Genomic DNA, 141,665 nt, shown 5'->3' on the forward strand with positions numbered 1-141,665 from the left:
TAAACATAATTTGTGTGTGTGTTTTTTACCAAAACATTTTTACAGACGCAATTTACTGAATTTACTGATGCAAACATTTTCTACAGATCGTCATATCGTACAGCGAAATATATTTGGCCCTTATTTGATCCCATAGAGAATGAGGGACTTCTTCAACTGTCTTTGGAAGAGTCTGAAGCGTTCCACGGGTGAGGTCTCCGCAGTTAAAATCTGTGCTACACACATAACAGTACATGGCAGAAGAAAATTCTCGTATCTAAACATAGCCGCTACGGTACGGTACGCTACGGTACTTACAAGTGATAAAAATGCTGTAATGCTAATAATAGATTTTAGGGGACATTTGTTACTGTATAATTTGGTGATCGGAAAAACAACGTCCAGCGATAATGACGTGTTAACGCATGCGCCTCAAAGTAAGCATGAACGATTTAAATAGACCAGAGACCAGGCACATACTGTTGTGGCTGTATGTTCTGGATTTAACGCTGTCTATCCTCTCCCTATAGCCCTTTCTCCTCTCCTGCACTTGTCTGAAAGATACGTCATTGTGTGCACATCGTGTGCACCTCACGGATGGTGAATTTTTCTGTCGAACTTTTGCTAAATAGTTAGGCTATTGTTTCGGTTGTAGGGACATTGCTGTTCATTCTCTGAAAATAATGCTGGATACTGAGGAAAGGTAAGACTTTGCAGACCACAAATGGATGTCTTAGACGTGTTGAACAGGTATCACCAAAACTTCCTATTGATAGTAGAATTCACCATTAATGCTACCAGAACTGTTTGATTTGCTAAAGTTCATATTGTCAACACCATTTTAAAACGATGAATTGGTTGGCCTAATGGACGTTGAGGTATACTAATATAATATCGGCCTATATGATATATTACAGTAGCTATTACAGTTAACCTATATTATCTATAATAGCTCCAATAAGGCTCCAAAATCTGCCCGACAAGAATAGCCTATTTGTTATATATGTTCAACATATGGTTGATGTTATGTTGTTTATTATACCTTATGTTGTAAAACAAATAGAAATTGAATATAAAATGGAATATTAAAAAAAGTGTCTTATTTTAAAAGCAAATAGTTGAATGCATTGAACTTTAACTTAGCTTATCAATTTCTTGCATTTGAATGGCTTCACATGATTTACAAACAGTGGAGATAGGACAAAACAAATTATACAATAATAATAGAACATAAACACACCTCTCAGACTCAATGTCAATAAAGACATGTAAGCAATTTTTAAGAAAAGCCAACCACTTTATTAAGTCAAAGTCACTGTCCAAAATATCCCGTTTCTCACGAAAATCTACCCCACACAATTATAAGACTAGTCTTGCGCAGAGAAAGGTCATAGGAGAATTCATGTCTCAGCACAATCTCTGCCACCCGATCTCTCTCTGTTACACAACCGCTGCTCTATGCGAATGCTCCCAAGAGGACGTTATATAAGACACTTCAAAACCGCTCTTGCTTGACAGTGGAAAAATCCCCCACTCACTCTGCGCGATGTAAATTATAAAAATTTGAGAAATAATTTAAGTATTTGGGTCTTCTCCGTTCCGTGGAAGTTTTGTATAATCTTAGGATGCATGTTTCCCAACCATGGTTATTGAAAAGCCATGGTTGGGAACCATACCATGAAAAGAAACATGCTGTGTTTTATATTACATATTTGATAAACAAATCGTCCTAAATCAAAATCAGTTATTGGATAAATCAAACAATGACTGTACATCTTACCAGTAACATCTCTTTAATGTCATTCCAGCCCTGTGGCGTTGTTGCTTAAGGCCAATATTTGCTTCCCCAAAGAAGAGGCCCCGGGGCCTCTGTGGTGCTCCTGATGTCCCTCACCCACAGCTGAAGATCCCGGGTGGGAGAGGGACTGGAAGGGATCCTCCTCTCCAAAAGTTCCTCCACAATGTACATTTCTTTACTTGTGTCTTTTTTATAGCTTGGTGTAACATTTTATTTAAAACAATTTGGTCAAGAAAACCCATAAGTTGGGTGAATGTTAAAATACAATTCCATTACAAATTAATGCTTATAAGACCAATTACATGAAAATGGAGTCAAATAGTTGTGTATTGGGGAATATGGGTCACTATATCTGGCATTCAAGATAATCTGGCCTAGAAAGAAACTAAACCACATTATATAAATCCAAGGTTTAGCATTCCATTACTTGATTGGCACCCTCAGACAGCTTTGAAGCACGGGAATTGTGATGTAAAACATGGCTGACTGGGTAAGAGAGAAGAGTAACTAAACAAGAGACCTCAAGTAGGATAATTGGCTCAGAATAATTGATTCAATGCGATTTGTCTCTGAAGTGGAACATTTATCAAATGATCATCATCAATCATCATTGTTTAGAAAAGATTAAGAATATTGGCAATCCCATCATCTCAGAGTGTGCAAAGGTGGATGAGCTAATTTGACGTGCCTAGTTGAATAGAAAGAATATAAAACATAATAAAAAGGATGTTACCAATAATGAATCATATTTGTGGGTAATAAATTGGGACTTTCTTCAGGATGGTAGGTTGACGGTGACTCAGGTGACTTCTGTGCATGGAGTCTTTCCCATCCTATACTTTAACTACTGGTTGAGCGAGCACCATAGTGCATGCTGGAAGACGGTGGTGACTGCAGATAACCTCTTCCTGGAAATCCCAGAGGGCACTCTCCCAGAGGGTAGTAAAGAAGGGTAAGGACCTACATGACATGCAAATGCTTTTTATAGTCAGAATGTAATTATGATCCTCTAAGTCTAAGACTTAATGTAAAAGGGCATCTCTACATTTAAATAACTTTAAACTGTAAAATGATTGAGTATGAGTTCTGTTGAAGAAGGAAATACAGCGTCGTAGATTGGAATGAAAATGAAGATGAGTCTAATATTCACTCATCCCTTCCTATTCTCTCTTCAGTCTAACCAGTCTTCTCGAGTTTGCAGAGGAGGAGTTGGGAGTCAGCCACGTGTTTCTTTGGTTCTCCAAAAGCAGGGAGGATAGATGTATGTGCATTTCTATCAACATTTATTGCAGTAAACAGACTCTAGTAATAATGGTTTACTGAACACTTTAACCCATGGTACAAAATAATGGCATACATAATAAAATATACAGGAAATTGCAGTGACACTCCATTTTGTCTGTGTTCCAGCCGTTCTTACCAGAACTTTCCACTACATGGGCTTTGAAGTTGTGAAGCCAGGCCACCCTCTGTTGCCCGTAAGGGCAGACCTTCTGTTCCTAGTCTATTCCATGGCACCGGCCTGCTCTGATGAAGACTGAACTGAACACATGGATGGATACAGTGGATTGTTATTATTTATTGTGGACAGATATGACAATGATTGAAACTGGAGCAATATTTGATTCCAGATTAACTCTATTCAGAATTATTTAGTGCCTTGTCCCTACAGTCTTACATAGCTTCTTTCATTACCTTAGGTCTGATCTGTAACTGGGATAGAAAGGATGGAAGTGATGGAAGCTAGTTAAGCCTACTGGGAAAGGCTGTATCACCTTTTTTGTCTGTTGTCTTGTTTTATAGTAGCCTACATGTCACTTCAACTGGAAGAAAGCCCTAAATGCTGTAGCTCAAATGCAGACTGGTGGATGTTTTTGGTTAGTCAGTCTTCAAGAATAGAAAAACTGAAGATTATCCATTTGGTTGTCTTTTTTCGACTTCTATGTTGCCTGTGTCACAGTTTCAACTCTAAGTGGGTCACTTGGTGCTAAAAATACTAGTTTTTCCTTCTACCTTATGTAGTTGCAATACAAGTCTTAAAGTAGACAGTCGAATGATTTTGACTGTTTATAAAGGACAGTATAGCACAAGCGAGCCAGTTATTGGATTTCTGATATCCAAAATGTCTACTTCTAATCATTAGATTTGCTCAGATTTATTCAATAATTTAAACCAGTTCAATTAGTTATATTACTGTGCTGCCATTAGCTGAATCTGTATTCCTGTAGTGAGTGAATTATCTATGATAGCTTTTCAAGACACTCACAAATGCAAAGATTTTCTTGTGCGGTTTGTTTATTAGAAAGCCATCCCATTGCTCAGTCAGACCTGCAGTAGGGTAGGAAACTCAAGTTAATGCTTGCGAAGCTTTTTTTCCATGGTTGTGCATTGAAGTGAGAGAATTATTTGGCATTTGTGTGAGAATGTATTAGCCACCTTCTGCAAATTTGTAGCTGCACATATTTTTACTTAACCAAGTGCACATTATGTAGCTAGATATCCAAAATTTTACATTCCATACCCATGCAATGGTAATCACAGGGTAGTGTAAATTGTCAAATAAACATCCTATTTTGTCTCTGACTCGTCTTTGTTCTTTATGAGTACGCTGTTACAATGTTAATACATCATAACATTAGGTGTTGGTTGGTGGCAGAAATAGCTTAGGGATGATCATCTAAGGCAGGATACTGCCATTTACCAAGAAAATTATCTTTTGACAACCACAATTCTTTAGTAAAATATTCCCGGAGCAGATTTCACTAACAGGACTCCCTAACTCTGTTCCTGGAGAGCTGTTATTCTGTTGATTCCCTTCAAACCATTACAGCACACCGGACAGCACAATTGACATGCAAATAAGCCAATTCCGGTTGGTTACATCTAGGGCTTGAATGGCAAATTATAGAAGAGTCACGTTCAAGGAACAGGTTTGGAAAAACCACCATCCTTAAGAGAACAATAGTTCCAAGCATAAATAGAAATAATGTTGGGTAGTCAATGGTGACAAACAAAACCACCCTCCCGGGAATGAAACAAAGTGTTTTACATATTTTATTAAAGAAAAGACAAAGGTTAAACATGTTAGAGGTGGATGAATCTATTTTTCAATTTACTATCACTTGTGCAATTGACGAGTGCTTATTTGTCTTTCTCCTTCTGCTCCTTCTCCTTCTTGTCCTTCTCTGCCTTTGCTTCCTCTGCCTCATGACGTTTGATGAGCTCCTCAACTTCTTTCAGTTTCAGCACCTTGATCTTGGTCTTGCCATCCTCACGGGTCAGTGTGGCTATTTCCACTGTAGAGGCCAGAACATCCATGAGTCACACATAATCCCATTGACTATTTCTAGCTGTTGTTCAGGATTTGCACGTTGCACTGTGTGACCAAATGAAATTAAAATGGTGTTTCCAGATGGTGTTGACTAATTGTATTCCTATGGATGGGGTTTTATTTGTATATATGGAACACACAAGTTAATGTACTAACCACCATTCCAAACTTTGATCTAAACATTGGAAGCCCTGGACTATGTATATTGTTCTAGGTCTATATCTTGGTATGGACTAGCACACCATAGTGGTGGTGAAGGGCATCACCACGTATTTACATGAGATCTGGTTACAAAAACATAAACAGTCGTGCTCTGAATGCAAAAATAGCATCCCTCAACAGCCATGTAGCGCATGCTAGTCACTTGTCGAGGCATTCGACACGGCTTAGGAAATGTCAACCTCACCTTTCTCTGCTGAGAGCTTGCTGACGTCCATGGTTTTGTTCAGCACTTTAACGGCCAATGCCAGGGCAGAAGACAGGGTCATCTCACCCTCTTTAAAATCCTGCTTGAGCATGGACACTGCAGCCTGAAACAACAGTAGACAACATTTTAACCTCAAAATAATGGATACAGAGGGTCACACTTTTATTGGATAGTTTTTACTAATATTTACTACTTAAATCGCCAACACTACCATACAACATATTATCGTACAAAAATGTTTTTGTTCGCAATTTCCAAAATGCCAGTAATATTTCAAAAACAAATCTAGTGTAATGGCGCCATCTACTGCCAAGACAGTGCCATCTCAGACACTTGCTTTTGTGCTTTTACATTTACATTTAGTCATTTAGCAGACGCTCTTATCCAGAGCGACTTACAGTAAGTACAGGGACATTCCCCACCAAGTCAAGTAGGGTGAAGTGCCTTGCCCAAGGACACAACGTCATTATGCACAGCCGGGAATCGAACCGGTAACCTTCAGATTACTAGCCCGACTCCCTAACCGCTCAGCCACCTGACTCCGCTTTTGTTTTTTTTAGCATATATCCACCGAGTTAAATGCCTTCACACACTTTTTGTTCTTCACGGGCACTGGAGAACACCAAATACTTCTTTTTACCGTACACAGGCCTACATTTCAGAGTTCATTGAGACTGTTTCTCTACAATACCGTTTTATGGAGCACATGCAGGTTTGAAGAAAGATTTTCACTTTGAAAATGTACCACACCTGCCAGTAAAATGCCAAGGAAAACATGCAATATTGATGGTTTGGACAGACTCACAGCGCTGTTATTGCCAATGCAAGTGGCCTTCCAACCCCCATAGTTCCCACTAGGGTCGCTCTGATACAGCTGGAAGCCATAGTGTTTGTCCCAGCCCATGTACAGCAGTGACACTCCAAACGGCCTCTTGCCTGGAAATCAAACATACAAATTATACATTTTAAAAAGACACAGAATTGCTGTTTAGTTTACCATCATGCTTTATGTCTTGTGTATCAAGTGCTATTTATATACATCCTACATATGCTACAGGGTGCTACCTATCCTATCCATCATTTAATCTTTAGATGGATTACCTCCAAACTGTGTGTAGGCCTGCTTGATGTCACACAGGGCCGTCACCAATTGCTCACAAGGAATTGGCTCCTGGTATTGCAGTAGATATCTGATCAAAACAATTTACAGATATTAGAAATCATCCAGAAAAGAGTACATTTATTTCAGGTAATACTGGAACCCATGTATAGAAAGGGAAGAGTGGACACGCATGGTAGATGGTTAATCAAACTACACCACCACACTTACCTCTGTGCAATTAGTCTCAGCTCATTGGTTAAAACATTGGCATCTGATGTTATACCAGCTACACTGCAAGCCATGTCTCTGAAAAACAAAATGCAGATGACATATTGTTAAAATTTTTGCAATCAGCCAGACTGCTCATCTAAGAAATAGTTAACTATAATCAAATACATTTGATTTGTATAACCCTTTCTACAAGCAATGTCAAAAAGGGCTTCACAGATTTAATTTAAATGTAAGCTTTTTATACCAACACAAATAGCATGTGTCGTCATCAAGACAGGCCACATCAGATGAATAGATTACTTTCGGTCAAATGACAAGAGGTGACCCACTTCCAATGAACGTCACAACTCCACTTACTCATTGAGCTTGTAGATTTTCTCTGAAAAGAAAACTTCATCGAGCAGCTTGTGGATGTTACGCCTCTCTGCTGCCAACAGCACGCCGTCATCGGCTAGAATCCCCAGACATGTCCCAGCATGACCAATGGCTTCCATGGCATACTCCACCTGATAGAGGCGACCTGTAAAATGTATATTTTGTATTATGTATATTTTGTTGTTGTGTCTAATGCAGCTGAATCAATTTCTCCCCAGGGATCAATAAAGTAACACCATTGAGGTCTTGGCTTAGTTATGGTGCGAGCTACTGCTCAGTTAAGAAATGTTAGGAAGAATAGATAACTGTGTCCCAAGACATAGTAGCCCTTTTCTTATCAATTTCTATATTTCTGTTTTTGATTACGGTGCAAGAACAGTTTCAAACAATAAGTTAAGAGTAAGGTTAAGATAAAGACAGAAGCCCACACCTTCAGGCGAGAAAATTGTCGTCCGGGAATCATATCTGCGGGACTGGGAAGAGAGAGACCATTGTTAAGGATGGCATGTGCACCACATTTTTCTTCCAAGATTTCATAGGATACTACTAGCAGAAAAAAAAAACTGGCCAAGGAATCCACCCTTGCCTTAGCAATACACTGCATACTACATACCATGAGCAGGTATACTTAAACTTTTGGGGAGACAAATGATCGTCTCTGTTTTCATCTCTGGGCCTGAGGACTATTTTAAAGGATCACAGCAGTGTTATATCAAAATGGAGAATTGCAACTCTTACCATTCTGCAAACTTTAAGGCAAATTACACCTGTAAAAAATATATATATATATATTTTAGCCACCAAGTGTATCACAGTACTGAGCACATAGAACAACTTGGAGTCAATCATCAAATGTTGTGCTACTTAAACGTTACATGAAAACTGATGCACTGAATCTAATACACTTTACACCTGGCAACTTTTTGAAGCTAAAACTAAGCTAGTCTAGCTGACTAGCTGTGACTATCGCTCTGGATAAGCGCGTCGGCTAAATGACTAGTCTACCAATTTTAGCTTTATGTTTCAAATCGCTAGCAACCGAGAGCAAAAACTAAATGTTAACAGCAAACTTGTAAGGTGTAGGCTACATATATGTAAGCAGTCTGCAAAAAAATTAAATAAATGGATTGACTGATGAGATTGCAAACTAATAGCTAGCTTTATATCTTTATTAGCTAGCATAATAACAAAATCATCATGGACGATAACGTCGTTCGCATAAGGTAAGGAAACAGAAAGTAAATTCAGCTAGAAGCTACTAGTAGCATGCTTACTGTAACAATGCTACTAGCTAGCTATATAGCTACCGGTAACAAACCTAACATTTCACAGACTACAACTATTGGTTAGATAACTAACTCTAGCTATAATCAAATTACACAAGGCATTTCAATAAAAGTTATCAATGAAATAACAAAAACATGTAACTTACAACGATTTCTTCTGACTGATGTCTGCTTTGCTAGCGGTTTGTTGCTGACACACTGTGGGCGTAGAGAAAGGAAGATGAATAGAAGCAGATTTGTTTGTCGAATTTCACAGTACCGCCATCTGTCGTCGGCTCTGCCTCTGAAAGGAAGGGACGAATTTGTGGATACGCCTGCAAATGTTCAATGCTTTCAAGAATAAGAATACAATTATTATAACCTTTATTTAACCAAAAAGTCCTCTCTGACATTATAAATCTGTGTCCTGGCCAATCCATTTTTTTTTTTTTTCGAAAAATGTTGATGTCTTCCTGTGGGAATTCTCCCTTGTCCCTTCCATAATATGGTTATTCCCTTCTTTTTAAAATCTTTATATGCCTCAACCTCTTAATTGACTCTCTTCTGTAGGCTAATTTATTGCCCTTCTCATTTAATCAGGCACTGACCTGTCTTATCCTTTTGTTCTTTCTTTCTGAAGTTACATAGTCTAATTAATAGTCTTTGCAGCATGTAACTAGCTTGTCTGTTCCAAAATAAGATCTTACTAATACGAAACAACATATATTATAAATCCCTAATAGTTAATTAAGTCAGTGTGCATGTACATCCAGACATAAGAAATAACATATATTATAAAACTTAATAATATTCGTCAGTATACATTTACATCCGGACCATACAGTCTATGATCCGGACACGTACCTTATGATAACCTTTCACCCGCATTTGTATGTCGGCTGAGCCTGATGTCGCCGTTAGCAATTGGTTGATCAGCAGCATGACATTTGATGGGAGGAACACTACTAGCTAGCAGCAATCAAACAAGCTAGGCTAACTAGACGTATTAAGATCATAACATTTAGCTACATCTGTGGGGAATCTCTTCAAATTTGTTGTTGCTTTATCACGCGGTAATAGCTATGACATATTATTCTTGATAATGACCTTACCATTTTTGTAAACACCTGTCCAACAAGGTAAGTTTTGCTTGGGTGACCATTGGCTAACATTAGCCATTCAGCTAGCTCGGCGAGCAAGCCCGTGCTAGGCCATTAAATCAGCTAAGCTAATGTTTAGCTTGAAGATCAAAATAAATAGCTTACCAGCCACACAGCTTCGAACGTCGGATTACATTCTGCTTGTCAGTTTAGGTCAAAAAGTAACTCCCTGTATGCATAGGTTCCTAGATGATTGGTACTTTGTGTCAGCTTTCAGAACATTTTGTCCTTTGTGACCTGGGCTAGCTAGGTTAGCTAGTTAGCGAATGAAAGCATCACGTAAACCATGTTGCTAGAAGCGTTACAAAACAATCACTGATCACTGACATGGGAATAATGTATCAAAACCATCAACTGGCCTAGGAGTAGTGTAACGTAATACCGGTTCAACTGTGGTCATAATAGTTCTCTTTCAGCAGTTCATGACAGTTATCTTTGGTTCAACAGCTGACCAATTACATTTAGTCATTTTGCAGATGCTCTTATCCAGAGCGACTTACAGTAAGTACAGGGACATTCCCCGAGGCAAGTAGGGTGAAGTGCCTTGCGGCACGGCCGGGAATCGAACCAGCGACCTGATTCTGATTACTAGCCCGATTCTTTAACCGCTCATCCACCTGACTCCCAGTATAACAACCTGACTGTCCAGCATAACAACAAACCAATGGTCACAGGTCTGTAGTCACTGCAGATGCTTGCATAGTAAATGGTTGCTGACCATTTTTATTTTTGTCATCAGATTGCTGCTAGTCTGATGAAGGGGCGTCTCTGGGAGGCAGGATGCAACAGAAGAGGAACATACAGATAATCGAATGGGAGGACCTCGACAAGAGGAAGTTCTACTCTTTTGGGGTGTTCATGACCATGTCCATAAGGGCCACGGTATACCCCGCCACCCTAATACGCACCCGGCTACAAGTGCAAAAGGGCAAGTCGCTTTACAATGGGACTTTTGATGCCTTCTTTAAGATCTTGCGCTCCGAGGGAGTGCGGGGCCTCTACCGAGGATTCATGGTCAATACCTTCACGCTAATATCAGGCCAGGCATACATCACAACCTATGAGCTGGTCAGGAAGTATGTTTCCAAATATTCTAATGACAATACCATAAAGTCACTAGTGGCTGGTGGCTCAGCTTCCCTGGTCGCCCAGAGCATCACTGTCCCAATTGATGTGGTTTCTCAGCAGCTTATGATGCAGGGACAAGGTGAGCACCTGACTCGCTTCCAGATCAAGCCCAGAGTGGAAGGTGGAAAGGCCAAAATTACGTTTGGCCAAACCAGGGACATAATTGCGCAGATTTTTGCTGCCGATGGCTTTCGCGGTTTTTACAGGGGATATGTGGCCTCTCTGCTCACTTACATCCCAAATAGTGCTGTCTGGTGGCCTTTTTATCACTTGTATGCAGGTAAAACGAGTTGGTGTACTGTCTTTTCATTGTTGCAGTATAATCCATTAGTAGATACATATATTTATGAAAATTATTTTTAAAGCATTTTACCCCAAATTCATCATACTGAGTTTTTCAATGACTTTCAGAACAGCTTTCCAAAATGGCACCCAGTGACTGCCCTCATCTGATTCTGCAAGCCATGGCTGGACCACTTGCTGCTGCAACTGCATCCACTGTCACCAACCCTATGGATGTGGTTAGAGCTAGAGTACAGGTAGAATTAAGTATTTTAAGAAAAGGATGATCGGTCAAGTCCAGGGGTGTCACTGTCACCTGACACTTTCACCAAAAGAGCAAATGTTGGTTGTCAACTTCTAGTCTGTCTCAGTGTTTGCTCCACGTCCTGTAGCAAGATGGATAACATCCTTAATTCAGGCGTGATTCATTTATCCAATTGCCATCACACTGGCATATTGGAGAAAACTATTGAACAGTTTCCATATATTTCAAAGTTTTTTACTGTAAAACTACTTGCATTTAAAGCCTTTAACAGAAATTGAACACCAATACCTTAAACAAATGTTGCTTAATTGGATGGTAATTTTGTGACTACAGTCTTTGTGTGTTTGACAGGTTGAAGGCAGGACCTCCGTCATTGAGACGCTGAAGCAGCTGATAGTTGAGGAGGGATTCTGGGGGATGACCAAAGGCCTGTCGGCTCGCATCATATCCTCCACTCCCACAGCAATCGTCATGGTGGTCGGATATGAGACCCTAAAGAAACTGAGTTTGCGACCAGAACTGGTGGACTCTAGACACTGGTAGAAGGCATTTTGTTGATGTCAGCACAGTTCCATTTTGGCCCCTGGGGTTTGCATCCAGAGGTGGTCTCACATACATAAAAGGATTGGACGGGATAAACTAAAATAGTTGCAGATTGAAGGTTTAGGGGCCAAAATGGAAATGAGCCAGAATCTCTCTGCTCTCTTCCTTCATTATGGCTTCCTTGTCTTTTAATTAAGTTCATTTATTTTTGCCTTTTTTGAACGGTTGCCTTTTTAGTAAATTGTGGAGAGTTGTATTACTGTGAGGTAATAACTCAATTTTGGATTATAATCTGTGTTTGACTCCATAGTGGCTCATTTACTTTATGGTTACCCAAAATGTGAAACAGAATCTCTTACATTTAACATTTGTATGCAACTATACGGTATCTACGTAAACTTGAAGCTGCCCAATGTAACCATTTATCTCCCCCCATACTTGGTAGTAGAATTAGAAACTCAAATTCTATACTTAACTTGATACTTACCATTACTGCATTGACAACCAAAAATTGGTCAAGTAAAAATGTTATTGCCATACACTAGACTTGTTGGGTTTGGTGCTTAGTGTGGTTTTAAGAATGCTGGATCACCAGCAAACTACTCTGTAAAGGAAACCATGTCAAATGGAAGTGTGTCAGGTGTAAGAAATTACAAGTTGTGATTTTGTGTATTGTATCAGTAAATCACTGGAGTGCAATCAGTGTGAATTAAGTCTGATCATTTGGGCTTCAAATGCAGTTGTAGGCTTTTAGAAATATATAGTCTTTGACATAAATCCCTTTTAAGTTGTTTTTGTAATATCGTCATTGATATTGATCAAATGACAATTGAGGCCATAATAATTTATTGTTATGATTTTTAGACACTGTCTTTGTAAAGAAATTGTATTTGAGTGACCATTTTAAAGGGACAGCGCACCCATTGGATATCTATTACGCCAGTGTTCATCTCTAATTCTTTTCCACAAACACACTTTCCATGCATTCATAGTTTAAGCTTATGGTTGGATCTACAAAACCATATATGGAAATGATCCATTTGCTGTTCTCTGGGCATTAGCAAAGCTGATGCTGTAGCAGATATTGTGGTTATGCTGAAGTAAATTTCTCATGACCAATCCTCAAATATATATTTCCAACATATGTTTCTCTTTTTCTCACACCATTTTGAGTGGGAAAGCCCTGGGTCATTTTCACATAATTATCTCCTCTCTGAAAACTTTCTCTGTGAAATACTTGGGCAAGGGAGTAATTTGACTTGAATGTGGACTACTTCTTGGAATGTGTTTCCAACTAAAAGACAAGTGTAACAAGTGTTTAAAACATTATTTGGGTTCTTTCATTTGTGATGGATGGCTGCAATTTTTGGTCAATAAAACTGAACTGGTAAACCAATACATTTCTAGAGCTGTTGCCATTCTAGCAACACTGTCACTAGCACTTAATTCAGCACTGTTCCTCAAAACACCATTGAGCGCACCTCTTTTGCCTTAATTCTCATGATGCTGGTTTGGTCGAATGTAGGATTGAATGTTTTAAAGATCTTTATGCCCATCCTTTGATGACTCCTAAAACATTTTAAAATAGTTAATTTTCCAATGGTTGTATGTTGATTTGGGTGAATATGTTGGGATACAGTCCTAATAGCTAATATCAATAGTTGATGTTATGATAGAGGTCATACATGTGTAACTAAATGTCTCATTTAGCTCGACAGTAGGTTAGAAAAAATTGGTCAATTTAGTTACAATCCAATCTAAATGGTTTCCTCCAATATCACTCCACTTTCATACAGATTTTTGGAAGAAAAACACCCCAGAGACTTGTCTACACAGAATCAATTGCCCAATGAAACCCACATGCGAAATACATTTTTTGTTCGAGTTGGCATGCTCCAAAGATGTCCTTTAAATGTGCTACTGTGGCATTTACAGTAATCCATGAGTTGTCTTTCACAAGCAATATAAAAAGTGTTTTGAAAAAATATATGTGTCTGGGACAGTTCATTTGAGACATGTCAAATATTGTTAATTAGCACTGTGGTTCAGATGATGTTTTTCACTTTGCCTCATGCAGTTTTTCTTCTTTTTTGGGGCCTTTTTTAAAATTAGATTATCAAACCAGGCTAAAAACAATTAGATGTTTAATGAGACAAATTGAGGCAAACATTAGTAACTAAATGGAGCCCTTAAAAAAAAAAAAGAGACTTCCTGAAGGGATGACAGAGTGCTTCTTGCCCTGCTCCATACATTAATTATCAACCACTGTCTGAAAGGCACTCGGTCAAAGTGACTGATGAAGAGCCCTGGAGACAGAGAACAAGTCAGACTTTGGGTAGTGGTGGTGGGGGAAATGAGTGGGTGCTTGGGTGGGCCACTTATTCTCAAGAGGTGCAGTGCTTTATAGGTTTGGGGGAGTACACAGCTGAACCGACAATGACTTCACCTTTATGGGAAATGCATAAAAAGCCTGGTAAGCTTGGTTTTCAGCACTGCCTTATCTGAACCAAGCAGAAAAATCTGCAATAATGGGAAATGTTGACTTTCCCCAAAAATGTATCATGTGACATAAGAATGGCCTCATGAATTCCATCATTAGGGAGTATAAAGGGGAATTCACTGCCACAACGGCTCATTCAAATATGTTTCATACAATATAATGTTCCGATTAACATTCTACAGCAATAATGCCACATTGTATGCAATGTGGCATTATTGATGTGGTGACATCATACATTAATGATCATGGCCTCATCATTCGGCTTTACTTGGTCCACTTGAATATGCTATGTATCCATTTATATTACAGCCTGGAAATTAGCCCATCTGAACCTCTATGCATCTGTCATTTGAAATAGTCATTAGAACAAGGGTATTTAACTCACTCAGTTCTGACCATTGAGAGAGATATGAGAAGGGAAAAATGAAGAAAACCAGAGACTGAATGAAGGAAAAAAGGAGGGAGAAATAGAGAGCCATAAAGAGAGGAAGAGGGAAAGAGAGGGAGTCGGAGACAGAGAAAATGTGTGTGTGTGTGTGTGTGAGGAGGGGGGGGGGGGGGGTGATAAAGCGAGGGAGAGGCACACTGTGAAGGATCATTACACAAGGAGAGAGGGAGGAAGAGACTGTGAGGAGGCAGAAAGAGAGCATTCAGACTACATCAAGAGGAAAAGAGACACAGGCAGGTACATCCTCAGCCACCCCAAGAAAATGCCCAATTTCGCCGGCACTTGGAAAATGAAGAGCAGTGAAAATTTTGATGATCTGCTGAAAGCCCTTGGTAAGCCTAAATACTTTCTATTACTGTGCTTTTTAAGGTGAGATCAAATTAAATCTTTACCACAATGTCTAAGGCTCACTGGTTGACTGTGTGTTTGATATCTTAATATGTCTGCTCAACACAGTAGTTATAGATATGTTCAATACGCTATGTTTTGTCAATTTGATTTGAGTATATTTAAACTGTTTTCCCTTTCTCTTTTTTTCGGACTCCTATTTCCCTCTCTCTCTGGTTCTCAATCGTTCTCTATGTTTCTGTCACTCAATGGTCAGAACTAAGAGTGACTTAAATTCCCTGATTATAATCACTATTTCAAATGGCAGATGCATAGCATTCCTATGGGCTTGATTCCATGCATGGAAAAACTCAAAAGTATGTCCTGTGTACAATATGGGCATAAAATAGCCTACATGGGTTTTTAGCTGGTGATACAAATCATTTGGAATGATCTCTTTTCTCCTTTACTGCCTTCAAATGATTCCAGCAACCTTCAGTTGAAGGCCTTGAGATTCAATAAGATCATCTGTACTATTGAGCCCAACTAGCACTGAATGGGTGAGACAATTCACTGTGTTTGTTTTCTCCAATTTGTCTCCTGTGACTCCAAATGAGATCTCTCTCCCTGAGCCCAAGGTCTAGCCTACTTATTGGCTCAGACAAAACTCCCCGGCATCATCATTTGTTTTTTTCATTGTCAAACGAAGATGTGAGGGAGAGAAAAGAAAATAATGGAAAGATTGAAATCCCCTCCTTGGGAAACTCAAGTACTGTACACCAGTTTTAATTGCAGTGGAAACAATAAGGCTTTAGTATTGGCCCAGCAGTACTTGAGGCATGGGAAACATGCAGAATTTGGGAAATAAATGGGGCACAGACCGACATTTTCTCATCCAGTTTTTTGTACAGTGACAGTGTGACAGAGGAGGTAAACACTGTATTGCTGCAATCATTTCTCAGGAGGAGTATCCATCATGTTCTACGTTATGAAGAAGTTACTTTTATTTAAGCATTACTTAAACACAAATTGCTATACTAACACCAACACTGTCACTGAAATTGTGCATTCTTCTTGTGAGGATACATTTCATGTTTGGAAGGGGAATTTAAATCTCTTTTGTTCCACTCCATGGCGCCAGAAGCAGACAAAAATGTGGTAACTGTATTCATCTCTGCATGATGAAATGAGAAGAAATAGAGGCTTATGAAATCTGGTATGAAATACCAAAATAGAACTGACAGTCGTGTTTTAAGATCTTTTATGGCTTATTTTTTAGTCATCTAAATTTTGCAAACCTATGTAGAATACATTGACTAATTACTTTTGAAAAGTTTATTTGTGAAGCTACTTCACAGTTGCCACTTAGTGGACCGATGCATTTGTTTCTTTGCTTTGGCTAAGATACATAACATGCACACCTAGTACTTCCAAATGGTGCAATATAGGTCTGCTTTGTAGGGTTCAAATGACCCTTTTGATGTTGGCAGTTTTTATGCTTGGCAGCTTTATTGGATAGAGACAGTTTAAGACAGACAGAAAAGGCAGGGGAGAGAGGGGAAGACATGCAGCAAACGACCCGGGCTTGAATCAAACCCGGGCCACTGCGGTAAGGATTCAGCCCATGTAGTAGGCTCTCTACCCAGTGAGACACCAGAGCGCCCTGCTCACATCAGGTTAACAGATACTGCAATTGTGTGCACAGATTGTTCCTTGGCATTAAACACTGAAATGACTGTCCACCTCAGATCCTTTATTATCTGCTGTGATTGCTATATGCATGATTTGTTTGTTGCATTGGTAAAACATCATCAGATAAATGAATTAAATATAAAAATGTTGTCTGTACTTCACAGGGGTGAATGCTATGCTGAGAAAGGTGGCTGTGGCAGCGGCCTCCAAACCCCACGTTGAGATCAGGCAGACCGGCGAGCAGTTCTACATCAAGACCTCCACCACTGTGCGCACCACGGAGATTAAATTTGTCATTGGCCAGGAATTCAACGAAGAAACTGTTGATGGCAGGAAGTGCAAGGTACCCACTGAGCTAGAGAAGACGGTTTGCAATTATACCAATCTAGACACTATATTTTAATATCTTATGCAACATGACTGAATTACTGAAACTGTGCCCCTTTACACAGCTATTACCAATCAATAATATCGATATAGACAAATTTTCTATATTGGGTCATATTCATGCTTTGCACTTCTGCCCAGAGCCTCGCCACATGGGAGACCGAGAGCAAAATGCACTGCAGGCAAACCCTTCTGGATGGAAATGGCCCCAAGACATACTGGACCCGGGAACTGAAAGGAGACGAACTCATACTGGTAAGAAACTACCTGTTTTTCATAGCTCTCTTTAACGAACAATTTATGCTGGTCTACAGGATACTGTATTAACAATCGCTAATTGTACCTCTACTGCACCCAAATGAGAAAAACGTGTGTAGGTTGCCTAAATAGAACAAAGGATTTGAACCATCAAGTCTTTTTAAGGAATGTTGTAGAAAGGACAAAACATCTGTGATCATCTTTCATAGTCCAGGCTGGACAGAGTTTCTACAACACCTCTGTAAAAACTCCAATGGGACCTTCAATGAATACTTTGAGGTGTACACACCCAGGCTGATATAACACAACCATACGTTTGTTGTTAAACTATCCTCTAACAAAGAGTTGGATGTTCTTTATTCCATCAAAAACACCTCACCTTTGCCAGCACCGGCTGTGATATTACCAAGAGCCATGTGCTTTTTGTAAACATCTGGCCTGTTTTGTTTTACAGACCAAAGGGAGCACAATGGCTGGGGCCAATAACTGCATCCTTCCATTTTTATGTGATGAGGACAGTCTCTTTATTGACTCCAACTAACACTAGGGTCAAATTGAGGGGAAAACCTCTGCAAGTAATGCCTTCAACAACAAAAAGTGCAGGGGCTTCGCAACAAATGGGCTTTGAACAACAATGAAATACAGCATTTTCCCACCCAACATAAGGGTGTGTACTTTAGTCCATATTGGATTGATAAGTAATATGATATGGCCTTGAGGTCATGTTGGATGGAAGTCTGGTAAAAAGGGAGAGAGCAGATCAAATGCCTGTTGCTTTGTCAAACTTTTCAACTGTTCTTGTTGCACAGAATATCAAGTCGTCATCTGTTTATCATTAGAAATCAAGGCTTTTTAAAAAGGAATTGTTACCACTGTATTTTTTTGGAGCCCTTGTGAATCATTTGTAGATAACCTAGTAATTATTAAACATTTGTAAACCATAAATGATCATTGGTAAAAAGTTAATACACAACCATTACATGAGTGAAATAATTCAGATCCTCGTTTCCTGTTGTAGCTGTCTTCACTCTTCAGTAGACATGGCACAGTTAAACTTCAAAGTTATGGGCTTGATTCTTAGATCAACCATTTATGAGTGATTCTATGTATGAGTGATTCTCATACAAAAAACACTGGGGTCTAGAAGCAACCTGAAAAGAAGTTGGAAGATACATTTGAACTTGGTCTTCTACAGTAACAGAATAACACATATATTTGTAGCATATTTTTATATAACTTTTATGCTTTAGATTTGAAACTAAGAAAATGTCCAACGTTTCCAGGGAATGTAAGCCATAAATGACTGATGCAGGACCATACCAACAACAGTGCAAAGGGGTTGGGGGGGGGGGGGGGGATTCTGGCTGTCGCCCAAGTCTCCTTGCAGTAATGGGCCTCATTGATCATGTTCTGTTGGGGAAATGCCGATGGTCCCTGACGCACCTCGCCTTAATGTCTCCCTTGACGCCCCAACCAACGGCAGATGGACCCGTCTTGCCACCATTCTTCAGAGGCGAGCGATCTTTCTTTGTCCTCCCTCACTTCTATCCCATGTGCTGGGATAGTGATCCGTGGAGCTGGTAGAAGTTCAGATGCACTTTTGTCACGCTTCTGAAACACCCATGCATCTTGCAGGGTTGACAACCAACCGCTTGCAACACACCTTCCCAACGTTTCCCCCCCGCTCTTCCTCGTGCGTTCATTCATTCACAGCGACTGCACTGTTTTTACCAATTACCATGTGACTAACTGCGTGGTGTCCAATGTAAACAAGTTTGAATGTGTAAACACTAGGTGTAAAATCTCCATGCATCTTAAGGCTGCAGTCTGAGGCTTAAAATAATGTTATTAAATGGAATATGAAATTATATATAAATTACTGACCATGTTATTTTTCTCACCTCTTTTCAGACTTTTGGAGCAGATGACATTGTGTGCACGCGAATTTACTTACGAGAGTAGCAGATCAGAAAGAGCTACCTGCACAGATCACCAAAATAACAAAGCTTGCATAATAGAATCACATCTCATTCAACAACATTTCTCTAAAAACATAGTTGACAACCTATAGATGTTTCTGCAAAATAATCATTTGCGACTGACCACAACATGTAGTCCGTTATGTATTTAACGTGCTTTCAGTGATGGAAATAAAAAAATAACTCAGTGTGTGTGTGTCGTTCATTCTCTTCTAGCTCATTTTCCAAAAAAAAAAGAAAAAGAAAAGAAGAGTGGAGCATAGCATTATTCAAGGCCTCTTTAGGAATATGTCAAATGTATAAACATGCTTCTCTTGGACAGGAAGATGACAAAAACAAACCAAAGACACCAAAGTGTGTATCTATTCAAAGGATAGTTTAATGCCAAACACCATACTACACTAAAGTATACAACATCATAGAAGTCAAGAAAAGAGGTGGTAAAGAGACACGGTAAATGGGTTACAAATGCAGTCTTTGTGTTTATGTACAATCCAGCTGCCCGGTAGTTATCCTGTATTTCAATGTATCGACACAGTAAATATATAAAAATAAAAACCAGTCCTAAGATATAAACGGTTCCAAGATTGTCTGTAGCTGGTTACAGTGCTGACAGAGCTGATTTATACACAAGGATTTCTTGAAACTGTTGAAAAACACTTTTCATTTAGAGTGGAAGGTGGGGGTCTTATATTTCTCTGCTCTCCTAGTAGTTGAATTGGAGATTTAAAAGTACAGTCTACTTTTGAGAGTTCACTTGGTTGGTCAGATGATAGCTGAGTGGTCTAGTCCATTGTTCCTTTCTCATATAGGCCTAGTGCCTAATTTGTCATGTGAATTGAGGTCCAAATTGACATCTGGTACCAGACAAAAGTACTGGATTCATTGGTTGGTTCACATGGGACATAAGATGTGCAATATGTTAGTAAGAAATCCATTAAGGGGCAACCTTGTGTTGATTGATGTTTGCATCAAACTTTAAAAAAAAAAAGAAATTAAAATAAATCCTTGTCACTAGAAACACATTTGAGAGAAAACATTCATATTTTCGTATTATACAAAACAAAAGCTTGCCATAAAGCATTTTGCATTTATTGCTTGGTTGTTGTTTTAGGACTCTGTAGAGGTTATATGGTTAACAATCACATAATAATTATGTGGATTTTTAAACAATTTATACTCTTGGCTAGACTTTAGGAAACTATAATGTCAAATAATTCAGTTGATACTGCAACCATTTTGCGATTGGAACAATTTATTGTCAACACACACTGTCGAAGGTGTAAGAAGACAAATGTTCCTGTGTTTACCATGTTGTAGTCCATTATAGTGAAGGTTCTTTTTACATGCTGAAAACCCACCAGTTTCTCAATCACAATGTCTAAAGGAACAGGGGCCATAACCAACAGCAACTTTTAAGGAAGATCCATCTCAAATCAGAGACTGAAAAGAGCATTGTTATGCAGGTAAAGACCTATTTACCAGATTTTCAGAACTAACATCTACACTGAAAAGCATGAATTGTTTGATGGCTACATTCATTGTTCAGAAGGTCTGAGTGAGATTTTAAGCCAATGTTTCAGTAACACAACAGTCTTGAAACTGATCCAATTGCTGATTTCAAGATGAAAAGACTTAGCTATGCTTAGGAAGGCTTGTACTACAAAACACGATAACAGAACACAAAGGAAACGCCTAATAAACATCCTTTGGTAAAAACCATCATTAAAATGTTTGCAATATACTTCTTTTCTGCAACTTCTACCTAAGGTTTATACTAAGTTTGTTAAAGTACGCTACACATCAATGTAATAAAAAAGACAACTATAAACAAGCTATTTACAGAAGGTGGACAGTGTGTATGCAGCTGGATGTTACTGAGCTGGACTAGCTGGTGTACTACCAAAGTAATTTTTTTGTGTGTGTGCACAATTTCCATAACAATGATGCCAGAGATGTTTGCCAATATATAGTCCACACAGGCCTGCACCACAGGGAAAGAACATTCACAGCCTGTACAACTTTACAGTTTGAGATCAAAACCCTCCTTGTATTTGTGTTCTTCCTATCACGCAAATGGTGACACTTGCTTTGTTTGTTTTTTACTCAATTATTTGTTGGGATGAGTGGTCATTATAAAAACCACAAATATTGCTACAGAATGTCCAATTACTTGAAAAAAACACTTTTTTAGTGAGCAGTTCAATTTGTATGATGAAATTTGACGACAAACTTCCATGGCTTGCTATATGCTCAAGTTCTTACAATCATAATCTACATCTGCTTACAATGAAAGATCAAATCCAAACTAAACAGATTCCAATTACTCATGTCCTTTTACGGTTCATAGTCCCAACAATGCAGCTATTTTCAGAAGTGCACAATTAAAAGCAGGTGCGGAGATTGGGGGATTAAGAATTAATGGAAAAGTGGCAGCCCCCAAAATTTGGCGTTTAGTCAAGCAGAAGTAGACCAATCTTCTAAGTCCAAATAAAATCATCAACTATATTACGTTTCCCAGTCGGCGGCATCAAATACTTGCTGACACATGGATTTTTTCTGACAATGATAAGTGATACTATACAAGGATGAATGGGTGGTTATGGTGCTCCATACTTCACACGGTACTTGTTGATGTTCAGGTAATGGAGAATCTCGGGATTGCAGGTTGTAGTGCAAGGCAGCAGACCGTCCCGCCCTTCTCCCATCAGCCACTTGCGGTTGTGTGCAACCATTTCGCTGGTTACATGCTCCTTTGCCCAAGTGTCTACCCAGGCTTGGAAGCGTCTATGCAGGCGAGTGTTCACTCGTTGGTGTGACTGGAGACAAATGGGAGATGCTAAGGTGAGCTACCATTTCCTTCTACAACACTCAACATTTTAAGTATTAAAATACTAAAATGGTAAGGAAGTACATGTTGCAAACATGAACACATTACTCCCATTCTCAAATCACTTCACTGGCTGCCGTTTTCTCAGAGAATAGATTTTAAGATCTTACTCTGTCTATAAGTCTTTCCATAACACCGCTCCTCTCTAACTATCTGAACTTCTTCGTCCCTACTCTCCAATTAGAAGTCTTCTGACCAGGCTATGTTGGTGGTCCCTCGTGTACGGCTCAAGCGTAGAGGAGAGCGTGCCTCTTCTGTGGCCGGTCATAGACTATGGAACTATGGACTATGGAAGTCCAGGCTAAAGACCCACCTATTTTCTCTAGCCTTTTCATGATTGCTCTGGGGTTTATGTTCGTTTATATTTAAGTCACTTTCTTTTAAACTGTTTATTTTATGTTGTCTACTTTCTTATTTAATAATTCTTAATTTATCTTTTTGAATTCCGTTTTATTGTGTACTTGTGTATTTTTTAGTGTATGTGTAATGTCAAATGTATTGTGAAGCACTTTGGCCAGCCATGTGGCTGTTTGTAAATGTGCTATATAAACTAAGTTGAACTTAAGAGGGGATGGTAGTAAAAAAAAAAAAAAAAAAAAAAATGAACCATAAAAAAAAAAGCAATCTAAATCAATAGGTATATTACTTTAACATAATACGAAAGACGCTTACCTGGTGAGCTCGTGTCAATGCAGTGCGTCTGTACATGTAGTCCTCCGATTTGAAGACATACACCATCTTGTAAGAGTTCAGCTTGAACATGCACTCCATTTTCAGGTCCTCAGTGCTGTCCTGGGACTTGTCAGATATGCCCTTTGTCATCTTCTCTTGCTGAAGTTGTTCCCAACCCCTCTGGCATTTCCTAATCCGACGGAGATTTCTGATAAAAAATAAAGTAGAGACACACATGACAATGCAGCAGATATAAGTTCAATGTGCCCATAAACCAAGCACTCAGTCATGTTTACAGGGAAAGTTCACGCAAATTTCTAAATATTTCAGGGAAATCATAGTGAAAGATGTAAACACACCACTGGCTTAGCGCAAGTATAAAATAAAACACGTTCACCTAAAGAAAAAAGAGATAATCACAAGTCAACGTTTTTGGTAATGTAACTTGTGACACAACATTGTAACAATCATGATCCCTTTAATTTGAAAGGAGTATTCTGAAATTTGAGAGGACTGTCCCTTAAAACAATTGGCTTGATATCCATGCGTAGCAACTGTCCAGATAATTTATGAAGGAATCAAATCATTAGGGAGGGAGGTTCTATTGCAGCAGCAGCAGCAGCAGCAGTATTTCTGTACAGTGCACTTCCGTTTAACATTCTTTTAATGATTCTATTATTAAAGTCTCAATATCCTTGGCAAACAATATTTTGGTCAATCAAATTTAATCCAATTTTGCAAGCATTAAAAAATGCAATTATACACCCCGCTGGAATGAAAGTTTTAAATGTGTACTTACCACAGAGGGTAGAGGTGAGCGAGGACTGAAACCATGAAGCATATTTTGCATTCAGGGCTCCACTTAAAGACATAAGAGTGAAGTAGCCAATTTTCCAATAAAATGTGACAAACAACACTTTTTATATTGCCGCCAAGAGTTAACAAGCCAGGATATGGGTTGAAATATACTTTGATGTGCACATACTTTCACTGACAATGTACAGAGCGTTATGATCATGCAATGAGGACCAAACTGAACTGCAAAAGAAACTGCTGTTTTTTTTTTTTTTTTTTTTTTTTACTGCTGTTCAAAGTATTTCTACGGAAAAGGTTATTTCGTACCGACCTCTTATTTAATATGAAAAACAAAAGATGTGGGTGAGAGCACTGATAAATCATATCTTGTCAAGACAAGTACCAAATTAAGCAATGGGTTTAAAAGAGGAAAACGGAATAAGATTTTCTATTTTGTCTGTTTTTTTCCCCCCAGCCCATTGAAATGTTTATGATTATGGACAGCCATCTCAAAAAACAGCTACAAGCACTGAAAATCAAAGACAGACAGGCTTGATGTGCAACACTCATCTGGGGCTTAAAACAAGACCCAAACACCCCTCCATGCAATGCTCTGAGACGTCTGGAAAGAAATACACGAACATTTGAACATACAATTCAGACCATTTTATTCACAAGCCCCTCTTCTGTACAAGTGTTGCAGATGTGTGCTTGACCAGCGTTTTCATGAGTTATCAGCACTTGAAAACTTGTATAAAACCTCACCCACAACAAAAATTGCAACGGGAGTGCACTGTATCCTTAAATTGTTTTACACATTATATTGAGTACACCGAACACCCAAACTTTCAAATCGTACAACATTTACAGTTATCTAAACAGTGATTAAATAAGTCACATACAGGACGTCTCATATGAATACAATCACAAACATAGGGCATCTAATGATAGTAAGTTGAAAAAGAAATTATACTTTAATCCGAATCTTTTTCTCTGATATATTTTCACTGTTGGCCTTTACAGGCATGGTGTCATTCAGTCTCATCTCAATGTCACACAGAGAAAATAGCTGATGTGACATCACATTAAATCATGAGATGGGGTATACCATAATTTGTTCATATAGGCTAAGCTCAACTAAATAGATTTATTCTAACAGAGAAAATATTTGTTGTACAGAACTCCAATATGTGACGGTATAAAAATACTCCCATACTTACATAAGAAATGTGTAAAGTAAACCTATAGGCTTTTACTTTTAAGTTCATGTATCAAACCAATGTAGATGCCCTATCTGCACAATAAAAATTGCATGAAATGCAATACATTTTCAATACTCAAACCCAATGATTTGATAGCTTTTCAGTTGGAAAAGTAGAAAGTTCAAATGAACACTAGTCTACAACTTTAGTCTAAAAAAATACAACACTTATAAATAAAGGGCCCCATTAAAAAGAGACTAAACTAATGCATAAATAAATAGTCCCTCCTATTAAAAAATGTGGCCAGATAAAGTGCAATCTTCATGAGAAAAAGGCAGAGGGATCATAAATTGAGAAAAAAAGCTATTGAAGTTCACTTCCAATTATTATTATTATTATTTTTTTCATTTTTCTTCTTCGTTTGACCCACATAGGAAGACTGGTACTAACAGCATTCCTCCTTCAACTTTTTAAACTAACTTCACTGGCAATTTTATGAGAAAATAATAAAAACAAACATACTTGCAAGTCAACTGTCGACTGTCCATTAGAACGACAGAACCTTTGAACAAGTGCTTTACCAGATGGGCCTTTGGGGCTCAGGTTTGATACTAAGGGGAACCTAGAACCTTCATTACATGGGAAAAGGACTGGCACTGGTTCTGAAATCAGCCATTTTTGTCAGCTGGTTTGGCGTGTGAAACAGTGCCAGGCTAGTCAGGACATCAATTTTGGCAGTGTGTAGACAGAGGGACACACAGCCGAGGCCTCACCTGGGGAGGAACACAGGCTTCTGGGCCAGGTGTTCACGCAGCTCTGGAGACGCCGAGTCTGAGTTCAGGTATCTTCCCACATAGTCCGACCACCGCTGTAAAGAAACAAAAAGATATGTAATGTATATTTAAAACTCATTGTTGCATTCAGCAAACCATTCCTGAACCATCTTTGCTTTTCATCAATCTGAGCTACAGTAGCTTGTCTGTTGGATTGGACCACCCCACACCGGCCAGCCTTCACTCCCCACGTGCATCAATGAGCCTTGCTTTTCCTACCTTGGACCACTTTTAATAGGTACTGACCACTGCAGACCAGGAAGAGCTGCAGATCTGGAGATGCTCTGACCCAGTCGACTAGCCATCACAATTTGACCCTTGTCAAAGTCTCAAATCCTTACACTTGCCCATTTCCCCCTGCTTAACATATATAGCATAACTGCTCTATTTAAACTGTTAAACTAGTAGTCATGTACTACAATACAACTTGTGGATCTGGCATAACCATATATTTGTAATGTAGCGCATGGAACATATTCCTATTTTCTGTGATATTTTTGTTTCTATTACACTCATAGCACTGCAAGTTGGGATGGGGGGAGCATAGTTTCTTCTTAAAGACTAAATATAGGTTCTTGAATACAAAACACTCAGTTGAGGCTCCATTAAGTATTTGTGATGACACACACCTCTGCATCAGCAGGCTCATCAGAGTTATCCTCTTCCGTGTCCAGCAGCTCTACGGACAGGTTAACACTTGCTCGACTCTTCACAAATATCAGCTATACCACAAAAGATTAAAATGGAAAGATGTGTTAAAAGGTTAATGGGAGAAAGTGAGAGGATAGGGATGCAGACAACCAGTAGGGTGTTGGCAGAAACTTGGAGCGCAAACACAAACATTATTTAAATGGTCAATGGATTCCTGCCATACCTTTTTTTTTTTTACACAAATGCATGCAAGAAAAACGATTTTTACTGCAGAAGTTCTCCCTGTATATTTGCACATTAGTTTCAAAGTCCTATGAGAAAACAGTATTCTACTTATGGCCATTCATGAACAAGCTCATTGCACCTTGAAGCAGTTTTCATCGGCCATGAGCTGCTCTGCTTTGCGTTGGTAAGCCCCCTCAACAGTGGTCCTGGAAGCCTGGGTGGACAGACTGCCTCCGGTGGCCTTGTTGGCACTTTCGCTCAGGTAGAGGTCAGTCACCCGTACACAAACATCATCACTCACAATGTGCTGGAGCTGGATATTAAGTCAAAAACAAAAATACAGCGACAAGGCAAACAGGTGCAAGTTGGTTAATTAATGGAACAAATAGATATTACAGGCATCTGACACATTTCTCCTTGTCTGTTGTATAATATGTTTCTAAACGGGATTTACTTGGCCTAAGTACACACTTTTGTTCAAGTTATAGCTTCATTAAGGACATTGAAAATAACTATTATTATTATAAATATGCATCTTCTGAACTTTTTAACTTGAGTAGCCTGGGTAGATAAAGGTCCAAACACAAGTCTTTGTTCTGACTAACCTGCCGGACAATACTCTGGATGAGCTTGTCCATGGTAAATGCGATGTAGGCGTGGATGGTAAACATCTCCCTCAGGGAGTCTTCATACTGAGCCGGTTCCATATTACCGTCCAGAAGGTTTCGCACCATCTCTAAGAAGGCTGAGTAGTAGTCATCCACGTCAATGTCCACTGCAGGGGAAAGGAAAATTAAGTATAGTAAAACATTATATAAGGGGCCAGCTCAGTAGCTCAAGAGGTAGTCAGTTTGAAACCAACGCAGGTGGGTCTCACACACACACACACAATAAATGCATTATTATTATTCTGATGCATTTCTATATAATATTCCCCGTAATGATGAAATGTCGTGCCACATGGTATTATGCTGGTGCTATTATAATTCTCTATTGTATAAAGTGAATACCATTTGAGGGTTTGTATGAAGTTACACATTCTGCTTGTTGCTTAGACAACGTGACAAAATGCCCCCGCCCCCCCCCCCCCATCCTAAACGGAGTATACTGAAACACTGGCGATAACACATCAATGAACTGTATTGTAAAAATAAATGGACTGCCATTGTTCAATCTCCCTTCGAAATACCTTTTGTTTTACCATCACGTCTATCTGTGTTTTTAGTACAGAAATGTTGTTGCTCTACTTACTAGGCTCCTTCAGTCGGAGCTGGATGGCAGGATTCTCATTTTTATCCCGTTTGACGCCAAGGATCTCCCTTTCCCACTCTCTCTCTCGACAGTCCTCTTCGATCTGTCTCTCGGCCTGGCCATAGATGCGCAGCAAGCGGGAGCAAAGGATTTGGTGCAGACGCAGGAAGATATACCAGTTGTTGTTGACGTAGTACAGGTTGTAGGCATCATCCAGCCCTCGCAACTTCTGGGCACCTGTGTTGTTGAACAGAAGCTTAGACTTTCCGGAGCTACTGCCTGGTAGCCCATTGTGCTTCTTTGCACCATCTTCCTCCATCTCGGCGTCATCTTCCTCGTCTTCATCTTCCTCTTCCTCTACATCAGAAAGCTCCCCACGTCTGGAGAACAGCATGTCAGGGATGAAGTGGTGGATGATCTGTTTGATCTTGTACTTGTCTTCTTTCTGGATCCCCACCTGCCTCTTGACATGGTGGATGATGAGAGCAGCGGCATCCTCCAAGATCTGACTGTCCTCGTAGGTCAAGGTCATGTGGGGGCCGTTGGGTGGGGTGGCTGCGTCTTCAGATGCTTGCTCCTGGCGCTGTGGGACACAAAAAGGTTGGTCCAACTTAAATGAAAAGGGAGATATAGAAGCACAAGAGTACAAAAACATTGATAATTTCCATGTCATCGTGAACAATACACCCAATGTGTACCAACCAACATCAGACCACAATATTGACTGCTTCAGGATTCTCAAGAGGTGATTAATGTCGCTTGCTGTCGCTTACCTCATCATATATTGTCTCAATTTCATTGAGTAAGGTCTTTGAGCGAAAGACCTTGGTGTCATTCTGTTTGAAGTTAATGCCTTGATGGTCAAGAGACTTCAGGTAATACTTCTCGTTCTGCTCCCTCCAGATCTTGTTAAAACCTCTCTGAGCTTCACGCCACTCCTCCTCTTTCATCTTCAACCTGGAAACAGATCATCAAAAGAACCAGACATTGACATCAAACCTTTTCTGAAACAAAAATCATAATATAGCTACATTTGTGCAAGACTGCATTCACAACAACTAACCTCTTGAGCACAATGGGGACGGAGACAGCTGGGTTCCTTTTGAGGCCATCAATGATGTCGGACGCCTTGTCCCCATATATCCTCTGGATGGCTTTGCGGTGGATGACCTCTGAGCAGCCACCCATGGAGTTGTCCAGCCTGAACTTGATCTGCTCTTCAGCAGACATGCGCGAGATTCTCTTCTGTACTGTCTCCAAGGCTCGGATGGTGGCCAGGTTAGTCTCCAGCACAACATCCAGCTAACAGGATTATGGGAGAAAAGAGCAATGGGCATAATATGTTACCAGTATGCACGAGGACTAGCTTCTTAACAAGCTGATAGGGTGGATATCCATTGCCAAAACATTCTGAAAGTATGTATGTAGGACATTTAAGGAAACAGCCCTCACCTCAAAACGCTCATCTTCACATCTGTAAATATGCTCCTCGTATTGAGTCTTCTTGGAACTGACGAAGGTAGAGTCCTCCGACCATGAAGGGAAGGACACCCAAGTATCGTTGAGAACCTGATAGGGAATTGATTTATTAAAAACTATAAAACTAAAACTTTCCATAACATGAGCAGAAACAAGAGGCCATCGAAATACCAACTCAAAAGTTCTATAGACCTCAGAAAACTCACCTCCTTGCACAGTGGAGTCCTCCCTGTGCACTTGGGTTGCTGGTAGCTCTTAGGCAGTGCCCTGTAGCTAGAGCCCAGCCTCTTACAAGAAGCATAGTCAATCTCCATTGCAATGCCCTCGGTTGCTCTTTCTTTGGGAAAGCTCTCGATGTGTGTGGACTCTCTGTAGCCCAAGAAGTTCTTGAACCAAGTGAACAGTTCCGGGAATTTTCTGTGAATGACATTCCAAAACATGTGTTACCAATCCATAGTCAGCTATGTAAATATCCAAAAACGGGAGCATACTTTCGGAAATTCTAATCATGAAAAACAAGATTCGAAACAATGCTACTTGTAAATTTTATGGTATCTTTGTTTTTGTTCAGTATAACTCTTCGACTCTGAAAACATGACTTTGTATGCTTACCCCAGGAATGGTATCACAAGCTGAACCAACTCTGCCCGAGAGATCACTTCCTGGTTGAAGATGAGCAGACATCGCAGGAAGTTGTCGTAGGCCTCGGAGCTCCGGAGGGCTTTCCTCACCTGTGGAATAGCACACACACACACACACACAACCATTATGGCATACATCAGAGAAAACTACATGGGTAACAGAGACATTCTCATGCACACACATGGATAGATTTTGATATCTGCATAAAATGTTAAACACTACAAAATGAACAAAAAAAATGTACTGTAGATAGTAACCTTTTCAAAGAAGAGAGACTCGGTGCCACAACTATGTTTGCCGACTTCTGCCGTGGCATGATCTTTCCCCATCAACTTGGGTTTCTTCTGCAGTCAAGTCAAACAATTAATATTAAAACAAGTATTGCAAATGATAACAGATGATCTGCTCAAGATTTATATGTTCTTAATTATGAAGGATTAGGGTGCAATATCATTCACCTAAATAACAATGTTACAACCTTGTGGTGTCTTTTCTTATTTAATAAGAAGGGGTTTACCTTGACTGGGGGCGTGGCACCCACTCCAGAGTGCCTCCGGATTGGAAGGCCATTCTGATTAAGCCTCTGCTTATTATTCAGTAAGGGTCTCTTAACAGTCCCCCCATGGTCGTTGCGCACAGATTCTGCCCGGTCTGCTGTGGTCTTGCTCAAAAGCTGAGGAAACAATTGTACCATTTGAGCAACAATTCTCAACCCGTAGGGCTGGTTTTAGGTGTCTTTTCATAAAGCGTATTATATACAAGTAATTACTTGCAAACAGCATCCCTTACAGTGCAAACAGCTTTGTTTTGCTCATTGTTCAAGACTCACCACTGAACTGTTTGCATCTGGTAAGAATTGGCCAAATTCTGACAGCAGGTCGTCCTGGTTCTTGAAAAGTCTTGCTACCTGAGCGTAGACCTCCTGCTCTGTTAGCGCTGGAGTGTAGTTTCCCCCTGCTTCTTTAGCATTGCGCTGCTCCTTCTGTAAAAGCATCAAAGATCACCTTTAGGAATTATTCAATACTGAATGGTGGATTTTCTTCCTCTTAACATTAAAACATGTGGAACTTAAGCCCAGCATGCAGATATAAATGCTGCCTGTGCGCATCACTCACTGTTCTGACCTGGTAAGTGTGCAGGATTTCCAGGAAAGCTTTATAGATGTCGGGCTGGCCCTGGAAACGGTTTTTTATCTTGTTTACGTAATTGATGGCATGGTTGAACTCAACAGGCTGGTTGTTTTGCAGAGGTGGGCCACTGGAGGGTGTGCTGCTCACTGGTGTGTGAGACTGGACTGAGGGGGAGCGAGGGGAGGCATATGAAGGGATAGATGGGTTGGGCTGGCTGGTTGGGGTTAGAGCTGGAGACTGAATCGGCTGTTGAGAGATGGGGAAATTACAATGAGCTCTTCCTTCCGATATAAACATCTGTTAGTAATAATAAATAGGACAACACTGAATGCATTTCAAATACACTTGTTGATGCTGTAACTTAAGAAGGACCTTGCTCGTCTTGGCTGGTGTTGGCTGAGAGGGCAGTGCTGGGGCAGCAGAGGTGGGAGGCCCAGGTTGTGGTAGGGCCTGGTGATGGGGCACTGGCTGACTGGGAGGTCCTGTCACAGGAATGTTTTGGACTGATATCCCATGGGGTGTGATGTAGTGGATCTGACCCGGTGTGGTTACATTGACCAGGTCATTGGTCTGGACCTCAATCTTAAAGCCCGGTGGCAGGAAAGTGTTGAAGCCCATGATGAGATCAGGGTGTCCCTTGAAGAGCTGGGATACTCTGCCTATCACTCCTGGAGTATCAATACTGTTAAGTTAGGGGGGGGAAAAAATTTGGTTAGTACATAAATGTCAACAAAATGCATCTTCACATCATTTCAGCGGGATTGCAGAGCTATTAAATTTCCATAATTGTACAGTAAGTAAGTAAGTACATTTTACTTATAAAGCACACTAACACAACAAGGCTGACCGAGGTGCCGAACAAAAGCACAAAAAAGACACTATAAAATATATAGTAAAAACTAAATACAAACAGTCAATAACAGTAAAATAAGTAACAATACACCTCAAGAGGTAGCGCAATACAGACACTCCATACAAAACTGCAACCAACCTCTGGGACTTAAACTCCTTCATGATATCAAGGAAGTCATTATAAACTTGAGGCTGATTCCCAAACTGCAATTTTACTTGATCCAGATAGGACAGAGCATCTTCAACCTGTAAACAAGATTTCACAGCAGCATTAATTACAGATGTAGTTAAATGTAACCATAAAACATAGTAATAACCTGTCACATGTTCTTATTGTTAGATGTTAAGTAAATGAGTTGCACCTTCAGTCTTTGAAACTGCTGCTGTCCCTGTGATGCAGCCATGGGGGCAGGGGGGTGGGTGTGGCTTTGGACCACTGCAGGCCCTTGGGATTGGACTGCTGGGCTGTGGGGATGAGGCCCTACATGTGCGGCAGGACTGTTGGCATGTCCGTGTCCACTGGAACTCTGGGGCATGGTAGGAACCTGAAAATAAGGGGGAAAACATTTTATTTCTATTGGTCGCCTACATTTATGGCCCTGAGCCTTACCCTTCATTGTTGTGACATGAGTGTAGGTGACAGGTATAACAATATACCAGCAACTTTAAACTGTCACTAAGAGAGCCGGTGGGAGTACTTGTTCAATCCATTCAGGTCCAGTACAAAAGGGTATGTTCTGTGTTAGAAAATGAATTAATGTGCAGACAAAATAAAGAGGAGCAGACCAAACCATACCTGATAGCCCTGGGGAATTGAGTACTGGATGCCAGTGGAAGGCTGCATGTTGTCTGAGACTGCCTCGTATGTAGCTGGGGCTGGGGCTAGGACTCTGTGCTGGAAAGCTTCTGCGGTGCCTGGGACTGGGAGACGACGCTGCTGAGACGCAAATACCGTTTCCTGTTCCTCCAAGCGCCGCTTCATTGTATACTCATACTCAAAGGGGCTGGAAATCATAGACATGTACATGAAATAGTTAGCATAGTCCAGTGATAGACTAAAATCTGAATGTAAAAGAAGATGGTGTTTATAGAGTGTTATAGGTTCAAAGCACAGCTAAAAACATTCTGCCAAAAGTTCCTCACCACAAGATTTACACCAAAATCAATACCATATATACACGTGGTGTTCACAGGTTAGATTCCACAATTTGTTTTAAGCCCGAATATTGTCAAACAATATTTGGACAATGGATTATATATATATATATATATATATATATATATATATATATATGTTGCATGTATAATAGGGATATGTATACACATGCAACTTACTTAAAAGTTGCATGTGACAAACAACTGACTCCAGGGATCAGCTAACTTAGTCCTGGGTATGAGACTATGCCTTTAGAAGAAAAAATATCACACTGCATTAGAGATTTTTGGCATGTCCTAGAATTTTGTTCTGAGCAGTTCTCTCATTTACAAGATGAAATAGTCTAACGTTGCCAACACTATCTTGAAACAGGGACCATGACATAGGCTAGTCCACGTAACCCCATTTAAAATGTACACTACAGCCTAGCTAACGGAGCATAGAGCAAACTTTTAGCAACAACAATGCTAACCCCTGTCAAACTCCGTACAACACCTGGCAGTACTTTATTGGGGTATTTTGTTACAATTTTACAGCGACTCAAAGGAAAGCTAAATAGGTAACTTGCTAAGTGGATAAATAGGAAGAAAGCTAATGGTCTGCAGAACGTAGTTGTGGAACAATGTTAGTTAGTGATACGGAGCGATGGTAAGCAGCTAGGTACATGGTGACATATAGGACACTAAATGTTACTTATATGGCGTCAAGCCAGCCAACGTTGATAGAGATGTGTTACTACGTGCATTGCTAGTCTGGTAGTAGGGGTGTTACAGCATTGATCGTATACAAGGTAAAAAACATAAAGGCGGGCCACATCAACAACACAAGCAAGAAAAGTCTAACTTTAGCCATTAAGAAACTGAATAAAAACAGTTTACTACTGGGCCAGTGCTGGTTAACATTATATAAATAGTGGATATGCAACGCTTCCCAAAGCTAGCTAGCCACACAAACAGCGCCGCCACACTATCGCTGACGTTAGACCTGCCCATCCCCCTCCTTCCAGGACTTGACGCCATCATCGGACTGCTAGTTCTGCACAACTAGCTGCGCTATGTTTGCTAGCTACTCTCGAGCGCGCCCGAACTTGTGGCTAGCTAGCGATGTCAGGTCAAAAGTGTTTTTGCAACTGTTGCCCCATCAGCTGGTTCAAATAGATTCGACATTTTAACTGAAATATTAATCAAACTGGATGTATCTTCAAACGATCAATTATGCAATTTTTCAAGGTGTAACGACAACAAATCGACGACCAACAGTCTGACTGGCTAGCCTAGCAACATTCTCCGTTAGCAACTACCCTACTAGCTCGGCCAAGCTGGCCAACTGGTTGCAGCCAATCAATGCAATTTCCTACCGTGAATCAACTAACACGTTATAATTAGCTAGTACTGCACAACAAACCCATACGCTGTTCTCGATCATCTGTCCAGGGTTAGAAAGAAGACTGGCCAACTCAAGCTGTTGTAGCTTGCTAATGATAGCCACCACGGTACACACGACGGCAAAAAAAGCTACTTTGCTAGCTAGTCAGTAAAAATGTCGAAAGTAGCATAGCTTAAGTAGATAGCTAGCTAACCAGCTACATTTCGTTGACGGCAACTTAAATTCATTAAGGGAATGGATTAGCAAATGTCTAAAACGCTATGAAATGTCAATATATTTGTTCACGTTGACAAGGTTATGTAGCTAGCAGAGCTCGCTCCCGTCAACTAACGTAAGCGAGATCCAAATAAACTAAGCTAGCTATGGTGTTTGCTTGCTAGCAGGTAGCTAGCGAACAAGCCTTCGAGAGATGACTAAAACTTACCTCGCAAGACCACCGCCAACACCAACTCGTCGCACAAATGTAGTCGGATACAGTTAGTTGATTTCACAAAAACTTGCACGAAGACTTATCTTCAAAGCTGTTCGAAGTTGATGGTACAATCTTCAATTGAAATGTCTGGAAAAAGAACGGCTCGTGATAGCAAAACCGCTAACAACAATCTGAAGCACTGGCTACGTTCCTTGAACAGTCAGAGGCGTGGTTCCAAAGAAGGCGGGTTAGTCCCCTCCTATTCTAAACTACAATTGGTCAATCGTCTAGAGTGGGCTGCTTACCCAGAGACAGTAGAGACAGAGAATCCTTCCTGTATTTGCCAGCATGGAGGTTGCATGTATACGTGAATGTGTGGATTACATGTGTGACCATTTGTACACTGGCCGTTCTAATGAACACTTCGTATTGCCGAGCTGGCTTTGCCTTTTTTTGTCACTGTAGGAATTGCCATCTCAGTCAAAAGATAACGCATTTTAACCAACAGCTTTATGTGTAAATGTAGATGGGTCATGTAAGGCACGCACATTTTACATTTATATATTTATCAAAAGTAGATTCATGTGGGTTGTCTTACAAGCATCTTGTAAGCATAACAATTATAAAACTCCAATTGTGGCTGCAGTCTGTTACCCTACTGCAACAACATGATCCTTTATACACATTGTTCAGTGACTTTTCAGTTCAACAGGTGCAGTTTTGCTGATGTGAAACTCAAGACCAGAGAGACAATGCCAAAGACCTCTTCTGTCTGCATGGTGAGGATGTATGGGGGCCTTCTGGTCTAGGCATCAGAAAGGAGGGAAAGATAGGGTCCCAGCTTTGATGGAACATGTAAAATGCTGTCTGGACATAAACATAGAGGGGGGACAGGAAGGGGGTGTATGTGCTATGACAGTATGTCCCAAAATGGTTGCACTTTATATGTATTGGTTGCAACAGCATGTTCTGCTGTAGAACATACTAAAATGTCTGGATTTAGCAACAATGTATTGTCTAATATGTGGTTTTCACGGTTCCAGGAACCCTTACTGACCAAAGCTCACTTAAGGCTGGGATGACAAATCAGTACAGACCACCATATCCCATATGCTGTAAAAAAAAAAATGCTGTTCAAATGCCATTCAAAATGCATGGTTTGGAGCCACCTTGTGGATTTCATGTGGCAGTCAAGAGTGACTATCTGCTGGTGCTTCCAAATACCCATCCTACCTTACCCAAAAAAAATTCAGGTATACTAAATAGAATATCCTAATACATACCATGTCAAATGCACTGTCAAAAATACCAGGGTGTCCTACTGCATCTGGTCACATTTTTCAGTATGCAAGCCATGATGGTTTACTATTCTGAAACAACAATTTTTACATGGTAGCCTAAACAGCATTGCAACTGTACATGTATACAGCATGCTACAGTATTGCAATACCTATATAATATTATATTTATATGTAATATTTTTTTAAGTACAAATATACATTTAGTTATTTAGCAGATGCTCTTATCCAGAGCGACTTACAGTAAGTACAGGGACATTCTCCCTGAGTCAAGTAGGGCGAAGTGCCTTGCCAAAAGACACACGTCATTTTGCACAGCCAGGAATCGAACCAAAAACCTTCTGATTAATAGCCCGACTCCCTAACCGCTCAGCCATCTGACTTCCTGAACCGCATATCAAAATATGCGGTTCAGGGCGCAGTCTTAACCATTGCCTGCAGTTTGGATAGGTCAAGTGACACTAGATGGATGAGGAAGATTTTATATTGTCACCAATGTGGTCTCCATAGATAAATGGCTTAAATCTCTGGGTTTTTTACAGAAATAATTGTGTCCTAAAGTAACTGACTTATGAATAGCCTGGGCACATTCATTTGCCAGAAAGACAGTCCACCAGGCTGGTTTACTACAGTGCCAAGCCTTACACCTGGTTGTGTTTTGAAGGCAAAAAGTTTATGAAAGACATGTTTTGAAGGCAAAAAGTTTATGAAAGACACAAGACTTCTCAACAAGGACACAGTTTAATTGATTCAGAACAAAATATTTAATTCTGATGTTATTAAGGAATGTCATAATTGTTAGTGTGGCTTAGATCAACCTCCAGGCCTGAGAAGCAAAACATTGTGTACAACTCAAAAGATGGCAGTTCTAGCCTGCCAAATAGGCAATTGGTCCTCTGGAAGTGACCTGACACAGGTCGCCACTAAGCCTGGGCCAAGTCTGACTACAGTGTTCTTTCCTTCAGATCAAATCTCCAGGGGCAACTACCATATATTTTCTTACTTCCAGATAATTTAATCAGTGCTGTCCTCACTCTACAAACTCAGCATTACTTAAAAAGGGGCATGAGGCATCTGTTCAGTGGGGCCCATCAAAAGGGCTTAAGGGGAGGATAGGAGTTTGGTCCCATAGATTCCCACCAAGTGGTAGAAGTCCACCCCAAGGCTACTGACAGTTCTCTACTGGCCATTTTTCACATTCAGCATTTTCTCCTGTGGAGAAAAGAAGACATACCATCAGAATGATTTCGGAATAGCAGAAGCAAAGAATGTCAACTGACTATAAAAATTCTTGTGGTTGACAAAAGGTGAGAGAAAAAGAAAAAAATCCTGTTCCCTTTTACCTTGATCATGGTTTCCAGCTTGATGGCATCAGCAGCAAACTTGCGAATGCCATCTGAGAGCTTTTCCACAGCCATGCGATCTTCATTGTGCTGCCAACGGAAGTCCTTCTCATCCAGGTGCACCTTCTCTACATCACAGGCCTTGGCTGGGAATAAAAATGTATTAATTGAAAGATTACAGCACAGTCCAATTTAGGATCGTCATCAGAAAGTCTGAGGGGGCTTGTCTAACAATGTCCTTAAGTGGCTTTGAATACTGTAACTAGCATATAACAAAGCTATGACTAAATGTACATTGATACCAGGACTTAATCAAAACTTGACTTCAAGACTTCATCAACAGAATGTGACTTGTAGCCTGTCCTTTAAAATCTTTTGCATTTGGAGAGCAAATAAGAACACCAAATGTCTTGTTTGGAGTAGGTCTATTTTTTCTCATTCCATTTCTATTACACAAGTACAATACTAACTTTGCCCCTATATCACTACATAGACAACTCAATACAACTATGAAATTAATGCTACAGAGCACCACGTGGGGCAGTGTGTGACATGTTTTTGCTGCCTCCTCCACATCCTTAAAAGGATAGATTTCATACCATTCTGCAGCGTGAGTGCTGGCTTTACTACAGCATGGTCCTGGGTCAGTTCTCCCAGCAGGCTAGGTGAGATGGTCAGCAGGTCACAGCCAGCAAGGGCCTTCACTTCACCAATGTTCCTGAAGGAGGCACCCATAACTACTGTGCTGTAACCATACTTTTTATAGTAGTTGTAGATCTTGGTCACGCTGACCACTCCTTGACAGGTAGAAAAGGTAAGAAAAAGAAAAAGGATTGTACTTTGATGGTTAAAGTGAGCCTATGGACAAAGAATTTGACTCATAATACATCCATTTATACCAAGATAGAAGTCCTATACCTGGGTCCTCATGGGGCTCGTAGCTCTTACGATCTGTGTTTTCTTTATGCCAATCCAGAATACGGCCCACGAAGGGTGAGATCAGTGTGACTTTAGCCTCGGCGCAGGCCACCGCCTGGGCGAAGGAGAACAGCAGCGTCATGTTGCAGTGGACCCCATGCTTCTCCTCCAGCTCTCTGCAAAGACATGCAGGTGGGCAGTTGAAGGACACTGACAAGGTTAATGTTTCACTCATATTGTTGCTTTAGGCAAAGTGTCAGTAAAAATTGAAAACAAAAAGGAAGGAAGACTGTACTTTATATATGATACAGAGGACAACAATTGCATATTAGGGATTATAAACCAGTTCAAAAGACATCTAAATGACTGGTGTTGGATCTCAAACAATACTAAACATTTAAGTGTAAAAACAAAGACAGCAGTTCATGTTAAAATGACACCCAATAAACACCAAACGTGCATATTACGGACACATACCTGCCAGCCTGGATGCCTTCCCATGTCGAGGACAGTTTAATGAGAATGCGTTCCTTGCCAATTCCAGCCTCTTCATACAAAGCAATGAGCCTCAGGGCCCTTGCCACCATCTCATCTTTATCATAGGAGAGCCTGAAGTCAGAGGATGTATTAGTGATCTGGCAGTCTCAAATTGTACGTTTAAACAAATACGTCTGGAAGAAAGAGCATTACAGTGTATAAAAGGCATCTACCCTTCTGCCATTTCTGACAAATCATGCTTCTAAGTGTAGAGAGGTTTGCACATCATGTAAAGTGTATTTGAAAACAAACTTTGCTTGAAAGTTGGGAATGGGTAATTTGAGACTAATATTCTTAGACGTAATAACTTTACTTTTGGCTACCTTTTGAATGTGCAGCATTACAATACATAATTGCTATTGGCATGATTAATTGCTAACCTGGGGGACTGGATTTGCCGTCTAGGATAATTTTTTTCTTATGCTGAAAACATGAAGGAAGTAAAACCAACAGTGCAGACTGCAGATGCCAGCTCAGAGACCAGGGGGTTTCTAGTACCTGGCGTCCACCTCTGTGGAGACCCTTCCTGGGATCTTCTTCAGAATCTCCAAGCCGAAGCTCACAAACAACTTGTCCATGGTGTTGGTCACCTGGACCTCTTCAGATCTGCTGGACAGAAACATAGCATTAGAAATGTTCTTGCCCTGTAGACCCCCCCCCCCCCCCCCCCCTCCCCCCATAGGTGGTGAGATGAATGGCAATCTTACCCGCCCTTGGCAATGCCATATTTTATAGCCTGGTCAAGTAAATGTTGGTAGGCAGGCATCTTGGCAGCAGCCAAAATAAGAGATGGGTTGGTGGTGGCATCTTGAGGCTTGTACTCCTCAATAGCTAATAGGGAAATTTTGAAAACAAAACAAAAGGGAAGTTGACCAACTCACAAATATGACCCAAGCAGATATTAGCACACAAAAGTTAGTGGGAAAACTTCTTTTAAATTCCTTTTTATTGTTTGTTACAAAAGACTGCATTTCTTCAATTCCTGCCCTTACAAGAACCTAGCCAAAATGTATGGAATCAAAGTTTCCAGTCTGAAAAAAAAACAAAAAAAAAACATTATGCCCAGCCTATTAAACCAAACTCACATGTGGGTTCTGACCCAGACACAGCAATTATGATCTAGGCTACTGAATTACTAGATCTCTTTTTGGAAGAGAAGAAACTGTCAATTAAGAAACAGCATAAGAATGACATTGGTAGTGCAGTACTGATATACATACAGAGCATATGCTCGGAGATAGTTCTCTGTTTTATTCCTGTAAAATATATACGCTTAAACACTGCTCAGTCCGACAAGGTTCAAGTAGAGATGTTCTCATAGCATCTCCTTCTCAAGATCAAGATAAGGCACAGTTCTTCTGACAAATTGGACCAGCTCCAAATGCCTCTGGACAAAAAGTGGCCTGACAACTACAATGAGAACAAAGGCCTTCAGTGTGTGTGAAAAATGCATAATTCCCATTAGGCCTACATGGTAGGCTACATGAAAGAAATTGGCATTCAAACCCTTAACTGATTTTGTAAAACGTCAGCCCTCTTAGAAAAATAGACCAACTGAGGTGCAGATCCATCTGCAAGTAAACCTGCACTTTAATATTCATCTAACTATTCCCATCGATGAGGCCTAAAGGTATATATTGTTTTTATTACTGTTGCTTGCTTTTTTCCACAGGTACACTAGCACTTATAGCAGTTCATGTTGTTTAATTGTAATTTGTTTAACTACATGCTCTTATGGTTCTTCCCTTTGGCACTTACTTTGGTTGTTCACAATGTGTGCTTCATGTTTTGGCTACTCGCGATGTTTTTTCGCTATCTTGTTGTTATGATCAGTGACCTATGCACTTTGTAAAGCTCTCTCTTGGAAGTCGCTTTGGATAAAAGCGTCTGCTAAATGAATAAATGTAAATGTAAAGGTGCTTTTACATGAGGATTCAGTGCCATTTATTTGGGCTTACATCAGGCCAGGCCATCAGTGCCATCAGGTCCAGCATCATCATGTTATGAGCAGATAATTACACTAACTATAAAATTGATAGCTAAGGAGGGCAGAGCACAACAACGGATGTAAGCTAACAAATTTAAGGCTTAAGTTTGTAATCATTTAATTAAAGCAAACAACCAAACCTCTGCTTTAAAGTTCATTTCACAATATGGTAAAAGCCTTTTACAAGTGATTCAGCATCAATCACCCTTTAATGGTCATGAGTCAAGTGAAGGCCAGACAGTCCTGCATTAAGATCACTTAGGTTAGTGCCCATTCCACATTCCTCACGTATAACTGGACACTGTGCAAGTCACAAAGCATGTCACTGCGGTTTGTATTACAGCTAGCCTACATTACACAGACACAATTTCTGTCTTGTCATCCTGACTCGCAAAGCAAGCATGGCGAAATGTTTGTTTTGCATCACAATGGAAAGAACAACTGATTACTTCACTTTTACTTCCTCTTCCTTGTACCAACAAGGCATGAGACGACAAAGTATTGATAAAAAGGCACAACTGATTATGATATACATGTTATAGCCATTTTGATTGAAACGATATCTTGGGTTAGTTAAGATTTATTTTAAATCCATACATTAAAACAGGAAGTTTGCTGGTTAGGAAAACATGGCCATGGGCGTGACCATCAACAACAAATGTGCACATCAGGTACAAAAAAAACTACTAACCCGCCACATGTGTCACTTTCTGATAACACAAGGTAACTGTACATATACAAATAACAGGTACTGTAATAAGCAAAATAAGTGGTTTTAGCTAGCTCGATCAGTCAACCATCGTTGCCAGTATCAATAGCTCGCCAACTGTCGTTAACACTTTTCGTAGCCGATTAAGGTACAAAGAAACTTCGTGCTAGCAATATCAGTTAGTTAATCATTAGCTAGGTAGCCATACCTAGCTAGTTACCAAGTCATCACACTGCAAAAATTCAGTGTTGATTCGTAGTTAGCTACTGTAGTCAAGTTATGCACAATAGATCCGTGGTTTGTCTTGTTTGTAACCAACTTGAATAACCAAACCAGCTCATACCGACGTCACTAGCATGCTAGGCTACCTTGGTGGGGGATAGCTAGTCTAGTACTAGTCATCAATCGGATTATCAGATTCATCCGAATGCCAAAGTTCAGGCCGAGCTCATTGGCTTGCTAGCTAGCTAAATTTGTACGAGCTACTTTCACTACAATGATTCACTTCTGGCTAGCCACAACCACTACACAAACTAACTACAGTAACGTTAACTAGCAGCAAACAATTATGTAACTACCGAATATGCCATTTATTACGCATTCCACGTACAGTCACATCCGTCGTCATATAATGTCATTAGCTAGCCTAGGTATAATGCGCGGCCATCCGAACTATCGAGCTGTTACCATTGAAATCTCCAGTGTCTGCTACAACCACGGTGTATTTCTTCAGTTGGTCCAGCGCTGACTCCATCTTTCGCCGTTTGTCTGGTGACACACTGGACATGTTGAAGGGAAACGGAGAGCTTTTATAAACAGAAAGCACGTGAGACAATAATTTTAGACGAGAACGCCTTGAGGTTGGTTAACGGGTAGCGCTCGGAGGAGATGCAAGATGGGGAGACACCAGCTGATCTCTCGACCAATGGAGAGCAATACTTGCTTACACACCTCCCACAGCAAGACACTTTAGTACTCAAAATAGGCGTCTTATACGACAAGGAAATATTTCATTAATTTTTTTAAAATTTAAGTTGAAAGTATTACATATCAGACATAAATAATAACCGTTTGATTAAACATGCATTTTGCATGTTTATTTGCCGTCCAAGTATACAGTAAATGCATCCTTATAGGGCTAAATGCAGTAGTGAGTGTCTTACAGTTGTGTGATTTATGTTATTAGCTTAGTGTCTGTACATATCATGTAAGCTTTTTTTCCACACATTGCAATGAGTGAATTGCAATTCTACTGAATCGCTAAGTCGAACGAGTGAAGTTCAAAAATCACCTTGTATTTTTTACAACCAAATTTAAGTCCATAATGTTATAATATATATGTTAGTACACCTGTATAAGCTACATTATATATGGCAAAAACACTAACAAACAATAATTTGTGATGGTAAATTCCAATGGGAATTTCACTGAAATGTAAAGGAAACCAGGAATTTGCAAACAAATCTTTATTAGTTAAAGTTGGAATAAGTTTGATGCAGTCATCAACCAACATCAGTTTGCTTCATTAGCTAGGATAAATACAGTTTTTCAATTATTCTTATTGGACTTATACAAAAAACTAACCCTTCTTGTCAGTGTAAGGTGTCTGTTAGGGTATAAGCATTAGTCATCATCTTCAGTCACCTCTAAGTGAAAAGTATCTTTTGAGGATGTGTGTGTCCTCATGTGTATGTTCATGGTTGCCCTTAACCTAAAGCATTTGCCACAACCTTGGCAGCAATATGGTTTTTCCCCAGTGTGAGTTCTCATGTGCTCTGTCATTTTTTCTTTTCGATTGAAAGACTTTCCACAATCTGGGCACACGTGAGGCTTCTCTCCTGTGTGAATCTGCATGTGACGTTTGAGGTGGTGTGCTGATACAGTGCAAATGCCACACAAAGTACACTTGAATGGTTTCTCCCCCACATGGGTCCTCATGTGGACTCTCAGGTTTCCCCTCAGACTGTAACGCTTTCCACATTTTGTGCAGCAGTAAGGTCTTTCCCCTGTATGAACTCTCATATGCTCAGTCAAGTGTTCTTTCCGCTTGTAGCATTTGCCACAGTCATTGCACTGATATGGTTTTTCACCTGTATGACTCAGCTGGTGCCGAACTAAGTGACCTCCCGATTTAAAACATGAGTCGCAAAAAGGGCACTTAAAGGGTTTCTCTCCAGTGTGCACTCTCATGTGCAGAATTAAATCTGCATTTCGACGAAAGCATTTGCCACATTCATGGCAGCAAAACGGCTTATCAGATGTGTGAGTCTGAATGTGCACCTCTAAGCAATACTTGCGATTGAATCTTTTCCCACAGTCTTTACACTGATACGGTTTTTCACCAGTGTGTGTTCTCTGATGGACTTTCAAATGGCTTGGCCTGCTAAAGCATTTCATGCACACATGACAGCTGTGTCGTTTCTTCCCTGGGTTTTCCCTCAGTGTCAGTTCACTGGTTTCGACTTGGGCAGCAGCGGTGTGGTAACTAGTTGTTTTCTCTTTACGTTTTCTTGTGACCCTGGTTCTTTTTGTGCTGGACAATGTCATTTCTCCGTCAACCCCACTAAAACTTTTACTCTCTTCATCTTGAGTGCCGTCTGATTCTATTGGGGAGTCTTCATCACTTTCTTTCTCTATTGGAATTGCATCCCTCTCCTGCTCATCCTCTTGCTCAGGAACAAACACGTCCTCACTGGCAGGGGCAATGGAAAGCACGCCTGGTTGAAATAAATGGACAGTTCTATAACAGTGAAGAGCTTTAAACATTTTTCTGAATATGCATACTGTTTGCTGTTGCATTTCACACATTATGCAAACACGTGCCTCTCGTTTTGTCTCATTTGGCCACACGGCAACAATAAAAGCGGACTGTAGTTCCCATCATGTAAAAGCAAAAAATGCAACCACGTAGCCTACTGTAGCCCACTTACCGTCTGACTTGTAACCCAAATCCACAAGTAGTTTTCGTAGATGCCTGATCTCCTGTTTAGAATCTGAAATTTGTTCCTGATACTCAACCATCGTCTTCTCTACTGCCCCAAATATCTCTATAGCAGCCGCGGCTAGTCGGTCGGTGAGAAATCCATTCAACCGTTGTAATGTGGCCATTTTCAGTGAAATTGCTAAACGTTGACTAAATACAGCGTATGCTGCAAGCTAACTGAGTACAGTCAGAGAATGTCTAGTACAGTGTTCTCTCGACAATGATTGGTGGATCGCATCCAAGTAGTAGGCTATGCATACACCGCCACCTACTGTGCAGGAGTGTGTGGCCAGTCACGGCTTACATACATGACAACCTAATCTACGACCCTGACGACCCTGACCTCAAACATGACGGTCTTCTATTAGATTTCAGATGTGTATGGTTTTACCTCCAGTGGAGAGTTAATTTATTAATCAGAGTGCTCACTACAGTAGCACAAGATTAATTGTGAGACTTTTGCAGGTTGGTACAAAGGTTGTATTGATCTTGTCTCCACTAGATGTCACTGTTGCTACATTCGACTGGAATCACACGTGTTCAATCTCCATTTGAATGACTGTTTTTGGAAAACCACAGTTTCAATATGTTAGAGAGAGAGAGAGAGAGAGAGAGAGAGAGAGAGAGGGGGGGGGGAGGGGGGAGGGGGGAGAGAAAGAAAGAGAGAGTGGTTCTAAACAGCTGAGGTATTTAAAAGTTACTCTAACACAACGGACAAGGATACTGTTGAAGTAAACTGAGAACTACAGAGGTGAGCAACATGAAAATACTTTTGTATTTGTCATTTATGAATACTATATTCTGTTGACTGTTTGATATGACGGATTCTCCTGTAGAGTACAGGCAGACACAGACAAACACATTCAGTTTGTTTTACAGTCAAGTACATTACTTTTCTGTTGGTTGCAGCGATCAGTGTATTCTATTTCTGAAATGGCAACATACAGACCACAGTGTCTAGGTTTTTTATACCACTCCCTTTATCATGCCAGCACTGTTACTGTTCAGGGGGACTTTATAATTGTCACACATTCACTTAGCATTTGTACTACGGTCAATATTTATGCTCTTTCCATAGCAACCAAACTGTACATGGTAAAGCAACCATGTTGTAACTGAGAAAGTAATCTCCATGTTATCATATTGATGGGAGAGGAGGGAGGAGAAAATGAAAAGCATAAGCTATGATTGGTCCATAGAGAGAGGGAAAGAGCAAGAGAGCGTTCCCCTCTGGTTCTCGATGAAAGACAGAAATAAACTTCAGGAAGAGAATAACATTTCGGAATTTCAAGAATTCCAGGAACTGATCCCTCCCTTGGTTTTCTTTTTTGTGTGGAGAGGTTAGAAAGGCAAATGCCTGCCCAAACCACAAGTGCCTGCATTTCAAAGGTAAAATGTAAACGTTGTAATGTGTACTGCCTTAATGCAGTAGGTCTGTTCAACAGTTCTTGTCAGTTGGGTTGTCAAACGGACAATTATTGGAAGCAGGACAGATTAAAGTTAGAGAAACCCAACTTTAAAGTTGGACAGCCCTGTATTAGACCAATAACCAGAACATGGTTGGTTAACTGTTAATATTTGGTTCAGTTAATTTAGAATTGATTCAAAAGATTACACAAGGCAGAACGTTTCTCAATTGGAATTCTGTCCAAAGTGTTTATGCTAACCTTTGTGCTATGTCTGCAACCTGTAGAAAAAAAATCAACCCCATATATTTTGTAAAGCTGTGTATTTCAATGGTACACAGTTAAACACAGAAGAAAGAGACAACCTCCTCCAAATGTGCTCCCACGCTTCCAAATCCAAACGTGGATGAACTGATGAACCCATAACGGCAGCTGGACGATGTTTACAGTTACACAAGTTGAGAGCAAAGTGTTGCTTCCATGTTTGGGCTTTAATATTTTGATTAAGATGTGGAATATGCTTTCACAAGGCAGGCGAAAGTTGACTATTACGAGAGAGAGAGAGAGAGAGAGAGAGAGAGAGAGAGAGAGAGAGAGAGAGAGAGAGAGAGAGAGAGAGAGAGAGAGAGAGAGAGAGAGAGAGAGAGAGAGAGAGAGAGAGAGAGAGAGAGAGAGAGAGAGAGAGAGAGAGAGAGAGAGAGAGAGATGGAACAGGGAAGAAGGAAGAGTGAGAAAGGAGAGTTACTGTTTTTTTACTCTGGCAGCTGGTGTTTTTCTGTGAGTTTTGTGGCCAACTTGAGGCTCCCTCTAGGTGTGGCAACCCTCTGGATAATTATCCTAAACACTGGCTCCACAGAGAGTGATAAAGCACAACACTGTTGTAGTGCAGCAGTGTGTGTGTGTGTATGTGTGGCTGGGTGGGTTTTGTGTGAGTAAAGTGAGGGAGTGAGGGACACATGTAATCAATGTGTTTGCATAAGAGAGAGAGAGAGATGGGTAATGATAACACATTGAGGTACAAATTAGAGTTAAGCTTCTTTGAGAACATTTTGCTGAAAGTGCTGCATTATGAAAGAAAAATCCAATGAAATTCAGATATCAAAAGAGAGTGGGTGTTCACACTACACCACAAGGTTGAACTTAATTGTAATGTGGAGGCCTTTAAAGTCTTTGCTATTGTGTGTCCCTGTCTGCTTGCTTGGAGTCGAGTTGTATGGAAGGCCACATTAGTGTTACTTTCTGATGATTGCTTTCATTCCCTGTGTACTGACATGTATTGTGGAGGGAATACCACAAGCCTGAACCACACTTTTCTTCCCTTTAGTCACACCATCATACCCTGTTATCGACAACAACAACAACAATCTTTGTTTCTCTCTATCACTCTGTCAATATTATGCTGTATTAAGTGTAATGTGTAAGAAAAGAGTGCAAACTTTTTATTGCATGCAACCATGTAACAGCACTCAATTGAATGTTGTCTTGATGTCGCATTTGATCTGTCATATTGGGGGATTTTAAACATGGAAGTTCCATACAGGCTTTGACTCTGTATTCCTGACACATTTTGTTTGTACAATAAAACTCATAATACAAGCTAAGATAATGTACTTACTTACACAGAAATGGGCGTGTGGTCCCAGAAGCTGTTTTAAAATAGAAATGATTGTTTCTGTTCTGATGCTGTCAACAGAGCGGCTTTAAATGCACAAATGGCTTGTCCGAGATCTTTACATGATTCAACAGCATAAGAACTTTGTCAACTTGACCCAATACTGCTATTACTAAAGGACGGTGTACCAAAGGGTGTTAATGAGGCCCATGAATATAGAAACTGTTATTCCATGGAAATCAGTCTCAAACTACATTATTGCTTTTGTGTTGGTTAATCCTCACCGTCTTAAAGTTGCAGAATCACATTGCTGCTAATATGACAAGTTCTCATTTAATAAATATCTTATTTTCATGTTGATTCAAGGTGCTTTGTCTAATCATATCCCCAATTAGCTCCCGGTAGCTCATGTCACACGTCATTACCCCTTGTTACCTGTATATTCCCAGCCTGGTAATTAAAGGTTGTGTATCCAAGTTCTGCGAAGCTAGCTATTTTAGCTTCAATTCCAAACGATTAAAACCATAATATCCCTCCCTTCAAAGCTTCTCCCACAAAACTATAGTAATGCAAATTCAGTACAGGGGCAGAGTGCACGCAGGTAGGTAGGTAGACCGACAGATAGCCCGTCCAATCATTTGTCACGGTACGGCTTAATGATTGGTTGTGTTTATTACAGTCTTGCGACGCCCACAGATGTCGGATTAATTTCATATTACCGTCAAACCTTTATATGTATTGGTCGCTATCAAGATGTTACGTTTATTTAGGCAAATATGACAAAAAGTGCTTCTCAACAACATTGCCTACCCTACCTTTAATCCCATTATACGGTCCTAGAAGCAATGCTTGACTTATAGGCAGAGCCTGCACTGCCACACACACACATACACATCGTAGGAAACCATTAATTTACATAATTCCATGGATCTACAATATCTCCATTGTTGTCTACACCCTTACTGGAAAAAACTGGAGAGAAATGTTTCATTAAAATGGAGGAAACCAGTCAAGAGCATGTTTCTACCATGATTTAGTGGAACTCTCAAACTGGACAACAAGATAATCTTAAGAAATGTGAAGCTAATTTTACCAAGAGCTCTCTACCTCAGTAGATGTGAATATGAACAACATTGTGCTGTAGACAGATACAGCTACTATACTTTTGGAGCTATGAAGAAAGCAAACCAATTAGTGTTTAAAAGCTGGCACCTTTACTGGCACCATTATCAGATTTCAGACCACCTTTATGGGAAAATAAATGCTGCTTTGTTCATGATTGACTGGAAAAAAAAGTCTTAGTAAACAAATTCTTGTTTAAAAATTTATCTCAAAGTAGCACTGCCCTTATTAATTGAACATAGACAAGAATAGCTGAGTTCACATTCACTTTTTGTGTCCAACCACTCTAAAACAGTGCCAATACAATGGCTGTATCGCCAATAAATCACCCACATAAACATAGGTAATTTGTCACGCCAAAATAATCTTGATGCACTCAGATAGATTATACACACAAACATAAAGATACACACAGAGAGAGAATCACATACATTCCAAATACAATAAGAAATACCACCAAATCTGCCTTATATAAATGTGTTGCATATCCCTAACTAGGCCTGTAATGTCATTAGTATTCACGGCTCACCACACAGAAGTCCTCGGTGACTTGCTTTCATTGAAAAGTTCACAAGGTGCTTTTTTTATTTCCTCAGCTAGGGGCTTAGTTGTCATGGAAACAAATCTGTTGAAAATCAGGACGTATGTGTCCAAATGCTCCAGCTCTTTGTTTTGGTGAAGAAAGTTTGAGACTTGCAGTGTACATACAAGATCCTGGATTTTCTTGTCAAAGCCTCCAATATTGCTTTAGTGCTAGAGATTGTTGTTGATTCAGTTATCATGTTTGGAAGTGTAGTTGTTTTAGGTTGATCAAAGGAGAGGAGTCTGTGTGCATGGAGGCTCAAGGAAAATACGATATCAGAAGAAAATCTCTACATTTTCTTCTTTTCCCTTTTTCTGTATCCCCACAGTCTATATACAGCATCAAACCTTTTTATGCATCCAATACCCACATTCACATATCACATATACAGTATATCAACACAGATTGAAATAAAGCATACAGGATTTACTGTAGTTTTACTGACTTTTTGTGTTCAGTGTAATTTGCAAGGCAAGGACACCTTGGCTGTCAGTCTTGTCTAATTCCTGTTGGCCCCTTGTGTGAACAATGTTTATGAGTATTTTGATTTACAGGGAAGTTGATTGAGACACAGGGGACCTGTTGCAACATTAGCAGTGTGCATCATCTACTGTGTGCATAATCCACAGTGTGCTTTACAGATAATGAGCCTTTAGAATGGATGCCAGAAGTGTTGTCTGCATGCAGTGTGTAAATTGGCCACATGGGGGTGAAGGGGTCAATGCGAAAACCCATAAACACTTCGTTGAAGTAGCTCTTTGTGTTTCCCCCCATTGTACATAAAGTCTGTTCCATAATATTGTTTTATAAATGTCCTTCAATTGGAATCCATGTTCAGTTTTAGTTATTTGATACATTGTAGACTTAAGTATAATAATGTACATTCACAGAGTTTGGATACCAGCATTTATTGCATTATTATTATTTATTTATTTTTAAACCAAGCACAAATGGGCACATTTAATTCAATATTTGCTCTGTCAAGCTGAATCTGCTGGAGGCACCATTTGCTTTTTCAGACAGCAATATGTCTCGTTTTTCTTCTTTTATCTTGTCATGATTATGCTATTGCCTTGCATCTTTTAACAGTAATTATGAATAACATTTTTACAATTAATAGTTAGGTGTGGTGATGTGGGCTTGGTACCCCAAAACACATATGAGGTAAACCTTTATTTCAAAAATCCTTCAGCATGTGTGAACAGCAGTTCCATTAAAATGATAGTAATCAAAACGGAATTAGGAATTACGTGGCATACACATTTTTAATGGTCTTACATTGCATAAAGCATTGAAGTTGCCAATACAGGATATTTGGTCTTTTGTGCAAACATTACATACATTTTCTTCAAAACATTTCACAGCCTTTGAGTTTACCCAGTTTAACGTGGGTGAAACAAATCTATGCAAGTTCAAATCCAGTTAGAGATATACACACACACACACATCACACTGGCCTACCAGCACTGCAACAGCAACTGCAACTTTCCTCTTTCAACACCTTTTAAAAGCATGTATTTTTCATGTGGACAGGTCAAGAGGGTGGATGGATGCCCTAAGAAGCAAACCTAGTCAGTAAATGTCACAGTGATAGACTATAGATAATGTGCTGCTTACTATAACATTAATTATTTTCCCAGGACCATAAAATATATAGCAATCTTAGAGCAAGAGATAACTTCAGGTAATGAAAGATTATAAAAAAAGCAAGTGCTTAATGTGCACACAAACAAATATATTCACCCACATACACTCTGGACCTGGCTTGGTCTGGCTTGGTACCTTGCCTCCACTCTATCTTTATCAGTAGCCCTGTTTATCACTATGAGGCTCTCTCACTTGAACTCTTTATTAGTCTGAGTGACATGTGGCAGGCAATGGTTGCCTGCCACATGTCACTCAGACTAGTGACAAGATTACTCACACACACAAGCAGGTATTATTTAAATTATCTTTATTTGTTCTCACGTGTGTGTGTGTGTGTGTATATGTGTGTGTGTGTGTGTTTGGACTTGTTTAGCTATTCTTGTGAGGATCAGAAGTCCTCTCAAGAATAGTAAAACTAAAAAGCAGGATAGGCAATTTTAGCTTGAGTTTGAAAGGATTCAAACCAAAATATTGCACCCCCTCCCTTTAACCCTTGTGTTATCTTCGGGTCATTATGACCCATCAGTCATTGTGACCCACCGTCGTATTGCGACAACTTTACCGCATAACAGCATTTTCTTTTAACCGTTGGGCTGTCTCAGACCCCCCACATCGTGAAGGTTAAAAGAAAATAATTTTTATTTGTTTTTGTATTGGGTAAAATTGGGTAAACACAACGATGGTTCGTTATCAACCTTTGGGTCATGTGACCTGAAGGCAGCACAAGGGTTAAAGCCACTCCTCCAAAACACATGAAAGCGTACTGCCTAGAGGTAGACAGACAGACAAGTAGCCCGTCCAATCATTGCATTTGGCGACGCTCACAGATATCTGATTTACTAAATTTTACTGTCAAACCTTTTGATTTATTTGTTGCTATCAGGATGTGAAGTTTATTTCTGTAAATATGACAAGAAGTGCTTCTCAACGACATTGCCTACCCTGCCTATAAATGTGGAGAGACTATCTTGATTCTTGGTCTTCAGAAATTCAAATGCTTTTTCTAAGGGGTTTAGGATTAGGGTTAGGAGCTAGTTTTTGGGATTTGATTTAGAGTTCAGGTTATGTTTTGGGGTGAAGGGTTAGGTTTGGGTAAAGTTAGAGTTAAGAGTAAGGGTTATGGGACTGAATTGTGAGTACCCACAAGAATAGCAATACAGACACACAGATATATATTAAATAAATATTTTTCTGAAGCTCAATTCTATTTAACATGTTATGAATATTTCATTTTAAAATCTGAATCACTTAATAAAATTCCAGTATTAAATCCTTTTTGAGATTACTTGTAGTAATTTATGAATACTGTAACTGTATTTGATTGAATTGGTATATGTTTCAAGAGTTTTTATTTGCTTTGATTGGCGTAAGTGTATCTGTGAGGGTGTGCAAGTGTGCTTGTTGTATGTGCAAGACAGATGGATTATTTGCACAATCCTTTACACCCTGTCTTCAAGGTGGATTTTCTTCACTAATCTCATCTAATTCCTCGATAGACTAAAGCAGTGGGTTTATAATATGCGATGAGCCAAGCCCTCCTTTAATGTCAACTCTTGTGTAACACACATACCTTCACATTCTTCCTTTCTATCTACGCATAACCACAACAGGCAAATCCTTAGGGTAATCGTCTTCCCACTGTTTGACTACTATAGGGAAGTGGACTGGCAAAAGGGATGAGATGCTTTATGTGAGCCCAGATGGGTTGGCTCTATAATCCTAATGAAAGAAGTGACAGATATGCATACAGAATGATTACTGGAGGATCTTTTTCACACTCACCATTCAAAGGTGACAAGCGAGATTATTAGCTGACATGGATGTCTCTGACACTTTGGAATCTAAAACAGTCACAACAGTCACAACACCATTGTAACAACTTCAATTATTATTATTATTAAGATTCAATTATTACACAGTATTTGACATAATTGATTAGCCTACTCACTATCCTATAACCTTATTCCATGTACATGTGAGTGTGAATATGTTTTTGTCTGATACTTTGTCTGAATAAGTGTTGGCTGTAAATTGCTACACAATATAGATTTGATAAATTATTCAGTTTTATTTAATCGCGATTTTGCTGAGCAGACTGGCACAAATACAGATGGAAGTGGATGTTGTGTGATTTTATTTTATCTGGGGTTGTGCTCAGGAAAAAACTACCAAGAAATAATTAGAGCTGACAAAAAATCTAACTGACAAGAGGGAGTGATTGCCTTCTTTTAAATAACATAATTTGTTGCCTGTGTATTCTTATGTTTTTTTAATGAAGTGAACAGATTTGTAAAGTTTGGAAAAAAACAACCGCAAAATAACATGTTTTAAAGTGTCAAAACAGTTCGATGGATGATGTGAAATACATTACAGATGTCTGTTGATTGAATCTGCAAGATTTAGATCTCAGTAAGTGCATTGTGCACATGCTTTTATTGAAAACATCAACCATGGATACCTCTTGTATTAGTGGCTAGAGCACAACATTGATACCCCACAGTCTAACCAAGATTCATGTCTAAAGAGAACAATGTCAGTTTCCACAACATCATCCTGAGAGAAAGACGTTCAATACAATCTGACCCTTATTATGAAAAACCAATACAACCTTCATAAGGATTCATAGGGTATTGACCCAGGGATGTAGAAAGCGCATTGTTATTTTATTTGAGTGTGTGTGTGTGACAGAGCGTTGAGCCAATGCGCTTTTCCCTCCATGTGTTCATGCATATGCATGAAATGGGAAGAGTTGATTGTAACATGGGAATTGAACTATGCAGTGTTGGTGCATGTTACCCTGTCCAGAGGGACTAGGGTAGAAAACATGACTGAAGTGAGGCGTAGCTAGACCGTGGCCAGGTTTTTGTGTGCAAGAACGACCTTAGAATGTGGAATGAGAGTGAGCAGGAAGAGAAAGAGGTGAAGGGAGTGGAGAAAAAGAGACAGAGAAAGAGAGAGAATTGTATATCGGAATGTAAATAGAGAGCGAGAGGAGGAAATGAAGACACTGCACTGGTGCAAGGAAAACATGCTGCATAACCTTGCTGTCTTAACCAAAAAGGAGCTCTCTCGTTCATGCGTTGGTGTGGAAGAGAGTGAGAGAGGTTCTGTATCTGTGTGTGTGTGTGTGCAAGGGAGGATGGGATGCAAGTGACTGATTGGCTCAGCTCCGTAGTAGGGTGTGGCTAGACTGTGAATGACTGCTCCAGCCCATGTCACAGCCAGATTTGGGGACAGTTACTAAGGAGGAGGGGCAGGGGTAGTGGGGGGCTGAGATTGCACGAGTGGAGAAGAGAGTGAGGGAGGGAGAGAGTGAGGGAGGGAAAGAGAGAGAGGAGCTCCAGGCAGTCAGGCTGGACGGCTGCTAGAACACTGCAGTCTTTTTCTTCTTCTCGCTCTTTCTCCTTTCTCAAAGGAAGCTGTCTTGCTCTTTCTCCTTCACTGCATAGCCATGACCCTGGTGTGCACTTTTATTTTCTCACCCACCTAAGAGGCAGAGAAAGCGCACAGACAAGACGACGACACGAGGAGGAGAGAGGACAGCTTGCCCGTGCAGTTCTGCTTTCAGGACTGGGAATCAAGGACATTTATCTCCATCAGCTCTAACGGAGAGGTAGACAGAGGGAGAGAGTGAAGGAAGGAGAGGTGGAGGAACAAACAGAAAGAGGGAGTGAGAGTGAGGGATAGAAAGGGAGAAAGATAAGCAGCAGGCAGACATGGAAAAAAGGAGCAGTGGTAGGTGGAAAGAGAGAAATATCTGAAGACTTCTAGAAAAAAAGAAAGAGTGGGAGTTGTACAGGAGGCAGAAGAAGAAAAGGAACAGAAGATGGTCTACATTTAAGGCTCACCTAAAGAAACCAAAGACTGCTTTTTCTCATGCGCTTTACATATCACTTCATCTCTGCATGCTGCACCTTGCTTTTAACTTTTTTTATGCATGTCAGCAAAAGTCAAGAACAGGCATTTGTGAGAAATCTATTTCAACTCAATGTTTTTTTGATTGGAAACTAGTACTTGTGCATAGCAGATAGATCTGTGAAAAAGGATTTCCTGTCTGTGTCTGATTTTGATACCTCTGCCAGAGGAACCTGCCCAGGATTCTTTCACGACACCAGGTGTGACGCATCCGAGGTGTTCCACCAACCGTCCAGATTGCAGAGGCTTGGGGTGTAAAATGTCTTCCCCATGGTTTTATGGTTTGGGTAAAAAATATGCAGAAATTAAAGTGCTTGTTGGGATATCTTCACAGATCAAGGCAAAGGCGCTGAGGGATTAGCAGAGTGAAGCCAGCGATTAACAGGTGTTAAGGGATTTGCTGAAAATTCCACGTAATTACACAGGTGCTTCACAGGATTAAGATGATGGACTACAGGAATATCCAGATGTTGTAGGATAAGAATTAGAAACTGGATCGAATTGGGAGCAAAACTACTTGGGTTTGGACTTTAATCTTTCAACAGCGATTAAATTCGAATCCTAGAACAGATCAAATGTCAGATTCAGCTATGTTTTTGGTGTTTATACTGTACTGAAAGACATTTCTTTTTATTTATGTAATTGCTCTCAAATATGCACATTTGTCCTCTGAGCACGTTTCCTCTCAGATGCTTCCCTCCATTGGACTTGCATCCCTGCCAATTTGGTTTTAGTCTCTGGCAGTTTTGCAGAAGGTAGCCCAACAAAGAAGACTTTGGTGGGATTTTGAAGAGCTCCGAAAATAAGAAATTACTAGAACACTAACTGACTATAGTCTAGTCCACTGGCCCCAGATGAGGCGCTCAAGCACAGACGAGACCCCCTACCGGCGCAGCCCGTCACTGGACAGCAAGCCAGATACTCCCCCGTTCAGCTCTGGTTTCCACCGATACAGCGGGGAGTTTGAGTACAAGCGCCCGCCCTTCGCCTTTGGGTTCCACACTGCGGGGCCCGGGCCACAGACCACTAAAGGTCGCTATGGCACCCCCCTTGGGAAGAAGTATGTGGTGTTTTACCTGGACCTCTCCTTCATCTTCCTTCTAGAGCTGCGGCGCTGCAGGATGGCCGAGGGCTGCATGATGGGGCTGCGCTATGGAATGGTCTTCTTCAACCTCCTCTTCTGGGTGAGTAATACCCGCTTCTGGGCTACTCTCAAGTCTTTACTGCGTTGCCTGGTCTGTGTGTGTTTGAGGGTGTGTGTGTGTGTGTGTGTGTGTGGGGGGGGGGGGTTGGTTGGATGGTGCCTTTGGAGTTGAATAGTTACTGGTTTAGGCATGTGTGCTGTTAGTTGAAATAATACAAATGTGCCCTATTTACACACCAAGCCAGAGTGGGCATAAACATGTTTTTTTTTTGCTGTGGTGTGCTCGAACTGAATCGTGGCTGTCAGTGGATTTAAACGGACACACCAAAAATGTATTACCACCTGCAACTCTTCAGATGGTTCCCAGTGAGTGCTTATCCCTTCTCCCACAAAAGCATTTGCTGTCAGTCTAGTCAGTCAAAGCGATCTTATCTCTTTACCCTTGGGAACTTCTCCCTGTCCCTGTCTGTCTGTTCTTGTCATCTCACAGATAACAACAAACCAACTCACAGTGTTGGCTGTTGGTGTGATACAAATTCCCAGATCTCTGTGTTTTTGTTTTGCGGGGGGGGGGGGGTATTCTCAGTCACCACCATCTCACCACCATCCATATGTGGCTCCCTTTGACTCCCTGTGAATGTGTCTGTTCTTTTGGTTATAAAATGAGACCTTGGGCATTGAAAAAGTAATCTCAGCTCCAAGGTCCACTCCTCTCCAGGGACTTCAAGACATCCATACCTTCAAGTATCAGCTATAAACTGCTGTCAGAGAAGGGTCAATGTGTTTGTGATTAGTGGCTTGTCTGTGTGTCGTGTTGCCCAGTGGGGTAGAGGTTAATTGTCTGTGGCAATGAATGACATAACGTATATGTCCTGAAATAGGTCTTCTCAATGAATGTGCTTACCCACAAATATAATTAAGCCGAAAATATATATATTTTTAACTAAAAGCCTGTTTATAGGCTGCGACCAGTAGCTCTATGGCTCCTCAGTCGGTCCACAAAAATGTATAAAAACATAGGATCAGCTTTCATTTTGCATGAATTATTATACTACCACTGATATGTGCAGGTTTGATAGTGGGTTTCATAAAGGTATAACAAATGCTTATGAAGACCCCCTTCAAGTAAAGTGTTAAGTGTTCAAAGGTAAGAAAGTGATGCAGATGCACTTACTTCTTCTTCTCTCTTTTCTTTGTCTTCATCTTTGTTCTCTTCTCACATGCATGTGCACACACACTCTCTTCTCTGCTCTCCACTCAACGCTTGAATGAAATACAATGTCCTTAACACAAATGATTCACAAGTTGTCAGGGTGAGGCAGCAAATTTTAAAGTCAATGGGTTTAAAAAAGGATTGTGTGTGTCTGTGTCCATGGTGACACTAAGACACTCACATCTGCCTCGGTACTTCATTCAAATTGAAATCCAAGAACTACTCACTTAGTCTGGGGCCATATTCAGTTATCCTTATGTTAATTCCTCTATTACCTTAACAGAGTGAAATAAGCGGAATAGCCTGGAGAATTTGTGTCTGCCAAGCTGGGAGAGAAACACTGGTGTATCAGTGCTTTACAGACATGGTTTAAAAAGACCTAAGTAAAAAAATATCCTACTTCTCAAGGCAAACAGGAATAAGACCTCAGTGTAGCTGAAATTACTTCACAGAGTATTTACAATAACAATGGCCACCCAAAATACTCAAGGATACTTGACGCTAATCACATACTGTCACACTCAGCTCACTGAGGTGGGATGGGAAGCCCTACACAGTGGCTAACTACCAAATAAGGCTCTCAATTACAGTCACTCCCTAATTAATCTCATTTGCACCATTGTGCCACTTTCATACTGTGGGGACCTGGGGGCAAGAGGAGGCTGATGAGCAAGCGAAAGAAATGGAGGGAGAGAGAAAGAAATTAAAGTTCCGTCTTCAGAAGTGTGTTTTGTTTGCCTGGGAAATGTAGGTCAGACCCCAGCAGTCAGTGGGATTCTTAAGCACAGTTTGCAGGGCTTCTGATTGGCTTGGGTGGGATCTGTTCCCCTTGATTTTGAGTTTGCCTTCTGTGTGATCTTGGTTTTCCACGTGTCCACTTGGTCAGTCTATTGAATACCTGTAGGACCAATGTGCCAGGACTGCAGTTTGAGGCCACGTTTACACATAGCCGGGTATTTACAGAAACGAATATTTCTGCCCCTCCGTTTTCAAAAATAACGTCGTACACACAAGATCGTTTTCAAAAATGTTTCTGTTTACATTAACCCGCATCAATACGCCCCCTAGCGCTATCGTAACTATGCCAAACCTAGGCGGCAGTGTAACGAGAAGGGTAAAGCAATGCAAGCCTATCAGAATTCTCAAAATCTACAACTACGAATAACACAATCAACTTCCTTTTCCTTTCAATAGTAAATATAGCGCGAGGTTCATTTGTTTGGATGATTCACAAATAAATGTAACGCTTTGCACAAATGTATTTCGTGATTCACAAATGTAACGCAATTCACAAATAAATGACCCCATTACATTACTACAAACAGGACGCTCACGACGTGATGCATTTTTACTCGCATACTGTGACGTTTGAGAACCTAAAACTCCGTTTAACCTAGTGCACAGGCCAACATAAAAACGGAGTTTACAGAAATCTCCACTTTGGCCGGAGTTTTTAGAAATGATCGTTTTCCGTGATAAAACCTCCGTTTTCGTGTAAATGAAAGGCCAAACCGCATGAAAATATATGCGTTTTTCCTCCGTGTAAATGGGGCCTGAGTCTGTTGCTTTTGGCATGTTCAAATCATGCCAATACTCTACAGCTTGTTATACAGGTTGGAGCAACAGTCTGTGTGGCTAACTATGTTAGGTTACTTCTGTCATGGAACACATTACTATTATTTCTCTGACAATTTGGAAGTTTGAGAAAATGCATGAATAAGATATGCTTGTAATTAAGTGACCCGGTTTCAGGATTAGCACTTTCCAGGGTAAATAACAGCCAAGTTGTGATAAATGTCTATGGCAAGAATTTTCAGTTTTTATTTGATGTTTCTTTTTGCACTGAGCATCCTGATGTTTGCAAGACATGGTGAGTTGTTGGGTTGAGGCAGACAGCAGACACTGACAAATAAGAGTTGACAGGCCTTAGTCATGAATTATTCACTAAGGACACATTAGGAACTGTGAAGTGTTTGTGGCCTGAGATGTAAACAGGCTACCAGTGTGTCCTTACCAGGGACAATGTGCTAAAAAGGTGGCTGAACCTCTCCTACAGTCGATGTTGGGCGACTTGTTCACAGTATGTTATTCTTCCTTACATCTATGGCTAGTTAAACAATTCTAGCAACATGCATTGTTGACCCGTTACCTGTATGTCATACTGCAATCCTATAAACTGCAGTATGTACATTATTTAATATGTGTGCCGGTAGATACATATTGTAAACTTAGATTGATTTAGTAAATTGTTGTTTAGAATATTCTTGTTTTGGTTTTGGATGCTTTACATGATTTAATAAATGTTTCAGGATTTGATCAATACAGTATGTTCTTAATATCTTTATGTAAATTAGGAACTGTATAACATTATGCAGTTTACCTGCAATGTTTAGGATAGTATTAGATTGGGGGTTATACACTGGACAGTGAAGTGATGTACCAATTTAGTTGTCGGTGTTATAAAGAGCTGCTGTTTTGATCTGAAAAAAAGCGCACTAGTCTGAAGGAAGAAGCTGTTCCCATGCTGTTACTTACCCATGATCCAAAAATGTATTTAATCAAGTAGACCCAATATTTAACGCTAACCTACATCAGTGCAACAATATCACCAAAACACCTACACAGAGCCAGGAGAAAAGACACAGATTCTCTTTAAACATTAGTCTAAAAAACAAGACAACACGACAGTTTTGCAAAAAAGGGGCCTACCTTTGTTTTGAGGTTTACACAACAAGAAGCCTGTCATGGCTACAACCCAGAAACATTTCTGTTACCTTTTACCAGTGTACACCAGTACTGTCATCAGTGAGAGACCCTTGGACCCCGACATCTTTCTCATCTCTGCAGATGGGTAGCAGATGGAGCTTGCGAGTGCTCTCTCCCCCCCCCCCCCCCCCCCCCCCCCGCCGCTATCTATGCTGACGCACGGTGCTCAATACTCCTAATTGACAGCACCTTGTCGCTAAAGGAACAGGGGGTGCCGAAGTCTCATTTGGAATGAGTAAACAGCTGAGTGACATTGATAAAACTGGGTGCGTCGTGGGACAATCCCTGTAGCAAAATGGGATTCAAGTGCCCAGTTGGAACCTCTTGTTCTAGAGTTGCAAATGGAAGAGAATCGATGTTAATTAAAAAATATCTCTAAAAGATTGAAAACTGGCCATAATGCCTTGGGAGACACTTTTGTTTGAGCAACAATAAAAAGAAAAGGGGCCCTTCAATTTTGCACAAAACACATGAGCACATGTCAGGAGAGAATGAGAAAAAATGAGAGAAATGACTTGCTCAGAAAAGAAAAGTGATGAAAAAAGAACAAGATAGAGAATGGTAGAAAAGGTTGTCATTGAGGTAAGGCAAGAAATGAGAGGACAAAGGGGCTCAATGTACAAAAGTTGAGTGACAAATTCTTTATGTCCAAAGAATAAGCCACAGAGGGAAAGTTACGTCAATTTCAAAAAAGATGGATTCTCTTTGATAAATGGCTTCGCTGCTTACTGCGATCTCGTTCATCTCTGGATGTGTAAAAAGCTGCTTTTATATTGACATCTCTTGGCCTCAGGCGGTTTCCTATTAGCCCACCACTGCAGAGGAATGTACGAGCAAGGTATGTAATCTGCAACTCATTCAGTAAGCTACAATGATCTGGACCACAGATGGAAATACAATGGATACATTTGTCCTGCTTCATCCACAATATGCATGAAGCTAAATCGAATCCTAACCTACATACAATCCCTTCTGGTTAAAATGTCAGTCGCAAGATACATTTATTTAGCCCTTCAATCATTTAATTAGTGCTGTGGGAATATAATTTTAAATGATGTTGGCTAATCACACAGTTACAGACAGGAAAAGGTTCCATGGTTAGGGTTGGTTTCTGAGGAGTCTTTGACCTTATCAAGAACACAGTTAATGAAATTAGATTACGTTAATGACGGCCACCTCATAATTATACACAGCACCTGGCTGCTACACGCAAGCGTTTCTATTATATCACAATAGCAGTACTGGGGAACTGGTGGTAACTGGTAAGGTGGAGACTGTTGAAGTCATTGAGCAATGTGTGACACCTCTATTTTTTCCATTGTCATTAGAACAGTCAGGTGAATCTAATCATTTTTATATGGCAATAGAAACTGAGACATTCTGATCAGTTAACCTTGAGCTGCAGGGTCATAGACTTGTAGACAAGGGAAGATGATTTACCATCAATGGAACTCACTTGACTCATTGATCTGCCTTGGCATGGAGCAATGATTGTCCATTCAGTACACTATGTGTCTATTTAAGAGGAACGACATGGCCCTTCAATCACTAATATCTCAGTCGACCAATTTATTTACCCCCCCCCCCACATTAAAATTGAATAAAGATAATATCTATATAAATATAATATACTGTGCCATGCCATGTCAGTTATTTACAGATGGTAGTTGAAGGCAATGTTGTATTGTGGCTGTAAAAATAATAGTTCAGTCTCTCAGTTTCAAACATATTTTGTAGAAAGCTGGTCAGGAAATGGAGGATATTGTACAAGTAAAGACTATGTTGACTTTAAACAGATGTCAAGCAGCTGATGCCATGCTTAACATGATGTACTGACATCTTGATAGAGAAATATACTGTAGAAGCACCAATTTGTGCAGTTGAGCTGAACCATCTGAATTGGCACAGCACAGTGAAGAATCTGCCAAGAAGAGGGCTTCTAATCAAGAATAGGTCAAGGGAGCCACCTGGCCCTCTCAGCTTTGAAATAAAGATAATTGTGCATAGGCCTAGTCCCTCCACTTATGTTTCCTCTTCACTTTCTTCTGTCATTTCTTTATATTAATCCTGCAGATAAACGCCACACATCCACCCCCTCTCTCTCTGTCTCTGTTTCTCTCTCACACATACACATTAGAAGATGCCAACCCTGTTTCCTTGCCAGGCTATAAAAAGACAAAATGAGAGAAGGGTGGTTTATCAAGACTAAGGATGGTACAGGATAGGAAATTAGAGAGAAAATAGAGAGGTAGATACTGGGTACTGGGTGTGAGAGCAAAAGACTGATATTGGATGTGTGTGTGAGAGAGAAAGAAGAGAGACACTCAAGAAGTTTCTTGAGAGGAAGTTGGTTTCCATCGATCCAAGCTGAGAGAAAATGAGGAGTAAAAATCCTAAAAGAAATGATCAGAGTGAGGTTGGGGTAAAGGCACAGCATGAAGGAAGGGTGGCTTTCAGCACTAATCCTTCTGTCCAAAGAGAGGAAGAGTGAGAGAGAGAGAGAGAGAGAGAGAGAGAGAGAGAGAGAGAGAGAGAGAGAGAGAGAGGGTACAGAGAGGAAAAGAAGAGAAAGAGACAAAGTCCGAGGGAGGGATTCTGGTTTCATCTGTGCCCTTGTTCTGTAATTGAGCCGTGGCTGTACCGGAGAAATCCTCTGCAAGAACACTCAAACAGCCCAGGGGAGAAAGGTGACCCGTATTAAAGTGACAAACAACAAGCCACCCGGTGGCATAGAAAGACAACCTCCTCATAATGAGGTGGTCGTGAGGTGTGCCGATGAGGGGTCCAAATGGCAGGGAATTAACTGTAAACATGTAAAGACCTGCAAGAAAGCCATACACTTGTGCTAAGCCAGACTGACCACTGTGGAATGAGGGAGTAGCAAGGAAGGAGGAGGAGAGAGTAAAAGAGGGCATGTTGAGAGGAATAACAGTAGGTCAGGAAGAACAGGTGCAGAAACAGCAGGAGGCAATGTGGGGGGGAAACAAGGATACAGTATACAGAATACCAGTGTGGACTGCATATGTCCTACCTGCTCATCTAATAGCCACAATCGATTGGTGAGCATTGGACTGTCAACTGTCACAAGCTTTGTGTGCTTCAAATAAAAGAACTGATGTTTTCTAGGACTCATTATTTCCCACCCACCATTGATGCATTTAATATTTCCTGATATTTTCACACATAATATGGAGCTCTCCCTGTAGCTCAGCCTTGCAATGTCTGCTAGGTATTAGTGGACTTGAAATAAATGATGACTTGCACTTTACTTTGATTGGTATTTTATACCCACAAAGGATGTGCATATTATATTTACTTATATTTGCCTCAACGTTGTGATACCTGCTTCAGTACTATGTGATAGTTTTCAACATTACTCAAGAGGTAATGTATCTTTCAACCCTAACCTTTCAGTCGTGGATTTGCTAACAGACAGGCTCACCTGGCTAAACCTTGTAACAAAATCCGCCACAAAGATACATAATTTCCTTCTCAAAGGAGATAACTGCATGCCAGCTCGAGCCCATTAAAAAGCTTTGTGCCATGTGAATATTTTCAAGATGCACTTCTGCCCTGTCTATTGTAGTTGTCATAATGAAGGAGTCAGTGTATTATTGTGCCAAACACGACCCATTTCAAAAGGAAAAGGGGAGAAATATATCTTTCTAGACAGACAAAGCATATAATAGAGAGCTGACTGTCATACTTGGGTAGAATAGCTTTTTCTTTATTGTACTGGATGTATTACATAGTAGATAGTGCCATAGATAATGTTGTTTGTTTACAGATAGCCTATAGCAGTTCAGATTTTAACATATGATACTGCCAGTACTATTCCGGCAGTCAAAAATAATCTCCTGTGTGGCTAACGAGTTGACGCAGCAGCTGGTGAAATGACTCTTAATTATGAATAGGTTTTTAAAATACCTTGCAAAGTAAGTAGGGCATGTGATATATATCTGAGTTAGACTTGTGCAGCGTATGGTTCTCAACTCCATTGGCAATGTCCTATCTTCATTATTTACTCAATCTGTGACCATATCAATGTATTCTTCTGTTTACAGAGGCTTCTGCAAACAAACTGGCACATATATATAATAAACATGCTGTCAGTTTTCATAGGCAGAACAGGTAGTAGCTTAAAAACAGCAACAAAGACAGCAGCCAAGTAGTGTGCAGCCTCCTTTATATTGTGACTTCAATGTTACAGTAGATGCTCCCTGAGAGTATATGTTTTTATAAATGTGGTGTCAACAACATTGTTCCAACTTTTTCACACTGTAGTTTAGGAGACCAAACATGGTCAACAAGAAAAACCAAACAAACATTTGATGCTCACTAGATCGAACAGAGCAGTTTTGAACAGAATGAGTGTTGTGCTACTGTATTGGTGCAGCGTCTCATGCAGTAGCACGTTGCAGCTGGATGATCCTACACAGAACCAACTTCTGGGAGTGTTTGATCTCTCATCTGTTCCTACAGAATGCACTAGCTTTGCTCTCAGTTGCTAAAAACAAAATGGTTTGATTCCTTCATGAACTACACTCTCCTACCTTCCTGTTGTTGATTCCAACCCTTTTCTTGTCTGTTTGATGCAGAAATCTATTGAAATATTCATCACTGGCTAACACTCCGTACTCATTACCTGACTGTCCAAAAGAGAAGTAAGGGGCATAAGGCCCCTTTTTATGTGTGCACTGTGTCAGAGCCAGTGTAGCTCTGGTAAATCCCTCTGCTAATCCTCTTCTTCTTCGTTAAATTCTCTTTAACCAGGGCAAATTTACAATTTTTGATTAAGAAGTGTTGAACCTTTGAATATACTGCTGCTGTTGGTGGAGGGTGGAGGTAATTGATAACGGTGGAGGAGATTGGAGATGGAGGGAGAGAAGGTAATGGGGGCAGTAGAAAAAGGGAGAATGAGAGAGGAGATGGATGGAAAGAGGCAGGAGTAGGAGAGAGCAAAGAGAGGAAAACAGTTATAGAGAAGAAACGGGAATATGGACAGAATGATGATAATTAGGAGAGCAGGTTAGAGGAGAGGAATAGGGAGGGAAATATGGCTGCTCACTCAGCCTAAGCTAACACAAACATGCAGAGATTGCTAAAAGGCAGTTGCACATACAAACATTCAGTACAGATGAACACACATGCAAGTGAAAACAGACACTCAGGGCCTCATGTACTTACATTCGCAAACGTAGCGTTATTAGCGCCATGGCCAACCCGCAGATTGCGCACGCTGTGATACTTCAGTTTATTCGTATATACGAAACTTGCAGTTCATCGGGTAATCAGTGCCTTTCTCCGCCCACTATACCGTAAATTGCGAGCATTTAAACGCGCAATTGAATGGTCCTCCTTTCTATCATGGATCAGCCACCAAAGTCAAAACAGCGAAAACAAAGATTTAGTGATAACGAAATTGATGTGCTTGTTCATGAGGCAACATCTAATTTAAATATTATACAAGGCCGGAATTCCACACCGACACAAAATAATGCAATCTGGACCGAAATTACAAATTCCAGTAACTGTAATATTGCATGGCTGCTTAATCTGTAACGCGTAATGATTTCGTGTTCACTCAACTCAAAAAGTGTGATCCTTGTGGCAAAAATTATTTTGCCTATGTCTTCGTCTTGCTCGGGTTACGGCTGCCATTTCACTAGGAGGCATATGCGCATCCTGGTTTACGCCTGCTTTTAACAGGTGGAGATTTTTCCCCGCATAATAGAGTTGCGCTTTCACAAGCGGGTTTTGTACATACCGCGGAATACATAATTAGGCGCACTTTACGCATCCCCTCCCATCTCTTTATGGGAAACTCCCACTTTCGCATTGACCCTCCCGTGAATGCATATGCATGACACGGAAAAGCGCAATTTGCCATTTTCAGTTCCCGCGACAGGCAGTCTGCGCTTTTACCTCAGTGCGGCATGTTTGTACATACCTCGCCATGCTTTTACGCGCAAATTGCGAAACAAATACGCCTGAAGTGGACGCAAAAACGTTAGTACATGAGGCCCTCAGTCTCCCAAACACATTACAAATGCACACACACAGTGGGGGAAGACAGAGGGTGTTGATTGCTAACTAGTGAGTTGGAACAAATTTTGTTATGAGATTCTATTAGCTGAGGAAACGGCCTTTCTCCGTTGAGAAGGCCCCTGGGTGTGTGAATGTGTGTGTTCTGAGTGATTGTGTCCATCCGTTGCAGTAAATGGACAGGAATTGATTAGCTTTAGGATAGTACTGGGACTCTAAATGTGAGGTTGTCTGACTTCCCCTGTCTATTCTTACAGAAATAGACAGGCTCTCATTCTGTCTCTTTCTCCATCCATCAGCCTTTGATTTGTTGTACCGTTTACTTGCTATAGTACAGTAGCCATTGGTCGAGGCGACTCTTTCTCTTTTTCTCTCTCTCTTTTCTTCTTTCACCCTCCATCCCTAATTTGCAATTTTTACTGCCACATCTGGTCACTGTCCATTGCTGTTTATATTTATCATCACTCAACCTATCCTCCCTTCATGTCTCCTTCCTGTTTGTTCTCAAACTCCTGCAGGCTGTTTAACCCTGAGAGAGCCTCATCCGAGGCACGTCAGCTGCGATGTCTTTATCTACAGAGCACACAGCTATGGACCACTGGAGCTTTACCAGCAACCCCATCTCCATTTAGAAGTTATTTAGCCAGCCACTGGGGCGTAGAATATCGTAGCTCTGTAATGCTATTAGCTTCACCTTAACGCACAAAACTGTTTACTGCGAGGGCCATAATTTATAAAGACTTTTTTTCTAAGACAGAATCACAAGGTCATTGAGGTCTGCTAAGTGTATAACTCTTGGCTCTGATGTCATGGTTGTTGCGATGGCGATGAAATGCCTCGTGAGTGGAGAACACAGACAAGATAAAATGTCCTGGATATGGACAACATTTTTCAATTCCTTTGTCCACTAGTCAGTCAATACTAGGCTCGCTTAATAAAAACATGTTCTAGTTCTTCTCATAATGTTTATGTAAACACTGCCACCGTAACTCATGAAATAACAACTCCATAAAATGCTGTTCGATTGCCCTAGCTGTGCTTCTCTCAAATCTTTTTAATAATATGTTCAACCTTGCTGGCACTAAATCACCAAAATGTGAGCCTGTAGTGCTGAGTTGTATTTATTTAGTGTGTATGCATGTACATGTATGCATGCGTGGTGTTAAGGAAAATAACCATGGAATATAGGTATCGAGGACTGTACCGTCCCAGTGTGACACGACCGTGGGCTGTCATGGCTGGTGTGACGATGTCTGATAAACTAGTCAGCCTCCGCCACAAATCACTACTCCTCTGCCCAATGTCAATGTAATGACTAGGGACCCAGCCGGGACCTGTGTGTATGTGTGTATATGTGTGTGATTGGGTATGCACACATACTGTACACAGGGCCCGTATGTGTATACAGACAGGGTGCATGTGAATACTGTGTTTGTGCATGTATGCCCACTGTGTTCTGTTTGTGTGCATGCCTGACTGTACAGTGGATGCAATTGTAACAGGGAAGGAGAAAGAGGAGAGGGAAAGAGGGAGGAATTCCCTAGAGATTAGAGTATTATTGATTACCCTTAGCGTGGGCTCTTTTTCTCCCTCTTCCTCCCTCTATTCCTCTCTCTCCATCTCTCTCTTCTTTCTCTCTCTCTCTGTATATCTGACAAGGTTTATTTATAGGGGTTTTGCAGGAGCTGTTTTGTTAGTGTGGTGCAGTGCTCTAGAGGCTTTGTATCCCATCTCCTGTTATACGGTGTGGCTATTGGAGCTTGTTCTCTACGCAGAGATCACAGATCTGTAATAAAAAAAGGGGCATTGCGCAATGTGCTCCGTCATCAAGTAGGCCAACTACCACACAATCTAGAACAGGATCTATAAGCAGCTCGAGTGATGGAATTTCAAAACAGAACCTGGAAACGTTGAATGCTCCCTGCCCTTCTATGGGAACACCACGATTGAAATGCTCTCCTAGAACACCGCACCGCTCGGAAAGTAGCAATTTGCTTCCATTCCCTGTGATTGCATCTTCGATGCAGAGAGTATTTAGATTGGGCACCTTGGAGTGATACATATTTGTATTTGCTTTGTGTGGTTGTGACACTTATGAGTATTCCTCAAGTTTTCCTCATGCTATCAGGCCCCATGGGACAGGCAAGCAGGGACCATTTTAATGCAGAAGGGCAGAACAGAGGATAGCCATGCTTCTGATGCAGTCTATGTCCACCCCAGTACAATTTCAATATCCTTGCGAGATTGTGCCAGTATTTTTCCTGTTTTCCAGCGTTTACATGTGTTACATTCTTGTTCAGACTTATGCTTGTTTTTTGACCCAGAATTTTGTTTTTTGTTTTGATCTTGACTGTCCCTGGATTCGTACCCTGTCTGCCATGCTGTGAAGAGTTTATTAAATCCCTTTTCACTGTGGCCATGAAAGGGAATTGAGGGTTGGTGTTCCTGTTCCAAAGATGTAATACATAGGATGCAACACAAAGAAAAAGAATAATAGTTATTTACATTTTTCTGTTTCATTGGTAACTATGTAGATGACTAACTAGATAAACTCAGAATCCCACAATTGGGGTCGACATGAGGTTTTAGGTCTCCACACAAAGCACGTGGTCCTTGTGTATGCTGGCACTAAACACTGGCATGCAAATGTATCCAGCTCTTATCCAATTCAAATAGAAGCTTTACATAACAAAAGCACTGACTTACTGTGTTCAATGCACCAGAATAAAAAGACTGCAAAAACACATTCAGCATATGAACATAATGATGTGATGTGTGTGGGAGTTATTGTGAGTGTGTGTGTGTGTGTGTGTGAGTGAGTGAGTGAGTGAGTGAGTGAGTGAGACTCTGTGGCTCACACAACAGATACATAGTTTGTAAGTGTCAGTTCTCCAGCTGACTCATAAATACGTTTGAACTATCAAGTCTGTTTGGCATTGGAACTCGTCACTCTCTAGTCTGCTGGGGCCTGCCTGCCACTGTGTTGTTCCTGCCTCTCTGGTTATGTCACTGCTATAAACAGTTTGTGTCCAGGCCATACCCTGGGCCCTTTAACACTTCTATGACGTGTTGCCCGTACATATCATCAGGCTGTTATTGGCTGGGGATGGAGAGATGATTAGGCTCTCCTCTCTCTCTCTCCACTCCTGACAGGATGTGAACGACAGCACGGCGTGGAAGAAGAGACAGAGAGAGAGAGAGAGAGAGAGAGAGAGAGAGAGAGGGAGAGAGAGAGAGAGTGAGAGAGAGGAAAATAAATATGTACTGCCTTTGTCTCCCATCAATGTGTGTATATGACATGTGTAAGTGTGTGTGTGCATGTTTGTGTGCACACAACTATGTGGGTGTGTTCCCTGAGAGCAGGGATTTTGGATGGAGATAACTCAAACATGTGGAGAATAACTAGATACCTCCTCTTGAATGCTGATCAGATGTAATCCAGTTCCTTGGCATCAGTTTTTACAGGGAGGACAATTACAAGGGCCAAGGGCGATCCAACTCCCACTCTCCACTTGATTAACATACAGAGAATGATCTGCTCATATTAACTGGTCATTCATTGTAGCAGGGAAGGTAATTTACAACTACTGCAAGAGTCAAATTAAGGGTTTTACTTACTGAATCGATTACTGAATCGTTGTTTAACTATAAAGTTGGTGAGTGAGTGAAGTGAAGGAGTCACGTTTTTGGGCAATTGATGAGCCAAATAAATCACTGAATGCATAACAGCTTCTGAGTCTAACAAATGAATTCCTTAATTAATAAAAATGACTCTTACTGAACTAACTTGCAGCTGTTGGCAAGACAACAACTTTGCTAGATGAAAGAATTAAATAAACTAGTGCACAGTACCCATGATGCAGACAGTGAATAAGATGTTGGTGAGACACACACACAGATTCCTGGAATTATACACAGGGCACAGTGCCCGTGATGCTGTTGGTAACAATCGTTGCCCTAAAATAAAACTATAAAACTTGGAATTTTGGGCACAGACAGATACAGATTAAAGTATAGATGCATCAATGTATAGTATGGAGTCAGATGGCTGAGTGGTTAGGGAATCGGGCTAGTAATCAGAAGGTTGCTAGTTCGATTCCCGGCTATGCCAACCAAATGACGTTGTGTCCTTGGGCAAGGCACTTCACCCTCCTTGCCTCGGGGGAATGTCCCTGTACTTACTGTAAGTCGCTCTGGACAAGAGCGTCTGCTAAATGCCTAGATGTAAATGTAAGTATAGATGTTTTAAAATATAGATGTTTTAGAAAAGTATACATAATGTACCTTATAGCTTGCTTTTATTCCATGAAGAATGCATGAAAGTACAACCAATTGTATTGGCTCATTCACTGCTAACGGCAGGGCTGTAATCATAATGTATATTGGGGTATTCAAATATTCAAATCTGGTCAAAATGTCCCACCCAATATATTGATATAAAAATATAAATCAAATATAAATGTGCTACGCTATGACAGGCAACCTCGCACGTTGTCCAGAATTTACATTCAAAAATTTAATCATATTCATAACAAAACGTAAAAAGTTCTCAGGGGGGGCCCTCAGACTCCCCAGCAGATTTCGTCCCCCCAAATGTTGATTCCATGGCTACGGCCTTGGCTAACGGCACAAAAATAGATTTACATATATTTTGCTTCTGGCAGTGACTGGTGGTCAAAAGCAGTTAACGTGGAACAGACAATGAAAAGTAGATGGTAAAACTGGTCACAGAAAAAAGAGATAGTGCTGAAACCCCAAAATGGGCTGTTCTCCTTGAATTCATTTCAAAGCACTGTCTGATAGATGTGTACCAAATTACAGATTGTTGGGAAAGGACATTTTCTTTGGAAAGATATACAGTAGTTCTATTTGTTGTGGCTCATTAGGGTCATACAATACTGCTGTGAATCATAGCCTTGTAAGCCTTGTCATAAATTTTAAGAATTAAGGAAAAGTCCTTGTGCAATATTCTGTAGATTAAAAGTAGACTGAAACAGTCCAAGGTGTTGTGTACTTAGAGGTTTACTCATTGATTTCTTATTGTAGGACATGCACTGTGTGTAATGGAACACAAAACAAAATGCTTTACCAGGATGTACAAAGTATGGTTTTTGAAACAAAGTTCCGAAGTTAGGCATAGTAAAAACAATTTTGTTTAACTATTGGTTTTTAATGTTACAAGTTTAACCTTAACCATCTACCTTTGTAAATAGCTTTTTTTTGGTAACCCTGACTTTTTGGTATGTATGTCTGTATGTCTATCTAGTGGGATGACTAAAGCAACATGGGAAACATACTCAAGCTGAGTGCCAACTGCAACATATGAGTGCTTGTTAAAAGAAACATGGAATTAATAAAACTTTGTTTATGTATATTATTTATTTTATTCAATGCAGAAAAAAAGAAAAACAACGCCTTATTATGTGTGGTCAATCCCACACCTTAATGCACAGGAATTATATTATGTGCAGGCAAGCTATAAAAAGTGTGATGTTGCTGTGTTTATGCTAATTATCAGAATGAATCTGTCTTTCCTAATGGGACTTTTAATTAGGTTCTAAAAACAATGTTAACCCCCCCCCCCCCCAAGATAAAATGCAGTTGCTTGTGGATGGGAAAACATTTAGAAATTATACAGGAAAAAATGATCAGTTACAATGAAGGGTGTCTGTCATTTCATCTCTACTCTGAATAGGCAAACCAGATTACTTTCATTGTTGTTCAAGAGCTGTTTTGAGTTGCCATCTGTGCATAATCCCTTTATCTTCTTCTCAAAGCCTCTGGCTGTCATGATAGTCCAAGCCATTGGTTGGCAGAGTTAGGGGGTGTACAACTCATCATGATCTTTAAGAATAAACGCTGCAAAATATATTGATTTTAAGATACCGTCTCGACACAAGTCTGGGAGCCTGGGTCTTGTTTGGAAACTAATAAGATGAAGAGAGAGTGCATGTTGCTCAGTGAACCATGTAAAGTGAAGTAAAGTGTAGGCTAGTGTCTTTCAAGGAGGTACGACAAGGCAGCTCTTCGAAAAACTCTCCAGAGACTCTTTTCTCTCTTCCTTCATCTCATTGGAGCTGTCAGAGTTGTCTGATCTCCTCATCTCTCTCTACCTTACTTTGTTGCTCTCAGTTGAGGCTTAAACCATGGGGACAACATACATATATGTTTCAATTGACGTTCTTAGGTACACTTGTTTTTCCCACATATAATGTCAAACAAATAATCAATCACACATGCACATACTGTATGGTACATGTAGAGTAACAGTACATTAGAACATGACATTTGAGCAATTCAACAATAATCAATTTACCAGCATAAGTGTTCTGTGGCCTAAAAAGACAGATTATTATTATTGTTACTCTACTCCTGTTGTCAGAGATCACAGACATTGGAGTGTTTCTTTTCAGCACATACCCTCTGAAAAGGCTATAGTCAAAGCCTTGGCATTCTCTGGCACTTTCTGTTATTAAGATGATAGGATTTAAACAGTTAAAGAATAGACAAATTCCTGATAGTTTTGGAAGTGGGTTTTCATGAGCATAGCCCAACTCCTGTCCTATAGCATCAAACTGTTGGAAAAAGAACACAATATATGTACAAAAGAGTGCGCTACGCTGTCATCTCTCTTCCAACTTTCATCCATCTCTCACTCTCATTTTATCTCACAGTCTCCTCATCTCTCCTCATCTCTCTCTCTCCCCCACTCTTCCTCTCATAACACCATTCCCCTGCTGAGAACTCTAAAGAGGGAATAGGGGTTACAATGGGAGACAATGACTGTCCAGCTTCTCAGAACATGGTCACAACACAAACCCTATTTAATCATTTGGGGAACACAATACCTCCATTAAGGCATGGTTTATTTCCTTCCATGCCCTACTTTTAGCTCAAGAGTTCATTAAGAGGGATCTAGCATTGTGTTACATTTGGGAATAGACGAGAGAGAAGGGGGAAACAATAATCACATATTTACACATGAATATCTCAAAGTACTTGTTATGTGTATGTGGAGCAGATGTGCATTTCTAGGCAGTGCCTGGGGAGTGTGTGTGTGTCTGAGTGTGTTTGAGTGTGTTTGAGTGTGTTAGAGATTAGTGATGGGTTTACAATTTGGTATATTTGAGATATAAACTATATTTTGTGTTAGGGTTAGTTTGTTTAATTATCTGTCTTTTTTCTTTTCTCTTCCTCTCTTTCTCCCTCTTTACCTCTCTCCCTGTCTCTTTTTCTGACTTAGTTGGGGGGTTGTGGAATACTCGGAGTGGGGGTGTGGCTGTCGGTGACCCAGGGGAACTTTGCCACACTCTCATCATCCCTCCCCTCCCTGTCAGCAGCCAATCTCCTGATTGCAGTGGGGACGATTATTATGGTGATTGGGTGCCTTGGCTGCATCGGAGCTGTCAAAGAAAGCCGTCCTCTGTTGTTGAGTGTAAGTATCTGCCATGATAACACTTGCATCATCATCAACATAACAAGGAATGTTAATGCAAATTGGAGCGTGACCTCCAATTTCTTGACTTTTTATCCCGTAGGCTGAAAATAACGTTTGAAAAACAAGATCTTTATCCTTTAATCAGATCTCCACATGAAAACAGCAAACACGCTCACTGTCCTGATTCTTAAATAAGTTTGAGACTCACTCACATCTCATGCCACAGCCAACCATGACCAAACAACAACACATCAACAACTTAAATAAATGTCTTGGAATACAGAACACCACACAGTTGGCAAACTTGATACTTAAAAGTGTTCTTTAGAGAAGCTCCACAATAATCCTGCAAAGAATCAAATCAAATCCAAACCATTTTTATGAAACAGCACAGCAGGGGTTGCAATTATTCAGCAGGACAGTCATAAAAAGAAATTGCAAGACCATGTGCCCGTCATTAGCAGCTGTCATGACATTTCCCTTGGGGCCCTCAAAGGCACAGACTGCTGTGCCAATATAATAAGCCAACCCCTCTATAAAGGCGGGCACATACAGTATAAAGATTGATGGGAGATCATTGTATGTGACGATGAAGATTTCAAAAACCTTTGTTTCAAGAAGAATTAAGAGATGTTCAAACATCAGTTTAGTGTAAAGACTTAGTATGTCGTTTGTAGTATGTCTACATATGACGCGTGGTTTATCCAGGACTCTAAATAATGCATCTGTTACTTTCCATCATATCTTCATGTTTTAGTGTTGTCATATGCTTTCATTGGTCCATAAAGAAGACTGTGGTTCAAAATGTTTATGAATCCATTACCCTTCACCTTCATCAGAAATGTTTCTAGCTTTTCTATCCACACCAGTACATTTAATTAGGGTCCAGAAATCCAATCTCCATTGGATTTATTCCAAATTACAATCGCATTTCACACCTATATAACATGACAGTCAATACTTACTCTGGGTATTAGGCGAGGTTGCGATAACTGGGGGCAGGGGCGTAGCCACGTGGTGGCCAGGGGGGGGGCAACGGCCACCATTGGTCAGAGAATGGCCACCCTGCCGGCCGTTTTTTTTAAACCTTCCTGGACAGAAACGGTATAAAGCTGAAATAAATACATTAGTATTTTTTTTATAAAGTCGTCTTATATTGGCATTTGTCACTTATGCTACAAGCCCCATATTCGCAACATGTTGGGCCACGCCCCCATCAACAGCGCAAGACACAAACCAACGTACCTGCATTCTGACAGCGCTTCAATGGAAACTAGCAGATAACGACTGGATACCGTTAGAAAACTGCTGCTCTGAGTGATGCAGTGTGTGAGTTTTAAAATAGTAGTTTTAGACTATCAAGTGCCACCCCAAATAAAAGACTGGCCAGAGCTGGCCCCCCCCAGAAATAATGTCCTGGCTACGCCCCTGACTGGGGGGAGGGGTTAAGTGCACTGAGGCTTTACCTTAATATATTGGAAAACCAAAACCAAACTGCTTACACACAAACAATCTTTTCAGAAAAGTGGACATGCAATTATAACATGTAAGAGTGACATAAGAGAAATAGGCCATCTGAAAGAAAAATAAATTCTGATGACACAGCAAGAACTAAATACCTGTTGAGTTATTACTCCTGGCAGTGCTCCCTCATGTGTTAGCAAGCTGTCGGAACCTGATGGAGCCCAAATGCCATTGATTTGAGAGGCAATGTCCAACTGCACTGAACTGTCAGCTCTGCACGTCATCAACAGTGTTGGTGTGTATCTATGGACAAAGAGGCACAGCTAAGTAAGTAGAAATCCTAAGCAGGGACTGAATGTGGGGGAAATCAATTTAGGCACCAGGGCTTTGATTATGCCTCATCCCATGGCACACTCTCCTACCAAGGGATTGATCTCAGCTAAATTGGAATATCAGCAAAGTGTGCACAATGAGTCATAACATACACAGTAGTTTGTGTGTTTGTGTGTGTAGGGTGGGTGGGTGGTTAAACAGTTTTCACACACACACACACACACACCCACACAAACATAAAAGTAAACTGACACAAATGCTGATGCGTGTGCACACTGATGTGCTCCCACACACTAAAACAAATAAGTATACAGTATATTGTTTGAACAACACATCTAATTACTCAACAGTGTTTGCGTGGGTTCTCATATCTTTTCAGTGCCAGTCATAACAATGTGTCATGCACAGAAATGCGTCACAAACACTATGAGTACATGGCATTGACATTGGCATAGCATTGGAGATTTAACATGTGAACATTTCAGTTTGACTACAATGAATGTTGATCAGTTGAGTCCTCGTAAGCTCTCACAATTTTTTTCAAACTGATTTTGATGTGGTTCTCCTTCAAGAATTCACAGACAAATTCCTGTTGACAAATTTGTATAATTAAGTTAGATTAAGACACAAATGTTGAAGGCAGTATCCTCTGGCAGTCAGCATAATTGCCATCCAATTATTGTTTTTATAATTGACATCTGATTGTCTCTCTCATTTCAATGGAGCAACACATATCCCTTACAGTATAGTTAGTTTTTAATTTCCTTTCATTTTTCTGGTTCACCATATTATAAAAATTATGTCTGAATGCCATTGTCTAGGATTTCCATTAATTTTGCCATGACCATGATTGTACAGCTGAAATCTCTTGAGATATATTTATTGCCTGAGGCAAAACAGGAAGTGCTTAAGTCTTATCATGATCGGTCGATTAATTTTGAAGTATACTAAATTGACCCACATTAAATGTTTACTTCCCAAGAGGCAATTTGCGTCTTTTATTCTTTTATTCAGTTTTTTTGTTGTTGCCTCTGGCCCTATAGGTTGTGCTTCAATAGTTAAGAGACAAGTCCTATGATTTCAGGTGTCATTGACATGATAATGAGCTGACTTGAGTAAGTTTGCCTTTTGGGAAAGGATTAGTAAAAGGTCACAATAGGGTGCACACACACAACAACCCAAAAGTTCAACATAAAATCTGGAAGGAAAGTGTGTAAATTAAATATAGGTTTGGCCATAATTGTTTCTTGTGTCTATACCCCTCCACAGTATTTCATTTTTACTTTACATGTTTTTCAACATGATTCCATAACTGCAAAGCATAACTAAAAACTTATATCAAGAAACAGTGGGGACAGATCTTTGAATTGAGGACAGATGATTTAAGGACTATGTGGCTTACAATGAGATGTTTCACACCTTCCTATTGTTGATGACTAATGCCTTGTCAATCCTTCAAGCGGTGTGGCTGCTGAGAGGCCTTGAGGGTAAATAGACTGTACCACCGCATCCTGACGCCTGTATCACTTACAATTCACAAATCACATTTCTGGAGAGCTCTCTCACAAAATGAGAAGGATTTGGTGGTAATGCAGCAACCAACACTGACCACCTTCCCTCTTCTTTGTCACTCTCCTTCTCTTTCTGTTTATTGCTCTTATTGCCGTAAGGCCTCTAGAGCTACGCTTCCCTCTATCTCCCTTCACATTTCACTTTCTCTCACTCGCTCCTTTTGCTTCTGATGTTCAATGACAGTGAAGAGGACAGGTGCTCCCTTGTGTGAGGGGTGAGATGTAGTTTTCGCAGAGCGCTTGATGGATTAGTCAGCTAACTGTCTCAATTGCTCACATGGGTCGTCAGGATGGGTGTGTGTATGTGTGTGTTGTCGGGAGCTGTGATGGAGCCCAAAAGTAGATATTCTGTTGTTCCACTCCAACCAGCCTAACTTGGAAGGATTGTTATACATCCATGCTCTCTCTGGGCTGTCAATCATAAACACCAAAATTGAGGGGTTTGTAAGGGTCTAGGATCTCTCGTCTTACAGCAACACTCTGTTCCTGACACCGTGGGCTTCTCCAGCTGTTCTATGCTGCTGTGTTAGACTTCATTCTTCACAGACAGGTGTTGTCACCATAGAGGAGCTCTCCTCCCTTGCTCCTGATAAATTGCACCCATAAATACTTTGTTCTCTCTGTCTCCCTTTCCCCACAGTTTTTCATCCTTCTTGTCCTCATCTTCTTCCTGGAGATACTATCCATCATGCTCTTCTTTATCTACCAAGATCAGGTATGTTTATTGCTAATCACAATTCCATCACCATACTGTTTTATAATAAATACATCTTTTCATATAATATAGAAAAATAGGATTGGAAGCATTTTTTAGATGGTTAGTAGTCCTCCAACACATTTTGCTGGGTGTGTGGTTTAAATAAAAAATACTGACCATGACTCCCATCCAAGTTATTTTTGTGAAAATATGGGTTGAAAATCTTCTTCAAGTGCTTTCCCTGTGAAATAAACAAGTCAAGTTGAAAACAACCCCAAGAAGTGCTGCCTTTTCAACATTAATATGTAATTTTTGTGCATCAGAGCATTTTTCAAGAGATTAATAATAAAACTCATGGCATTGCAAATTGTATCCATCTTTAACTCCCATGACAAGTTGTCCTCTAATGTATTGACCACATGCTCCATTATGCATGAATTGGGATTTTTTTGTTCCCCAAGGTCTGAGGCCAAGCCCGCCAGTGTTTGTATAGCCATGTCTCTCTTTGAAAATACCAAGCCTCTATGTTTGATATCTCCCCCATCCTTGTTTAGTGTATTCTCTTTGACACCGTAGCATTGTACTTTGTGCTGTCTTTTATCTGGCATTATGTAATACCCATGCAGCCTCAATTGGAAGCAGCTATCTATTCTGTATTTCCTTTGCAGTCTGTGTCTTGGTGTGTAATCCTATGAGTGTTTCTGAATTGGCGCTGTCTTCTGGGCTCCCAGCCAATAGGCTCTGTTCTCTATCACTGCTATGAATGTCATCAACACTGAGGATGCAGTGCCTCCCTGGGTCTGTGTTACAATGAATTGCATGGGATCATGCTCCCCACCCCCCACCCACAACGTCTACCAACACACACACACACATACACATATTCGGAATTATTCAGTTACAACTCAATCTGCTCTTATTGAGCACATTGATTAGAAATTTAAAAGAAGAAAGTAGAAAGAACTGTTGAAAAAGGTAAATTAGCAAGTCTAGTTGACATGCAGGAACTGCTTGATGGGAAGACCAATAGTGATTTTTCAAAACAGAGCACTCTCACTCATCAGAGAGATACAGTGCCAATGCCTAAAGTGTGTGTTTTTCATGTTCTACTTTTCCATTTGTGGAGGCTTGTGTAATTTTACTGGATTGGATTCAGATAGGTATATAATTTACATTTACATTTAGTCATTTAGCAGACGCTCTTATCCAGAGCGATATAAGCTGATATATACAGTTAGGTCCATAAGTATTTGGACATTGACACAATTTTCATCATTTTGGCTCTGTATACCACCACAATGGATTTGAAATGAAACAATCAAGATGTGCTTTAAGTGCAGACTTTCAGCTTTAATTTCAGGGTATTTACATCCAAATCAGGTGAACGGTGTAGAAATTACAACACATTTTATATGTGCCCCCCCCCTTTTTAAGGGACCAAAAGTAATTGGACAATTGGCTGCTCAGCTGTTCCATGGCCAGGTGTATGTTATTCTCTCATAAAGGGAGTTCGTTATTTCATTGACAAGGAGCAGATAAAAGGTCTAGAGTTCATTTCAAGTATGGTATTTGTGTTTGGAATCTGTTGCTGTCAACTCCCAATATGAAGTCCAAAGAGCTGTCACAATCAGTGATGCAAGCCATCGTTAGGCTGTAAAATCAAAACAAACCTATCAGAGAGATAGCAAAAACATTAGGTGTGGCCAAATCAACTGTTTGGTACATTCTTAAAAAGAAAGAACGCACTGGTGAGCTCAGCAACACCAAAAGACCCGGAAGACCACGGAAAACAACTGTGGTGGATGACAGAAGAATTATTTCCCTGGTGAAGAAAAACCCCTTGACAACAGTTGGCCAGATCAAGAACACTCTCCAGGAGGTAGGCGTATCTGTGTCAAAGTCAACAATTAAGAGAAGTCTTCACCAGAGTAAATACAGAGGGTTCACCACAAGAAGTAAACCATTGGTGAGTCTCAAAAACAGGAAGACCAGATTAGAGTTTGCCAAAAAACATCCAAAAGAGCCTGTACAGTTCTGGAACAACATCCCATGGACAGATGAGACCAAGATCAACTTGTACCAGAATGATGGGAAGAGTATGGAGAAGGGAAGGAACTGCTCATGATCCAAAGCATACCACCTCATCAGTGAAGCATGGTGGAGGTAGTGTTATGGCGTGGGCATGTATGGCTGCCAATGGAACTGGTTCCCTTGTATTTATCGATGATGTGACTGCTGACAAAAGCAGTAGGATGAATTCTGAAGTGTTTCGGGCAATATTATCTGCTCAGATTCAGCCAAATTCTTCAGAACTCATAGGACGGCGCTTCACAGTGCAGATGGACAATGACCCGAAGCATACTGCGAAAGCAACCAAAGAGTTTTTTAAGGCAAAGAAGTGGAATGTTCTGCAATGGCCAAGTCAATCACCTGACCTAAATCCAATTGAGCATGCATTTCACTTGCTAAAGACAAAACTGAAGGGAAAATGCCCCAAGAACAAGCAGGAACTGAAGACAGTTGCAGTAGAGGCCTGGCAGAGCATCACCAGGGACGAAACCCAGCGTCTGGTGATGTCTATGGGTTCCAGACTTCAGGCTGTCATTGACTGCAAAGGATTTGCAACCAAGTATTAAAAGTGACAATTAGATTTATGACTATGTTAGTTTGTCCAATTATTTTTGGTCCCTTAAAAAGGGGGGGGGCACATATAAAATGTGTTGTAATTCCTACACCGTTCACCTGATTTGGATGTAAATACCCTGAAATTAAAGCTGAAAGTCTGCACTTAAAGCACATCTTGATTGTTTCATTTCAAATCCATTGTGGTGGTATACAGAGCCAAAATGCTGAAAATTGTGTCAATGTCCAAATACTTATGGACCTAACTGTATATATCAGCTTAATTTCAAGTGTGAATGCTAGTCTGACAAAAAAAATGGGCACCTTTGTACCTTGACACTCGTGAACAGTACTTTGGAAGGGAGTTATTTTTACCACATTAGGATGTGCAGGTTTTAAAAACACAAAAGGACATCATTAAACTGCATCATTACCTTTTACTTCCAAGAAAGAGTTTTAAGTTAGTCAATCAGTTTCATCTTTACACCCATTACCCTGCTGCCACATTCCATCTCCCCAACTGATGAAGGTCACGATATAGGAATGGTAATTCTATCCTAAGGCTTATTTCAGGTAAGATCCGGCTCTAATAATATTATTATTCTTGTAGCCTTGGTTTACCACACTGCTTCTCCTCCACTATTGGTTTGGATTTCCACCAGCTGTCTCATGTCACAAGCACACATACACACCTACTTGCCCACACGTGCATGCACGCACATACAGACACATACAAGTGCACACACGTATGCACATACACACACACACACACACATACATACATACATACATACACAGAGCCAGCGGTAACCCTTTGTGCCAGTCATACAGCTGTGTATGTGCCATCTCCATCTACACTAACCCCACTCCAGTTCTGGGCATCGGCCTGGCATTGATTACAGTAATACTACCAGAGGCGTCAGGCTCACAATCTGTTGCACTCTAATAGACCATAAAGGATTTTTCTATTTAACATGCTGGGGTTATGTTTTCATAGGGAACACAGTAAGGTATTTGATATTACTAAATACATAGAAACTTGCACACACATGCATACACGCACATACAGACACATACAAGTGCACACACGTATGCACATACACACACACACACACACACACACATACATACATACATACATACATACACACACAGAGCCAGCGGTAACCCTTTGTGCCAGTCATACAGCTGTGTATGTGCCATCTCCATCTACACTAACCCCACTCCAGTTCTGGGCATCGGCCTGGCATTGATTACAGTAATACTACCAGAGGCTTCAGGCTCACAATCTGTTGCACTCTAATAGACCATAAAGGATTTTTCTATTTAACATGCTGGGGTTATGTTTTCATAGGGAACACAGTAAGGTATTTGATATTACTAAATACATAGAAAGTTCTCTGTAAAACTAAGTAAAAATATGTGTATTCAAACTATAAAAGCACTGTTACAGTAACACATCAAGCCTACACATCAAGACCTGCTTTCCTGTCACTGTAATTAACTCTTTGTTCCGTTCAGAACTTTTTTATTTTATTACTATATCAAAGTTCTCAAAATGTAATCACTAAAATCTAATCAAGTTAACAAAATAAGTCAAGTTAAATTACTGTCATGTGGACATGTATTTTTATTTTTTATTCTGACTCCTCAGCCACCCACAATGCCTTGGGATGAGTGTGTTTTGTTAATGGGATACTGTCTGTCTTTATTGCTTTCACAATCCCCTCCAACATAGCCTGTATATGAGGAGTATAACACAATCATAGTGTATTGCATTGTTAGGTGTAAGTGGATCTATTGTCAATTTGTATTCTCTGAATAAGGGCTCTGAAGGTACAAGGCTACCATTGAGACCAATGTACTATATTACCGTGGGCATTTTCAATGTCTGGTTGGATGTGGGAACTGTCAATCAAGACACCTGACCTCTCTTCCCTCTGCAGATGGATGGGTCCTAATAAATAGGTGACGTCATAGCGATGTAACAAAATGGTTACCAGTGTAACGATTGAGCTGTGGATGGGAGCCGTGTCTAAATGACAACCTTGTCTCCCAGACTTTTCCCTTCTGTCTTTTAAGTGGCATATGGTTACAACAAATAGGATTTCTGTCATCTCTCATCCCTTCTCTGTAAGGTTTTCTGAGTTGGCTTCTACACCTGTTATGGTCAGCCAAGCATCACCCAGTTGAGTGCTACACAATAGTGTGTGACAGGTTGTACACCACCACCCCATCCTCCTTCTTGTTTCCCTTTCGATCATCATTTTAAATTGGGCATTGAAGTAAAAATTGGCAGTTGACTATAATGTCATGACTTCGACTAGATTGGAGACTGAGTTGGTTGAGCATGGTTTCCCATGAAAATGTGTAAAATAACAGAAAAATGTTCATTGGATGTGAGGTGATTATAAATTAATAAGTTATGCACAACAGAAAAGTAGTAATATCACAATTTAATTTATCCTTAGCCTACTCTACATCGCTCTGCTCCCTTTAATCAGATTTGGCATCAACAACCGCCCCATTTGCTTAACATCAGAAACTTTTTTCACTGAAATCTGGGACAACCAATGATACCAGGGTTGTGTTACCCGTGACTGATTACATTGTTTCTATTTTATGGCATAGAACTATCGGATTGGTGATGGTGAAATCTCCTACGAATCACATCGCTATGCCCATTAAATAAAACTAACATCAATGTGACAATAATCCGAATGTTCCTAATACAGGCTGTATGTTTGTTTGTTTTTGTAGTTTTGTCATTGAAATAAGCATTTTCCAATTAATTTAGTGTAACTATCACAAAATAAAAGGACAATCAGGTAAAGTAAAACAATGATGGGAAAATCGCAGACAGGAAATGCATGTGTAAGGATTCCTATGAATAACTATGAATAAATATGAATTCATTTGAATAAACATATGATATTAAGTGAACTGTGACTACAGGAAGAAATGCAACACAAAGGGCCCCTATTTCGACTACTCTCACAGGGAGCAATTTTACACAAAGCGAAGATAAGAATGTGAGCAATTTTGGGCCTATTTGGGTCTTTGGCTGTTGTTCATATTTCCTGTTTTGCTGAATTGTTGGAGTGAACCATTAAAGCATTATGTGTAACAGTACTATTACTGTCCAAGCAAGCTTGTAAGACGGCTGGGCTATTAAATTACAGACCCTTACAGACTGAAAAAGAGCAGTGTAATTTTCTAATTGGCCAATGCGTTATCAATTGCTACTTGACCCCCTAACTGTAATTGAGTGGCTTTGGCCCTGGCCTAAGACAAGTGGGCTAAGTTGTACTCAGAGTCAGGGTAAGTACATTTTAAAAACCAACAATACCTTTCTCTATATGCACATTCAATTTCAAAAGCAAAGTGGTGCTTGTTTTAAACCTGAATTCAGACAGTGTTTCATACCTCTGAGCATCAGGAGAGTGAACTATGTGAGTCAATCAATGGCATGGACATCAGCTGCCATGGAAATCCCAGGACCAACCATAAATTGTAATAACTTAATAAAAATTGCAAAGCAAGTTTGTACATTTGACTGAAGTCACCTTCATTCTTGAATGTTAACATGAATAACGGTAATCTAGGTGTATAAATCAAGCCATTTGATTGTCATCACTAGCCACTAGAGAGGGAAACTTGAGTCTGAGACCCAAAACTTGAGACGCACTTATGTTGCAAAGAAATTGATTTGTGAATCGACTTTAAATGAAAGACTGTACAAAAAGTAAATAAAAGGATTGGTTTTTTTTTCTTCTGAATATCATTACATTTTCTAAATTACTGGTTTAGTTTAGATTGTTTTCTAACATTCGGTTACAGGAACTTTCAGTGTGCTGGTGGCAATAAATGGCATACCATTTATAAAACTTGCAGCATGATAAAGATGCTACTATTAACTACACACCCAAAGAGTATTAAACCTGGAATCAAATAGTATTTTGATTCACAAAAGACAACATCTTCTGTATGTATGGGACAACAAACAAGGACAAGGATAATTGATCAAATTAAATGATTCAAATAATTGTCTTAAGATGGTTAAGGTTTATAAAACTGTCCCACAGCAGGTGGAAAAACTATTGCCAAAAGCGGCTGGATAGTTGACTTATGAAGACATGTTTATGGTGTGTTAGCTGTATGTGGGCTAATTAAAATTTGTGCTCAAAAGGGTCATCCAAAGGGATGTGTTCTCTTTGTCCTCAGTATTTTTTATTTCTCCCATGTAACTAATCTCTGTCCTTGTCTTTCTTCCCATTTATGATCAAATGGATGGAAACATTACATGTGGGTAGCTGAATTGACACGCTTCTCTTCTAATTTAGTCTTCCTTCTTTCTGCTAGCTCTTTCTCCTCCCTTTATGCCAAGATTTTCTTGCAAATGCTTTTTAATCAGGGACAAGGTCTCCTTAATGTACATTGTTTGGTGTACTTTTAGATGGCAGCAGTTTCCACATAGGGGTGAATTATTCACCTAGGTTTGTTTTCATCTCTTCTGTGTTGTACCATCTCTTCTCCTCATCTTGTGTGCACTCTCTCCCTCTCTTTCATTCTATCCATCTCATCCCTTAGAACTCTCTCCTAATATCCCCCCCTCTCTATACCCTTCTCTCATTCTGAATAATTGATTGTTCATTCTCATGTTGCCTGCTGTATTTGAGTGCCACTGCAGTTGCGAAGGACAAAATGCTGTAGACAGGGGAACTTGAGCTTTCAGAGATTTGTGGTGTCTAAAGTTGTAAAAAGGATTACTGGGTTATTTGTCTAATAATAGTCTGCTTAAAATGTTGTTTTCAATATTATAATTTTTTTTTGATACTTTGATACCGTTTTATTTAGTTAGCAAATGTAATGTAATGTAGGGATTGGAAATAACCAAATTATCTTTCACATATTTGTACCCAGATGCACTGAATCTGGAAAACAACCAGACCAACTCTAAAGGCAAACTAGCCAAGTGCTGTAGTTCCCTACCCTAGGGTCCAAAACAGAATGTGTAAATGGTCTATAGACAAATTGAACAAGGAGGGGAGAGGGAGTCTGACAGCAGGGTTGGAAGGCATAGTTCTTACATTTACATTTAGTCATTTAGCAGACGCTCTTATCCAGAGCGACTTACAGTAAGTACAGGGACATTCCCCCGAGGCAAGTAGGGTGAAGTGCCTTGCCCAAGGACACAACGTCAGTTGGCTTGACCGGGAATCGAACTGGCAACCTTCGGATTACTAGCCCGATTCCCTCACCGCTCAGCCACCTGACTCCCTAGTTCTTCCTCTGGGTTGAGATTCTACTGAACCAGACTTAAGGACTGCATTATCCAGTCCCAGTGTTGAGAAGAGGATTCTTAGTCAATGGAGATTTACATTTACATTTAGCAGACGCTCTTATCCAGAGCGACTTACAATAAGTACAGGGACATTCCCCCGAGGCAAGTAGGGTGAAGTGCCTTGCCCAAGGACACAACGTCATCTGGCACGGCCGGGAATCGAACAAGCAACCTTCTGATTACAAGCCCGCTTCCCTAACCGCTCAGCCACCTGACTCTCGGAGATCATTGAGATCGATGTGTTGTTGACGTTGCCAATGTGTGAGTAAAGTTAAACGGCGCACATTAGTGTGTGTGTGTGTGAGAGATTGAGAAAGAGAGAGAGAGAGAGAGAGAGAGAGAGGAGAGAGAGAGAGAGAGAGAGAGAGAGAGAGAGAGAGAGAGAGAGAGAGAGAGAGAGAGAGAGAGAGAGAGAGAGAGAGAGAGAGAGAGAGAGAGAGAAGCTATTTATTTTTCTTTGCCAGGTTTTTAAAATAATATTTCAATATAGTTCAATAAAGGTAATCAGTTATGGTCATTTGTCAATATTTCATTGCAAATGTCTTACATGTGGTTGTTTACCAGTCTATTTCATGTTTATTAAACTCATCGATACCTTTGCACATCCATGTATGTGTCTAATTGCACTCCAAATGAAGTGTAGTTCAAATAGAGACAAGTCTCAACTGGAAACTCATGACAATCCCTACTGCTCTAGTTCCCTTGAGCACCATAACTAAGTTGGGTGGATTATGTCTACAATTGTTACCCAAATCTGTCAATTAAATCTGGCACTTGCACAAACGTGTAAAAGAAAGGAAGAACAGAAGGAAGGTTGTATTTTTTTATTTTTAAATCACTACCAAGACTAATACTGTACAGTTTATCGTCAAACTGTGATGTGAAGGAGCAAAAAGTAGCACCTGAGGGGTTTGTACAACACAAACCTATAATGTACATATTTCTTTTGATTCCTCTCTCCCTGTCTGCCTTGTTCAGATTGACCACTATGCCCAGAGGGATCTGAAGAGAGGGCTCCAGCTCTTTGGCACCGAGGGGAACGTGGGCTTGACGAATGCCTGGATGATTGTACAAACGGATGTAAGACGCCTGTAGACAGGCTAGGTTTGACCTCTCTAAAGCCCAGCCTCATGTCTTTTCTCCTTAGCCCCCTCTCAAATCATACATCCACATTCAATGAGAAGGTCAGACTGGAGAGATTTCAGGTCCTGTCTTTAAATGTGTGAAAATTTATTTTTCAGATGTAATCATGCTTGCACACATTTTATCATGCTGCTTGTGCTACTTAAAATGCCCCCTGGTGGTAAATTATTAAAATTGGTAAATTAAGCTTGGGCTATGAAAAAGGTGGCATAGAAGTTTATTGTTAGATAAAGGTATAATTACATGTTTACTTCTACCACCAAGTGGACTTGAAACGATGCAATAAAACCAGATTTAGTGTGAAGCCTTGGGTCTTAAAATAGGTTACCAAAAGTGGAGAAATGAATGCAAATTATAATTACAAACTCCCCCCAATGATCGGAGTTTGTTTACAGCTTCACTTTGATTTTGCTTTTTTGTATTATTCATAGTCAGAAATCTCCACACCAAATTAAACACAAGGTGAGGAAAGATATTTGGATTTAGGAAATGCAACAGAACTTTCACGGTTGTGGTGAAAGTTGTTGGAAAACATCAAACGATGATTCCATGCTGTGGGGTTGTTCCATGATAGAGTGGACTACTTTTACATCACACAGAGATTGTGATGACTGGTTGTTACTTGTAATAAAAGACTGTGATGGGACAGAGGAATGTGTATGAGAGAGAGATTGAGAAAAAAAAAGATAGAAAACAAAGATGGAGAAAAGAAAACAAATGGAGAGAAACTGTTGGTGTGGTTGTGTCTGCACGGACTCTGGGACAGTATATGTTATTTGCTTGAGTAACTGTGCTGATAAACTCACCTGCACAATCACTGTCAGTGTAAGTCAGTGAACCCCAGACTAAGATAGATATTGTGTGTGACATTTCTAGCATTAAAAAAAATCCATTGTACTTAAGATGTTGTATCTATCTGTTTTGCAGTTCCGGTGTTGTGGTGTAACCAATCATACAGATTGGTTTGAGGTATATAATGCCACGCGTGTGCCAGACTCCTGCTGCTTGGAGTACAGTGACAACTGTGGTCTGAATAACCCAGGGACCTGGTGGACTGCAGTAAGTACACTTACAAACACACACACACACACACAGACTAACAAACAAATAGAAATTGTTTTTTTTTGCAGCACAGCATAGAGCTATGGAAACTTGTTTGAGCCAACTGTTTCCACAGAGCTTGTTTTTCATATTTGGTTCTGTGTCAGAATCATGGCAACAATAGGGGGTAGGGGAGCAGGTACATTCAAGCCTATTCATTTGGTGAGAACAACACAAAATGTTGATTATAATTGTACTTTTGTGATCATTGTAGTATCAAACTACCCATATAACCGAATCATTATTGAATCACTTGAGTACTTTAAAACCTTGTGTTTATTTGAAGTGAAGGTAATATATTGAATTGTATCTATATTCTAATGTATTCTTTTCTGTATCTCTGCAGCCATGTTATGAGCGAGTGAAGGATTGGCTAAATGAAAACCTGGTGGCACTTTGGATATTTGCTCTGTGTACTGCTCTCACTCAGGTACAAAACAATAATAATACAGCAGCTACATTCAAAACAAGAGTAATACAGCAGCTACATTCAAAACAAGAAGGTTCAACAGCAGAAGTTATGGGTGATTTGATGTCCATTACATGGATTATTTGTCTCTAATGTAATCTCTGTTTCATCTCTACAGATTCTTGGCTTGGTGTTCTCAATGACCATGTTCTGCCAGGCTGTGAAAGTGGAAACCTTCTATGCCTAAAACCTGGTCGTAAAAGAGATTTGGATTGAACTCAAGGTGGGAGATAGACCTACCCTTTTCCTTCCAAAGACTGTTTTTTTTCCGACCCTTGTCTACTCCGTGACACTCAATTTGTTGCCTTGCCGACCAACCCTTATGTTACAGTCCACAACATTTCTGTAAATGTTACGCAGCAACACTAAGTCAATGTAATTATTGGGCTGAGCTATACAGTAGGCTACTCTATGTAAGATTGTACATTCAGTTTTGTGATCAACATACAGGATTACGAACATATATAGAAATGTAACTCTTTTTCTTAAAGATATATTAATTTGTATTTATTTTGAAAACGTTATGATGTAAGTGTTTAAAAAAAAGGAAGCTAAGCACCATGCAAGTATGTGTGCATGGTTCTGACAGGTGTGGTGTTGATTAAATGTTTTGGCTCATAACAAGATCCTTGCCTGAGTATAACTGTTCCTGAGAAATGAATATAGCCAATCCACTATAGGCTACTGTGGCGCAGTTCACCTTGACGTTTTTGTATGGATATAGCAATTTTTTTTTTTTTTTTTTTTTTTTTTTTTTTTTACATAATAAAGGTTTCTTTGCAAACTTAACCTTCAAGGTAGCAAAAAAATCCTATTCGGGATTTTCTATTATCATTCACATTCATCACCTTTTAGATTCAGCTTCTTAAAAGATCAGTTTGACTGTGAGTCATCTTCAGTCTTCACTTTATTACACATTGAACAGAAACTCTTCTCTGTAACCTAGATATACTTTGCGTGTTCAAATAGTCCAACAGTAGCCTACCTGAACAGCCTACATTTAGCAAAGTACGAAGTAGCCTATATAATTCCATGATTTCTCTTTAACAAGACTGACAAGCATAAACTTTGTTTTGTTAAACACAGACAGCAGATTAGCCAAACCGTTTCTCAGGCTACCCCTCGATTGATTTGACAATACATTTGCCTCGTCCTAAAATGTTAGATATAGGTTATGTGCTTTTGATAGGTCAGCAATGGAAACTTAAAACATTTCTTTATCTGAAATCCAACAACCAAAACCAGTCAGTTGTTGCAAATGGCAGGATGACGTTCATAATGGTGGCTCAAAGGCCCAACGTAGTGAGTCAACAAACAACAAACTGATGAATATGATCATTATAATAACGGGAATACATGGTTGAAAAAGGACCATGTTCATCGGGGCCGGGTGGAGAGGGCATTTAAAGTGAAATTAGCATTAAATAAAATTAGCACTAATTGGGATGTAGCCTATTTCTAGGATTTGCAGACCAAAGACAGTAATCTAGCATGATCTAGGCTGTCCAGGCATCTGGTTGCAATGAAGACAAATCACGTAAACCTACTTTAAGAATATTACAACATAAATAGTCTATTTCAGAACGTGTTCGAACTCCTTCCTCCTCATGTTTGCCACAGCCTTACATTTTCTATGAGACCCCATATCTATTGCTTCTTGAGTTCATCCCCTTCTCTGCAGACCTCTCTTTTCCCTTTCACTCATCTGATTCATAATTCATACCCATGTTCGCCAGCTTTCTCCATTCCCGCTCTTGATCAATAAAACATACCTGAGCTGCGCTCACTCTCCCTCACCTTTCGATCCCATCGCCTTGTCTCTGAAACAGACGCCGGAGCGTCTGCATAGATGATAAAACAGTGTTGACTGATTTTCTGAGAAACCTGACAGTGGTTGTATGCAATCATACGCATTATGTAATTTATTCTGTGGCTCAATCTATGGCCATTGTAGCATATAGTGCTGGCAAAGTAATAGCCGATTGTACAAAACCTCCTTGATGCAACAGCATAGGCCTACTATTCAGCAAGGGCATAACTAAAGCTAATGACCTAAACAAATCTGCAGCACCTGCATACCAGTCTAACACCTCACTGATATGACTGACAAATATCATTTACATTTAGTCATTTAGCAGACGCTCTTATCCAGAGCGACTTACAGTAAGTACAGGGACATTCCCCCGAGGTAAGTAGGGTGAAGTGCCTTGCCCAAGGACACAACGTCAGTTTGCATGACCGGGAATCGAACTGGCAACCTTCGGATTACTAGCCCAACTCCCTCACCGCTCAGCCAACTGACTCACCTTTCAAACAAATAACTGTGATGGATACTTTAAAGACAGGCATACAGTTACAGGATGACTGCTATTTGTCTATTGCCTAAGATTAAGTGCAAAATTATATTGTTCATTTGTTGCTCAACCCCTGAGGCCTCTTTTAGGTTTCTTCTGAATAATTCCTTCAGAAAACGGACCCAATGTCAAAACCCTAATAAACAAGCATACTAAATAACCTGAAATGCGTTGCTTGTGAACTGAAAATAACATGGCCCTGCTTACCTCATCCAAGGTTTGAAGGCAAACCCAGTCAAAACTGAATCTCAATTTGAAACAGCTCAGACAGTACAAAGTGAGCTTCTAGAGTGTACACTGCTATCGTATAATGTTGAATTGACCCAAAGTTATGTGCTGCCGACATCTTCGAAGACGCATTAGCTGGGTTGGACAATAACGAATTTCAATTAAATTATTACTATTAAAAGGTAATTGCTTTAATGCCTCCTAAATTGAGGCTTTAGAATCCAGTTTGGTGTTGAACATCACTTTTCAAAAATACAAGGTTCCTTTGTAAAATCAACCTTGCCATGTCAAATTATCTTCTGATGTACTTGTGGGTGGATGGAATATAGTAAGTGTTTTAGTGACAGGATGATTTAATGTCAAGTACACAAAAGGTTGAAACACAATGCACACAGTACTAAAGCAAACTTTATTTAAAAGAAACATGGAGAACTTGACAAAGACAAAAAGCTAAGAATCTATTGTGTTTCCTTCCATCCTTCCTCAGCCATTATGTTCTCCAAACTCCAAACAGTTCTACTCAGCGAATGTCGGTTTAAGAGTTTCATCTTGTGTCACTACAGTGATTGTTCCATCAAACTTTATTGTACATTTTGGTGGAGCTCAAAGGTTTTCCTATAATTAAAGCCTAATACAAAGATCCGTAGGGAGTCTTACGACATTAGCACACACCGACCTACAATCACACGCTGACCAATCCCTTTGTTTGCCTCTGGGTTAGCCTACAGGATGCCAGCCATCTTGTCCAAAGGGGTCTTCAAATTCTGTATGCGTGTGATTAGCACCTTTAGATATTAAAAGGTGTCCATTCATTGAGGTTCGAAGGACGGACATGCACACGCTTGGATTTTATTTATAATTATTTACAGAGCCACGAGCGTCTCCCCTCTCACCCCAGCACATTGTGTGCCTGACCCGTGGGGTCCGGGTCCGGGGGCGGGGCTAGTGAATCCTCGTCAGCTCCTCCACGATCTTGATGACTTCGTCCACTGTCGCCTCTCTCTTCATGCCACTGCCATCATCAATCTGAAACAGAGACAGCGGGCGTCCTGTGTCGTGAACCTTCGTTGCAGCCAAGCTATACATTTACAGCCAACCGTAGAGCAATAACCTATACTTATATTTACACAAGAACTGTATACTACCAGCTGTTTGAGCTTGCTATAAGTTATGTCTGACTGAATGAGTTGGATGAAGTGTGCTTGCTCATACCTGTAGACTGCTGACCACCTCTTGCATCTTAGCTCGGCCCAAGTCAAGGAAGCTCTCAATCAGATCACCGTCGATGAAACCCGTAGCATGCTCAGTCTTGCGCTCTGTGTGGAATGACCTCCAGGTGCCAGGGTGGTCAAGGAACACAAAACAATTGCAAAACAAAACAGGATACAAATAGCACCATCTAGCATTCCATGGCAATACAGAACTTGTATTTCATACATCAAAACAGAAAACAAATGGCATTGCAGAGAATTTCACAGTGCAACAAAACTTGGATTCTCAATTAGTTTCACATGATCGCTCTCAGGGACAAGTAGTATTACAGGAAAAGACTTTGGATTGACACAAAAAGTGCTTAAGACAAGGCAACTGTCAGAATAGCAGGCAAACTGACATGCCACGTACAGTAGTTTCACACTACTTTCAGTTATGGAAGTGTGCTGCCAAAATAACGTGCCTAAAATGAGATTCCCATCACATTGACAAGTTGTCATTATTATGCAAGCCATGATGAATAAAGTCGAATAAAACATTTGGGAGAGGCAGTATCCACGGACCAGCCTTGTACACATAACAGCATTTCATACAGCTCCTCAGCACTTGTTTCACGCATGGGACACACAGCATGACAAGGTGGCCTGACATTTACAGTTGAAGTGTATTAAGACAACGACCAGCATTCTGACAGCACACCTTCAGTTAGGGGAATCTTGAGCACACACACACATATTTTGACAGTGAGTGTGTGAACACCCTGGGTCCAGTGAAAGGATATAAGCTGTGCTCGATCTTGCCCACGCTCTTGATGACCTTGTTAAGGCGGTTTTGTAGGTCCAGTAGGAGGCTGTACCAACCCTCTGACAGGGAGGTTACCAGACCTGTGTAGCACATGGGGGAGATGGAGGGGGAGGGCTGTCAGTCATGTAGAGATGTCTCATGGCAGTTAACAATGCATAATCTACAGAGAAACATTTCTCTTCCTCTCCATTTTTTTCTCTCTGTCATGCTTTCAGGGTTTCTTCCTCGCTCTCGATTGTCCCCCCCTCCCTCTGTATAGTGCCCCCTTATCTCTATCTTGCACAAACCTTCATTTACATGTTTCTTTAATCTTTGTCCCCTGTCATCTCTTTCATCAAAAATAACAAAAAGTGAAAATCCTATGTGGCTGTCCCATTAGTTTGACAGCAGGATACCTTTGACACCGAATTTGATTTGTGAACGTTGGACAAGAGTAATACAAATCCCTAAAATGGCTGCCTTTTCCCTCTCATCTCGAATACATCATCGCTTATTTGAGAGCAGGAACAATGCGAGGGTGTTCTGTATCCCTTGCTCATTAAAATTCCCTTTGGCTGACCATTGGCAAGAGCAGGCTAGTACTTCTGTTCGAAACTTTCCAAGGATACTTTCAGAAGAAGCGTGAAGGTGCCAAGGAGAAAAAAATTGTGGTGCACGGTAACGCTAAGGGTAAAATAAGCATGTCCAAATGATTTCACCAACCTCTTTTCAATGATTTCTTGCCCTTATCTTTGGGATGACAGAACTACAATGAGCATGTAATGAGGTGATCATTCTACCCGACTTGCACTTTCTTTCCCTCCTAAAGGATCGATCTGCCCTAAAATTTAAATGTTTTTGTCTCTATGCTTCAAATTGGATGAATAGAAATGCAGTCCAATGCTATGAGAAGACTTGCTGGCTAATAAATCCATCAAACGCCTCTTCAAAGTCATTCACTTACTCTGCTTGTGTACAGTATTTGTGCTTCAAGACAATTTGCCCCCCATTTTTTCTGTATCCAATATATGAGCCAAAGCATTACTATGTGATGTGGAATCAGACCATTCAAACTGGTAGTTTAGAACTCTGTGCTCTGCATGGTACTGAATCATAATGGCGCCCTACCGATCATGCCATTGACTGTGCCAAAGAGCACAGAGCCCTGGGTGGGGGTGGAGCTCTCGCCGAGGTTCTGCAGCACCAGCGAGCCGTGGGAGAAGACATTGACAAACTCGCCCAGGTGAAACACGCCCACTTCCTGCAGGTGCTGGCGCTCCTCGTCTGTGGTGGCGGCGCTGCCCAGGGCAACGATACAGGAAAGAGAGGAGGAGGGAGAGAGAATGAGTGGAAGGAATTCTGTTGTAAGGGCTATGAGAGTCCACTCCTCGTGTGAAGTTGTTACACGGAGGAGGCTTTAAACTGTCTACCCAAATGATAAACATGGACTCCACCCAGAACCTCATCAAGGCGTACAGTTCACCAACCCAAACAGACACCATGAGCCCTCAGGACAGAAGAAGCACCAAATCCAACACCTGTGTCAGGTTACGCTCAAAGCCTAGAGAAAGCCCATCCCACATATAGTTTGTGTAACAATTAACTTGAACCGGCAAAGAGAAATAATGGTGCCAAAAAAGTGAATAGAAAACTTAAAAGGTCAAATGAATTCAGCCCCCTGCGGCTAGAGAGAGGGGGTTACTAGTGAGAGATGACATGGGCCAGCTGTCCTCACCTGTCCTTCTGACACACAAACAAGTTAAAGGCGTTCTCTGCCCCCAGGAAATTGTCATCATCCAGGATCTCGACGGCGCTCATCCAGTTGGGATTGAAATCACGCGCTATCTGAAATGAGAGTACACAGGTGTCATAAAAGGAAGGAACAATGACTCATTGTGTACTATGAGATAAAAAGGGCAGACTTGTCAGCTTTAATTAGAGGGTATTTAATGTGCACCCATAAACTTAAACATGTAGGAACCTTTGACATTTTATATAGTCAAATTATTGGACCAATTATTTTAAACTTTAATAAAAGTTTCATTTATTACTTTGTGGCATATTCTTTAAATGTTACGACTCCATGAAGTCTGTGACCCATCAGTATCACCCAACTCCTGGTATCTCATTAGCGGTCACTGTCTCAAGCTAATAACTAAACCCTTGTATATGTCTCTTTGGACTAGACTCTGCTCTGTCTCTTTGGACTAGACTCTGCTCTTAACTTCCTGCTAGGCTCCACTAAATCAGAAATTTTCCAATAAGCAACCATTACTATGAGCGCTGGCCTCGATCAAGACCCTGGTGCGCTGAAACCCACAGAAAGATTGCAGTAGCTGACTCAAGCCCTGAGATCTTATTTAGTGGAACACGCTAGAAGAGTCAGATCTTCCCTCACCTCCTCGAAGTTGCCCTCCATGGGCTTATAAGCCAGCAGCAGCACAGACCTCATCAGGTCTCCAACCAGGATGAAGTCTCCTTTAGTCTTCAGGTACAGGGCCATGATGTTGTTGTAGTGGTTGCACTCGGTGCGCAGCTCCTTCTCTGCCGTCCACTCATACAGACGCACCTGAGACACACACAGTCCAGGGGATCCAATGTGAATCGACAAAGACAATTCAATAATAAACAAAGCCAGCTAGTCACTCCTGAATGATGTTGGTGGCAAATTCAATGTTTACTCACACTTCTTGTAGGTATTGTTTTGTTTCTGTTGTCACCAACAGGAACTCAAACGGAGTTCATTGCATTTCAGTCTAGCTATAGGGAAAGGGCCCTTTCTACCATATCTTTGTTGCATGTGGGTGAAATATTACAGTTAGTTCTAAGATTTCTTTAATATCTTGACAAGGACAAGTGGCTCCAATAATCAGTTTTCATGGCAAAATGTTTGTTTTTTTACTTGGTCCTTTCTTCAAAATAATAATAAAAAATAATTTAAAAAAATACTTGAGTTGGGTTAGAATTATTTGTATAACCCCCTTCATTTATAGACCAGAACTTGGCAAAAAGTGTTTAAATGAGACAACACTGGTTAAGATAGCCCAAATTGCATACTGCAGTTTCACACGTTTTTCTTTTTCCATTAGCACTTCAGCAATAGGCCCAGATGCTTTCCAGGTTACATCAGTGTGTTTCAACCACAATTACACACACATACCCACTAGCTCCTCAGTGCCCTCTGGCCGTATCCTGTTCATGGTGTGAGATGTCTAGGGTGGGTGATGAGAACCCAAAAAACTGACTACTTTCAAAAGGCTTCTCCTTGGTTTTTCTCACAAATCAAAATATCATTCACCACAATCTATTAAAAGTCTAGGTGTTAAGTTTGCCTGTGACATTCAATCAACCAACAGGCCCACTCACTGTGCTGTTGATGCTTGCCAGCAGTTTGCCATTGAACTCCACCATAGAGTAAACCGCTCCCTTCACCTCCTTCTCTGCGACCGTCTGAAGCTTACCTGCACAAGGGACACAACGCCAGCATTCAGAACTCAAATCGGTATTCATAATGTCTCTCCACTCTTGACACAGAATAAAACTGACGTTCGTGAGGCCTTTTGAAAAGGAAGATTTCGACTGATGCATACATGTTTACCAGTATCATGGGAGCGAAAACGTGTGTGTGTGTGTGGGGGGGGGCAGACAATGAGGAAAGAGGGACACACAGACAGACAGCTTAGGGGAGAGATGATCAACGCTAAAACGGTGAGATGGGACTTTAGGGAGCCAGAAGAGCCAGGGGGAAGGGAGGGGGGCAAAACTAAAAGTTCCAATAAAAGGAAAGACAGCGTGGGAACAGAGATAGTGGCCTAAATGATAAAGACAGTAAAAAAAGCCACTTGGTTGAAAGCACCATTCTTCAGTCTGCTCACCGTCAGTGTAGTGGAAGACGATAATCCGGCCCTGCTTGGGCTCCGCCTCCTCCGGGTACACCATGGCAGTGCCAACGATGAAGTAGACCGCCGGGTCTCTGCCCAGTTTGCATGAGACCATGCTGAGGGCATACTCACTCTGGAGGAACTGGTGGGCATGGAGGACTGGCAGGAAAATGTATAAGGGCACGTATTCATTTGCTGCTTCCGTCTTATCTAAATAACCACGTCCTTTTATTTCTGTAGAAACTGTGCGCACAACAGCTGTTGGCATCTACAACTCCAGGCACATTGCCCATTTCGTAAGTGATAAGGATCAGGGTTATGGGCATCGGAGGAACCACAGTTATCTTTTCCATGTCACTGTACCTTCAAAGGTGTGCTGGTCAACCACGAGGAGGCTGTGAACCTCTACTTCCTCTCCAAAGGATGTTTCGTGGGGGGAGGTGCTGCTAGGGAACAGCTTGCTGGAGCTCACACTGCTGGACAGGGCCTGGGAAAGGGTGGTGGGAAGAGAGGGTGAGGGAAAGAGATATGAGGACATGAAAACCCTGTCAGGTTTCTATGACAGGATGAGGGGTTGTTGGGAGTGTTTAGTATCCACAAGTGAAAAGGAGGAAACCACCAGGACATGTCAGGTCGTTATGGAACAGGGGTTTGCTTCTAGACCTCAATAAAACATTTACATTTAGTCATTTAGCAGACGCTCTTATCCAGAGCGACTTACATCAAGTACAGGGACATTCTCCCCGAGGCAAGTAGGGTGAAGTGCCTTGCCCAACGACACAACGTCTTTTGGCACGGCCGGGAATCGAAACAATATCCTTCTATTAATAGCCCGACTTCCTAACCGCTCAGCCATCTGACCCCCGTAACATCGAGCAAGCATGGCTATCTGGTATATATATTGTCCACTTTGTGCTGTATTGTTGGATTAAATATGTTGAACAACCCAGACAACTATAATCCACAATATTTCTCTTTTCTATGATTTTCACTGCGGCGTAATCTTCACAGCTCTTCTTAAAGGATATGTCCTTTACTGCTGAAACAAAGAAGATGAGGAAAATGTTCTCATTATCGCTCTAAGTCTCTGTACAGTTCCTTGTTCGAGTCCCACAGGACAGAATTCCTTTTAACACGAGTGCCAAATTATCCTACTGTGAGCAGTTGCTTCATAAATTGGCACAGAAAAGAAGCAGGACTGGAGCCTGTGAATCCCAAGGCGCACATAGCCTTGAGCTATCAAAGGTTGTGTCATTGAGTCAGACTTGTAAGTGTTGTAAATCCTAAAACCAAACCAGAGTAATTGAATACTACGTTACATCTGAATACCCTATGCTTTTGTCTATGGCAGAAGCTAAGCTTTTACGTTAAGTTATCCTTTGACTTAACTGTGCGTGTGCTAGTGTATCAAACCAAGCACTTGCATAGCAACCGGATTGCTAGAACATATACCTGAGTGCTCGCACTGGGGCGAACAGCCGAGGTGGTTCCACTGGCATCCTGCATTTCCACTCGGCTGGACAGCACCCCAAAACACTGTGACACCTCCTGATAGCAGATCCTCCTGAGACAGGAACAAAGAGGGGGGGGGGGGGGGGGAATGAGACGGCTGAGCGAGCATTCGATTAAACAAAGCAGGGTGAAGAGGAGGAAATGTGTAGACAGGCCAGAGATGGAGGAACAATTGGTGTAAAAAGAAAAGAAACACAAAACAAGAGACCCATCACTCAATGATAGGAACAGGCAAACAGGATTGGAAGTGAAGAACTATCTAATACGTCTTCAGAATTCTGATTCTGAGAAGCTATCAATTTGCCACTGTTCTCAAATTTGTTCTTGCAGTACTCTGATGAAAATTGTTCAGGACACATGCATAGCCCCATTCCCTACTGTTAAATACTAGCGGTTTGGCCAGAGGGAGGGGTCACCTGGGAGACTCGTAGAGGGGGACAGTCCGAATGTGGAGCTTCTGAATCTCATCGATGGTGCCGATGGTTAGAGTGCTGTTGTTGGCAAGAGCCAGACTGTCGAAGAACGCAAACAGATTACACACCAACCTAATACTACAACATCTCATTAAAACAACCATGGTTTGTCACAAGTTGATTCAGGTAAATTAAAAAGCACATAGGAGTTTAAATGTTATATTGGGAGTCTTGAACAAAATATCAGACTTCAAGAGACTGTTTTCTCTACATTTAGCGTAGCACGACTGTCTTCCGGACGCCACTGACCTGTCAGGGTAGCCCTCCGAGTTCAGCGGACACATGTAATTGACCTCCTTGAGGTTGACGTTGGAGAAGACCAGCTTGTGGTTGCTGGAGTAGATGACGGTGGGCCGGTCGGAACAGGCGAACACATTGGAGGTGGAGAGGGAGCGGAAGGTGCGCAGCACTGTGGGCTGGGTGCCCAGGGTCACCTTCTTACGCTCGCTTAAGACACCTGATACACAGTGGGAGAATCAATCACAAAACAACAATTTACTACTTTGATTGCCATTATTAGAGCTCTTATTGCATTAACTTTATTATTAATATGCATGTATTATTACTGTTTTGTTTAAAAGTGAAAACCCCATTTTAATTAGATATAATGTTGCTGTGGCACACCTTGATTTACAAATTCAGGCCCTTAACATTCACCAGTAAAACATTTTTTATTCAAGCTTTGGTTCTTGACCTGTCTGCAGATCCAGGCCGAAGTAGAAGAGAGCTCCGTCGCCCAGGGCACACAGCAGGTAGTAGCTGCCCTCGAACGTGGTCATCAGGATGGAGCGAGGGATGATCTCTGCAGACACACACACACACGACAGAAATAGTTGAAGCACATATTACTAATTGACTCGTTTTAATATTACACTTCAACCCAAAAACCCCCTTCCATTCAAATCCCTTAAAATTAGCCTGCTTCTATTGTTCTCTATCTCTGCCCATCTCTACACCCACGGTCAATGCGACCATGTTGGAGCTCCCACCCCTCCTGCTCTCACCTCCTCCCAGCATTTCCTTGTGCAGGGCAGTGAAGCAGGGGAGCTTTAGGACCCTGGCGGAGATGTCTGTCCACAGGCCCACGGCGCAGAGGGGCGACTCCCCTCCCTCCCCCAGGGGCGTGATGTCCAGGCAGGCCACCTCATGTTCCATCTCTGTGGTGCTGGTATGGGTGGGAGGGGAAGGGGGGGTTTAGCAGGCTACTTGTGATTCATTTTGTGTGTGTGCGGAAGAGAGAGTAAGATACCGTGATAATGTGTGTGAGAACACTGCACTTGTGTCAACTGTCTAAGCTGTGTTGGAGGGAGAGAGAGAGAGGAGAGAGAGGTGCAGCATTTTACACCAAAAAGGGCCTATGAATATCTGAACGTGAGAGACAGGACGAGAGAGACACAGAATGACAAAACGCACAGCTGTAGTTCCATGCTGTATAGGCAGGGGACCAGTTACTGTGTGTGTGTGTCAGTGACTGTGTCCCTGTATGCTCAAGTGTGAGCGTGTGCCTCAGGTACCTGATCTGTTTGAGCTCCCCAGAGAGGATCTGGAGGTAGTACAGGGCACGGCCCACGGCCAGCACCACCTGGGACGAGTTACAGGCCGCCACGCTGATGTTCCTGCCCTGTGGTTCCTTCCACTCGCTGGCCAGGGCTTTGCTGTCCTGCATCACCAGGCGTACCGAGCCCGACGTGATCTAGGGGGGCACAAAAACAGTGACACACACACCATAATTGACATCAATTGAAAATGTAATGTGGTGACTTTACTGATGTGAGCTAAACAAGCTGGTAGGCTGCTGTTTGAATATTGCATGCACACTAAGTAATCCCTTGAGCATGATAAAACCGCAATTACATACCGCTTACATTTTGCCTTACATAATGTGTAACAACTAGGAAACAGCATGAAACACATCACAGCAGTGATCAAGAGGAATAAGAACTGAAACCATAACTATAATAATAATTCCTGGTTTTAATCTTATCATAGTCTAACCTTATCGTCTCAGTATTATTTGAATATTTCCCCAATGACCTTAAACATGACTGCCCCTTTAAATCATGTATGAGCCGACATCAGCAAAGTATATTATATTGAAGGGGAGGGAAAAATCTATATTTAATAATTGATCACAAATTCATATAAGTTAATATTCAACATAAAGGGACACATTCATGAAACTCTATGAATACTACAAATGACCGAACATTGGAAAAGTACATCTTGAAATAGATTATGAGATTCCAATGATGGAATATCTATTGGGGGTCTAATTGTGGAATAAAGTGTTCATTTACTGAAAAATGTATGGCATGATTGTGTGTACCTGGATGAGCTGTTGGTGTGCCACGTTGCCACAGTAGAAGGTCTGCTGGTTGTCCACAAAACCAGGCAGCTCAGTCTCCTCGACCTCCTCCCCACTGAGCATCAGCACTCTGGGGAAGGACAAATCCCTCATGTCATGACAGACGTAATAAAGCACCCAAATCATGCCTCTTCTACTGGAGCTTTTAGACCCAAATGTTAAAGAACTTCAATCATGGAGGTAACTGGGCCACTGGGATTTTATCTGGAGCTTGTCTGTAGGGGTGATATCGTTGACACTATGCCAAATGTTGTATGTACCCTCATATTTTTCAGCCGACACTTACATTTAAAAACCTACCCATGTTAACACTGTCATAAATTAGATAACCATCATGTAAGCTTTGTCATGTTACACAATGCCAAAAAACTGGGCAATTACACCTCTCTATTACCAATATATTTGAAGAGTTTAAATTGATCCAAGCGCTGGAGGCTGGTTATCTCACCTGGTTTGTCCAACGAAAGACAGCACCAGCATATCATCAGTTTCCCTCCCAGCCTCGGAGCGCAGGGGCCACAATCCTGGAACATGAAAAAAGATATTGGTATGGGGAAAGAGAAAATAAATGGATCACTGAACATTCACTATGGGTAAACAGAAAGAGAATACATGCAGCTTGGTTTTACCCAAATGTTCAATTTGTCAAAACAGAGGTCCTAGGGGATGTTCTGGGGCTAAAGGTTTTGGTTCAATCTCAACAAGTCATTGATTGGATAAGTGAGTAATTACATCCCATCAAGAAGTCTTAGCTCAAGGTGAGGGAGTCAACGTCTGATGGACCTACTGAGTCCAGTTATTCAATAAACCACCCTAATTAAACAAGAGCCTATGGACCTTAGTGCCACAATTGAATACCAGGCAAATAAAACATTTTTTTTTTTACTGAGGGCTCCAAAATCAAGTGTCCAAAACAAAGTCTTAAGTCTTCAATCTAAAACTTAAACTTGGTGTTTGGACCCAAACATGCTATTTGCAAGCCTTTACAAGACCTGTATAACACATTTCACCAACCAACTACTTAAGGCTATATAAGCGTTTGTGATTAATTATACAATACAATTATTCTTGGGAACACTGCATGCTAATATGCAGCTGCATACAAAGCAGCCCCTGAGATCAGGTAAGGCAAAGAAGAAACCCTGCTAATAATCTAAATTCTGGCAGAGTGGAGAGAACAGATCAGATTTGATCCGAGACCTATAAACATCAAGGCACCCGAGAGAGGTATCGACCTTTAATTCCAGGCAGGTCGATGCTGGCGTGCTCGTGGATACCAATTCCGTTTCTGATGATCCTGAGGGATCCTTCTTTGAATGCCCCTGAGCAGGTCACCAACTGTAGGGTCACCAATGAGGAGATAAAAAAGACAGAAAGAGAGAGAGGTAGGAAGACAGCGAGAAAGAGAGAAAACGGGTCACGGTCTGCTAGTGTGTGTGTAGGCGCGTGGATTTATCTACCCACCTGGGTATTATTAATTCAGTCCTTAAGTCAGACAAAAATGGAAAATTGACCCCCTCAAGTCTGCTTTTGGATGCCTCTCACTTCAAATACAATGACTGTGAGGTAGGCTAGCTTCTGGGTGTTCTGTACTCTTATTTTGGAAAATGTTATATTTCTAGACTGTGCAGGTAATGAATTATGGGCAAAAACTCTGTTCAATTGAGCTGCTATAATTGGTGCTGTTTGTCAACCGGGACAGCACTGAGACATATTTGGATTTAAGAAGTTACAAAACACTTCAAATGGTTTGTTCAATGCATGGTGATCGTTGGTTGAGCAATTTTAGCCTTGCATTCACCAAATACTGCAAAACAGCCTTCATGTTAGTGTGCTCTTACCTGACCCTGGCCTTGCCTTTCCAGATCCACCACACACATGTCCACAATGGGACCCAGGTTGGTGAAGGTCTCCATCACAGCCACATACGAGCCCTGGTCGTTACTGTCCACGTTGAGCTGTGAGAAACAAGACAAAGTCCTGAATGCGACAAACATATTTCTGACCTGATAAGTACATTATCATGAAGCTTGTGAATGTGGTGAACTTCACACAAAATGTCAAATAGTGCCAGTAATCTCTGCGGGTTCTCATTTGGCTCATCTTAAGATCTCGAACTGAGACCCTTAAGTAATCAAGTTAAGAAAGGCCTGTCAAGATCCTAAAACAGCAGTTTAAAGTCTGCGTCATGAGTGTATACAGGCCAGCCCATGAATATTTAGTCAAAATCTGAATTGTGTCATAGTCCAATGACTCGAATATGAACTGCATTCAGACAAGTAAATTCATAATTTTTAAGTATAGACAGTTTTGTTTTGTTGATAAATGCAGAGGGTTCACAAGTGTTTAATTTTAAGATAGTTACAAGACATAAAATAAAAAAAACACTCACTTTAACCAGCTGGGAATCCCCCAGTCTTGAGCCAACAAATACAACACCATTGTCCAAATAGGTCAGGCACTCTGCAATGGAGGTCTGGGGAGGAAAAAGAACAGCCAATCCGATCATACACGTTATGTGATGATCCATCTGTAATCTCACGCTAATACAGAACTAAACTAGCGATACATTTATTTTCAGGCCCTGTGTTATTCATATACACAAATTAATGTATATACTTGCTAAATAGATTGGTGGAGATAGTCAGACAGAAAGAAAACAGCACCTCTCCGAGCAGCTCCACGCGGAGGTCCTTGAGCACCACGGCCCCGTCCATCAGCTCCTCCTTCTCCAGCAGCAGCATGAACAGACGGCCCTCCATGTCCCCCAGCAGGTAGCGAGAGCCATTAGGGTCCACGCGGTTGTGGCACACAATAGTGCTTTGCTGTGGAGACAGACGTCACGTTTCAATAAACCGGCGGACGGTAAGGTGAGAAATTGTCGACCGATTAGGTATGTACATGTAGCAGGTTCTTTACCTGCTGCATGCTCTACAAAGTTCAGTTACCTACTCTGTAGTTTACTAGTGAGCGTAGAGAATAGGCTACACCCGTCAAATGAATACAGATGATCATGTTCCCACTATCACAGACAAGAGATGCTGTTTCCCATGTGCGGTTGTTACCTTGATAGTAGGAGGTGCAATGGCCAAGTACTTGTCCCCATTGTGGTAAGTGATGGATTCTTGTCCAATGATAATAGCACCTCCAAATGGCTCTGGGACTACAACATAAACAAAACATTAAATCATCCGTGCAGAATGTTCTATTTAAGACTTTACTCAATATCCTTTTAAATGATGCTCTCAATGTCATTATTCATCTGCAGTGATTAAATCTGCCTTTTAATAAAGAACAATGTTTAACTCCCAACTCTAAAAGTTTTCAGACTAAGCTAAAAAAACGGAATAGTTGCGAGTTATGCATTGGAGCTTGTGAGATTATGTCCCTTTATTAAAACTTCTAATATTTTATCAATCCCTTCCTCTGTCTTTGTGTAGACAAATCTCAAGATTTTACATAGCTGAACGTGAGGACAATTCAATTTAGGTATTTTTCTGTTGGCAGCAGAGGAGGAGTATTTGGGGTACTGGAACTGGGCTTCTGAGGATTCCTCCTGACCTGGGATGACCATTGAGGCCTCGGCCTCCACGTTCTCCTGCTTCCACGGACCCTTATTAAACTCCTTCTCTCTTAGGGATACTTCATAGGTCTTCACATGGCGCCCCTGAGGATCCTGAGGCAAAGTAAACATAGAATCAGATATAAGGGAGTACAACAGCACTTAGGAATGCTTGGCTGGACCTGATGTTAGTTTCCTCCAGGATCACAATGACTCGTATTGAGAGACTTGTTGCTCTTGTTGGTTAGTTTTAACGGTTTCAAATTCTTGTACTCGCTGTGAAATATCGTACATAGGTACACTCTTGTACTCTTGTGGGGAGTTTCATGTTGTTCAATTGTAACTTGTTTAACTGCATGCTCTTATGGTTCTTCCCTTTGGCACTTATTTGGTTTTCCACAATGTATGCTTCATGTTTTGGCTGCTCGCAATGTTTGGGGCTATCTCGTTGTTATGATCAGTGACCTATGCTCTTTTGTAAAGCTCTCTCTTGGAAGTCGCTTTGGATAAAAGCGTCTGCTAAATGCATAAATGTAAATAAGAGACAGGTACAGCCCTAGAAACCCAAATTGATATATGGTCAATCTCACATTCTTACATCTTAATGCTTGTTCAGCAACCACAACCACCCAAACAAATTATACTGGATAACAGGATCAGTTCAACCACTGAACCCCACCCACACACACACACTCTCTCTCTCTACCTGGTAAATGAAGCAGACGGTGGGTGCCTGGCAACCGTACAGGAAGTGCACGTCGATGACCTGCAGCTCCTCCAGACGGATGTTGAAGGCCTTCAGCTCGCGATTCTCCCTGTCCAAAGGGATCACCTTGAACAATCCGTCGTACAGGCGCAGCCCGATCATGCGGCACTCCGGGTCCACAATGCCAATGATGCCGGTCTCTGACGGGCGGCCAATGCGGTCCTGATGGAAAAAGAGGGTCGGTGAGTGCATGGCAAAATTCCAGAAGACAGCATTCTTTGGTGAGCATTGGGTTGCTCTGCACACACCGGACACGGCACGGCTCAGATGGTAGGAAGGTAGATCCTATACATTGATGAATTATACTTTGTTGGCTTCATGAGTGCAAAACAAAAATGTTCTAGAGCAGTTATGTCTTTGGCATAACCGCAATGATTCAGTTAAATCCACAATGAACAGAAACTGATAGTATCTGGCAAGTCCAAAGTGGGACTACTGCTTGTGCTTACCTGTACATTGCCATGGGCACGGGTAATAATGTCAATGCTCTCCCCATTCTGTTTGTACTCCAGGATGCAGGCGTTGTACTTAGCCGTGAGAATGAACAATAGATCCTTGCTTTCACCCTAAACAGTAACATTGTACACAACAAATATACACAAGGTTTATTGATTGGGATAACAACTCATTGAATCAAAGTTTGGCTATGCTTTTCCACCCACCCTGGTACTCACCTTGGGCCTGAATAGCTCCATGACAGAAATCTTGCCATACATGCCCACCTCTTTAACGGGCCTGAGCCCCTCTGCTGTGACAACATAGATTTCCAACCGTGTGTTTTTTGCTATGAGCAGATTCAGGTCTTCAGCAGAGGTGAAGTGGCCTGAAGAATTGGAAAGACAAAATTCGTCAAACAGCTTTAACTATCTCTGTCGAAGAGCCATGCCCTGGTAGAGAGTCAACCTTTAGGGCCATAATAATAATAACCATAACCATAATAACCCAAATGATACCAACAATTGCTCAAATTTTTCACTGCAATGCTACATTGTTGAGATCAACAATTCCTCTTTTAATCCAAATATTGTCATTGACTTGAATGGGGCAACCACAATTTACAATGGCTGGCCGGTTAAATACAGTTATTGAAGAAGTATGTTAACACTGTTACTGTAGTATATCATAACTAGGCCAGACTGGACTCCTGTTTTTATATATATCTTGGGTTAATTAAATGTAGGTCGGCTAGCTATCTGCACTAGCTCTAACAAGCTAGCTCACTCGCTGGCTTCACAACTAACTAGTTCATATTTGGAGGCGACACGTGAAAACTAGAGCTAGTTGTTGACGCTAGTGTTGTTGTTTTGAAATCGGTACGTCAAATACCTTATAAACAAACACTCGGATGTCTTACTTTAGGTAACACTAAACGCATTGGCTTCAAAACATCCTGCGTGACACACATCAGTACCAAGCTAGTTAAGTAAGCTAACGAAAGTAAGCTAGCTGACTTTACACCATAACTGAGAGGCAAATACTCTTGACCATATGTCATAGACATTTTTAATTTGACTACGCATGGAAACTCAATTTCGCTAGAAAATAGCATCGACAGTTACACGCTGCTACCATTTAGCAAACAATAGCAATTTCAGGGGCCTGCAAGTGCCTGAAGCTTGAGTTCTCGCGCGGGAGCATTTGCGTGCCAGAATAAGGTGCTCGACGATATGTTGATACGAAGCTCTGCAGACAGTCCATACGACATCGGAGGCATACGTGTACCTGTAATGCAGGCATTGACAGCCGTTGGTTTCTGCGCTGTAACCACGTAGTTGTAAGACATGGCGAACACCTACAAAATAGTTTTAGTTCTCCACAAGTCTAGACACCACCATGGATAGGAAGGTGTTAAAATCAGACGGAAGTCAATATCCCAGTTGAGTGCCTAACATCTCCTCACAGCGCCTCTTGTGGTTTGGAAGTAAATTTGAATCCATTTCCCATTGGCCCCATTTCACAATTCCAAGATAATAGGTTTTTCTGTTTTTGGTCGTGAAGCACAACTATACGATTTTGTTTGGCATTTAACCATCAATGTACACTTAGGACCACCCCTTAATTTCGTCACTTTTACTTTGGTGCTGTGATCCTGTAAATGTTCCTATCATTTTCAAGTCTGGTTCCATAACATTACAATAACATGGTAATCTTTGAACACATACAAAACCCATGCAGAATTTTTGGGGGGATTGCTTGTAGCTACTATAGTATTCATACTACACACTCTTATCTTTCTGTACTCTTTGTCACCTTTGTCCCACCTCTTTTTTTTTTATTTCATACTTACAAATCTTAGTGTGTTTTGGGAGTGAGCATGGGTGTGACTACAGTAACTGAAGGCATGGATGTCAACAGCACTGGCCTAGAGGATATTTGCAGATGGCTGTCTGTGAAACCTTCAGGCCTCAATCCCTGATTAATCCCAGGGATAAGAATAGAGCCTAGTCTGTTCTCAATGAAGGGTGTGTGAGTGTTTTCATAGCCTCAGTCAGTCTGAATGTTTTCCGCTGACAATCAATTGAACAAGTTACTAGTACAGCACATGGAGTCTAATAGTAAAACTACATATAAACACACACGTGCAAATGTTGTAAAATGAAAAAAAAAATTGTGTCAGTACAGTTAAGTTGTGTTTGTTTGTATACTGTACATGTGGTACTTGCAGTATTAAAAAGGTTGTCATACACATTTTTTTTTAATTTATTACAGTTGTAAAAAAGAAAAATCAAACAGAACATGCAAAATCACACAACATGAAATAAATAAAATAATAGTATGCCCTTATAAACATAAATGTTGCCCTTATAAACACAAAGGCCGGAAGAGACACCACCACACAGACAAGGCAATCTGGCAAACACTTTTCACACTTGTCATTATTCATTTTTAGATTATAGAACATTTTTGTTTTTGTTCTTCGTATCAGTGTTGTGCTTGTTTTGAGCAGCAAAAAGCTCACAATAACTGAATTTAAGAACAGTTTTGTGCTTGTAACTGTGCTTTGCATTAAAACAAGTGAGAGTGATGTGAAACGTTGTCTGAGTTGTACTTTTGTTTGTTTCTGGTAGCTAAGGGGGAGGGTTCACTTTTTAAAGTGCAGGCATCCTGAAATAAATAAAGAGCATGTTGGCAAATTTGGTTAAATTCATATAAAGTATGTACTGCATAGTAGAATTGGTGGGAACAACAACTACACAGCAAACCTTTAACACTTACCCAAAACCTTTAACATAAGTGAACGTATTTATCGCATTTTCAAACAGAGGAGTGTGGTGCTGGTAACAACAATAGTTCCAAAATGTTAGCATCACAGACAACATTATATTGGTAACACATCATGATCCATTTCTTCCTTTTGAATTCCATGTTCCGCTGGTAGATTCACATGGATGCAGATATTGCATTGTTGAGAACAAGCTTGCTTTGACTTCCACATTGTGAATCACACTGCTTTAACTCTCACTTACTATCTGGCATCTCTCGCCTGTGTTGGCTTAAGCTTAGTGGTATCCATTCTGGCAATGCAAATGGGAAAATCTCTTGAGTGCGAAGGAGAAGTCCAATTTGGCTATACTCATGTCAGTTTCATCTCAATGCACATGCTGTCCATTCACTGGCGGGCCCTGGCAAAGGCCTCTCGCAGCCAGGGCGAGTCCTCATAAAGGCGAGGGTCTCCCAGGTACTCTGTAGTGCGCTTGTAGAAGTAATAGTACAACACAGAAGCTGCACACAAGAGACACAAATACACAGTACCATTTACAAACAAATACAGAAATCAGAATAGCAACTAATCAAAGGACAACAAACAAAACTGACAGTCCACTTGGCCAGTTAAGTGAATGAAACTCACACCAATTTGGCACTCCAAGTTCACAGTGCCAAGGTCACACTATATTGGCTGTAATACGATGCTTTATTTTCGATAGTATTTATTTATCTCTCTAGCATTGGGCTTTGCATAGTAACAACAGTATCACCTGTTCTTTGGAGCACAAACAGCACTTGGAGACCATCAGTCCACACATAGCGGTTTGAATTCAGCCAGCGAAGGTTCTGGTACGACAGAAAAACATGAATTTCGTCTGTTGCCAATTTCAAGGGATATAGTTTGAGAGGTTTCACATTTAACACATTTAACATTGTTTACTGTCAACTATACAGCCATAGTGGAGACTGCTGATTTCTATTTAAAATAGAAAAGAGTTAGCATTAAGTATCTTTAATACAAAACAACCTCCATAACATTTTACATTGACTGTATATTTCTAGCTCCTAAATACCCATACAAATGACTAAACAATTGATATGGTTAAAAATATCACATTTATATCAAATATGCTGTAATGTTTTATCTGCCTCTTTCAATTATAATTTCAAAAGACTGGGCAACTAAAAGCTCGGATGGACCCCCAACACAGAGACAGTTTATTTATTCAGTGCATACGTACCACTATCCAGGAGTGTAATGAGATACTGAAGGTTAGATAGAGTGCCGACAGCAGCAGCAAAGCTCTGAATCGTTCCAAAAGAAGGGACACAAGCCCGACCTGGAATACGTAGGTGTTGAACAGCATCAATAGAATGATGATTAGGTTGAAAAGGATGGAGATGTCTTGGATACTGGGAAAGAGAAAGGTATAGTAAGGGAACAAGAAAGTAATGTAAAAGTCTGACATTTGTTGAGTAGATAATTTTCATGGCTTCAAGATTTGTTAGAACCTTAGCACATAGGACCTTACAGCCTGAGCTATGGTCAACTGAATACCCCCCTGCCCCCTTACATGAAGAGCACGAGCTGGACAACAGGCGCTGCCCTCAGCAGCTCGCTAAAGGAGTTGACAAACAGGTCGAAGGTGAGCAGGCTCAGCTGGATCAGCAGTACTAGGGAGTAATTGTTGGTCTGTAGCATCTCCGGGCCAAATGCTGCTCGCCCGGGCGGTGAGTGGCTCCACGACGGATCCACGGTTACACACACTCACACTCACCTTATAAAGAAACATAGAAGCACACGATGGTGCCCTGGCTGTCCTGAGCTTTAGCAAAGCAGTCCCCTGATATTGTTGTGTCCACTGTACAGTGCCAGTCCAATTGCTGGTACAGTATGTGGATGTTTACAACGCAAACTCCTGCCTTAGGGCTCCATTTTAAGTAAACTGAATCACTCCCATGGACTGAAAAGCACTGCTGCCTGTTCCAAGTCTGTCATTGACTTGAGTCTTTGGAGCAGCTCTCTGGAAATGTTGTCTGTCAACATGGTGGAAATATGCAGCATCTCAGTCCTAGTCCAGAATGTCCTAACAAGATGTGGGGTAGGGTGTGCTCTTTATGTCATGGTGGTGGCTATAATGGCAGGAAAGCAATAGGGGAGAATGCTCTCAAACTTGATATGCATTGCTTTTACTTGATGCATAATTTTTTGATGGTGAGACATCCATTCCACAGCTATACATCAATTGAGCACTGTTTAGGAGACAGAAAAAAGAAAACATGAATCACATGTAGTTTTAGTGTCTTCAATGTCAAGAGTGTTCTACTTCATTTTGAAATGTTCACATTTTAAAATGTTAAATTTGTATTAAAATGTTTCCCCTCATGGAATTCCAGTGACTTTAATGGTCGGCCTTTGCACTATGAGGTAAAAGCACACAGTATAAGAATACTCTACACTTCTTAACCATGTGACTAAGCCACTGCTTATTTCTTACCTATGACAGAGTTGCACAAGGTCATGCATGAGGTAAGCGTGTTACACCGGCAGACAGAAGCAATTAGAGGTCAGGCACTGGATTAAATTCTTAATTTCACTTAGTGGAGAAACCCTTACTATCTGCAGTAATCCCCTTCTCGCCCTCCTTTCAAAGCACCACAACAACACAGTACCTGTCAGGAACCTGGGGCACACACATACACGTCTTGCCTCGCACAGGCTATTGATTTGGATTCACAGAAACTTTTTGTCCTTCTTTTGGCCAGATTCTGCTCTTAATTACTTTTTAACTGTAGATGACTAAGTGAAGGGACTAAAGTAGGAAGCCAGTAAGTCATGAAATTACCTCACAGCAACTGAGCTTTGTTGTAGGTGTATATTAGAAGGTACTTCTTGTTGTTTTCCATGAAATTCATTAGAAACTTAGCCAGGAGAAATAAGCTACATATGTACAGCAAACGTCGGCAACAAGGGTAGGATGGTTTGGTAGGCCTACTAGTTTACTACCACAGACTCTGATATGTCAGCCAAGTATTCCATACTGTCCGTAGAGCGAAAAGAAATTGTTTGTTATTATCAGCTTTCATGATTGACAGCTTATAAGATAGTGTTGTGATGCTTGAGATTTATATTAAATTATGTTCTGCAATGCATACATATTTCAAGGACTAAAATCTATACTTTGTTGAAAGTAGAATGGCCAATGTTACCTCACAATGCATACATATTTACATATGCTATGTTACACAGCTTTGTGGTAACATGGTGACACAAGGTGGGGCAGAAGCGTCAATAGTAAATTATGAGATCTGTACTGGAATTGTAGTATGTGTACAATAAGCTCTTTTCATATGCTTGATTTATAAAACTGTTCAACTCTGTCAGATAATCAGCACTGGTATTGTGCTACATGTTATTACATTGGCCAAAGAATGTTGCCACATGGATTCCAGACTCAATTGAAATATACTCATCTATTTCATTTTCTACACACGTGCAAGGCATCTTTTTGACAGAGCTCAAAATAAGTGCATAAGTAATACAAAAAATAGACATGCCAACATATTTAAACCAGTATTTGGTTTATACACCCTATGGCTATTTCAATTTCTTACCTAAAATCTTGTGTTTAACATGTTTTGGTAATGTAATCCTGAACCTCCTTTCGGTGAACCGTTGACTGAGAACTAAACATTGGAAACCTCGACTAGTGTCAGCTGTTTTGTTTCACTTAGGTTGGAGTAGGATTACAGGCTGGATAAGCCTGTGATCCAAGCCCATGTTCATCGCAATGACCTGTCCAACACCTGCTGAAGCCAGAGAGACTTGAGGATTAAAATAATAACTCTACTGTATGTTAGAAAGTCTACTACATTTCTTCCAGGACTTTCATTGTGCTTTTATCATATAGAGGGCAACAACAGTTCTTGCCAGTTCTGGAATACTTTGGTTGTAACTGATGTGGGCTCTAACTGTTTGTACGATGTTTAGTAGCTGTTCACCGAATCATCTTGTAACTATAGTTATAGACCTCTAAACATCACAGCTGGAAGTAGATGTCCAATGGAAACTCTTTTGTGAAGATATAGCTCAAAATGAGGCTGTCACTGCACTGATTAGCTCCCAGCCACGTACAATCATCACATTTTTCACACTGAGCCACACTTGCATCACTCAGTCAAGCCAGAGTGGCACAAGTGAAGTGGTCCTGAAGATGAATCTATAAAATGTGTGTTCTTAGACCACACATTTCATTGAAATGTATGCACCTCTGAATGATTTGTGCAAGCCACTTAATCATCTTAAGGACCTACCAGGCAACTTGGTGTCTTCTAAAACGATCCACCAAAAGTAAATTGATACTTCAAACCAAAGTAAAGTTAAACTTACCTGGAAAGTTATTGGTGATTATTCTAATCGACTAGACGACTCACATCTTGCGTAGCTACCTCCAAATGACACACTTACTCTAGTAGATTCACAAAGCTGTGAGCAGTCACCAAGCCTTGACCAGTAACAGCTTTAGTACCACCATACCCCTAAAAGAGGTGCACATATTTTTCTGTCACAAAAGAGTACACTTTATAATAATATGTATTTTGACACAATTGTATTTTTTTTAATTTAGGTTCTTAATCAGTTTGGTATGGTCATTCAAAAACTAACCCTAACACCACCGTTAATTTGAAATCCAATTAAGATACTCAAACTAACATGATCTGTGCCTAAAATGTGAAGGGCAGCATGCCCTCTATTTATGTTCTTTTTTGTTGCATGAAAGCAACTCTATAGGTTCAGGTCAACTGGATTACAATGAAAACTAGAAAGGATGACATCTAGTGGTAATACAGCATCCCTACTATGTAAAGACATGAGTGCCCATTCCCAAATATTAAGTCATTATGCCCTTTTTTGCTCTACAGAGTGTAGTAAACATCTACATGAGTGTGATGATGACGTACACATGAGCGTGTGTGCTGGCGTTCCTCTGTCTAACAGTCCTTGTTTGCTCATTTCTATCAAATCTTTCCAGAACCAGAAGTGTCTGGTGTCAGGCTTGGGTTAAGGGGGTTTTCATGTCATGCTTTTCTTACTTTTGTGCTTCTGTGGACTCACTTCTGAGCCAATTCTGTAACTACATTTTGTATGAGGAAAACCCTGATAGACACAGTAACATGGGAATTTATTTACTGAATTGACAAAGCATGCCACATTTAAACACATTGTAAGTATAACATCCTGCATGTAAAGCTATAGTTCTATTTACTAGTGAAACATCATCTTAAAATCTGTCATATCAGTTACATCAAAGTAATAAAAAAAGATGTGACTCAACTTACAGACAATACAATGCTCCCATTTTAAGATTTAAGGCAGAATGGCAGACCTCAGTAAGGTGCAAAAACAAACCCTCTGGATTTAACATTCAGACCTACACTGAATACCAGTGAACATTATTCCTCAGACGTAAAAATGCTACTAAAACAACACAGGCCTCTTTACTAGACCACAATTAATTACTTAACTACTCTTATCCTAACTTTTAAATGTGTGCCTGTTGTGACCTAGATAACATTGATTGGCTGGTATAAAATGTTCCTGAAAACACAACAATTTGGGGGTATTTGTCACATGTAAACAAAGTACTTCATGGGGATAAATTAACTGGAATTGTAATTAAAAGCAAATTAATTTACTGGAAAAAGGACATACACATACAACATTGGGCACATTATTCCACTGCAATGTTTTTATTTCCTTCTAAATCATACTAGGACCTGCATCCCTTCTGAGTAAAATTCATTTTCTTGTGTGGATTTTCATGTGTTTGTCCAGGTTTGTGCTGGAACTGACTCCTTTACCACAAACCTGACAAGAATATGGCTTTTCACCAATGTGGATTACCATGTGCTTTTTCAAGTCCTCACTGGTATAGACCTCTTTCCCACACATATGACAGCAATATAGTTTCACTCTGTGTGTACACTTCGTAAACCTCTTGTTACAATCATTACAGTTATACATTTTTCCCCCAGTATGGGTCCTTAACATGTTCTGCCAAGTTTCCTCTGGAGGCAAATCCTTTACCACACACATGACAGGAAAATGATTTCCCTCCCATGTGGCTCCTCATGTGCACATTCAAACATCCCCTTTTATTAAATCCTCTACCACAAACTTTACAGAAATGTGGTTTGCCATCAAGTCTGCACTGTAAAGTCTTGTGGAATTGTATGTGAGATTTCAATTCAGAGCTCTGTAGGAAGGATTCACCGCAAACACCACAAATACATTTTGCATCATTGGCATGCAATTGGACATGTCTGACCAAGTTACCTTTATAATGAAAAGCCTTTTCACAAATCTTACATGTATAAGGAGCAGTGTGTGGTTTTGACTGCAACAACTTTATGGAATCCAGCTTGCATGCAAGCTCTGTTTTAGTTTGGTTGGTTGGTGTGCCAGGCAGATCTTCTTCACTTTTCTCCAGAGTTCTGCATTGGGGTGTAATTTGGTCCTCACTTCTCACAGACGTTTGACTCAATATGAACTCCTGAGTGTCAACTTCCAGCCCTTGATTATGTTTTCCTGGACTGATTAGAACTTCCTCGTTTTCTTCTTTTACTTGTGGGGCCTTTGGTTCCTCCTTCACTGAACTGAAGCACCACTTCAATTCACCATGCTGCTGTTCTGGGGAAATCTCCTTTTCAGGAGAATTGACGCTACACTTATGCTGGTGGTCTAGGAAGAGACATGGGACAATACACTTCAGTGAAGCTAGCGTAGCTGCAAGTACACCACTTCTAAGATTCGTATGGTAGCCTACCTAGCTAATTATCCGACTCTGCTGTGTAATAATGAAAATGCACAGTATACAGTGGTTACTCACCGGTTCTATGCAACTTTAACTGGGGTTTGAGGGCAATATCCAGTATTCTGCGTTGATAGTCGAGTTCCTTAGATAAACGGGAAATTTCCACGTGATGCTCGGTAAAAGTTTTCTCCATCATTCCAAATATCTCTTCTGCTGCAGCAGCTAATCGTTCGTTGACGAATAGTTTCAGTGTGTTTAATTGAGACATTTTCACAAACCAATAACTACTGTAGTGCTAATTACTATTAAATATAGCCTACCGAAAGGGATGTTTACACGACAAGGTTTTCAACAAAAAACGGAAAACGTTGAATGCGGTTTGGCCATTCGTTTACACGACAACGGCGCTTTGGTACGGTGGCCCTGAAGTGCAAAACACATCCACTAATGTGAGTACATCCCCCAAATGAAAACACTCCCCCAAATATGAGTCAACTCCCCCCAAATAGGATGACTTGCTCACCTCCCCTCAATACAAAGACACGCTCCCCCAAATGGTAAAGGACATTAAATTAACTCAAAACCACATTACATTAACTCAACCCCAACTCGGGTTTGAGTTTTTGCCAGTTTAACTTTTTATTACCAAACATATAACTCAATACCAACTAGAGACGGCGGTTTTGGCATTGGAGGGAGAGAAGACAGGAGACAGGGAAAAACATTGGGAGAAAGGGGTTAGTCTGAGAGCAGCTTCAGTACTACAAAGACGGTCTGCCTAGTTGTCTTTTGGCTGGGAAATAGATGTTATGGAAGTAGTGGATGTCGTGCCACTCCCTCAGGAAGTAGTCTCTGTCCCCCAGGAAGATCACGGTGGGCAGTTCAGGGCTGGTCAGGCTGCTGGCTCTCAGAGGCATCATGAAGGCCCGCAGGCTCTGCAGTCTGGAGCCACGGTCCCCAAACACACAGGCCACCACGTGCTTCTGGAGGGCCAGGGCAATGGCACTGTGTCTGGTCTGGAGGGGGCAGGGGACGTGTGTGTCCTCAGCTCATCAGCTCCCTGGTCCAGTTCCAGCCCTCCTCCAGATCAGGACTGTTAGACAGAGGAACGTCATCATCACACTCATGAACATGTTTTCTACACTGTAGAGACAGTACGTCTGTGGGCTTGGTTGATTGTAGAGGTCCAGAGAGAGAGTTGGATTTGTGTGTGTGCAGTGTCTGTGGTGGTAGGTGTCTGTGCCTAAATGCTATAGTGAACATCATAAGGGCAGTCAGATATGAATGTGCTGTGCTAATATTTACAGCCCAGTATCAACAGTATGAACAGCAGTATTTAGGCCTATGCATACAGTGTGAACACTATGAACAGTATGAAATGTAAATGCTAGGAAATGCAGAGTAACAGCTCAAGGTATAAGAATACAATATGCACAAGTTTATTTGCCATTTGTATCGGTACAGGTAAGCCTACATTGGAATAATTTGGGCCTACTCTTCTACAGTTAGGTCCATAAGTATTTGGACATTGACACAATTGTCATCATTTTGGCTCTGTATACCACCACAATGGATTTGAAATGAAACAATCAAGATGTGCTTTAAGTACAGACTTTCAGCTTTAATTTCAGGGTATTTACATCCACATCAGGTGAACGGTGTAGGAATTACAATACATTTTATATGTGGCCCCCCCCTTTTTAAGGGACCAAAAGTAATTGGACAATTGGCTGCTCAGCTGTTCTATGGCCAGGTGTATTTTATTCCCTCATAAAGGGAGTTCGTTATTTCATTGACAAGGAGCAGATAAAAGGTCTAGAGTTCATGTCAAGTATGGTATTTGTGTTTGAAATCTGTTGCTGTCAACTCTCAATATGAAGTCCAAAGAGCTGTCACCATCAGTGAAGCAAGTCATCGTTAGGCTGAAAAATCAAAACAAACCTATCAGAGAGATAGCAAAAACATTAGGTGTGGCCAAATCAACTGTTTGGTACATTCTTAACCCTTGTGTTATCTTCGGGTCATTCTGACCCATCAGTCGTTGTGACCCACCGTCGTATTGCGACAACTTTACCGCATACAAAAACAAAGTAAAGCAATTTCTTTTAACCGTTGGGCTGTCTCAGACCCCCCACATTGCGAAAATATTTTTATTTGTTTTTGTATTGGGTAAAATTGGGTAAACACAACGATGGTTCGTTATGAACCTTTGGGTCATGTGACCCGAAGGCAGCACAAGGGTTAAAAAGAAAGAACGCACTGGTGAGCTCAGCAACACCAAAAGACCCGGAAGACCACGGAAAACAACTGTGGTGGATGACAGAAGAATTCTTTCCCTGGTGAAGAAAAACCCCTTCACAACAGTTGGCCAGATCAAGAACACTCTCCAGGAGGTAGGCGTATCTGTGTCAAAGTCAACTATTAAGAGAAGACTTCACCAGAGTAAATACAGAGGGTTCAACAAAAGATGTAAACCATTGGTGAGTCTCAAAAACAGGAAGACCAGATTAGAGTTTGCCAAAAAACATCTAAAAGAGCCTGTACAGTTCTGGAACAACATCCTATGGACAGATGAGACCAAGATCAACTTGTACCAGAATGATGGGAAGAGAAGAGTATGGAGAAGGGAAGGAACTGCTCATGATCCAAAGCATACCACCTCATCAGTGAAGCATGGTGGAGGTAGTGTTATGGCGTGAGCATGTATGGCTGCCAATGGAACTGGTTCCGTTGTATTTATCGATGATGTGACTGCTGACAAAAGCAGTAGGATGAATTCTGAAGTGTTTCGGGCAATATTATCTGCTCAGATTCAGCCAAATGCTTCAGAACTCATAGGACGGCGCTTCACAGTGCAGATGGACAATGACCCGAAGCATACTGCGAAAGCAACCAAAGACTTTTTTTTTAAGGCAAAGAAGTGGAATGTTCCGCAATGGCCAAGTCAATCACCTGACCTAAATCCAATTGAGCATGCATTTCACTTGCTAAAGACAAAACTGAAGGGAAAATGCCCCAAGAACAAGCAGGAACTGAAGACAGTTGCAGTAGAGGCCTGGCTGAGCATCACCAGGGACGAAACCCAGCGTCTGGTGATGTCTATGGGTTCCATACTTCAGGCTGTCATTGACAATTAGATTTATGATTATGTTAGTTTGTCCAATTATTTTTGGTCCCTTAAAAAGGGGGGGGCCACATATAAAATGTGTTGTAATTCCTACACCGTTCACCTGATTTGGATGTAAATACCCTGAAATTAAAGCTGAAAGTCTGCACTTAAAGCACATCTTGATTGTTTCATTTCAAATCCATTGTGGTTGTATACAGAGCCAAAATGATGAAAATTGTGTCAATGTCCAAATACTTATGGACCTAACTGTATATAACACTATATTAAATATAAGTGTTGTCAAAGTAGTAAATTGTAATATGGGCTGATGAATAAAAGAAAGGCAGTGTTTATGTTCCATTTACTTAAAGGCAGGCTAGGTAATGTTAAGAAGCTCCTTTTGACATATTTGCTGAAATAAACTTTGCATACTGATAGGAATCAATAAATCTAAACATTTGACACTAAAATTAAATCAACCCGATATCTGTGGGCGTCGCAGGACTGTAATAAAAACGATCAATCATTAAGTTAACAATTATGATTGCACGGCATTTGGACCGAATGCAATTATTGGACGGGCTACTTGTCTGTCTACCTACCTACCTCTCGGTTATAGTAAGGCAGCACGTTCATGTGTTTTGGAGGAGTGGCTTTGATGGGATGGGTGGGAAATTTTGGTTTGAATCCTTTCAAAGTCAAGCAAAACTTGCCTATCCTGCGTACATCAAATGTTAAGTTAAATAGTCCTCAGTGGCTAGTATAGTAGCCATTTCTAGCTCTACTTTACAATATTCTGTCTAGTGTTATAAGGTAATATGTTACTATATCAACATGTCAATTTGCATGGAATTCGTATTACCAGTACTAGTATTATTTCAATGTATTCATTCTAGATATTTACCTAAAGTACTTTGAAAACATCTACAAAAAATAATGATGTCCTTCCTCAACTCAAGACTTTAACAGGTCGGAATATGGTTTTCCTTTAATGTGTATTAACATGTGGTTTTTCAAGTCTTCACTAGTGCCGACATCTTGACCACAGATATGACAGCAAAATGTTTTCCCTCCAATATGTATCCTCATGTGGTAATTAAGACTTGTACGCTTAGTAAATGTTTTACCACAATCATTACAAATGTATGGTTTATCCCCTGAATGGACTCTAATGTGTTGAACTAGATTTCCTCTAGAGACAAATCCTTTACCACAGACATGACAAGAAAAAGGTTTCTCCCCGGTATGAGTTCTCATATGCACACTCAAATGTACCATTTGATTAAATCCTCTGTTGCATATGTTACAACAATGTGGTTTCTCTCTGGTGTGTGTCCTTGTATGTACAATCAAATGCCCCATTTGTTTAAATCCTCTGCCACAAACTTTACAACAATGTGGTTTCTCTTCAGTGTGTGTCCTCATGTGCACTTTCAGACTTGAACCATTGACTAATATTTTTCCACAAACAGTGCACTGAAACAATTTATGGGTTCTTAAATGGACTTTCAGTTCAGTGGCCTCTTGGTAGGAGTTCCCACAAACACCGCAACGACATTCAGCATCCTTTGTATGCAATCTTACATGCCTCACCAAGTTACCCTTATAGTGAAAAGTATTTCCACACACCTTACAACTATACACAGACTGACTTTCATCAGGCAATTTTGGATTTGACACCTCAATGGTATTCCGTTTACATGCCCGTTCTTGCACAGCATGCTTTCCTCCCTTTTGATTGGGTAGTTTGTGAGGAGGTTCTTCTGTCATGTTCTTTACACTTCTGGTTATGTATGTGTTGGAAAACCGAGATTGTTCTTCAAATGTTTGAGTCAATATACATTCTTTTGAATCAGCTTCCAGCCCTTGCTTACACTCTTCTTCCTGACTGGTCCGATGTACCTCCTCTTCCTCTTTAATTTGTTGGGGTGCTGGTTCATCCATAAGCAGGATAACATTGTTCCTCCAATCCAAGTCACAGTGCTGTTGTTCATGGCAAGCTTCCTGTTCAGGATCATTGACAATGAACTGCTGTGGGTCTGAAGAGGGCATAGGAACATTAGAGTTTTGGAACCAGCATGTATGCTTACATTATTTGCAAGACACCCAACGTCAATTCTTGTTAGACACAGATATGTCTTGCTTGCTAGCTAGCTATTCTAGGAATAACGTTGATATCTTTAAAAGGTACTGGCACTTTATACACACGTACGCGTGTATCCAAACGTACGCTATTACAATAAAGATGGATATAACTTATCGGTCACTAACCTGCTCTGTGTAATGGTTTGTTTGGGTGTAAAACGGTCTCCAGTTGTCTGCGTTGAATCTTGAGCTCCTCGTTTAAACGGGAAAATTCCGCGTGATGTTCGTTAATGGTTTTCTCAAACATTCCAAATATCTCTTCAGCTGCAGAGGTTAGTCGCTCGTTAACGAACGCTTTCAGAGTGAGTATTTCAGCCATTTTTGCAAAAGAAGAAATTCAACGTAACCATTAATTAATGTAGCCCTATTTTTTACGTCTTTTGGCTCTCGACTGTAGACGATGAGTGCCACCCGAAGTTGCAGAAATATCACTCTGTAACCAACGCGAATTTCTTCTGTTGATTTCCGGTGTTGTGCGATCAGATGCACGGCTTTCATGAGAGGCACCCCCTCGCGAGAGCGCGCGCACAAACCACTCGAATCAAAAAGTGAAAGATGTCGGCTCGATATTATATTATCGTAACTGAACGGAGAGACAGCTGTCTCACACTGTAATTTGTTGTTAAGAGAATAGAAGAACGTCGATATAGAAAGTCATGTTTACAAAACGTTTAGGGCTGTACAGTGCTAGTAGGATGATAATTCCATCATTTTCGATCTCTTTGACGAAACAGGGGAATAGCGCCCCAGTATGACAGAATAATAAATCGCCAAGGTGCTGGTGGGTGGTGGGGTGGAGTCGACCATGGAGTCGACAGCCACAAACGCAAGATAGACAAGTCCCGGGGCGTAAAATTTTGCGCTATCCTACCAAGCACTGCCATTATCTCGCAGTCCACATAAAGGAAACCTTCCAGTGGATTTTGGAATGAAAACGTGAGATTTTGTTTTGTTTCACATCATTAACTCTTTACTACATTTGGTTTTGTTTCACAGGTGTCACAGATAGCCTATTATTGTGAACAGACAACAGGTAAGCAGGATATGAACTATGCTAACTTGCTAGCGCTTTGTAACACGGATAAGGCCGTCTCGTTCCCAACAATTACAATGTTGCTTTGTACAGAAATTCGTTACAGCTTAAGGCTAAACGATTGGTTTGTTTTTTGTTTTTAAACTCGGTCTTATAATTGTTGTTTTGTTGGAAGCAGTTAGATATGTAATTGCTTTCTGATTTAGCTTAGATAGTTAGCCTAGCTTTTCTTTGTGAATTACTTCACCGCACTCAACTGTTGAGATTCTGCGCATATCACTGTCGTGTCTGACAATTTCGTGTTTTATTTTTTGGGGAAGGGGGATATAAACCTCAATAGAGCCTTTATGGGTGACTGTGTTTTAAATAATTAGGCCTATCAAAATCCAGGCCTCTACTTTTAATGCAACAACGGGATCATACTCTTCATTTTGTGCTTTATTGCATTAATGAAAAGTAATTGACTAAACCTCTTGCATTTCTTTGCATAATTGATACATAATAGCATATTTAAATATATTTACAACAAATGTTATTAAAATAGACTAATTCGGTGTTATGTATTAATAAATATAATTTGGTATTAAAACCTTGTCATGGTTTTAGGTATTGGGGAACAGGGTAAAGTTGAAATGGTACCCTACGTTCCACCATTTTAATTTCGTCATGCAGAACTGAAAAATCATCCATGTCATTGTTATTCTAGACGTGTGTGACAAGCTGTCTGCTGTCTTGTGAAGTGGTCATATAGTGGGAACACACTATAACAGAAATATGGCAACGCCTCATTTAATATAAACATTTAAAGCTAAGAAAGTTAATGATGTCTTGTTAATCTTTCTATGTTTGATTGCTCCTTTTGTAATCAGTCTAGTTTTCTTGACACAGCTGGGGGATGTTTTCGTAAACTATACTGTAATGAAGTGCTGTCAATAAAACGTTGTTTGAATTTAATTGACAGGGACACTCTGAATAGGTCCTATATACAGCTGGTCAACAAAGCCCAGCTGCTGTTGTCCAAACTGCCCCACAAACTCTCACACAACACAGACATGAGCACAGACACACATTTATTGTTTTAAAATATATTTAAAATTCAAGAATAGGGAAAATAAGTGTTCTCTGCACTTGAATTTCCAGACATATAAAGCTGGTTAAATAAAGCTAATAAAGCATCTTATTATTATTATTAAGTGCAATGTGGTGGTGTGGTAAGAGTAGTATGCCTATTTAAAAGAAAACCAACATTAAGTCTATGGGTTCTACTTTTATCCACTAAAGTTTTATCGGCAAAGAAAAGTGTTGCTTAGAGGGAAAACTGAATGAGGTTTCAGTCAGTATTCACTGTTGCTTTAAATAGCCTTGATTAGAGGCACAACCATAGAAGGCTGTTTCACACTGCTGAAGTAAAATGATTATTCAGATACAGGCTAGTTTACTTCAGAGTATAGGAATAAGGCTACCAGCCATGAGAAAGGGAAGAGCAGAAAGACCATAGATTGATGACTGAGCAAGAGGTAGTCCAGTTAAAAGTGGGCAAGTCTGGACTTGAGCAGTGAGTAAGCAAGAGAGTTTTGGGCTAAAGATTATCAGACTTGGAAAGAAAAAATATTGTGTCTGTAGGTTTTGCTTCTCTTTATCAAGAAACTTAGTTTAACTTAGTTTCTGACTATTGTAGTGGAACAGTAATATAATCTAAGCTGCTTTACTAAGTCTACCATCTTTGTCAGGTACAATGCAATCTTTGTCAATAGAAATTCTCCCCCTGTATTTGTTGTTGTTACCATCCCAAATTACAGTGGAAAGTCCTGTGCAAGTCATTTTTAAGTGCTTTTTGCATACTTTTAGGTCTCACTCTTTTTTTTTTTCTCTGTATGCTCTAGTGGCACTTTGGCTCAGTCTCACATTGACCCGGCCTCCGGTACTGAGCTCATATCGACAGAACTGCACTCATGTCAGTCTTCAGCTTTACCCCTTCTCATAAAAACACATAGATTTTCTTTTTGTGTTCTTGTGTCAATGTATTGCATAGATTTTATTGATAGATTGTAGTTGGTGCAACAGTGTCACAGATTGTACCTCCTATTTTCAGTGTCAGGATGCATTTTGTTGGTGTGGCAAAGAATGACGAGTTCTCATCTCTTTTGCGTAGCATGGGAGTGTACGACGAGAAAAAGGAAACATGTGGGACCATCTGTCTGAAATACCTGCTATTTACATTCAACTTCCTATTCTGGGTGAGTGTTTTTTGATTCAAAATAAAGTAAAGAGGCATATGGGTGATGCTTTGGAAGATTTCTGATATGTACAGAAGTGTAATGCGGTAATGTAATACAGCAACTATATGCATAATGTCTGTTTGACCAGTAAATGGTAAATGTAGACCATGACCAATTTCAGTTCTATATTTCAGTGCTTTGCTTACTACTGTGGGGGGCAACATACTTAAATGTCAAGCTAAGGAAGTATTTTATTATGTGGAATGGAATTTGTTCCTTCATGTAGGCCATGTGTGTGTCGACCCAGTCAGTCAGTGGGTATGTATGTTTTTGTCACCATTTACTTGTGTCAACGTCTTGCTTCTTTAAAAAAAACAAAAAAGTATTTCTCACTTGGTATGCAAGAAGGGCACATCTCTCAGTCAAGTGCTGACGTGTGAAGATGCACATCTTTCATGCATTTGAATACATTCCCTGAACCAGAAAACACATTTTACGAAATGTGCTTGTATTCCTAATCACGTTTGAAGTACATTAAAACATGGAATCTGCTTTGTCTAAATGTACTTAGCCACATAGATGTGCACACATTAAACATGTATGAAGACTAAATGTATTCATGTATAGTCTTTTAGTAAGACATGCACACCACCACCTGCTTAAACTGTGTTAGAACTGTTTAGAAACTATGAAAGCTTCATTGCTTAAATATTCTGTGTACACACACACCTAGAGTATGCCTGCAAGCATCTGTTCTCGGATTGGCCTTGCATTAAACATGGTCTAATCAGAGGCTGTCTAAGTGATTGGTTTGGCAATGGGACACATTTTTGGTGCATTGCTGCAACATCTGCTGACTCTGCACAGTACAGTGGGCTACTAGTATTCACTTGGGCCTACTTTCTAGACATTACATATAAAAGTTTACATGACGTGGATGATGATTGGGTGTGACAATATGCTGTGCTTGTTGTGTAGAATTTATTAAGCCATTTATTTTACAAAGTCAGTGTTGTTACCACAAAAACAGGTCTCCTGAATGGAACACAAAAATAACATGGTCATAGATTCCTCTTTTCTGCTTAGAAATCTAAGTTGTTTACCATTTGCTGGCTGCGTACCCAAGCCAATATTGATATTGAAGACCTCGGGGAACTGCAAACGAGGCAGGCAGCTGTTCAATATTCTACATGGAAGTCTCTTCAAAGTGTACAATATTTAATAATGACAAAATATCCCTTCCTTGTTCCTATGAGTACCTGAACCCTCCACATGGTAGGCTTAAAAAAAATCTACTTATTTTCATGTGCTGTATCCTCCCAGCTGGCAGGGGGAGTAGTAATGGCGGTGGGCATCTGGACACTTGTGGAGAAGAGTGATTACATCAGCCTGCTCTCCTCCAAGACCTATGCTGCCTCTGCCTACATCCTCATCCTAGCGGGGGTCATCGTCATGGTGACTGGAGTGCTGGGATGCTGCGCTACCTTCAAAGAGCAGAGGAGGCTACTAAGAGTGGTGAGAATGGGACACATGCATGTACATTCAGGTGTAAGTTTATATTTAGTGTTCGCACACTTGTGTTAAAGGGTGCCTTAACACACACAATTTGTGATTGTGGGATATGGCGTAGTGGATTTCAAAACAAACGAATGATCTATTATGACACACACCGGGCCATCCATGTAAAATCCCACCAGCTCTTCTGGATGCCATTATACAAAAACAATAACTGTTGACAAGTGCCATTCCACACAAATACAGAACTACACACCAGGACATCAACATAGTTGCAGTAACACTGCCTACCTTTATTGCAATGCAGCTAATCAGCTTTAGCAGCAAGATGACCTGAGACATCGGCTATCTGATTTGTAGAAGTTGGCAAAGGGCTGAACCAGAGAGATGGAGCGAGAGGCAAGATGTGCCAATAGGAACACCTGCAGCGCTGGGAAAATGCTTTACTCGCTGTTCAAGCCATCACCTGTAAAATGGAACAGACAGAACTTAATTCTACAGTATGTACACGAACACACTTTTAGTATTTGTTTTAAATTTCTGTCCTACTTGTAATCAAATATGTTACTGTCCAGGCCCATAGTCTCTCATAGTCACCTTAGCAGAGAATAACTCAAATGTACCAACTCACACTCGTGAGACTGTGAGTCAGAAAAAGGGAGAGAGAAGTAGAGAGATGGACAACCTGTGAAAGAGTGGGGTGTGTGTGTGTGTGTGTGTGTGTGTGTGTGTGTGTGTGTGTGTGTGTGTGTGTGTGTGTGTGTGTGTGTGTGTGTGTGTGTGTGTGTGTGTGTGTGTGTGTGTGTGTGTGTGTGTGTGTGTGTGTGTGTGTGTGTGTGTGTGTGTGTGTGTGTGTGTGTGTGTGTGTGTGTGTGTGTGTGTGTGTGTGTGTGTGTGTGTGTGTGTGTGTGTGTGTGTGTGTGTGTGTGTGTGTGTGTGTGTGTGTGTGTGTGTGTGTGTGTGTGTGTGTGTGTGTGTGTGTGTGTGTGTGTGTGTGTGTGTGTGTGTGTGTGTGTGTGTGTGTGTGTGTGTGTGTGTGTGTGTGTGTGTGTGTGTGTGTGTGTGTGTGTGTGTGTCAAAACACATAGCCCCATTGTTCATGGGAGAAGTGTCTGAGGAGTGACAAAGGGAAAGGAAAAATTCCATCTTACCAAAGGACCTGAATTGAACATTGGCTGAGTAAGAGCAGAAACCTCCCCCAGGGCCCTAAAACCTCCCCCAGGGCCCTAGTGCAAACAGAGATACTGACCTCATGTACTCCTATGAACCTCAGTTTCTCACTGTTTAACCCCAAAGCAACTGTGTGTGGATATAGGAGAATTAGGACATAAGCCTTATGGCATAAGGTATTGTCATATAGATTGTGTGTGCGTCTGTAATGTGCATACAAGAAGGGGATAGCGAGTGTTTAGACATCCCTTCTCATTTCACATGAAAATAATTATAATTAGCACAATGCTAGATTCGAAAGCAAGAAACTGCAAGAAACATTAAAATCAATTTCCTTTTACCTTTTTGTTTATAACACAGACCGATATGACCAGAATACATAAATAAAAGTATGCAGAGTTCATGCTGCAGAGTCACGATTATGAGGATGAATCATGCTGAAGTAATGTATTTGTCTGGAGAGAGAGAGCAGCAGAGGTAAAAATGGAAAGGAATGTGGATCTGTGATTATGTGAGCGAGGGAGAGTCAAGCAGAGGAAGGAAAATAAACCTAACCCTCACCCCAAGGAGACAGGAGACTGCTATGGAGTCATTTGAGTTGGTAGACTAACTCAGGTACTCAGCCTGTCAGCACTGTTTGTGTTTGTGTGGCACAAACATGTCTCTGCATGTGTGTGTTTGTCGCTTTCCAGCTCAATCTCTTCCAGCGAGATGGGCACATCAATAAGCATTCAACCATCCACTCAGTATTCAAGCCCTGTCACATTGGGATGCAATCAGAGGCCACTATCAAATCAAAAGAACCCAGTCCACTTAACTCCAAAGATTTTCCATACCAGATAGCATTGGTCTGAAGGAATCAGGTCAAGGTTTTTCCTGATTGCATCTCCCCATGTCCATCTAATTCCTAAAGAAGCTTGACGATGAACCATACTTTCCTTAATACGTTAGTTCCAAAGTGCAGTTCTGAACTTAAAGCATAAATCACACAGGGGATCCAATTTGTCACCAGAAGTGTAATTGTATAGCAAAACCACCTTCTCCTAGGGGGAAACTGATGTTTTGATGTTTACACGTCAAACTCAGCATTGATTTTCTTTGGCTGCAAAAGTGGACTTTTACTTGTAATAATTATTGTTATTGGCCAGTACAGACCAGTCATTAAGGTTTAGTGGGAGTTTCTACAGCCTAGATAACAGTTCTCCTGAAGGGTCCTTCAACAGAAATATTAAAACAAAAACTCTAGTCTTTCTTTGCCTTGACCAGACATTGTTTTTAGAGCGTTTAACTATTTCCATCATATTTCCTGTGTGATTAAGTGGTGTCCATAAACTTCCACACACAATGTGATAGAACTGCACAGTCACCATGCTTAACTTCCATACCGAGCTCAGTGTCAAAATAAGACGACTCCATCCTCACTTAATTCAGATTTGCCTTTCATTGTTGTGACCTTGAATCCTTAAGACATTGATTCTAACTTTCTTTCTTTCTCGCTCTGTCTCTCCTCTCTCTCGCTCACCTTCTCCACGCCTCTTTCTTTCTCTACCTCTCTCTACCTTTTTGCTCTCTGGTTTCCCACAGTACTTTGTCCTGTTGCTGTGTATTTTCCTGCTGGAGATCCTTGCCGGTGTCCTGGCCTACATCTATTACCAGCAGGTAATTACTCTGCCGTCCTGACCACCTGATGCCACCTTCTCAGTACCCAACACACACACACACACACACCATCGCACATCCATATACATTTGTCCAAACACCATGGAAGGGAATTGCCGAGATAATCACACACTTCAGCACTTGTGACAAATTTAAAGTGATAGTTCAACAGTTTGGTGTATCACATTAAACAATAACAACCCTCCCCCCTTGAAGTTAACTCCTCCATGTTCTTACTGTGATATATAGTGATTTACAGTCCCAAACATTATGGCACATCAAAGGGCAGGAGTGTAAAAATGTGTCTCAGTAAATTTTATTTCCCCCATAATGCTGATGATTAAACAGATGATCCACGACTTGGTTTACCCTTACAAGAACTAACCTAATCAAATATGAAATTCCATTATTCTCTTGCTACCCTTGCTCTTGCTTTTATTGGCATTATTCTTGTCTTCATGCCTGTGTTTAATGTATTCTAACAGTTTTCATAAAGACATATTGTGATTGTGAAGTATCGGAACATAATTGCCCAGAATTTATGGCAACGACTCCCATTCAGATCCATGGTATGTGGCATAGCTGCCCACTTGCATTGTGATTTAATTGTCAATTGGGCAGGTTCTGTCAGAGTAAAGTTAGACACCCGGTAGCTTGTGTGTGAACCCTGCGCCTCCTTTCCTGTGCTATTCTCACCTCCCTGCTGCAGTGTTTTCCTTATTGAAATCAAATGAAAGCCATTTTTTTCTCTTTGCTCATTCATTCTCTCTCTGTCTGCCGTTCCTTTTTCTTCCCCACTTATTCATTCTCTTCATCTCCCTCCTTTACACTCTTACGTAGTGCTGTAGTTCCTCTTGCGCTGAGGTTACCATAGAAACTGCAGGTGCCAGATCCACCATTTCCCTCTCTGCCAGTGTTGTGCTGTATCTGAAGAACACATGCTATAATGGGTGTTCATATAATGCCCTGTCCAAAACAAGATCTTCAACATGTCAAGGCCACAAAATGTTTATGGAAATGTATTTTTATTTTATTTTTAAGTATCAGGTGCTTGTCCTAAAAGATTTAAAACAATATTTAGGCCTATTGCTATTGTGGTTAAGTCACTTTCAAATCTTAATGTTGTTTTCCTGTAGCTGAATGAGGAGCTGAAGCAGAACCTGCGGGAGACCATGGTCCAGAAGTACCAGCAGCCGGGCCAGGAGCACGTCACTGGGGCTGTCGACAAGCTGCAGCAGGAGGTAAGGCTGCACTTATGTTGATGTCTTTAGGCCTTTCATCATGTCATCTTTTTTAATTTTTTTATTAAATTTATTCCAGAATGTTTCAACTTTGCATTTTCAGTAGAAGTATGACTTGCAGTCCTGCCTTAATTAGCATCAGCAGTCAGCGTTTGCAGCAGGAGCTTTATGATGTTCAAATCTCTCCTTTCGCCCCCACGTTCCTTCCACCAGTTTAAGTGTTGTGGCAGCAACAGCTCATCTGACTGGAACGAGAGTGTTTGGATCCGCTCTAGCGCAGCCAAGGGGCGGGCCGTGCCGGACAGCTGCTGCAAGACCCAGACAGAGAGCTGTGGGCGCCGGGACCATCCCTCCAACATCTACAAAGTGGAGGTAAGGGGAAGAGATGGAGGTAAGGGGAAGAGATGCCGCTGGTGGGTCGAGGGAGAGGAGAGTAAAGGGAAGGGGTGTGGTAGGGAGTGGGGTGGTGTGATCTCCAGTTTCAGTCTGTGATTCTGGGGTGTTATGGTGACATGTTATGGTCTTTGTTGGTAAATCTGTACCCGCACACACACACTTGCAGTCTTAAAAAAAAAAAGAAAAGGTATCTTGCAATTACATATGCTCATGTCTCATACACACAAACACATACACACAATGTTGTTGCCCTCTCCAGGGAGGTTGCATCACTAAACTGGAGAACTTCATCTTGGACCATTTGAAGATCATAGGAGCAGTGGGCGTTGGTATTGCCTGTGTGCAGGTGAGCAGCACAGACCATCTTGACCTTTTTGTAAAAATATATAATCCCAATCCAAAATGGAGATCAGTGCCACTTTTGTTAAACTCGCTGAATTATCACATTAATCTGTGCTTTCGTCTCCCACTGTAAAGCTAATTTAAAAGTTATCGATTATGCTTGGAGGCTTAATCAGGTGGCATGTCCATGACCCCCCCCCCTCCTCACTGTCAATTTCAGGTCATAGGGATGGTGTTTACATGCTGTCTATATCGCAGTTTGAAAGCAGAGCCATACTGAGGAAGGACTGATTTGTGAAGGAGAGAGAGGGAGATAGTGGTCCAGTCTCCATCACCTGCCAAACCCAAATGGGCCTCTCACAAACACAGTGCCAAACAGAGGATGAGGTGTAAGGGAGTAGAACACTGAGGATTCCATTTATGCAAAATAGCTGTTTGATCCAAATGGTCATCTGGGGAGCAAGCAACAAATGCATCATTTGGGTTATACCCCAATGTGGTGTTCAGATTACTGAACTAAAACAACAACATGCAGATTTCCATATTTACTCATGAGAACCGCTCACCTTACCATTGGAATAATCTTTTCACACAGTTTAACAAGGTAGTGAAGACCTCTTGAGTGGCTGAATACATCAATAACAAACACGTTATTTTATTTTTGTGCTAGTAGATTATTATGCTTTGAAACACTTATTTTTACTGCTGCTTTTATAAAGTAACTACTTTTTTTTGTTTTTCTGGAAACATTACCTTTCTGACACGAGTTGGTGCACTTTATGATGTGTGATTTTGCTTGTTGAAAATCAATAACACCTAATGCAGTCATTAAACATTCTGAAACATATTGAACCCCAGGCATTTTCCTAGCAAAAGAGTCTTTTGCACACAAGATGTGGCTAAAAGGCAATTTCACACTCCATTACAAGATGTTTCAAGAGAAGTGTCGGCATTATCTTTTTATATGAGGGACTTATCCACCGAAGCCAAAGTTGTCAACCCTGACATTGTGTAAGATCATATCAAATGGACTACTCTCCTGCCAGCCATTTCCAACGTATGTCGATACTGTCTGTCTGTGCTTTTGTAGTATTTTTAAAGAATTGAAGTTATCTTTCTTTTATACAAAACACAATTTTATTTAAGAGACCATTATTATCACTGTATCACACAACATGGTTTTGTTTTTATATGTATGCAACACCACTGAATTAATCAAACTGCTGTAGTTCTGTTTGTCTGTCACCTTAAATATCTTATACCATAATATTTTCTTGAAATAAACACAACTATGTCATGCATTGTTCAATTCTTAGGGCATAAGAAAAGCTGCATGCAAAAGATGCTTAGAATATATATAAATACATCATGTAAGAATTTGTTATTCGACTTAGTCTTTTTGTCTTGGATATTTTATTGAAGCTCCTGAAACATTTGACCAACACTTCTGTAGTACTTGCACACCAGCTTATGGTCAACAAATCCCTTAAATTGCCATCAGATTTACAGCAAAAGTTAATTGAAGATCAATATATTGCTGCATTATGTTTAGATATATTTTGCTGTATGGCTATTCCCATTCAAGTGAAATATGAACCATTGCATACGTGAAATATGAACCATTGCATACGTTTTGAATTAAAAAGAAAGCTGCACAGTGTAGAAGTCATACGATTCTCGCTCTCTGCAATTATTTAGCCTTTAATAACCCTACGATGCGACATTGGCCTGCAATGATATCATGCCCATCCTGGTGGTCATTACAGGCTGGAAACACATGATGGCAGCACTTTCCAGCTTTTTGTGCAGACAATGTGCTTTAAGTCTGATGCAAAATCTGATGAAAACAACTGGTAAGCCTGTATCAATACATTTTCTAGGATCTGTTAAAGATTAATAATTCCCCAGTGTGCCTGTCTTGATAATGCCAAATGACGACATTTACTGTCAAATGAAATATGCGCTGTCAAGAAGAAAGTCCATTAGGATGAATTAGTCCATTGTGAATAAAGGTCTTTTCAAGAGCAGGCAGTCATGTAACATGAAGTGACTTCTACTTTGGTAAATTAATCGGCTAGTTCAGCATGGAAAATATGTCAGTGAAACTTCCATTGTCTCAAACGTAGCTCAACAAATGGCAAGTTTGAAAGGTCAGCTTTCTGTTACTGGTAATGTTTGGCATTTCTTTACATTATTAGAAGGAAATCTCATTGCATGAATTAGACAATTGCATTGGAGACCATAAGTGTCAACGTCCACAAAACAGAGCCTGTAAGTAAACCCAAAAAGACAATGCCACTTGGTTATAGATTTAATATATCCATCTGCCTTTTTGAAATAGCCATTACTATTACTATTTTATTTATTATTAAGGTTTACTTATTTAGGTAAGAACCAAGTTTATGTAAAAGTCTATGTGCCCTATATCATAACATGAAATTAAGTGTTCTGGAATTATAGCCGTTATTATGGTACATAGGATGTTCTGCAAAATCGAGCATAATGTTTAATTACACTAATTGATATAATTGGGAAATATTTGAGATTGGCCAAACTCAATATGTCCTGCTATTAATTTGTTATGGATTTAACCTAATCTAATACTATACCCCCTTCCTCCACACCGCACACCCTTATTTCCCTTGCAAGCTATAGGTAAGCCTGGGTGGATTTATTTGTTTTCTTGTCAAAAACCATAAAACCCAGCAGCTAGCATCCATAGCATGCTAGCCACACCAGTGCCATGACAAATCATGCATATCTCTTCACACCACTGCCATGACAAATCATGCATATCCTCACGCCAGCGGCATGCCTCCACGGCCAGTTGTCCTCTTGCTGCCCCCTTGCGCCACACACTTATGTTGAGCCCTATTGGCCCGTGTACTAAGACATATTTATGGTGGAGCTCCTACACCCCTGACCTTTAATCTTCGCAGGTGGCGTTTTGGTTTCCATGGTGACGTTAAGAACAAACAAAAGGGACACTCAGTGTAGTTTGTCCCTAGATTTTGACAAGAGGGACTGTCTGCAGGCATTTATTCTCAGGGTCACCTACAGGCAAGGTAACCTCAGGGTGTGTGTGTGTGTGTGTGTGTGTGTGTGTGTGTGTGTGTGTGTGTGTGTGTGTGTGTGTGTGTGTGTGTGTGTGTGTGTGTGTGTGTGTGTGTGTGTGTGAGAGAGAGAGAGAGAGAGAGAGAGAGAGAGAGAGAGAGAGAGAGAGAGAGAGAGAGAGAGAGAGAGAGAGAGAGAGAGAGAGAGAGAGAGAGAGAGAGAGAGAGAGAGAGAGAGAGAGAGAGAGAGAGAGAGAGAGAGAGAGAGAGAGAGAGAGAGAGAGAGAGAGAGAGAGAGAGAGAGAGAGAGAGAGAGAGAGAGAGAGAGAGAGAGAGAGAGAGAGAGAGAGAGAGAGACAGAGAGAGAGAGACAGAGAGAGAGAGAGAGAGAGACAGACAGACAGACAGACAGACAGACAGACAGACAGACAGACAGACAGACAGACAGACAGACAGACAGACAGACAGACAGACAGACAGACAGACAGACAGACAGACAGACAGACAGACAGACAGACAGACAGACAGACAGACAATGAGAGCAACAGAGGGCTTATGTGTGTGTGAGACACAGAGGAGAGGAAGAAAGGAGAGAGGCTTGATGTATGTGTATGTTTAAAAAGTGGCTTAAGACTGTGTGATTGGATTGACCATCAGGTGTGCAATGCCCATGTGGGTTTGTGGAAATGAGTTCCATGTGCACGTTTTGAGAATAACTGCCCTATGATTGTGCTGTTGAACTCTTTGGAACCTAGACTGAAGAAGATGCATATACTTTTAGGCAAACCAGAATATACACATGATGTCACCAACAGCACCCAAGTCCCAAAAGAAGATCATCATATAGAATGACAAGAAAAGACAATTCAATGAGCGTTAGATGTTTATGTTCAGTCATAAAATATATGGTATAATACATAGTGATTCAAACGGTAGATGGCAGCAGCATTACTTGGCTCACTAGATGGAAAAAATGACTTGTTTTGACTGTTGAGATCTGCAGACGGAAATGAAAATTAATTGAAAATCTAGTAACATTTTAATCTTTATTGTCATACAAATCTACACAGGTTCAATCTGTCTTGTCTTTCAATGTAGCTCTTGCCCACATTTCCTTTGCCAAAAGAAACACTGTCCTGATAGCCACACTCATGCATGTACATAAACACACACACACACAACACTAATGGTTGATGACTTTGGGAAGGAATAATTCATATTTTCTGCAAAAGATACATACATTGTCAGCTTAATTCCACTCCCTTGGCCAAGCTTAAAATTGACTACCTTAAATTGAATGTTAGGCTATTTTTGCTGATTATGCAACTCATTAACATTTTCACCAATTGTAGAGTGACTGGCTCAGCTAAGTTTAGGACATTGAGCCATGGCAGCTTTCAAGCTCCCCACAGATGGTTGCCTATGAGAACAACCAAATAAATAAACCCTCTTACAGTCTCTCAACTTTATAGGATTTGAGGTGTACCAGGAACTTAAGTGCTGAATAACACCCCATTTGATGCTTACAAGCCATTTATTAGCAGTATAGCAATCTGTACATATGCTTGAATACTGGCATTACAGTGAAGTCGAATATATAAGACCTCTGGGCTTGTAGAAGTGAGTCTCAGTAAAATGAGAAGCAAGAAGGGAGTAAAGGAAAACCTGAAATTCCAGGTTGTAAGAATTGTAAGGTTATATTTAAAATTATCATTCATGACTCAGGTCTCATTGAATGGATGCCTCTTTGTGCCAGCACCAGATGGTGAATTGAAGGAATACCAAAGCTTGTAAAGTATGTCAACATTTCCATTGTAAACTACTGCATTAATCTGATTGTTCGCAAGAGTATTGTCCACATGTAAATATAATCAACCTTAGCAAGTGATTCTTCTGACCAGATCATTATAGTAACCAAACTGAAATTGGGAATTTTATACAAAATAAACATTTCACCAACACAAGACATCCCATTACAAATACAGTAGCATGCATCACTGTTACTGTAATTTAAAGGTAAAACATTAAACACAATTGTTATTATCCCTCTATGATGAGAAGAAAGTAGAATAAGCCTGAAACCATTGGGAAATTATTTCAATTGAAATCATTCTGCAACACTGAACAAAGGCTTGGCACGACCTCCGAAGGGCTAACTCCAAGGAACTGTATTATTGACAGAATAATTAATCTGTTGCCAACCCAATGTTAAAGGGTGAGTCCTCTTCAAGGAATGAAGATGTATTACTCCCCTGGCCTTTGCCTCCCAGACACCCTGCATTTCTTGGAAAACAATCACAGTGATGCAGAGATTAAGACATTTTGTCCCCAACATTTTGGGATTTAGTGTCAAAGACACGTGCATGTGAATGGGAACACATACAGAGGCTAGCAGGCGAGCAATTACATAATCTTGTCCATTCACATAACCAGCACTCTTAAAGACAACACACACACAGGCTTTATTTCACACAGAACCCACATCATGTCTTAACCCAGAGATGCACATGCACAAAGATACACTTACAAAACCAGGATCCCCTCCACAGCATAATTGGTTGATGAAGAAGAAAGTTTGGATGAGTCTCATTATCAAGGAAAGAAGATACACACAATCAACAGTATTCCTCTCCTTTGGCTAAACCTCTCACTGACTGCCTTAACATTACTTTTGATTTTGTTAGATGTTTTTTCTCCAGCAATGCTTTGTTCCTGTCCATTCAAATATTGGTCACTCTCAAAGACAAACACTGCATTCACAGAAAATACAGTCACTCATTCTCACCCCCACCCTTGCCCTCACCTAAAATGGATGGGCCAGCAAATCTACCACTTTGGCACAACCCCCTTTCTCAAATAATATCAGTGCATCTCTCCCTGCTGGAGACGAAGGAGGATCTGACAGTATATAATATTTCAGATTCTCTAGCCCTGTGAAGCCGAGAGCTGCTGTCCCTCTCTCTGTGTCATTGAGGGGGAAAGTGTAGGGAAGAGAGAGAGCCGGTGGGCAGGGACATGTCCGCTTCTGTTTGTCACCATCCACTCCACGGCCGGCCGTCAGTGACGCCTGCCCGCCCAGCACACCGAGGGCTCCTGGGAACCTCTCGCGCCTGTTTTTCATCCACCTAGGAGGTAGTGATGGACTACCCCTCCAACCCCTGACCACACACATTATGTATACACCCATCCCTGCGTGTGTGTTTGTCCAGGTGTGTATATGATAGACTTGTCAAAAAAAGGTCAGGATGAGGGGATCCATTTGCTTATGTGTATAATTATGTGTGTGTGCAATGTGTGATGGGGTAGTAATGTGGTCAATAAGTGCCAGCAGGCAGGGGATGTGAGGGAGTAAATCTCAGCCTCCCCCTTTCCCTCCCTCCCTCATTCCCCACTCCTCTAGGCCTTTTGCTTCCTTCTGCATGATTCAACTCCCCAACGCACAGGTCATCAGCTCAACATGGTAATGAATGAATGAATTCCAAACCAAGCTGAATTAAACTGCAATCTCAAGACGGGAATGTGATGTCTTAGTCAAGCTGTCTCTTGCATTAAGGTTATATAATTGAGGGAACAGGAGAGGACGGCTGTGCATTGGTATGTGTGTGTTTGTGTGTTTGTGTGTGTGTGTTTGTGTATGTTTCAGAGGCTTGGCTAGCATGACTGCCTCCTTCTTGTTTACAATAAATGTCAGCGTGCTTATTTGAGGATATCTAAAGAGCAGCGTAGAGGCAGTTCTTTAAAAAAGTTCCTCCGAATTTTTGTGTGTACAATCTGTTTAATTTTCTATTCATAAAAAAGTAGACAGTCCTTAGTTATAAGACAAGCACATTTACGTGGAATGCCGTGTATGGCAAGATGTACAAGATTGTGAATCATTGGTTACATGCTAGTGTACCCATGCAGCCTTGAAGGGTTTGTCCCTGTGGAGGCAGGGCCTCTGCTGACTGGTGCAGATATGTTGCTCCAATCCATTGCTTTCCTGTGCTTAAGCCTGAAGCTGACACTGGTCAGACTGGTAACAAGCCAAAGAAAAGTTAGACACAATAGGGTTGAGTGTGTATGTGTGTGGGGATGTGGAGGGGTTAGAGAGAGAGAGAGTGTGTGTGTGTGTGTGTGTGTGTGTGTGTTTGTGTTCGTGTTCAAGCAAGCACATTACATGTTTTTTTATTTGACATGTGTGGCCATGTCTGGGTTAGTTTAGTGTTTAATGTTATTTTTAGACCAGATGCACTGTGGAAACAGGATCACAGTTCCACCATATTTTATTCTATTCTAGCCTTTGTACCATATAGCCTGCAGCAATACACATTGCTCATTCTGAACAACAGGTCAGTACCATGCACATTCATATCCTTTTTCTATTTGGAGAATTACACCAGAACACCAGCATGCTTTGCGAAGACTGTATCTCTTTCACTCTCGGACAGTCAGTCTATAGAAATGCACATTGTATCAATCAGTCAATGCTAAAGCAAGCTCATACCAAGATGCACTGCACACAGTATATGCCTAGGGGCGGTATGCAACAACATGTTTGTAATCCACAAACGTCAACACACACACGCATGACTCGTTATAATAATTCATTAGGCATTTGTTGATCGTGTTTTTTTTCCAGTTCCAAGGGAGAGTTAGCATGCTGTTACAGTCTACACTGTTGGTTCATGCATGGTGCTTCTTAGGGTATTACACAGGCTTTTGATAATATTTCTATTATATGTTTGGCAAGATAATCTTCAAGCTGTTTCCCCATCACTGTGGTCACTGCAGTAAGTCAAAGAGTATGTAAATGTGTAGTCATTTTGTTTTAGGGTTTAAGTTAATTTATGAGACGAAGTTGAGACAAGAACCATAATCGAGATCTTGCTGTTGCTATCTACTATAGATCTAGATAATAGTTGCACATTGTAGTTTATTGAAGAACACTGTAGTGTTATTTTTGTTCATCGCAGCTATTAGTGGACAGTAAATAAAGACTGTTCCTTGATTCTGAACCTGATATGACCACCGGAATACTGATCAAATCTGATTCTTGATCAGTTTCTATATGCACTGTTTGTCCATTGTTTGCATAAAGCATTCTCCAAATTAATAAAATGTAACTTTAGAACAGATTATTTTTTTTAAGTCTTTCTGGGATGTTTCCTTGAAAGGCAGAAAGTAAATTCAAAAGATGACATTGGTCCCCAGTGTTTTTAATACATTGACACAGAAAGAGCTCCACATTTCAGCAGTTGGGTTTTTACTTGTGGCAGTTTCTTCCAGAACAGTCTTGCAGAAACAACCAGCCCCTTGCTCCTCCCTAGAGGAACAGAAATAAACGGTTGTAATTTTGAACAAGTGCATGGAGGCAAGCGGCTAATGATATCTATTCAGTTTTGTCTCTGAGCAAAGGGCTTTCAGATGTAGGTCACAAGCTGATTCATACAAGAGTCATCCTTGCAAAACAAAAACTCCCATACCGACAATATGGAGATGCTCAGCGTGCAACAACTGAATCTGCCAACACCACCGGCTCTCTCTCCCTATTCCCTCCATTTGTCCAAAGCTTGGAAAATCTTGCAAACCTTCCATGCTTCCTGCAGTACACTCCTCTCATTTGCATTTGACTAGGGCCTTGCTGGACAAGAATGGCATGTAACAGAATGGAGTGAAATAGAATTAAATGTGTCAACAGTAAAGTTTGTGTGATTTCGGAGTACAATACAATTACCAATAATGTAAAATCTGAGAATGTATAATCCTGGCAAACGTACAATACAACTTAACAAAATAGTATACCGTGTACTTTACATATTTACAGTTATTTGTTTGAGGGTGTGTTCAGGGTCACTTAGGGCTGAAGAGAGACTGTTATGTAAGTAATCACCAAAATTAATCCACACAGAAACAGTGTTGTGTCAAAGTAACTATTCTGAGCAAGTCACGTCATATAGGTGGAATTTCTTTGGATCATAATCGTGATGAAAGCTCTATTTTGGACCAAGCCCCAGTCTTCAGCTAAATTATAGTGACTCATTTGGTTTAAGGGTATAATTCAACAGTGTTCATGTACCACCTTTCAAGCACAACTTTGATAGCATGATTAATTTGAGTGTTTATTGTGTGACAAAAAGTAGCAAAGTTGATTTAGATTGAATAAAAATACACATTTAGAAGCAGAAATAGGACATTACTATACGTGTCTATTAGGGTCTTCTGTCATGTTAATTAATATTTACTGTATCTTGTCAATGGTCGATACACTAGCTTTCACATCGTTGACTAAGGACAGCAATTCAAGGTCCATCAAATCATAATTAGTTCCCAAAATACATAAATGACATCATCATGTAAAGTATAAGAAATGAGTCAGAATGCCTTTGCTTTTAGTCACAAGTGTAAGTATATTTGGTTTGAGGCATAGACAGCTAGAGGTAGACGTTTGTATCCTTTGACTTTGAATGTGTTGTTGGAGTTGTCCTTGTGCTTGGCCCTTGGCAGAGATTCCAAGATAAACGACCAGACTTTATTAATAGCTTGTCATGTTGAATGGGGCATGTAGTTTTCATTGGTTTCTAAGCAGAATCATGAAATATGGGCATTGGGATCAGTTTTTCATGTTTATGTAATGGCCACAAATGACAACACGCATACACACACACAAACTCACACACAACATTCTGTAACCTTCAATCAAAGCTTCACATGACCCCTTTTTGGCACAGTCTTCTAGACACGGAGTAGATCCTCCCTCTAACATGTAACCCCTACACTCATCACTCAACATTTGCTTGGGTTTTTAATGCTATTTTAAACATGCAGGGTCTTTCATCTCACGACAGGAAAGTCCACCAGCCATAACAGTCACACAACGAGCCTTGACCCTGTCCACCCTCCCGCAGGTGAACAGAGGGTCATCCCCCTGTCATTTAACAAATGCACGGTCATGTATTTGAAGGAGAAGAAACCTTTATTCATCATGCTATATAACATACTGGGTGCTGGGAGCAGAGACACCAATACACACACACTAGGTCAAATGTCCACAAAGGACATTTTTCTTCAGCATTTTCCCATACTGTTTCCTTCCACTGAGTGTAGCCAGGAGCAGTAATCAACCAGATCAAGGCGTCGGGGACCAAGTCCATGTGCTCACCCCATGACTGGATGAGCACATGGACTTGCACATTCTATGGTGCAACTTCATGTGAAATAGTGTTTAAAGAAACTATTTGTGTTTAGAATAGTGTTTCAGAACAATTCTGAGAAAGATTCATTTTGGCAACTGGGTATGTCAGTGGCATGATTAAAATAACAAGAAATTAATTAAATGACTTGACACTGCTTCAAGTTATATTCCACCCCCTAACAGTGGTATATTGCCAGAGAAGACAAACAAAATACATTTAACAATCATTGTTAGGCTGTTAAAACACATTAGACAGTTTAGCTGTAGATGCATTATTGGCAAGCATCACATTGAGGAGTTCAGGCATGTCTATTCATCACTGTTGCTGCAGTTAACTCCTCAAATTATATATTGGCAAATGATGGATATGGGTCGATTTTATCGGCAAGACTGATGATCAGACCACTTTTGGCAGGCACCTTTGCGAGTCTGCTTGAAGTAGAATTTGAATGAAATATTAAGTTGGCATCCCCTTTTGTAATAGTTTGGTGTTGGCAAAACTAATATTTTTAATGCAACATGAATGTCCATCAGAATTCTTTCCTTACAAAGTATAGAAGTAAATGGAATAGCATTAACCATTAAAGTATTTTAATCAGTTGACATTGTATTTGAGGCATTTACAAACAAAATTGGTTAATGAGCACACAATCTTTTGTATATGCTTACCATCAACACATCATGCATGCAAAGTCAATTATGACTTGGTGGGCAAATACACAAGAAATAAAGCTTTTCCTTATCAACACTGTTTTGGGGGGTTAAAGTAGCTGATATCAATATTGTTCTCATCCACAAACAAATTGCACTTTTACATCATATGCATGGTGGATTGACAAAGTGACTTTAAGTGACCCTTTCACCCTTTAAGATTAATTGTACTTTCAAAGTGCAGTTAAAAGTTAGTTTAACAGGTAACATTAAAAAATGTATGCAAATATGAAAAACGACATACCCAGTTATTTTGTGATTACCTGCGCTTTCCTCCAGC

At 40.6% G+C, this 141,665-nt stretch overlaps 11 protein-coding genes across 19 annotated transcripts; 5 read left to right on the plus strand and 6 right to left on the minus strand.

Annotated features, from left to right (window-relative positions):
• The first annotated feature begins 457 nt into the window (after positions 1–457).
• LOC136955807 (ornithine decarboxylase antizyme 2-like) lies at positions 458–4,102 on the plus strand. The gene is given in 7 exon segments (XM_067249543.1): positions 458–612; positions 615–682; positions 1,788–1,860; positions 1,862–1,942; positions 2,557–2,729; positions 2,953–3,038; positions 3,188–4,102. Coding segments are annotated over 7 exon segments (648 nt in total). The 5' UTR covers positions 458–576; the 3' UTR covers positions 3,319–4,102.
• Positions 4,103–4,818: 716 nt separating this feature from the next.
• Positions 4,819–8,773, minus strand: psma4 (proteasome 20S subunit alpha 4). The gene is made up of 9 exons (XM_067248745.1): positions 8,676–8,773; positions 7,982–8,010; positions 7,674–7,716; positions 7,226–7,388; positions 6,866–6,943; positions 6,637–6,725; positions 6,341–6,471; positions 5,515–5,638; positions 4,819–5,073 (listed from the first exon to the last, which is right to left on the minus strand). Exons 2-9 carry the CDS (start codon positions 7,982–7,984, stop codon positions 4,919–4,921), a joined length of 786 nt encoding a protein of 261 aa, XP_067104846.1. The 5' UTR covers positions 7,985–8,010; positions 8,676–8,773; the 3' UTR covers positions 4,819–4,918.
• Positions 8,774–9,455: 682 nt separating this feature from the next.
• On the plus strand, positions 9,456–12,823 carry LOC136955837 (solute carrier family 25 member 44-like). Of its 2 annotated transcripts, none has more exons than XM_067249586.1 (4): positions 9,456–9,647; positions 10,408–11,076; positions 11,208–11,335; positions 11,695–12,823. In XM_067249586.1, the coding sequence occupies exons 2-4, from the start codon at positions 10,449–10,451 to the stop codon at positions 11,884–11,886; spliced, it is 948 nt and encodes a 315-aa protein (XP_067105687.1). In that variant the 5' UTR covers positions 9,456–9,647; positions 10,408–10,448; the 3' UTR covers positions 11,887–12,823. The 2 variants fall into 2 exon arrangements, with proteins under 2 accessions (XP_067105687.1, XP_067105688.1); XM_067249587.1 differs by having other exon boundaries at positions 10,408–10,875.
• A 2,186-nt stretch (positions 12,824–15,009) lies between these two features.
• LOC136955377 (cellular retinoic acid-binding protein 1) lies at positions 15,010–19,664 on the plus strand. Of its 3 annotated transcripts, none has more exons than XM_067249067.1 (5): positions 15,062–15,166; positions 15,651–15,721; positions 17,018–17,196; positions 17,382–17,495; positions 19,410–19,664. In XM_067249067.1, exons 2-5 carry the CDS (start codon positions 15,718–15,720, stop codon positions 19,458–19,460), a joined length of 348 nt encoding a protein of 115 aa, XP_067105168.1. In that variant the 5' UTR covers positions 15,062–15,166; positions 15,651–15,717; the 3' UTR covers positions 19,461–19,664. The 3 variants fall into 3 exon arrangements, with proteins under 3 accessions (XP_067105167.1, XP_067105168.1, XP_067105169.1); XM_067249068.1 differs by lacking the exons at positions 15,062–15,166; positions 15,651–15,721 and adding exons at positions 15,972–16,091; positions 16,303–16,319; XM_067249066.1 differs by lacking the exon at positions 15,651–15,721 and having other exon boundaries at positions 15,010–15,166.
• A 170-nt stretch (positions 19,665–19,834) lies between these two features.
• On the minus strand, positions 19,835–35,214 carry LOC136955100 (paired amphipathic helix protein Sin3a-like). 2 transcript variants are annotated; one of them, XM_067248714.1, is made up of 21 exons: positions 35,066–35,214; positions 32,896–33,103; positions 32,462–32,644; positions 32,239–32,345; positions 31,620–31,929; positions 31,242–31,493; positions 30,947–31,099; positions 30,635–30,790; positions 30,375–30,461; positions 30,088–30,206; positions 29,682–29,892; positions 29,449–29,565; positions 29,060–29,298; positions 28,770–28,953; positions 27,997–28,579; positions 27,351–27,520; positions 26,885–27,058; positions 26,499–26,591; positions 25,810–25,904; positions 23,040–23,247; positions 19,835–22,296 (listed from the first exon to the last, which is right to left on the minus strand). In XM_067248714.1, the coding sequence occupies exons 2-21, from the start codon at positions 33,079–33,081 to the stop codon at positions 22,078–22,080; spliced, it is 3,846 nt and encodes a 1,281-aa protein (XP_067104815.1). In that variant the 5' UTR covers positions 33,082–33,103; positions 35,066–35,214; the 3' UTR covers positions 19,835–22,077. The 2 variants fall into 2 exon arrangements, with proteins under 2 accessions (XP_067104815.1, XP_067104814.1); XM_067248713.1 differs by having other exon boundaries at positions 27,997–28,606.
• Positions 35,215–37,073: 1,859 nt separating this feature from the next.
• Positions 37,074–42,731, minus strand: taldo1 (transaldolase 1). Of its 2 annotated transcripts, none has more exons than XM_067248694.1 (8): positions 42,533–42,731; positions 39,857–39,980; positions 39,648–39,758; positions 39,090–39,221; positions 38,613–38,788; positions 38,294–38,491; positions 37,695–37,840; positions 37,074–37,563 (listed from the first exon to the last, which is right to left on the minus strand). In XM_067248694.1, exons 1-8 carry the CDS (start codon positions 42,630–42,632, stop codon positions 37,531–37,533), a joined length of 1,020 nt encoding a protein of 339 aa, XP_067104795.1. In that variant the 5' UTR covers positions 42,633–42,731; the 3' UTR covers positions 37,074–37,530. The 2 variants fall into 2 exon arrangements, with proteins under 2 accessions (XP_067104795.1, XP_067104796.1); XM_067248695.1 differs by having other exon boundaries at positions 39,648–39,755; positions 42,533–42,730.
• A 626-nt stretch (positions 42,732–43,357) lies between these two features.
• Positions 43,358–44,953, minus strand: LOC136955697 (gastrula zinc finger protein XlCGF57.1-like). Its single transcript, XM_067249427.1, has 2 exons — positions 44,776–44,953; positions 43,358–44,562 (listed from the first exon to the last, which is right to left on the minus strand). The coding sequence occupies exons 1-2, from the start codon at positions 44,951–44,953 to the stop codon at positions 43,469–43,471; spliced, it is 1,272 nt and encodes a 423-aa protein (XP_067105528.1). The 3' UTR covers positions 43,358–43,468.
• A 535-nt stretch (positions 44,954–45,488) lies between these two features.
• On the plus strand, positions 45,489–89,087 carry tspan4a (tetraspanin 4a). 3 transcript variants are annotated; one of them, XM_067248480.1, is made up of 8 exons: positions 45,489–45,579; positions 56,218–56,297; positions 73,525–73,716; positions 77,728–77,802; positions 86,729–86,830; positions 87,821–87,952; positions 88,341–88,424; positions 88,582–89,087. In XM_067248480.1, exons 2-8 carry the CDS (start codon positions 56,235–56,237, stop codon positions 88,648–88,650), a joined length of 717 nt encoding a protein of 238 aa, XP_067104581.1. In that variant the 5' UTR covers positions 45,489–45,579; positions 56,218–56,234; the 3' UTR covers positions 88,651–89,087. The 3 variants fall into 3 exon arrangements, with proteins under 3 accessions (XP_067104581.1, XP_067104582.1, XP_067104580.1); XM_067248481.1 differs by lacking the exon at positions 45,489–45,579 and adding an exon at positions 46,175–46,217; XM_067248479.1 differs by lacking the exon at positions 45,489–45,579 and having other exon boundaries at positions 55,882–56,297.
• A 2,348-nt stretch (positions 89,088–91,435) lies between these two features.
• On the minus strand, positions 91,436–107,448 carry ddb1 (damage-specific DNA binding protein 1). The gene is made up of 27 exons (XM_067248478.1): positions 107,322–107,448; positions 106,274–106,422; positions 106,049–106,165; positions 105,540–105,761; positions 104,833–104,947; positions 104,337–104,434; positions 103,938–104,096; positions 103,664–103,747; positions 103,113–103,229; positions 102,507–102,609; positions 101,720–101,795; positions 101,233–101,341; positions 100,421–100,599; positions 99,911–100,071; positions 99,601–99,708; positions 99,156–99,363; positions 98,850–98,945; positions 98,374–98,485; positions 97,285–97,408; positions 96,916–97,080; positions 96,407–96,501; positions 95,439–95,609; positions 94,776–94,885; positions 94,169–94,338; positions 93,039–93,141; positions 92,258–92,381; positions 91,436–92,071 (listed from the first exon to the last, which is right to left on the minus strand). Exons 1-27 carry the CDS (start codon positions 107,380–107,382, stop codon positions 91,988–91,990), a joined length of 3,420 nt encoding a protein of 1,139 aa, XP_067104579.1. The 5' UTR covers positions 107,383–107,448; the 3' UTR covers positions 91,436–91,987.
• Positions 107,449–109,209: 1,761 nt separating this feature from the next.
• On the minus strand, positions 109,210–110,508 carry LOC136954947 (transmembrane protein 138-like). Its single transcript, XM_067248482.1, has 4 exons — positions 110,381–110,508; positions 110,048–110,219; positions 109,577–109,652; positions 109,210–109,322 (listed from the first exon to the last, which is right to left on the minus strand). The coding sequence occupies exons 1-4, from the start codon at positions 110,506–110,508 to the stop codon at positions 109,210–109,212; spliced, it is 489 nt and encodes a 162-aa protein (XP_067104583.1).
• An 11,149-nt stretch (positions 110,509–121,657) lies between these two features.
• On the plus strand, positions 121,658–131,747 carry LOC136955153 (CD151 antigen-like). Of its 2 annotated transcripts, none has more exons than XM_067248770.1 (8): positions 121,658–121,811; positions 124,061–124,145; positions 125,451–125,642; positions 128,397–128,471; positions 129,608–129,712; positions 129,926–130,084; positions 130,368–130,454; positions 130,671–131,747. In XM_067248770.1, the coding sequence occupies exons 1-8, from the start codon at positions 121,804–121,806 to the stop codon at positions 130,728–130,730; spliced, it is 771 nt and encodes a 256-aa protein (XP_067104871.1). In that variant the 5' UTR covers positions 121,658–121,803; the 3' UTR covers positions 130,731–131,747. The 2 variants fall into 2 exon arrangements, with proteins under 2 accessions (XP_067104871.1, XP_067104872.1); XM_067248771.1 differs by having other exon boundaries at positions 121,668–121,908.
• Positions 131,748–141,665: the final 9,918 nt, after the last annotated feature.

This window comes from Osmerus mordax, chromosome 13 (genome assembly GCF_038355195.1).
Source record: "Osmerus mordax isolate fOsmMor3 chromosome 13, fOsmMor3.pri, whole genome shotgun sequence".
Taxonomy (NCBI): Eukaryota; Metazoa; Chordata; class Actinopteri; order Osmeriformes; family Osmeridae; genus Osmerus; species Osmerus mordax.

What these genes read in the sequence shown, in the direction of transcription:
- LOC136955153 (XM_067248770.1), top strand. An exon ending in TCGACAAGCTGCAGCAGGAG is followed by an intron (nt 129,713 to 129,925) that starts GTAAGGCTGCAC and finishes TCCTTCCACCAG; the next exon opens with TTTAAGTGTTGTGGCAGCAA. An exon ending in CCAACATCTACAAAGTGGAG is followed by an intron (nt 130,085 to 130,367) that starts GTAAGGGGAAGA and finishes TGCCCTCTCCAG; the next exon opens with GGAGGTTGCATCACTAAACT.
- taldo1 (XM_067248694.1), bottom strand. Translation starts at nt 42,632, where the DNA reads ATGTCCAGTGTGTCACCAGACAAACGGCGAAAGATGGAGTCAGCGCTG. An exon ending in CGAGCCCCATGAGGACCCAG is followed by an intron (nt 38,492 to 38,612) that starts GTATAGGACTTC and finishes CTACCTGTCAAG; the next exon opens with GAGTGGTCAGCGTGACCAAG. An exon ending in AGCACTCACGCTGCAGAATG is followed by an intron (nt 37,841 to 38,293) that starts GTATGAAATCTA and finishes TTTTATTCCCAG; the next exon opens with CCAAGGCCTGTGATGTAGAG.
- LOC136954947 (XM_067248482.1), bottom strand. Translation starts at nt 110,508, where the DNA reads ATGCTACAGACCAACAATTACTCCCTAGTACTGCTGATCCAGCTGAGC. An exon ending in CATTACACTCCTGGATAGTG is followed by an intron (nt 109,653 to 110,047) that starts GTACGTATGCAC and finishes CTGTCGTACCAG; the next exon opens with AACCTTCGCTGGCTGAATTC. An exon ending in GTTTGTGCTCCAAAGAACAG is followed by an intron (nt 109,323 to 109,576) that starts GTGATACTGTTG and finishes TCTTGTGTGCAG; the next exon opens with CTTCTGTGTTGTACTATTAC.
- ddb1 (XM_067248478.1), bottom strand. Translation starts at nt 107,382, where the DNA reads ATGTCTTACAACTACGTGGTTACAGCGCAGAAACCAACGGCTGTCAAT. An exon ending in TGTCAATGCCTGCATTACAG is followed by an intron (nt 106,423 to 107,321) that starts GTACACGTATGC and finishes CCAATTCTTCAG; the next exon opens with GCCACTTCACCTCTGCTGAA. An exon ending in GTGCCCATGGCAATGTACAG is followed by an intron (nt 105,762 to 106,048) that starts GTAAGCACAAGC and finishes TTTTTCCATCAG; the next exon opens with GACCGCATTGGCCGCCCGTC.
- LOC136955377 (XM_067249066.1), top strand. Translation starts at nt 15,097, where the DNA reads ATGCCCAATTTCGCCGGCACTTGGAAAATGAAGAGCAGTGAAAATTTT. An exon ending in TGATCTGCTGAAAGCCCTTG is followed by an intron (nt 15,167 to 17,017) that starts GTAAGCCTAAAT and finishes TGTACTTCACAG; the next exon opens with GGGTGAATGCTATGCTGAGA. An exon ending in AAGGAGACGAACTCATACTG is followed by an intron (nt 17,496 to 19,409) that starts GTAAGAAACTAC and finishes ACCTCTTTTCAG; the next exon opens with ACTTTTGGAGCAGATGACAT.
- tspan4a (XM_067248479.1), top strand. Translation starts at nt 55,968, where the DNA reads ATGAGGCGCTCAAGCACAGACGAGACCCCCTACCGGCGCAGCCCGTCA. An exon ending in CAGGGACCTGGTGGACTGCA is followed by an intron (nt 87,953 to 88,340) that starts GTAAGTACACTT and finishes GTATCTCTGCAG; the next exon opens with CCATGTTATGAGCGAGTGAA. An exon ending in TGTGTACTGCTCTCACTCAG is followed by an intron (nt 88,425 to 88,581) that starts GTACAAAACAAT and finishes TCATCTCTACAG; the next exon opens with ATTCTTGGCTTGGTGTTCTC.
- LOC136955100 (XM_067248713.1), bottom strand. Translation starts at nt 33,081, where the DNA reads ATGAAGCGGCGCTTGGAGGAACAGGAAACGGTATTTGCGTCTCAGCAG. An exon ending in TCCAGAGTATTGTCCGGCAG is followed by an intron (nt 27,059 to 27,350) that starts GTTAGTCAGAAC and finishes CTTAATATCCAG; the next exon opens with CTCCAGCACATTGTGAGTGA. An exon ending in CCGATGAAAACTGCTTCAAG is followed by an intron (nt 26,592 to 26,884) that starts GTGCAATGAGCT and finishes TTTGTGGTATAG; the next exon opens with CTGATATTTGTGAAGAGTCG.
- LOC136955837 (XM_067249586.1), top strand. Translation starts at nt 10,449, where the DNA reads ATGCAACAGAAGAGGAACATACAGATAATCGAATGGGAGGACCTCGAC. An exon ending in TTTTTATCACTTGTATGCAG is followed by an intron (nt 11,077 to 11,207) that starts GTAAAACGAGTT and finishes AATGACTTTCAG; the next exon opens with AACAGCTTTCCAAAATGGCA. An exon ending in TGGTTAGAGCTAGAGTACAG is followed by an intron (nt 11,336 to 11,694) that starts GTAGAATTAAGT and finishes TGTGTTTGACAG; the next exon opens with GTTGAAGGCAGGACCTCCGT.
- psma4 (XM_067248745.1), bottom strand. An exon ending in GACAATTTTCTCGCCTGAAG is followed by an intron (nt 7,389 to 7,673) that starts GTGTGGGCTTCT and finishes TACATTTTACAG; the next exon opens with GTCGCCTCTATCAGGTGGAG. An exon ending in GCATTGGCAATAACAGCGCT is followed by an intron (nt 5,639 to 6,340) that starts GTGAGTCTGTCC and finishes CTGTTGTTTCAG; the next exon opens with GCTGCAGTGTCCATGCTCAA.
- LOC136955697 (XM_067249427.1), bottom strand. Translation starts at nt 44,953, where the DNA reads ATGGCCACATTACAACGGTTGAATGGATTTCTCACCGACCGACTAGCC. An exon ending in TTTGGGTTACAAGTCAGACG is followed by an intron (nt 44,563 to 44,775) that starts GTAAGTGGGCTA and finishes TATTTCAACCAG; the next exon opens with GCGTGCTTTCCATTGCCCCT.